This window comes from Oncorhynchus clarkii, chromosome 17 (assembly GCF_045791955.1).
Source record: "Oncorhynchus clarkii lewisi isolate Uvic-CL-2024 chromosome 17, UVic_Ocla_1.0, whole genome shotgun sequence".
In the NCBI taxonomy this organism is placed as follows: domain Eukaryota; kingdom Metazoa; phylum Chordata; class Actinopteri; order Salmoniformes; family Salmonidae; genus Oncorhynchus; species Oncorhynchus clarkii.
Window position 1 is genome coordinate 24,410,427 of NC_092163.1, and position 121,177 is coordinate 24,531,603.

The 121,177-nt window shown below is 42.4% G+C and overlaps 3 protein-coding genes and 2 non-coding genes across 10 annotated transcripts; 1 reads left to right on the plus strand and 4 right to left on the minus strand.

Annotated features, from left to right (window-relative positions):
* Positions 1-21,835: 21,835 nt before the first annotated feature.
* LOC139370579 (atlastin-2-like) lies at positions 21,836-47,625 on the plus strand. 4 transcript variants are annotated; one of them, XR_011627148.1, is made up of 14 exons: positions 21,862-21,939; positions 31,242-31,525; positions 35,267-35,401; positions 35,782-35,886; positions 36,288-36,338; positions 36,869-36,925; positions 37,140-37,232; positions 39,083-39,221; positions 39,631-39,758; positions 40,228-40,284; positions 40,829-40,900; positions 44,721-45,152; positions 45,408-45,836; positions 45,950-46,030. XR_011627148.1 is itself a non-coding variant. In XM_071110155.1 (14 exons), exons 1-14 carry the CDS (start codon positions 21,867-21,869, stop codon positions 46,058-46,060), a joined length of 1,752 nt encoding a protein of 583 aa, XP_070966256.1. In that variant the 5' UTR covers positions 21,862-21,866; the 3' UTR covers positions 46,061-46,063. The 4 variants fall into 4 exon arrangements, 3 of the variants coding, with proteins under 3 accessions (XP_070966257.1, XP_070966256.1, XP_070966258.1); XM_071110155.1 differs by having other exon boundaries at positions 45,822-45,836; positions 45,950-46,063; XM_071110156.1 differs by lacking the exon at positions 45,408-45,836 and having other exon boundaries at positions 21,836-21,939; positions 45,950-47,625.
* Positions 47,626-60,553: 12,928 nt separating this feature from the next.
* LOC139370581 (eukaryotic initiation factor 4A-III) lies at positions 60,554-68,770 on the minus strand. Its single transcript, XM_071110158.1, has 12 exons — positions 68,066-68,770; positions 67,449-67,521; positions 67,154-67,220; positions 66,775-66,837; positions 66,208-66,340; positions 65,277-65,357; positions 64,834-64,975; positions 63,745-63,883; positions 62,790-62,905; positions 61,860-61,967; positions 60,980-61,107; positions 60,554-60,762 (listed from the first exon to the last, which is right to left on the minus strand). Exons 1-12 carry the CDS (start codon positions 68,217-68,219, stop codon positions 60,746-60,748), a joined length of 1,221 nt encoding a protein of 406 aa, XP_070966259.1. The 5' UTR covers positions 68,220-68,770; the 3' UTR covers positions 60,554-60,745.
* LOC139371739 (small nucleolar RNA SNORA54) lies at positions 62,157-62,290 on the minus strand. The gene has a single exon (XR_011627417.1). It is a non-coding gene; the product is annotated as a small nucleolar RNA SNORA54 (small nucleolar RNA).
* LOC139371740 (small nucleolar RNA SNORA54) lies at positions 64,136-64,269 on the minus strand. Its single transcript, XR_011627418.1, has one exon. It is a non-coding gene; the product is annotated as a small nucleolar RNA SNORA54 (small nucleolar RNA).
* A 5,347-nt stretch (positions 68,771-74,117) lies between the features above and the next one.
* LOC139370583 (serum response factor-like) lies at positions 74,118-107,227 on the minus strand. 3 transcript variants are annotated; one of them, XM_071110163.1, is made up of 8 exons: positions 106,381-107,227; positions 92,074-92,343; positions 85,088-85,343; positions 84,357-84,518; positions 81,625-81,729; positions 78,255-78,431; positions 77,362-77,438; positions 74,118-77,265 (listed from the first exon to the last, which is right to left on the minus strand). In XM_071110163.1, exons 1-8 carry the CDS (start codon positions 106,828-106,830, stop codon positions 77,179-77,181), a joined length of 1,584 nt encoding a protein of 527 aa, XP_070966264.1. In that variant the 5' UTR covers positions 106,831-107,227; the 3' UTR covers positions 74,118-77,178. The 3 variants fall into 3 exon arrangements, with proteins under 3 accessions (XP_070966264.1, XP_070966266.1, XP_070966265.1); XM_071110165.1 differs by lacking the exon at positions 84,357-84,518; XM_071110164.1 differs by lacking the exon at positions 84,357-84,518 and having other exon boundaries at positions 81,625-81,750; positions 106,381-107,213.
* Between the last annotated feature and the right edge of the window lie 13,950 nt (positions 107,228-121,177).

Sequence of the window (121,177 nt, forward strand, 5' to 3'; positions counted from 1 at the left end):
GTATAAAATATAAAAAACTGAAAAATCACATTTGTGTAAGTATTCAGACCCTTTACTCAGTACTTTGTTGAAACACCTTTCGCAGCGATTATAGCCTCAAGTTTTCTTGGGTATGACGCTACAAGCTTTGCACACCTGTATTTGGGGAGTTTCTCCTTTTCTTCTCTTCAGATCTCTCAAGCTATGGCAGGTTGGATGGGGAGCATCACTGCACAGCTATTTTCTGGTCTCTCCAGAGATGTTCTATCAGGTTCAAGTCCGGGCTCTGGCTGGGCCACTCAAGTGTTGTTTTGGCTGTGTGCTTAGGGTTGTTGTTCTGTTGGAAGGTTAGCCTTTTCCCCAGTCTGAGGTACTGAGCACTCTGGATCAGGTTTTCATAAAGGATGACTCTATACTTTGCTCCATTCATATTTCCCTTGATCCTGGCTAGTCTCCCAGTCCCTGCCGCTGAAAAACATCCCCACTGCATGATGCTGCCACCACTATGCTTCACCGTAGGGACGGTGCCAGGTTTCCTCCAGACGTGACACTTGGCATTTAGAACAAAGAGTTCAATCTTGGTTTCATCAGACCAGAGAATCTTGTTTCTCATTGTCTGAGAGTCCTTTAGGTGCCTTTTGGAAAACTCCAAGCAGGCTGTCATGTGCCTTTTACTGAGGAGTGGCTTCTGTCTGGCCACTCTACCATGAAGGTCTGATTGTTAGAGTGCTGCAGAGATGGTTGTCCTTTTGGAAGGTCCTCCCATCTCCACAGAGGAACTCTGGAGTTTTGTCGGAGTGACCATCGGGTTCTTGGTCACCTCCCTGAACAAGGCAATTGCTCAGCTCTATGACAAGTCTTGGTGGTTCCAAACTTCTTCCATGTAAGAATAATGGAGGCCACTGTGTTCTTGGGGACCTTCAATGCTGCAGAGGTTTTTTGGTACCCTTCCCCAAATCCGTGCCTCGACACAATCCTTGTTGGAGCTCTACGGACAAATCCTTCGACCTCACATCTTGTCTTTTGCTCTGACATGCACTGTCAACTGTGGGACCTTATATAGACAGGTGTGTGCCTTTCCAAATCATGTCCAATCAATTGAATTTACCACAGGTGGACTTCGATCAAGTTGTTAATAAGGTGTTTCTGTTTTTTACAAAGATTTCTAAAAACCTGTTTTCACTTTGTCATTATGGGGTATTGTGTGTAGATTGATGGGGGGGAAATGTATTTAATCGATTTTAGAATAAGGCTGTAACGTAGCAAAATGTGGGAAAAGTCAAGGGGTCTGAATACTTCCCGAATGAACTGTAGCTCTGGGTTGCATTATGGAGAACAGTGTTTCCCAGACATTTCCTTGAGGACCTTCAGTTGTTCCATTTTATTTGATCTATTCCTGTACCAGCACACCTGATTCAACTGGTCAACTAATCGCGTTTTTAATTAGTTGAATCAGGAGTGCTAGTGCTGGACTAGACCCAATATGTGGAATAGCGGGGGGTCCTTGGGCAGAGGTTTGTTAAGCACTGATGCTGGTACTTTGGGAGAGGTTTGTGAAAAAATTATCTCCATCTGTATCTCTGCTCTGTATTCAACTATAACCACGGCAGCCCATGGTAGTGTCTCCTGCCCGGCTGCCCCTCTGGTCTTGGGGTCTTGAGAAGATGTGTGTGGGGTAAACACAGCTGTGTCCCAAAAAGACCAAACCCACTCAGCGTGTCTTTGTGCTTCAGTGAAGCGTGAAAAGCAACCTTCTGGCCTCCCTTAATTCCCACTTCTCTTTTTTCACACTTCCCTGGCTGTAGCGATCCATGTTTTTCTCACCAGGGTCATATTCACTTGGCACAAACGGAAGAAAACAGACTGAAATCCTTTCCAACACATTTAGCTATATTTTGCACTAATGTATACGACCCAGCTGTGGGAGCCTGAGATTGGATGATCTGGTTCTAAATTAACCTCAACCTGCTACCGTCGTCAACAGCAATAGGTCTTTGTAAATTTCTAAAATGACAAAGGCCTAGTGCCACAAATGTGTTTTTTTTTACACCTGCCCTGGCACTGGGAATCTTAAGTAAATCAGCAGCAGTCACGGGGAGCAGGTCGATTTACATATGGGACGAGTGTCAGACAATGTTTGTTTACAGTGCAGCGACATAGTTCAGCGACATGCCTCGTCATCGGTCAGTTTCCATTACTGCGCTGGCTTTTGAGTTATAACCTGGGTTCCCCCTGCGGCAGTGAGAGAGTAGCCTAGCTAGCCTATAGTGTGAGTAGCCAAAATGGGCTACTAATGTGGCGTGACTTTGTAGGCTATGCCTGACCCCTTTGAGATGTAAAAATGTACTCAATGTACCAATAGAGAGAAGATGAGAAGTGCGAAGAAGTCCTCTTGAGCCATCAGAGAGAGAGAGAGGGAGAGAGAGAGAAAGCGAAGGAGATTATGGCCTTCAGTCACCCATGTCATAGAAGCTCTCCGCTGTAGAACTATGTGGTCTAGTTTTGCCAGAGTTGATTTTCTCCCTCAAGACCACACTGGAGTATCAAAAGCTCACTACACACAAGCAGATGAAGAAAACCAAGAACTCTCTTTTTCTCTGTTACATGTGGCACCTTACACGTAATATACAATCACAATGAATTCCAGAAACCATCAGGTTATTATTTCAGAAAACATGTTTATTGGAAGCTTTTTGGTAATATGAATTGTTGATGGTGGGTGTGTAACCCTTAAAGGGGCACTTTACTCAAAATAAAAAATATATACAGTACCAGTCAAATGTTTGGATACATCTACTCATTCAAGGGTTTTTATTTATTTGTACTATTTTCTACATTATAACTATGAAATAACATATATGGAATCATGCAGTAACCAAGAAAGTGTTCTACAAATCAAAAGATATTTTATATTCTTCAAAGTAGTCACCCTTTGCATTGATGACAGCTTTGTACACTCTTGGCATTCTCTCAACCAGCTTCACCTGGAATGCTTTCCAACAGAGTTCCCACATATGCTGAGCACTTGTTGGCTGCTTTTCCTTTACTCTGCGGTCCAACTCATCCCAAACCATCTCAATTGGGTTGAGGTCGGGTGATTATGGAGGCCAGGTCATCTGATGCAGCACTCCATCACTCTCATTGGTCAAATAGCCCTTACACAGCCTGGAGGTGTGTTTTGGGTCCTTGTCCTGTTGAAAAACAAATTATCGTCCCACTAAGCGCAAACCAGATGGGATGGCGTATCGCTACAGAATTCTGTGGTAGCCATGCTGGTTAAGTGTACCTTGAATTCTAAATAAATCACTGACAGTGTCGCCAGCAAAGCACCCCCACACCATCACACCTCCTCCTCCATGCTTCACAGTTGGAACCACACATGCGGAGATCATCCGTTCACCTACTCCGCGTCTCACAAACACATTGTTGGAACCAAAAATCTCACATTTGGACTCATCAGACCAGATCTAATGTCCATTGATCGTGTTTCTTGGCCCAAGCACGTCTCTTCTTCTTATTGGTGTCCTTTTAGTAGCAGTTTCTTTGCAGCAATTCAACCACGAAGGCCTGATTCATGCAGTTTCCTCTGAACAGTTGATGCTGCAATTTCTGAAGCTGGTAACTCAAATGATCTTATCCTCTGCAGCAGAAGGTCTCTGGGTCTTCCTTTCCTGTGGCAGTCCTCATGAGAGCCAGTTTCGTCATAGTGCTTGATGGTTTTTGCGACTGCACTTGAAACTTTCAAAGTTCTTGAAATGTTCCAGATTGACTGACCTTCATGTCTTAAAATAATGATGGACTGTCGTTTCTCTTTGCTTATTTGAGCTGTTTTTTGCCATAGTATGGACTTGGTATTTTACCATATTCTGTATATCACCCCTACATTGTCTCAACACAACTGACAGGCTCAAACACATTGAGAAGGAAATACCACAAATGATCTTTTAACATGGCACATATGTTAATTGGCTAATTGAAATGCATTCCAACCTCATGAAGCTGGTTGAGAGAATGCCAAGAGTGTACAAAGCTGTCGTCGAGGCAAAGGGTGGCTACTTTGAAGAATCTCAAATATAAAATGTATTTTGATTTGTTTAACACATTGTTTGGGGCTACTACATGATTCCATATGTGTTATTTCATAGTTTCAATGTCTTCACTATTATTCTACAATGTGGGAAATAGTGAATAATAAAGAAAAACCCTTGAATGAGTAGGTGTGTCCAAACTTTTGACTGGTACTGTATATTTTTCATTAGTCCACTTTTGATACAGTTCAACATATCATTGTTATAGTTTTTAAGATATTACTTTCAGCCTACTGGGCCCAGTTTTCTAAAACATTTCATCCACATCAAAGTGATCCTGTGTTTTCTAAATCCTGATACCCCATTAAATTCTGTTCCCTGGACACAGAAATAAACTTGTCATGAGATTTTATAACATGATCTTTGTTGCAGAAGATGATGTAGTCTGTTAGAGTTGTGGTTAAATTATCGCTTAAAATTGCACCAAAAAAACAAGGAGCGACCAAATCTGAAGGGGGAGCAGAATATAACACCACACAGGATCCTTTTGATCTGGTTTAAATGGCTGTGTTTTTTAAAACTGGGCCCAAAAATCACGCAAGAGGAAAAAAGTCGTATGATGATTCCTTTTTCATCATCAAGAGACTTTTCCAGGAAGTAAACACAGGCCTGAGATTAATATAGCTATGAGGCTTGTATGTGCAAAATAATTGCATTTTGAGACCACACTGCTGGTGGACTGACAAGAAATATAGGGTGAAAAAATATTTGAATAAAATGTCAAATTAATCATCTCTTACTGTATATTGTAGCGAATTTGGAGGGTACCGCTGACCGGGACTCAAACACTGGTGCAGCGACTGCCAAGCCTACAACTTACGCCACGAGGTCAAAACCTGAAAGAGGTTGGTAGGTGTTGTGTTAAGGTCGCTACATTACCCCTGTTCTTTCAGGAGTGCATCTTCATACACTTTTCTATACCAAGTTCCTCACGTGTACACGCCTCTCCGATAGCCTCACGGGCAACAGTGCAGGGAAACTCAGGTCGATGGTGTGAAAGGCAAACACCCTGTGTATCGCACCGATTGGGTTAACCCACTTGGTGGGGATTGTAACGTGGCTCATATAGCGAGGATCGCTACGATATATAGAATATATAAAGACTTTCTCACCTTAGATATAGATTCTTCTTAGTTTACACCCTATTGGCTTCTGCTACAGTAGTTTATGTCAGCCCTTTGAACAGTCATCTTCATTTTCACTGGGAGGAGGTAAAAACTCACCTGGTTTGTATCTAGTCTACACTAGGCTTTCTTTAGATTATTCTACTCATGGTCTCCCGAGTGGCGGTCTAAGGCACTGCATCGCAATGCTTGAGGCGTCACTAGAGATCCGGGTTTGATCCTGGGCTGTGCTGCAGCCAGCTGCGACAAGGAGACCTATGAGGCGATGCACAATTGGCCCAGCGTAATCCGGGTTAGGGGAGGGGTTGGCCGGCCGGGATGTCCGTGTCCCATCGCGCTCTATCAACTCCTGTGGTGGGCCAGGCGCATGCACACAGTCACCAGTTGTTCGGGGTTTCCTCCGACACATTGGTGCGGCTGGTCCCCCCCCCCCCCCCCCCCCCCCACACACACACACACTTCTGGCAGTGGAACAAGGACAGTAATACTTGGGCTAAAACATACTCCTCTGACACACTTCCGCCCACCCCAGGATAACTCATACCTGTCTTGGGATCAGAGTGTAATCAGGCCATATCTCGGCCCTGCCAAAATGGTGGCATGCAGATTCGAAGCAGTTTTCTATGTCTTGCCAATGCCCCTGTAAATAAATAAACATGTGTCTTCACTGCAAGGGAGAACGACTGCCCCTTCTCATTGAAACCACGGTCGCTTCAGGCAGACCGCGGTACTGCAGGCATTGTTAGCAGAACACAAGATCCCCCGTTATAGTGAATATTCGTGGTCAATCAATCATCGTGTAAATAATATTTTTTTTAAGACAGTCATGGTACAATAGTTACCAATATTTGCTTCTAAGACACCATGTCCTTGAACCGATTATTTAAAAATTACACAGAATAAGTTTTATATAGTTGCTAATAGCAGCCTGCAGTACCCCGGTCAGCCTTCTACTTGAGTTATTCAATGACAGGGAGCAACACTGAGCTACCCTGCAATGTCACTTCCTGGAGTAGCTCAAACTACGCATGTTATGTCTCCATGAGACGCCATCTTAAGGCGTCATTTGGCTCAACTTCATTTGGCTTCAGTGCGCAATTGACTTTTCACATAGGAATGAATGTTGTCACGCGATCGATGTCTTTGTCCATTCATATATACAGTCATTGCTTCACTATGATGCTATTTGAATGTTTTAGGGCCGGTTTCCCAGACACAGATTAAGCCTAGTCCAAGACTAAAAAGCATTGTCAAATGAGAATCTCCATTGAAATAGCTATTTAGTCCAGGACTAAACTGAATCTGGGAAACCACCCCATAATGTATAAAATATGCCATATAGCAACACTTTACCCAATTCAATGTACAGTACAGTGAGTGCATACATTTTTTGTGTATGTGTCCCCAGTGGGAATCGAAACCACTAACCTGGCATTGATAGTGCCATGTGCCCACCAACTGAGCCACACAGGATCTGTCACGTTCTGACCATCGTTCGTGTGTGTTTTCCTTGTTTTAGTGTTGGTCAGGACGTGAACTGGGTGGGCATTCTATGTTGGATGTCTTGTTTGTCTATTTCTATGTCTGGCCTGATATGGTTCTCAATCAGAGGCAGGTGTTAGTCATTGTCTCTGATTGGGAACCATATTTAGGTAGCCTGGGTTTCACTGTGTGTTGGTGGGTGAGTGTTCCTGTCCTTAGTGTTAGTTTGCACCAGTTTAGGCTGTTTCGGTTTTCATTACGTTTATTATTTTGCACTGTTTGTATTTAGATTCGTGTTGCTATAGTCACAATAAACATGGATCGCAATCTACACGCCGCATTTTGGTCCGACTCTCCTTCTCATCAAGAAGACCGTTACAGGATCATGTTCCCATTGACCTTAATTTAAGTCCTTGGTCTTAGGACCAGTGTGGCCTTCTTCAAACCCCTGACCGACCCTATAAATAGCCCCTGATACAGGGCCGTAAAGACGTCCTCCAGCCATTTTTAAAAAACTTTTTCTGTTGAAAAGCGATATCCCAAGTATAAATAGAGTAAAGTACACATACTAAAGACAAAAAAAAAAGTTTTGAGCAAAATAGTGTTTTTTTTTATAGAAAACTGCAAACATCAAGGAAAAGGAGACTGGACTGTCACTTTAAGGAAGGGATACAGTGCCTTGCGAAAGTATTCGGCCCCCTTGAACTTTGCGACCTTTTGCCACATTTCAGGCTTCAAACATAAAGATATAAAACTGTATTTTTTTGTGAAGAATCAACAACAAGTGGGACACAATCATGAAGTGGAACGACATTTATTGGATATTTCAAACTTTTTTTAACAAATCAAAAACGGAAAAATTGGGCGTGCAAAATTATTCAGCCCCCTTAAGTTAATACTTTGTAGCGCCACCTTTTGCTGCGATTACAGCTGTAAGTCGCTTGGGGTATGTCTCTATCAGTTTTGCACATCGAGAGACTGACATTTTTTCCCATTCCTCCTTGCAAAACAGCTCGAGCTCAGTGAGGTTGGATGGAGAGCATTTGTGAACAGCAGTTTTCAGTTCTTTCCACAGATTCTCGATTGGATTCAGGTCTGGACTTTGACTTGGCCATTCTAACACCTGGATATGTTTATTTTTGAACCATTCCATTGTAGATTTTGCTTTATGTTTTGGATCATTGTCTTGTTGGAAGACAAATCTCCGTCCCAGTCTCAGGTCTTTTGCAGACTCCATCAGGTTTTCTTCCAGAATGGTCCTGTATTTGGCTCCATCCATCTTCCCATCAATTTTAACCATCTTCCCTGTCCCTGCTGAAGAAAAGCAGGCCCAAACCATGATGCTGCCACCACCATGTTTGACAGTGGGGATGGTGTGTTCAGCTGTGTTGCTTTTACGCCAAACATAATGTTTTGCATTGTTGCCAAAAAGTTCAATTTTGGTTTCATCTGACCAGAGCACCTTCTTCCACATGTTTGGTGTGTCTCCCAGGTGGCTTGTGGCAAACTTTAAACTTTTTATGGATATCTTTAAGAAATGGCTTTCTTCTTGCCACTCTTCCATAAAGGCCAGATTTGTGCAATATACGACTGATTGTTGTCCTATGGACAGAGTCTCCCACCTCAGCTGTAGATCTCTGCAGTTCATCCAGAGTGATCATGGGCCTCTTGGCTGCATCTCTGATCAGTCTTCTCCTTGTATGAGCTGAAAGTTTAGAGGGACGGCCAGGTCTTGGTAGATTTGCAGTGGTCTGATACTCCTTCCATTTCAATATTATCGCTTGCACAGTGCTCCTTGGGATGTTTAAAGCTTGGGAAATCTTTTTGTATCCAAATCCGGCTTTAAACTTCTTCACAACAGTATCTCGGACCTGCCTGGTGTGTTCCTTGTTCTTCATGATGCTCTCTGCGCTTTTGACGGACCTCTGAGACTATCACAGTGCAGGTGCATTTATACGGAGACTTGATTACACACAGGTGGATTGTATTTATCATCATTAGTCATTTAGGTCAACATTGGATCATTCAGAGATCCTCACTGAACTTCTTGAGAGAGTTTGCTGCACTGAAAGTAAAGGGGCTGAATAATTTTGCACGCCCAATTTTTCAGTTTTTGATTTGTTAAAAAAGTTTGAAATATCCAATAAATGTCGTTCCACTTCATGATTGTGTCCCACTTGTTGTTGATTCTTCACAAAAAAATACAGTTTTATATCTTTATGTTTGAAGCCTGAAATGTGGCAAAAGGTCGCAAAGTTCAAGGGGGCCGAATACTTTCGCAAGGCACTGTATTATTTTATTTTATCCATGATCGAATCCAGCCCTGAAGTTTTGACTGCTGCCTTTTTTAAAGGGATATTGGCGCACAGCATGATAATGACCACAGGAGTTTGCTCTACAGCACAAATAGATCTGGGACCAGGGGCCGTATGTACAGTATCAAGCAAATTGTGCTTATATAGGATCAGCTCTCCAAATCAAATAAACTCAAATGTTATTAGTCACATGCTCCAAATACAACAGGTGGAGGTAGACCTTACAGTGAAATGCTTACTTACGAGTCCCTAACCAACAATGCAGTTTAAAAAAAAATACGGATAACAATAAGAGATAGAAGTAACAAGTAATTAAAGAGCAGCAGTAAAATAACAATAGCGAGACTATATACAGGGGGGTACCGATACAGAGTCAATGTGCGGGGACACCTGTTAGTTGAAGTAATATGTACATGTAGTTCGAGTTATAAAAGTGACTACGCATAGATGACAACAGAGAGTTAAAGTGGTGTAAAGGGTGGGTGGGGGGAAAATGCAAATAGTCTGGGTAGCCATTTGACTAGATGTTCAGGAGTCTTATGACTTGGGGGTAGAAGCTGTTTAGAAGACTCTTGGACCTAGACTTGGCACTCAGTATCGCTTGCCGTGCGGTAGCAGAGAGAACAGTCTATGACCAGGGTGGCTGGAGTCTTTGGCGATTTTTAGGGCCTTCCTCTGACACAGCCTGGTATAGAGGTCCTGTATGGCAGGAAGCTTGGCCGCAGTGATGTACTGGGCTGTACACACTACCCTCTGTAGTGCCTTGCGGTTGAAGGCCGAGCAGTTGCCATACCAGGCAGTGATGCAACCAGGATGCTCTCGACGGTGCAGCTGTAGAACTTTTTGAGGATCTGAGGACCCATGCCAAATCTTTTCAGTCTCCTGGGGGGGGGGGAAATGTTTTGTCATACCCTCTTCACGGCTGTCTTGGTGTGCTTGGACCATGTTAGTTTGTTGGTGATGTGAACAGAAAGGAACTTGAAGCTCTAAACCTGCTCCACTACAGGCCCGTCGATGACAATGGGGCCGTGCTCGGTCCTCCTTTTCCTGTAGTCCACAATCATCTCCTTTGTCTTGATCCCGTTGACGGAGAGGTTGTTGTCCTGGTACCACACAGACAGGTCTCCGACTTCCTCCCTATAAGCTGTATCGTCGTTGTCGGTGATCAGGCCTACCACTGTTGTGTCATCGGCAAATTTAATGATGCTGTTGGAGTCGTGCCTGGCCTTTCAGTCAGGAGTGAACAGGGAGTAGAGAAGGGGAATGAGCACGCACCCCTGAGGGGCCCCAGTGTTGAGGATCAGCGTGGCGGATGTGTTGTTACCTACCCTTACCACCTGGGGGCGGCCCGTCAGGAAGTCCAGGATCCAGTTGCAGAGGGAGGTGTTTAGTCCCAGGGTCCTTAGCTTATTGATAAGCTTTGAGGGCACTATGGTGTTGAACGCTGTGCTGTAGTCAATTAATAGCATTCTCACATAGGTGTTCCTTTTGTCCAAGTTGGAAAAGGCAGTGTGGAGTGCAATAGAGATTGCATCATCTGTGGATCTGTTGAGGCGGTATGCAAATTGGAGTGGGTCTAGGGTTACTGGGATGATGGTGTTGATGTGAGCCATGACCAGCCTTTCAAAGCACTTCATGGCTACAGACGTGAGTGCTACGGGTCGGTAGTCATTTAGGCAGGTTACCTTAGTGTTCTTGGGCACAGGCACTATGGTGGTATTACATGTTGGTATTACGGACTCGGACAGGGAGAGGTTTAAAATGTCAGTGAAGACACTTGCCAGTTGGTCAGCGCATGCTCTGAGTACACATCCTGGTAATCCGTCTGGCCCTGCAGCCTTGTGAATGTTGACCTGTTTAACGGTCTTACTCACATCGGCTGTGGAGAGAGTGATCACAGTCTTCCGGAACAGCTGATGCTCTCATGCATGTTTCAGTGTTATTTGCCTCGAATCGAGCATAGAAGTAGTTTAGCTTGTCTGGTAGGCTTGTGCCATTGGGCAGCTCTCGGCTGTCCTTCGTAGTCTGTAATGGTTTGCAAGCCCTCCACCGTCCATTTAGTCTTATTGTTTATAATTGAAAGGCAAAACTAATCCTAAATCAACACTCCTACTCTGAGATGCTTATTTCATACCGCCCCAGGCTAGCAGGCTGAGCAAAGTGGCTTAGAAACTTGTACTAACAATTAAGGTTTGAAGGCTGTATATATACACTATGTCCCTGGAACCCTAACACCAGTTTTACACAGGCCCATGCAGAGTTCTGCAGTATTGCTTAACGAGCTAAGACCAGAGCCTTAGCCAACCCTGAGGTCATTAGCCAAACTAGATCAATAGGGAGCTACAGAAAACAACATATTACAGCAAGGAAAGTGTGCCACTCCATGTTGCCCTCACCACGTCAGCAGACCTGTGTGCATTCCAAATGTCACCCTGTTCCCTACATTGTGCACTATCTTTGACCAGAGCCCTATTGACCCTGGTCAGAAGTAGTGAAAAGGGTGCCATTTGGAACACAGTGTTGGTATTGATCTCTTACCGGTCCATTGTACATCACTATCCTAATGAACTCACCCATGCACCAAAGGTCACAGATAAATACTAGGCCGCGAGGACTCCATTTTTCATCCCCAGTCCATGTGACCAATCACCTCGGAGGAAGACGGAAGGTGTCTCTGTTATTGTTGTAAATGGGGTTGGACTGAAAAAGTATTTTTATGCTGGCTGTAGTGTTTTAAAGGGTGTTCTACTTGGCTGAAGTCTTATCCCTGACACAGATGTTGGATCTATATTTCACTTACTTAGGTATTTGATAATAATATTGTGTTTTGTCTGAAAATCCTGAAAATATGTCTGAACAAACACCCTAAACCAATTAATTTGACAACAATTATATTTATTATGCTATAACAACAAAATTAATCTGACCAAAATAAAGTCACTTTTCATAAATCTAATCCAATCTAATATACAGCGAATTACAGTAGTCACAGTCATGCTGTTGCAAATGATTGTCTAATAATGATGAGAATGGTTGCAAATATACAGCGACAGACGTATAGTGAATAATACTGCTATACATGCATGTTATCTACCAAGATTCATATCGACGGGCAGTTAAATTCCTCCAAATGTGAAAATCAACTGTAATTTCATTAGATTCGATTCTATTAGTCACAGGGTCACAGTTTTAGTTACAGGATACAGTGAAATTCTTAAGCTCAGAGCTCCATGTGAATGAAACAATAATAATAATAATAATAATGACACCAATTAAATAAGAAATTGTATTTTTAAATACATATTTACAACTGTAACAATGATAAAGTTCCATTGGGGTGGGGGAAGGGTAAATGTCCATCACTATTAGTAACAGCTGTAGCATGAAAGTGGTGGCCTTTAGAATGGTTCGCCCACGTCTAATCGAATCTCCCTGTCCAAACATTTTCTCTCAATGGAGTTTGAGGGCTCCGTGAGTAAGCCTTTGTGTAAATGTTGCTTTGGTAAATGTCTTTGTGTGTGTGCGTGTGTCTGTTAGTCATTGTGTGTGGATGTGCGTGTGTATCAGGACAGCTCCGGGCCTTGACATTTCTCAGTATATCGGTATGATTCAATCACCCTCACTTGCCCAGGTCGGGCCCCCATCACATGACATGGGCACAGGGCTTCCTAGTGCCCCAGGCCACTAAGAGAGAGGAAAACACAAAAAAACAAGTCAGCACTGTGTGAAATGACTGCCATTACGGCTCTATTCCTCTATTCTCCACCACAGAAAGACCTGTGAAAACACCCTGTTCCTCTGTATGTCCAAAGAGAACACTGACATGGGTGAAGGTCAACCAGAGGGCACTGATGCTAGTATTTACGATTTGGACACATGATGTGATGTTACTAACATGTTCCAAGGGTAGGATGATGGGGTTTATTGATTTTATTAATGATTTGTGTTTATTGACTGGTGTGTTGCCATGTGGTCGTTGGGTGCAGTGTTTAAATAGTTTATGACCATATATGGTCTTTACAGTGCATTCGGAAAATATTCAGACCCCTTCACTTTTTCCACATTTTGTTACGTTACAGACTTGTTCTAAAATTGATACAATAGTTTTTTTCCTCATCAATCTACACACAATAACCCATAATGACAAAGCAAAAACAGGTTTAGAAATGTATGCAAACGTATTAAAAATAAAACCTGAAATATCACATTTACAAAAACTACCGTTCAAAAGTTTGGGGTCACTTAGAAATGTCCTTGTTTTCCATGAAAACATACATGAAATGAGTTGCAAAATGAATAAGAAATATAGTCAAGATGTTGACAAGCTTATAAATAATGATTTTTAGTTGAAATAACAAATTGTGTCCTTCAAACTTTGCTTTCGTCAAAGAATCCTCCATTTGCAGCAATTACAGCCTTTGGCTTTCTAGTTGTCAATTTGTTGAGGATATCTGAAGAGATCACCCCATGCTTCCTGAAGCACCTCCCACAAGTTGGATTGGCTTGATGGGCACTTCTTACGTACCATATGGTCAAGCTGCTCTCACAACAGCTCAATAGGGAGATCCGGTGACTGTGCTGGCCACTCCATTATAGACAGAATACCAGCTGACTGCTTCTTCTATAAATAGTTATTGCATAGTTTGGAGCTGTGCTTTGGGTCATTGTCCTGTTGTAGGAGGAAATTGGCTCCAATTAAGCCGTGTCCACAGGGACAGCATGGTGTTTCAAAATAGAGTGACAGCCTTCCTTCTTCTAGATTCCTTTTACCCTGTACAAATCGGCCACTTTACCACCATCAAAGCACCCCCAGACCATCACATTGCCTCCACCAAGCTTGACAGATGGCGTCAAGCACTCTTCCAGAATATTTTCATTTTTTCTGCTTCTCACGAATGTTCTTCTTTGTGATCCGAACACCTCAAACTTAGATTTGTCTGTCCATAACACTTTTTTCCTATCTTCCTCTGTTTGTGTTATTTTGTCATCTTATTCTTTTATTTTTATTGGCCAGTCTGAGATATGGCTTTTTCTTTGCAACTCTGACTAGAAGGCCAGCATCCCGGAGTCGCCTCTTCACTGTTGACGTTGAGACTGGTGTTTTACGGGTACTATTTAATGAAGCTGCCAGTTGAGGACTTGTGAGGCGTCTGTTTCTCAAACTAGACAATATAATTGTCTTGTACTTGTCCTCTTGCTCAGTTGTGCACCAGGGTCTCCCATTCCTCTTTCTATTCTGGTTAGAGACCGTTTGCGCTGTTCTGTGAATGGAGTAGGACACAGCGTTGTACGAGATCTTCAGTTTCTTGACAATTTCTCGCATGGAATAATAGCCTTCATTTCTCAGAACAAGAATAGACTGATGAGTTTCAGAAGAAAGGTATTTGTTTCTGGCCATTTTGAGCCTGTAATCAAACTCACAAATGCTGAAGCTCCAAATACTCAACTAGTCTAACGTTTTATTGCTTCTTTTATCAGAACAACTGTTTTCAGCCATGCTAACATATTTTATTTATTTAACTAGGCAAGTCAGTTAAGAACAAATTCTTATTTTCAATGACAGCCCAGGAACAGTGGGTTTAACTGCCTGTTCAGGGGCAGAACGACAGATTTGTACCTTGTCAGCTAGGGGATTTGAACTTGCAACCTTCCGGTTACTAGTCCAATGCTCTAACCACTAGGCTACCCTGACTCCATAATTGCAAAAGGGTTTTCTAATGATCAATTAGCATTTTAAAATGATAAACTTGGAATAGCTAACACAACGTACCATTGGAACACAGGAGTGATGGTTGCTGATAATGGGCCTCTGCAAGCCTATGTAGATATTCCATTAAAAATCAGCCATTTCCAGCTACAATAGTCATCTACAACATTAACACTGTATTTCTGATCAATTTGATGTTATTTTAATAGCCAAAAAATTTGCTTTTCTTTGAAAAACAAGGACATTTCCAACGGTAAACTTTTTGAACGGTAGTGAATATATATATATATTTTACTGCAACCGCCAAGCACAGGAGGATTCAGGAGTCTGCTCCTGCCTGCTGCCGCTCTGCTGTTCGTCAGATGGGGGGAGTAGAGGAGGTAGGGGGCACACGATGGTAACTAGGGGGGCCGTGCCTTGATTGGGTAAATGATTCATAAAAAAAAGACAAATAAAAACTGCCTAATACATAAATTGTGTGAGTCAGGTGCTGGGCCCAATCCTAAAGGTGGCCCAACCATAGGAGCCCACTGTCATGTTCAAAATACAACAGAGAGCATAATTTTGCCACATAGGATCAATAGTTTCTAAAAACTTACTGTGGATACAATTTGATCACAAGTACATGTAGGCAACTGACAAAATTAAATAAACACCCACATAGTGTCTTAAAAAGGGTGTTTGGTCACCACAAGCTGCCAGAACAGCTTCAATGTGCCTTGGCATAGAGTCTACAAGTGGACCTAAACCATGCCAGGAAAATGCACCCCACACCATAACATATTATTTCTCTCCCTCACTTACTCAAGTGTTTCCTTTATTTTGGCAGTTACCGGTTGCCTACAGTCAGAAAGGCTGCAATTTGGCCAGCATGCTAACAAAATATACAATTTGTTTCATTGTGGCCATAGACATATAATCAATCCATAGACGGCTTCAGATCTTCTAACCCTGGCAATTGGACTATTGAACTCAAAGGTACACTCGCAATGGCTGCCAGTCAATACTTGAATGGGAACTGCCATCTATGTGTTACATTTCTATGGTTGTTTGCAGCTGTCTGTTTGCAATCGTGGGAAAAAACGTTCCATTTGGAAAGCAAATGCTTATGGCTGAAAAGAGAGGACTTATCTGTTTTAGGTAAAAATAGAAACAGCAGCACTGTTTTTCAAAGTAATTCATCTTGACATGGGCTATTTTCAAGATAAGCACAACATCCATCACCGTCAGAAATAGCCAAATAATTTTTTACTATCTTCTACATTGTAGAATAATAGTGAAGACATCAATACTATGAAATGACAGCTTTGCACATGCTTTTCTCTCAACCAGCTTCATGAGGTAGTCACCTGGAATGCATTTCAATTAACAGGTGTGCCTTGTTAATTTGTGGAAATTATTTCCTTCAGTTGTGTTGTGGCAAGGTAGGGGTGGTATACAGAAGATATCCCTATTTGGTAAAACACCAAGGCCATATTTTGGCAAGAACAGCTCAAATAAGCAAAGAGAAATGACAGTCCATCATTACTTTAAGACATGAAGGTCAGTCAGTCATGAAGGTCAGTTGATGGCAAAAACCATCAAGCGCTATGATTTAATGCAGGGAAACTTAAATCAGTTTTACCTAATTTCTATCAGCATGTTAAACGCTCAACCAGAGTAGAAAAACATCCAGACCAACTTTACTCCACACACAGAGATGCGCACAAAGCTCTCCCTCGCCCTCCATTTGGCAAATCTGACCATAATTATATCCTCCTGATTCCTGCTTACAAGCTAAAATTAAAGCAGGAAGCATCAGTGACTCTGTCAATAAAAAAGTGGTCAGATGAAGCAGATGCTAAACTACAGGACTGTTTTGCCTGCACAGACTGGAATATGTTCCGGGATTCTTCCGATGGCATTGAGGAGTACACCACATCAGTCACTGGCTTCATCAATAAGTGCATTGAGAACTGCGTCCCCACAGTGACTGTACGTACAATCCCCAACCAGAAGCCATGGATTACAGGCTAAATTCGCACTGAGCTAAAGGGTAGAGCTGCCGCTTTCAAGGAGCGGGACTCTAACCCGGAAGCTTCTAAGAAATATTGCTATGCCCTCCGATGAACCATCAAAGAGGCAAAGTGTTAATACAGAACTAAGATTGAATCGTACTACACCGGCTCTGACAGGGCCTGCAAACTATTACAGACTACAAAGGGAAGCACAGCCGAGAGCTGCCCAGTGACACGAGCCTACCAGACAAGCTAAATAAATTCTGTGCTTGCTTCGAGGCAAGTAACACTGAGACATGCATGAGAGCATCAGCTGTTCCCGGAAGACTGTGTGATCACGCTCTCTGCAGCCGGTGTGAGTAAGACCGTTAAACAGGTCAACATTCACAAGGCCGCAGGGCCAGACGGATTACCAGGACGTGTACTCCGAGCATACGCTGACCAACTGGCAAGTGTCTTCACTGACTTTTTCAACCTCTCCCTGTCTGAGGCTGAAATACAAACATGTTTCAAGCAGACCACCATAGTCCTTGTGCCCAAGGACACTAAGGTAAGCTGTCTAAATGACTACCGACCTGTAGCACTCACGTCTGTAGCCATGAAATGCTTTGAAAGGCTGTTCATGGCTCACATCAACACCATTATCCCAGAAACCCTAGACCCATTCCAATTGGCATACCGCATCAACAGATCCACAGATGATGCAATCTCTATTGCACTCCACACTGCCCTTTCACACCTGGACAAAATGAACACCTATGTGAGAATGCTATTCATTGACTACAGCTCAGCGTTCAACACCATAGTGCCCTCAATGCTCATCACTAAGCTAAGGTCCCTGGGACTAAACACCTCCCTCTGCAACTGGATCCTGGACTTCCTGAAGGGCCACCCCCAGGTGGTAAGGGTAAGTAACAACACATCCGTCACACTGATCCTCAACACAGGGGCCCATCAGGGGGTGAGTGCTCTGTCCCCTCCTGTACTCCCTGTTCATGACTGAATGGCCAGGCATGACTCCAACAGCATCATTAAGTTTGCCGATGACACAACAGTGGTAGGCCTGATCACCAACATCGATGAGACAGCCTATAGGGAGGAGGTCAGCGACCTGACCGTGTGGTGCAGGGACAACAACCTCTCCCTCAACGTGGTCAAGACAAAGGAGATGATTGTGGACTACAGAAAAAGGAGGACCGAGCACGCCCCCATTCTCATCGACAGGGCTGTAGTGGAGCAGGTTGAGAGCTTCAAGTTTCTTTGTTGTCCACATCACCAACAAACTAACATGGTCCAAGCACACCAAGACAGTTGTGAAGAGGGCACAACATAACCCATTCCCCCTCAGGAGAATGAAAAGATTTGGCATGGGTCCTCAGATCCTCAAAAAGGTGTTACAGCTGCACCATCGAGAGCATATTGTTGGGTTGCATCACTGCCTGGTACGGCACTACAGAGGGTAGTGGGAACGGCCCAATACTTCCCCAGGGCCAAGCTTCCTGCCGTCTAGGACCACTACACCAGGCAGTGTCAGAGGAAGGCCCTAAAAATTGTCAAAAACTCCAGCCACCCTAGTCATAGACTGTTCTCACTGTTACTGCACGGCAAGCGGTACCCTATGCGCCAAGTCTAGGTCCAAGAGGCTCCTAAATAGTGCTCTTTAATAATTTGTTATTCTTATCTCTTACTTTTTTGGGCGGGTATTTTCTTAACACGACATTGTTGGTTAAGGGCTTGTAAGCATTTCACTTTAATGTCTACGCCTGTTGTATTCGGCGCGTGTGACGAATACAATTTGATTCGATGAAACTGGAACTCATGAAGACTGCCACAGGAAAGGAAGACTCAGAGTTACCTCTGATGCAGAGGATAATTCATTAGAGTTAAATGCATCTCAGATTGCAGCCCAAATAAATGCTTCACAGAGTTCATGTAACGGACACATCACAACATAAACTGTTCAGAGGAGACCTTCATGTTCGAATTGCTGCAAAGAAAACACTACTAATGGACACCATTAAGAAGAAGGCACAGCTGTCAATTTTTTGGTCCTTAAATTAAACTGGAATACTTTTTTATTTATCACAATTTTCTTGAACTAGATTAATGCTTCTTACTTTAAAACAAGAAGTGATGCAGTCGGTCTCTCCTTTACTTTTAGTCAAGAGAGACTGGCATGCAAAGTACTGATATTAGCCCTCTGTTTACAGTGAAGAACAAGACAATAACCGCTCAAATGCCGTGTTTTAAATGTTTCATGCTGAAATAAGTGCATAAATTCGATTTCAGTGTTCCCAGTTGTTTTGAATGCAGCATTTCTGTTGCGAACTAGCCCCCTACATCATTACTACTAGCACTACTTTATTTGCCAGATACTCTACATGCCCATGTGCTGGATAGGCCAAGCACAAAGAGGGACTGATTGAACAGCCAATGGAAAGGTAAAAAGCAAGAGAACGAATGAGTGGGAGAGAGCAGCTCAGCTAGCACAGTGGATCTGGGCCGATTCCGACTGAGAGTCGAGGCACTCGGCTGAGAGTCAGACTCGGCCTACATCATGTGGGCCGCTTTAGGCAGTATTATTTATGGCTATGATGTGGGGATTGAGCTCAGGATTCGGTGTGAGTTATCTGGCACAAATGTATTACTTGGGTCTCGGGCCGATTGGGGGTCCTCTCTGGCAGATGATTACACGGGTTATTTATTTTTCCATATTTTCTCATTGCTTCTGTGATCAAAAAATACGATTAACATTTAAATTAAATTCTTTAAGAGTCCTGTTAAAGTTGTATTTTAGTATTTTGATACTTTGTGCAAGGCATTTGATAAGCATTAAAAACAAATGTTGACGAAGCCTCCTGAGTGGCGCTGCGGTCTAAGACACTGCATCGCAGTGCAAACTGCGTTGCCACAGATACTAGTTTGATACCAGTGCCGGCCGCAACTAGGAGACCCATGAGACGACGCACAGTTGACCCAGCGTCGTCCGATTTAGGGGAGGGTTTGGCCAGCCGGGATGTCCTCGTCCCATTGCTCTGTAGCAACGTCCCATTGCTCTGTAGCCTGCGGTCACAGTGTTTCCTCCGACATAACCTTTTTTTTGGTGGATGGGTATAATTTGTATGCATCAAAAGTATAATCGTAATATTTAAAATGACTAAATCGGTTAATTTTGTATAGATTTATTTAAATTTGCATCAGGCCGCTTCTGGGGGGGATTCTGGTAAGATTCCGGCAAAGTCGGCTGAATTACGGTAGACGGAAATGGTCAAGTGTACTTGGGCCAATTCTGGGCAGACTTTAATTTTGATTCCCGAGTCCGACACCCGATGCCGGGCCAATTCAATCAATTCCAGCCCCGTTTATGGGCCGATTCCTCATTGCTAGCAGGGAGGGTTGTACACCAAAGTTATACATAGTCAAATTCAATACTTAAATTCCAAAATGCTGACATTTAATGATAACAAATTACATTACCCTCCCATGGATGAAATACAAAAAAATACGAAACCCTTCCCCTGAGTGAAATTGAAGAAAAAAAAAACCCACGACACTCCACCATTTTCCTCTGGGTAATAATTGGGTAAATTTCGACCGATCCCTAAGAGGCAATCAGACTCATCGTGCACGGTTACATGTACACAATAGTGCGATTACTGTGATGGATAGTCAGGTTAATATAATAGCTCGTTTAAAACATGCTTTGCAAGAAGAATGACTTCCCTAATAATCCTGTTTACATGGACACATCTGAAATCACAGAGACCATATTAGTTATTACTTTGAATGTGAAAACTATTTATAAGATGCATACTTTCAGTTTTTCTGAACTAACTTCACTCGCGAGTACAGTGTTGTGCACATGCGCAGATCAGATACACAGCTGGAACGTCGATTAAACATGTCCTAATAATTCGAAATATTTCTCAGAAAACTAAGTTTTTTTAATCGGCGCATGCTTACTTCGATTATGACCTTACGCCGATTAAGATGAGCAGAGTGAGGTTTTTACATGACTAATGCCATACTTGGCTTTCTGCCATAATCAGTTTAGTATCGAATTATTAGTGTGCATGTAAATGTACACATTGGCTTCTATCTAAAAGGTCTGAGTGCTTTGATAGTGAAATGGCCAATGCATTTGCAAGGACTTTTCCTAACACCACTTATTTGCATCACATGGCATCCTCCATTTAGCTCGTCCCACAAACTAACAATGGTCCACGAAGATGCACGCTTGACTTTGTAGGTTTTAATCCTTTAATCAACCATTTAAATGTGACAAAAAAATGAACATTTTGGATCAATATGGGAAGACCACTGAGTCAATCTTTACATCATTGACTGTTTTAACGTGTCTAGTCAGTGAAGCGTGAAACATAACATTACAATCCCCTGCTTGCTTCGCTTTATGTACCACAGTTAAGGGGATGAAAATGAATGTAGCCTAGTTATATCAATATGATGCTTTAGGTTGTTATATTGGTTCACATGCGCTAAATTATTGATGGCTCGCTACCTTCACAATACCGGCCCATGTCTAATAATGGATTATAGTGAGCCTATTTCTCTTTCAGTTTTTGTACACCTGTGGAGTTGGTGATAAATGACATGGAGTTTAATTTATGTATATTTTTATTTTACGTTCTACAGTCTGTCTGTATATTCTGTGGGGGGAAAATTGTCATTACTTTGTTCTCCCATTTACAAAAAATATACAGTCTACATAGTTCAGTGATTGGGACAGCAACTGAAAAAGGCATGATCACATGGGCAACTCAATAATCACTCATTACCATCCTAGATCTCTAAACATCAAATAGAACATCAAAACATGATTTTCATTAAAGGTTATTTAATAAATTGAATATATTGAAATTTAGTTTTGGCATGTGTGTGTGTGTGTGTGTGTGTGTGTGTGTGTGTGTGTGTGTGTGTGTGTGTGTGTGTCTGTATGGCAAGAACAATGTCCATTATCAGACCATAATAAAAAAAATACTAAAGTCAATCAGAAGGTTGAGGCTTTCAATCAAAGAGCAAACAATGCTTCTACATAGTCCATTCATTCATTTAGGACCCCGCGGAAAACCTCATCGTTTGAACTTGATAAAGGCAAGTGGGGGCTTTGTTTTTTTTTGACGTCAACTGAATTTGATTATTTTCAACGGGTCAAGATGGCGGAGGAGAGCAGGTTGCAGCATCGGAATCACTCTCCGCAAAATTGCAAAAACAGCATTTTCGGCGAAGGTATTATTTGTCCTTAGGTAGTAAGTGATATGGAAACATGAATACAATTAGGTTGTTTTGTGGGATTGACGATAATAGCCCTGTTATTTTTATTCTGAGCTAACGTTGTCATGGACGAGGGAATGCTATCGAGTTCCAGTGTAGAGCATCCCATCCCATTATTCGTTTCCTATTCAACATCACCTTTACATTTTGCGAGAAAAAAAAATGAATTAACATTAACGTCTTGATTGTGTCAAACTAAATATGATATCCAAAATGTCTCGGTCAAACAAAGTCAAAGCTAGCTAGCAGTTAATAATAAGTTAGCGCTACACAATAAGCTGGGTGTTTCTTTTTGTAATGCTAGCTAGCTAATTGATGTTAGCTGGCTGACCATTTTTTTGGTCTTACTTGCTAGTTTTAGTAAATACAGCTAATCTAATTGTTTTGTTATCTAGCGATCTACCCATTAGCCAACATTGGTACTGTGCAGTATGTGAAGGCATGATCTACCTTATGTCAAAGCTAACGGTACTCTTCAGGTGTCAATGCCATTATTAGATAGACTGCTAGCTAGACTGCTAGATAGCTAGTATTATTGCCTAGTTTAAAATGAATGATCTGCCTAAGTACAGGATGACACGAGTTGCATAAGTGTTTTGTGTAGCTAGCTAGCTAATTTAGGTGGATAGCTTGCTAACCTGTTAAAGGTTTATTAGAAGGTAAAGAGGCCAAGGACCCTATGCTCTAACGTTAGTCTACTGCAGTTAGTCTACTGTCTTGCCTACTTGGAATTAATTTGGCCAGCTAGACGTTAGTTAGCTGCTATAGTTGCTGGTCTTCTCTCTTACGCAACCTCTCAAGAGGATTAGCTAGCTAATTTGCCTAGCCAGTTCACCATCGATGATGTTGGAATACTGTGCGTACTTGTGATACTTTAGCTTGCCAACTACTGTATCATTAACTGTTTCAATACTGACTGCATACAAACAAGCATTGAAGTAGGCCATTACACTTTCACTGCTTCCACTAAGCCCTCGAGAACAAGTGTGTTTACTTGCAGCAGCTGTTCCTGCTGCTTTGCTGCACAAGTCTAGGGTCTATTCTACATGGTGTGTTTTCGAACATTGACCTAGCCAGTCATACCATGGGATTGCATGGTTGAATGGAGGAGAGGGGGGGCTCGAGCTCATGTTTTAAACGGATACTTCCCCATAGTCCGATGAACTCGTGGATACCATTTTTATCTGTGTCCAGTATGAAGAAGTTAGAGGTAGTTTTGTGAGCCAATGTTAACTAGCTAGTTGGCTAGCACATACCCATAGACTTCCAGTCATTGTGATAATGTTAGCTAGTAATTGTAATAGCGACTTCCTTCAAACGAACATATATTTATATTTTAAAATATATATGGTATCCAAAAGTTCATCTGACTCTGGGGAAGTAGATTAAGGGCCTCATTGCCAAAATCCTGAAGTATCCCTTTAAATTGTTTCTGCTAATTTGGACTTCTTAATTTGGACTTCTTGAAATGAGCCAAGGTCAGAGGTGTAGGAATTAAAACTTCATGGAATTGTTAGGAATAGAAATGTTCCTTTACAAGGAGAGAACTGTCTGACCATCCATCCAAGCATGGGAGATTAAGAGGATGGCAATAGCAAAGCTATTATTGGGATCTTTTTCCTCTGTCTAAGAAGTAGGCTAAGCCTTGTCCGAGGCTTGCGCTAGGATGGACCATAGGGCAGGAGCCTGTTTCTATAGGCAACTTGAGGCTACAGTCTTCTGTCTGGCTGTCCAATAAAAAATGTCCTATCCAATTTTCTCCCCATTTCCACCTTTAAGACCTAGGCCAAGCTTTTGCACCTATTGGAAAACATTTTATGAGCTAGCTAGCTTAGTTGGCGTAGGCATTTAGCCTAGCTTACTCTCTCAACCAACATACCCCCCCTGCAGTAATGACAGAGTATGCTTTAATTTGTGTGCTTAGACTGTCTACTGACTAGCAATAAATTGTACTTGACTGAGGCGAGTTCCAGGTGTGTGAGTTGCATCACTGCAAGGCACAGCCTCTTAAAAAGGGAGTCCCGTCATCATCCTAACATGGCATGTATCTCTGACACTGCTGTCTCAGTGGACAACTGCTGACGGAAGAGATCTCTGGCTCTAGGATGGCTTGCTTTCTCTCTCTTTCTCTGAGGACCTGAGCCTTAGGACCATGCTTCAGGACTACCTGGCCTGATGACTCCTTACTGTCCCCAGTCCACCTGGTCATGCTACTGCTCCAGTTTCAACTGTTCTGCCTGCGGCTATGTAACCCTGACCTGTTGACTTGACGTGCTACCTTGTCCTGGACCTGCTGTTTTGGACTCTCTCTCTACCGCCCCAGCTGTCTCTAACTCTGAACGGCTATGAAAAGCCAACTGACATTTATTCCTAAGGTGCTGACCTGTTGCACAACCTGTGATTATTATCTGACCCTGCTGGTCATCTATGAACGTTTGAACATCTTGGCCATGTTCTGTTATAATCTCCACCCGGCACAGCCAGAAGAGGACTGGCCACTCCTCAGAGCTTGGTTCCTCTCTAGGTTTCTTCCTATGTAACGGCCTTTTTAGGGTGTTTTTCCTAGCCACCGTGCTTTTACATCTGCATTGCTTGCTGTTTGAGGTTTTAGGCTGGGTTTCTGTACAGTGCTTTGTGACATCGGCTGATGGAAAAAGGGCTCTATAAATGCATTTTATTGACTAGGATCAGCTTCCCCTCTCATAATCCTAACCTTAACTATTAGTAGGGAAAATAGAAAACTGAACGAGAGCAATGTCTGCAACTTTGGCCTACACTGGTATCTTCGCATGCATCTGAACAGAGTGCTTAAGTGAGCCAGAGAACATTGGCCTAAGTGAACAACATTTCAGGGCCTAGGTTAGCTCCATTTGACCTATGGTTTCGTTTGGATTAACAGATTAGCGTCCCTACCCCATTGACGTTTAACTTTTAAAGTGGGTAAGGTTAGTGTTTTAGGGTAGGGATGTCCCAATAATACGTCATAGCTAACATATTAAGAATGGTTGATTCCTCTAGACTGTTGGCAGGGAGTCATGCCAGCACATCTGAAGTGCCATTGAACTCTAGCCTAGATCGTTTTTTCTTTTTTCTCTCTGATGTTGAGATGTAATACGGGTTATAGGTCTCATCTTGCCCAATATCTTGCTTCATGTTTATGGTATTTGATTATGGATTTCTCAGATTTGTGGCGACGACTGCTGTTCAGTAGTTGCGCAGCACCCTAGAGTTTACTGCCACCACTGTATCCCTCCTGTACTTTTTCTCCCCACCTTGACAACTCTCTCTGGTGTTGATGCGTTTTGATTGATGCCCTTTGGATAAAGGGCTTGAGGCACGCTTCCAAAGCTCACAAAACCAGTCCCGCTCTACACTAGGTTTGTCACGATTCACTGATTCAAATGTTTACGCTAAGACATTTGGATCAGTCTCAAAACCGATCCAAATGTAGCATGCATTGGTCAGAAAATAGATTTTTGAATGTTATAATTAACCGATTCACTTTCTATTGCTCATTACTTTTCTACCTTCTGAAAAGTCCTCCTGTTTTGTGATAACTGATCGGTCCTCTCCTTCAGTATCGCACTAAGCATGTAACTGTGCTGACAGTCATTGATCTAAAAGTAATTTTGCATGCCAAACAACCCCAGGGATGATCAGTAGCCTAGTCAAACTGTGCCCAGTTTTGCACGCTGACCAACGTATAGTAGTTGGCCGGTTCCTGATCTTGCACATCTTCAGCATTTAATGCTAAATGGCTTGCGCAATATTTAGTGACAACCTATGTAAATGATCTATGCTCTGTTGAACATTGTGTAGTAAGCTACTGTAGACGCAGCCTATAGCTAGATGAGTTACCTGCTGAACAGGGCTTAATTTTATTTAGATTGTTCAGGTTCACCATCAGCAAAGTTTTGGTAGTTTTGCATTAAGCAATCTGTGTATATAGTCATTTTTAGATATACAGGGTAACGTTGACCTTTTTCATAACTTAGACAGCAATCACTTTGCGAGGCACTCTGCATAGCCAAAGCAGCAAGGCGAGAAAGTAAGCTCACTAAACTTCCAAACGGTCTAAACAATTTGATTTTGAGATGGGGTGAAATCCAAGTTGCGCTATATATTCATTGGCTATGTCATAGCTTTTTTTGTAAATGATAAATATTCATTCACTACTAGCTCAAACACTTAATCTGCAAAAATGAGAAGTTAATTAGTGGGTGATTTCAGAACCAAAATGGAGCAACAAAAAAAGACTAAATTGCTCCCCCTAATCTGACAGTGGTAGTGTGGTGGTAGATGCCTAATCTCCTTTTATGGCTCAGATCAGGTGCCTAGATGGTTCATACGCTATAATCATACATAATTCACGATGCACACTTACACCATAGACCTACATCATTTATACACACACGTCAGCTCACAGATTCAGCTCATGAGCTGCATCAGCAGCCAATTAAATAATAATAACAAAAATACATTTGAATGGAAAATGAATGTGTTAGTGCATCGACTAGGTTTTTCTCTAATCGCACCGAATCATTTCAAATTAAAACGTCTCGTTCCTGTATCAGAGCCCATGTATCTAGATGCATATCAAATCATCTTGAAGGGGAATGATGCACGTCCCTAATCTACACCGACCAATAGAACACCTGGACTTCTCCAAATCCCTCTTAACCCTTTACACTCGTACCCGCATAGGGGTTGAAAATTGCATATTTGGAGACTGATCTTTTTTTCATATTTTTTTTTCACCAAAAGCACTGTGTGTTTTGACTGACTGCCATTCTGAACTTGAGCACCGCACGAGAGAAGTTGTTCCCGTCCCTCCCACTATTTGGGCGACTTTTGCAAATGTTTTGTTGTCTGAGGGAAATTCTGTAAAAACTGTATTTTGAAAGATGCGATGTTGAAGATTAGGCTATAATACTACATGCCACTGATGTCATTTCGGCCAAACACCCGAGAATCCAAATGTGCACTTCACATTCCCGTATCATGAAACATGTCATATACAGTGTCAGTGTTTATGATCGCTATGTTTGATGTACAGTTACATGATGACATGGCGTCATACCCTGGGTGGTTCTGAACAGTGAGCTTGTTTTTCATCTGAATGCTAGGGCTGGGAATTGCCAGGGACCTCACGATATTATCGTGATACTTTTGTGCCGATATGATATGTATTGAGATTCTATACGGTGATTTTTATTGCGACTTACTAAACAGGCTATTGATCACCATATGTCTGCTGCAGAGGGACTAGGGAACCATGAGAAAATCAGTCATGGAAATAAGTGTTGGAAACCAATTGGTTCTCTATTTAAAAAGATGGCAATAAGCTATGAAGGAAGTATACTGGAGTTTTGGTGAAGATACAGCCAACTAGTGCAAAAAATAATACTGCAATATCAAAACGATATGATGTATGTTCAAATAATGTAACTCTATAGCTATTTATTTTCTTGCCCTTGTCACTACTGAATGCGCGCATGACTCCTTTCTATGTGCACTGAAATGACGATCGGTTTCTCTGAGCTGCCCTGTGAAAGCCTAAAACTAAGATTTTTATTTTAGAACTTGGCAATAGAACAAGCGTTCAAATTATGCCCACCTGACCCAAAATGCGATATTTATAATGAGACGTTTTTTGGGTTGCGTAAACGGTAATTGCGTGAGGGTGGGGCTGCAGGCGTTGTTCCACACAACCAGTGTGCTTGCTGTAGTTCCTCAACGGCACCGCTAGGAGAGCTCAAAAAAGCACCTTCTAGTTGACTCTTCTTTTGTCACCCATCTTGGCTGGTCCCCTGACGTTTGGCATGATGACACGTTGGTATATGACTAAAGCGCTCTAAATAATGCAGAAAGTCGTCCTCAGCCATGAGAACTCGCTCTGATCCTGTACTTAGTCAAATCGTTCATCACTCGCTCCTCCCAGCAGCGTTGACCTTCAGCTTCTAATTTGGCCAAGGGCACTTTTATCCTCATAGGTGGTTTGTTCTACTGTTAGAACCAATGGGTTCACCAGTTTTATGAAACTGTGTCGACTCCCATCTCAAATCTCCTTCCCTCTGCTAACCCTTTTCAGTCCATCTTCCAAATCCCTTTATAATCTGAAAGCCATATTGCCCAGCCAGCTATGGCATAGGCCTAAACCTATTCAGTCCTTTCAGATCTCTGAAGGTGGAGTAGACTGCGACAGAGGCTAGTGAAGTTTTCAAGTTTGGAATGCAGCCTAGCCAGATGGAGACATTGTGAATGGTCATCCTCTGGCCGTTACTCTAGATTAGGTTTCCGGGAGGGCTGCCGTGTGTTCGGGCTTCTGTTCATTCCAGTTGTAACAATGCGACTCCAGGTGCGTTTAGCTAGTGCTGGTCACGAACGAAGGCCTGTGCACACTTTGAACCTTCCACGGCTGTGGATGCCCATTCTGGTGCTGCGCTAGGAGTCGGCCTATGCCTCTACAGACATTTTCTGGCCACAGGATTCTCCATTGAATGTGGTTTTTAGTCCAAGTTTAGGTTTGTCGGAATTGTCCGGATGTTACCTGCTGTGCTCTGGGACTCTGAGACTTATGCGTTTTGATTGATTGACCTGGTCTAAGACTAGTATTTATTTTAAGCCTAATAGATGCCCATTGAGGTGCCCAGTCAAGCACCCTTATTGCCCATATTAAGTATATACAATGGGTCCGGTCATGGTGGTCAAATCCCCCCCCCCCCCCCCCCCATCAGTCATGGTCAGTCAAGGCCATGGATATGAACAGTTGCTTGTTGTGTAGATGTCTATCAAGTTGTTAAATTAGCATAGCAATTAGCACATGACTGGTTGCTTTGCCTTTAAACCCCCTTAAATGTCGCACTCGTTGTGCTGATCCTATTGAAACGACGGGGGCTTTATTTGTCTTGCATTCTCCCTGACTGGCTGGCGATTAACTGCAGTGTCATCTACTGTAATGTGATGAGGGTGGCTGCGTGTGCCCCTCATTATGCCCCCCCCCCAATGGGCTAACTGTCCTTGAAAGGACAGGGGGAACCGAACCAGAGCCCACAGACTTTATTAATGAAACAATTGGGCTGGGGAGGCCGAGTTGATGTCGCGCTGGCAGGGCTGCACAGTCTGCCTGCTAGGTGTGTGTGTCCTAACTGCTCTAACCAGTGTTTGTTTCTTACCCATTCGCAAACTTGTCAACCCAGTTCCGGCCACTTTGTTTTTTGTTTCCTGTTTCAGTGAGTGTGTGGTACAGACAGTATTCTTTCAGCTCTGTTTCACCCAAAGAGTAGCTCAACTCTTCAGAGAACATCAGCCTATATTGTAGTTCAACTTCATTGAATTGCATCCATCAAATGAATCATGAATAGATTGTCATTTAGGCCTACTCATGATTACTGCTCTTGTATCATTTGACTTGAATGTTGTTGCTTTGGCATGCTGACATGTCTGAATTCAAAAACTTTTGACATCAAAACTTGTGACTTATGACTGGGACCCATTATTGTTATGACTGCAGTCTGCTGTTTCTGCTGTTTTAAAGAGAAGGTTCCAACAAATTAAACTATTTTCATCTCTTTCAAGAACCTTACTGGTGTGATCGGAGTTGGCGTAGACTACCTCTCATACCATAGACTACCTGTCTAAACCACACCGTAGAGAAACAGGAAGCAGACAGACACCAACTCGCTGCTAGCTAACACTCCAAACATTTTGAGAACGAAACCCTTTGACATCCGGGCATCTTGATCGGGTTCACTGCAGAGTACAGGGGTTCCTTCTTTTAAAAGTTTCGAGCTCACACCACGGGACTTAGAGGTACCCAGCATCACTGCTTCATTGCTCCAGACCACCGCAAGGGGGAGTTGGAGCACTCGTTATGCTTTTGGGTCCCAAGGTTTTTATATATCCAATCATATCGAGTGGTTCCAATGACAAATTTGATGCGAGCCACCCTTCCATGGTGACTTTCTTCAGCAAAGATGGCTGACAAAACATTACGGAGGAAGCAAATGTAAGTAATTATAACGAGTCAAGCAAAAAATGTACAATTGAGAGGAATGTTAGTTAATGTAGAGACAAACGATTGTGCATATTGTTTTTGTCAAAGTTTGGCAAGTTTCAGCCATATCCAATACCGGGAGTATCAAACTCCATTCTTTGAATGATGCTGTGTCTGCATGTATCTATTACAATTATACACTTCAACAGTGTTTACTGCGCCTGGGACATCAATGATTACACATTGTAACTATGCAATAGACTAGAAACATGATTTAAGTAAAGGCTGATTTGTAATTCATATATACAGAATAAAAAAAAACAGTACATCCTGCCAGCACGCCCACAAACAAGCCACTCAGGCGAAGAATGACACATGGAAGAGGACGATGAATGAGATGGGAGTAACAATCCAGGATATTTACTCTAAGATGACATAATGTACTGAAATAGGCAGGGAGCGGGTTTCGAACCCTCAACATTCTAGTCCGAAGCCCAGTATGCTATCGACTGTGCCCAAATGTACTAATTGATGTTGGGGCCGATTGTTGCAAAAAAATACTATCAATTGGAATCTTTAACATGTGGAAAAGTATTAGTTTTTCACAAGCATAGCAGGATGGGCCATTAGCTGAACAGTATATTGCATAGTTACAATGTGTAATCATTGATGTCCCAGGCGCAGTAAACACTATTCAACCTTTACTTTAACCTTTAAAAATTGTCTAATAGCCAAGCCAGGTGTGAAACCCCCCCAACTTGCAACAAATCATTTGTATCAATCTTTCCACATCTACCTACACACAGTTAATGTTCTGGGGAAAAAAGTGTGTGTGTGTACACTCAGCAAAAACACAAACGTCCTCTCACTGTCAACTGCATTTATTTGCTGTGAGATGTTACCCCACTCTTCCACCAAGGCACCTGCAAGTTCCCGGACATTTCTGGGGGAAATGGCCCTAGCCCTCACCCTCCGACCCAACCGGTCCCAGACTTGCTGTCTTGCAGGAAATCACGCACAGAACGAGTGGAAAAAGATGGCGTAATGGATTAATATGCCCCGAAAATGAAGTTAAAGTAACACAGTTGAATTTATATTGTGGGTGAACTAGTAGGCACATGCAGGTATCTGTGCAATATACACTTTATCTAACCAGTAACCACTTTCAGGTTTGAAAATGTTTAACAAACTCTGATTTGAGGATGGACAATCTCTATGAATTGAGGATCTTCCCTTTAATGATTCTAAACATCTCTACCAGGTGAGCATGGGGTGGAGGGTGTGCCTCATAAGATGAGCCCTGAGGAAGAGGAGGTCCTGTTGTCGGAGGAAGATGAGGAAGAGGCCTTGTCGGCCAGGCCGGTCCAGATCGTTGTGGCTCACGAGGACGACCACGCCTTTGAGCTGGACGAGGCGGCGCTGGAGCGCATCCTGCTGCAGGAGCATGTGCGCGACCTCAACGTGGTGGTGGTGTCGGTGGCCGGTGCCTTCCGCAAGGGCAAGTCCTTCCTGCTGGACTTCATGCTGCGCTTCATGTACAACCAGGTGAGGTTATACACAGGCTTTCCTTGTACAGGCTACATGAGGGGCCTAAAATCAGGGCCTAAAATTCACTTCTTGGTCCACCAGTCACTGTGGCCAGATTTTGTTTGACCAGCCCAAAATATGTTTTCTCTGAAATGACACAACCCATTAAAATGGCTGCGCGTGCTTTGTAATGTTACTAAAACATATGTATTACTAGTAAGAAGTAATGTGGTATATTTCATATGTTTGTGACCCTGCGTTTTTTTTAAAACCAAAAATATCAGATGAGACAAATGTACACAGGTTACCTTGGTAATGTGACTTTCTGCCTGTGAGATTGAGTCTGACTAGTAGCTGTTGTCTTCTCTTCCCTAGCAGTTGAAATTCAAACATTTGAAAAACAACCTACCTAACAATGTAAATAGCCAAGAAACACAAGGACAAAGTCTCACTTCAGTAGACTTTCGTTTCAAGTAAATTAGACCTTTTATGCCTGTGCCAGCGCTCGCACTGGAGCCCTGACCACCCGCCAACGTGACTGGTGAAATTGACATCTTACTGTCAAAATCTAGATGCGGGTGTTTATTTTAGGCCCTGTGTACAACAAGGTGAGGCTAGATGAAAGCTTGTCATACTATACATGTAAAGCTACACTGTGGTGGAATATTCTAATCGAGTGTCATTTCTTCAAACAATCATCTATATTTAATGTTGATTAATTATTGCAAAAATAGCCGGCTGCGACCGGGGGGTCCGTGGGGCGACGCACAATTGGCCTAGCGTCGTCCGGGTTAGGGAGGGTTTGGCTGGTAGGGATATCCTTGTCTCATCGCGCACTAGCGACTCCTGTGGCGGGCCGGGCGCAGTGCACGCTAACCAGGTCGCCAGGTGCACGGTGTTTCCTCCGACACATTGGTGCGGCTGGCTTCCGGGTTGGATGCGCGCTGTGTTAAGAAGCAGTGCGGCTTGGTTGGGTTGTGTTTCGGAGGACGCAAGGCTTTCGACCTTCGTCTCTCCCATGCCCGTTCGGGAGTTGTAGCGACGAGATAAGACAGTAACTACTAACAATTGGATACCACGAAATTGGGGATAAAAGGGGGTAAAATAAAAATGTTTAAAAAACAGACACTAACAGGATAGAAATTATTTCTTATTTAAGTATTAATTGCTAACTATTTAATATCAAACAAATCAGGTAAATATGTAATTTCTCTCAACACACCGGCCTATATGTATAACCAGGACTGTTATACATGTGACCTAGAACCAGGAGAGGATATACACAGGCTTATGTAGTATATGTACATAGGCATACATCGTTACATGTAGAATAAGTTGTAGAATTAGTCCTTATTAAGGATTCCAGCTACTCTTCCTGGGGACCAGCAACATTAACATCTTAGTATGGAAATCCCGTTAACAGCCCTACTTCATTTCTCAAAGAGAAACACAGAACAATTTCTAGACTGACATCTAGTGGAAGCCATAGGAACTGCAGTCTGGGCCCCAATAAATCAGGTCTCCATTAGAAAACCATTGGAAAACAGTGACCTCAATTTTTTTTCCCTGGCTGGATTGTGCTCTACAACCAGTTCTGTTATACTCGCATACATTATTCTAACAGTTTTAGAAACTTCATAGTGTTTTATATCCAATACTACCAATTATATGCATATCCTAGCTTTTGGGCCTGAGTAGCAGGCAGTTTACCTTGTCCAGATGAAAAGCGTACCCGTGAAAATACTGCCCCCTATCCGGGATCAAATTCGACAACATCTGGTGAAAACGGAGTGCGCCAAATTCAAAATACAAAATCGTCAGAAATAGCGATAAAATAAATCACTTACCTTTGAAGATCTTCCTCTGTTTGCAATCCCACGGGTCCCAGCTACACATCAAATGGTCGTTTTGTTCGATAAAGTCCTTTTTAATATCCCAAAATAGTCGGTTTAGTTGGCGCACTTGATTCAGTACAATGGAATCCCAAAAGTTACCAATAAACTTTGTCCAAACAAGTCGAACAACGTTTCTGATCAATCCTCAGGTACCCTAATATGTAAATAAACAATCAAATTTAAGACGGAAAATAGTATGTTCATTACCGGAGATAAATAACGAAGTGCGCGCGCCCTCATCCACGCGCGACACAATACTACAGTCAAAATGGGAGCCACCTAGACTAACAACAAATTCTAGCTCATTTTTTTAAACCGCCTGAAAATCTTTCTAAAGACTGACATCTAGTGGTAGCCCTAGGAACTGCAATCTGACTATCCCAATAACAAGGATTTGAATGGGCAGACACCTAAAAAGAAAATAATAATAATAATTTCCGGATGGATTCTCCTTGGGTTTTCGCCTGCCATATCAGTTCTGTTATAATCACAGACCGCTTCTGGGCCTGAGTAACAGGCAGTTTACTTTGGGTATGTCAGTCACCCGAATTTCCGAATACTGCCCCCGGCCCTCAAGAAGTTAAGGCAAATACAATTTAAAACACTTTTCACAACACATTAAGTGGCCGCATGCGTGTTTGTGTGCAGCCTATACTGACCACACACCTGCTCTGACCCACCAGGTATGGAAATACACAGGTTAGAATGCAAACACAGTGGCCCTCAACCTGCCAGTCTGGAACATACTAGAATATGAGGCAAGGTTCAACATTAACTCTCGCCTGTTTTTTGTTGATAGTAAACTCATGCTTTTGTAGATAGACGCCAGTGGATTTCCAAGTAGAAATTCACTTGACCAGTAGACTTCTGGCCTACTTGCCCCGACCGGAGAAAACCCATTGTCAAACCCTTGTGAGAACTGGAGCACAGCTCATGTCACATGTCTGGTGAACTTTGTGTCTGAGTGCTTTATGACCTGTGGTGTTTCGCCGCATTGAAGAGCTATTTTCTGCAGATGCGCTGTGAAATGATCCAGTATCACTTATTGAAAATATTGCCTTTTGGGCTACCTGGCGGTGCTTTGGGCTACCTGGCGGTGCTTTGGGACATCTGCTAGAACATGTTTACATGGACTTCAAACAGCTCATTAGATGAAATCACACAACCAACCAGAGATACTTATCTTGAGTTGGAAAACATTGTCCTCATATTTTTCAGTCAGTGAAACTAAGAGCTGTGAGGAATTAATTCACTCCATTCATTGGATGCTTAGGGAGTAAACTTATCAGGATTTCTGCCACAACTTGCTAAACCTGTTTGCTGTTCATAACTTGTTTAGGGGGGGTGACCGTAATCCATTTGAGCTGTGCTTAAAGCTGATTTTTGGGCGCACAATGCTTGGGACTGTGGCCCGCTTTTGCAAGAACTTTATTCCAGGCATAAAGGCTGCTTTTGTGTGTGTGGCCCTCAAGGTTTGAGCGGGGATTGCCATCAATATGCCACTCGGGTATGCTAACAAACAGGAGGGCCTGGGTTAGGGTTGTTCAATATGAGAGTAGGGTCCAGAGAAAAAATATCTAGCTTCTAGACACTTCAAGGATATCTGGAATACATCTGATGGGTCTAAGCAGGTACTGTAGGAGATGGTAGTATTTCTTGCCCTCTAATAGGCTTGGTAGGGCCTTGACCATATTGTTCGCTTATACCGTTCAGGTTTACATTAATTGTCTAGGGAAAATGGCTAGAGGTTGTTTCTGGGCAGGGCCTGTGAGGACCGTTTCAGCCAACGAGAGTCGTGGTACTGTAGCTACATGGCTCATATGATTGCCAATCTCCTGCTTTGATGTGTCTTCTTCCTCTTCAGACATCTTGCTCCTGGCTGGGTGGGCACGAGGAGCCACTGACAGGCTTCACCTGGCGGGGTGGCTGCGAGAGGGAGACCACGGGCATCCTGGCCTGGAGCGAGGTGTTTGTGGTGGACAAGCCAGACGGGAGCAAGGTAAATACAAAGTCTCTTTTCCCTTGGATGGGCACACGTTTTCTACCAACTAAGGTTTGAATTGTTAAGACTTTGCACTCCAAAATCAAAGTTTGTTTGATATTTTCAGACCGCTAAAACAATCAAGATGAGTCCATATCAAACACCACGAGTAAAATGTGGAAATTATATGCCATTTGTTGTCTCGATTAATTTTGGATTGCGGCATATAGCTGGATTTCCAAAACAGATTTCCGAACTTTGATTTTTGGAGTGCAATGTCCCTTTAAAAGACACTGTTTAAGATTTCCAGTTGTCCATTGGTTAATTCAACTGATTTAATACCCCTTGATATTGGTAAAGAATGCGACTTATTCATTGATTTGATCCTTTCCCTGCAGGTTGCTGTTCTTCTAATCGACACACAGGGGGCTTTCGACAGCCAATCGACCATCAAAGATTGTGCGACGCTGTTTGCGTTGAGCACCATGACCAGCTCTGTACAGGTATGACGCTCCCCCTCACAGTATTGTGCACCCTTTATATGAAGGTGTTCACTGCTCAAAGAAGTAGGGGAGATCTACAATGTGTGTGTGTTACATTTGCCAGTATTGAACAAATAATAGTAGGGAACTGGGTGATTCTAGGCTGTTTGTATGAGGAATGCCACTCTACCTATCCCCCTTTTCGCCAGTAAGTATCTGGATTGAAAAATTGGCTTTTTTCCCCGAGACTTGGTGCATGTTATTGCATGCTAAATAAACAGTTGAAGTTATACTGTCATGTGCTAGTTCTAGACTGTAATTGAATACCAGACTTTCCCTGTACCAACTTTTCAATTCATGCAAAACAGTGATAGATCACATTTTCAATGCCGACATCAGGTTGATGTTTTGTCACCCGTTAGGTTTACAACTTGTCTCAGAATGTGCAGGAAGACGACCTTCAACATCTCCAGGTTTGTGTGTGTCCATGTTTGTTAAGTCCCCCTTCCAGAACAATCCAATCTTCAACACTGCCTTGGACGTCGAAGTCCACAAACAACTTGAAAAGGATCTTTACTTTGAGGTTATCACAGCCCTCCGGGGGGGGGAAATGTCTACATGATGTTCCTTTGATGATCAACCATGCAGTTGGAACTATTGTACTTAAGTGGGTCACAATTAGAGCGCTTGTATGGAAGTATATAGCTGCTTTCTCCCTTGTTAAAGATATGGACGTTTGAAATGCTAAGTGTACCCCTTTTGACTCTAGCACCCCTAGAAGCAAAAGTTATTTATATATGTATATGTAGCCTCTTTAAAACCTACTCAACAGACGACTCTGAAATTAAGCGTGTTATTAACGTTACTATCCTATTAGACGGCAACAGTCCACTGCAAGACGGCTCCTTGTTATTAATAGATCGACTGACTGTTGTCCTTTTTGACAAGAACGTGGAGTATTACTCTGCTTTATGCCTGACGTTTTGTTTCTCCCCCTACCTAGCTCTTTACTGAATATGGGAGGCTGGCCTTGGAGGAAATCTATGAGAAACCATTTCAGGTATAATCGCATTTCTCTGCTGCCTTTCCTGAATGAACGGCATGCAATGCCTTTCTTATTGGATAATAATGACGAGATTTTTAAGTAATTGAGATGGAGCTAATGGGCATCTCTAGAGTCTTATTCAATATGGCTGCCATTACTTGACATTTTGTGAAAAATCAATAGTCATGTAGTATCTTGTTTAATATTTATTCCTTGACTTCCACAACAGACTTTAATGTTTCTTATAAGAGACTGGAGCTACCCTTACGAGCATTCTTACGGCTTAGAGGGAGGGAAGAGTTTCCTGGAGAAGAGATTACAAGTACGTATTTTTTTCACTTGCTCCATTCTAAGAAAATAAGAGCTTTAACCTCTGACATTTCAGGAACTAAAGCACTTACACACGTTCTAATTTTTTTTAAATTTATTTTATTTCACCTTTATTTAACCAGGTAGGCTAGTTGAGAACAAGTTCTCATTTGCAACTGCGACCTGGCCAAGATAAGGCATAGCAGTGTGAACAGACAACACAGAGTTACACATGGAGTAAACAATTAACAAGTCAATAACACAGTAGAAAAAAGGGGAGTCTATATACATTGTGTGCAAAAGGCATGAGAAGGTAGGCGAATAATTACAATTATGCAGATTAACACTGGAGTGATAAATGATCAGATGGTTATGTACAGGTAGAGATATTGGTGTGCAAAAGAGCAGAAAAATAAATAAATAAAAACAGTATGGGGATGAGGTAGGTGAAAATGGGTGGGCTATTTACCAATAGACTATGTACAGCTGCAGCGATCGGTTAGCTGCTCAGATAGCAGATGTTTGAAGTTGGTGAGGGAGATAAGTCTCCAACTTCAGCGATTTTTGCAATTCGTTCCAGTCACAGGCAGCAGAGAACTGGAACGGAAGGCGGCCAAATGAGGTGTTGGCTTTAGGGATGATCAGTGAGATACACCTGCTGGAGCGCGTGCTACGGATGGGTGTTGCCATCGTAACCAGTGAACTGAGATAAGGCGGAGCTTTACCTAGCATGGACTTGTAGATGACCTGGAGCCAGTGGGTCTGGCGACGAATATGTAGCGAGGGCCAGCCGACTAGAGCAAACAAGTCGCAGTGGTGGGTGGTATAAGGTGCTTTAGTGACAAAACGGATGGCACTGTGATAAACTGCATCCAGTTTGCTGAGCAAACTTTTTGTAGATGGAAGCAATTTTGTAGATGACATCGCCGAAGTCGAGGATCGGTAGGATAGTCAGTTTTACTAGGGTAAGTTTGGCGGCGTGAGTGAAGGAGGCTTTGTTGCGGAATAGAAAGCCGACTCTTGATTTGATTTTCGATTGGAGATGTTTGATATGGGTCTGGAAGAAGAGTTTAGAGTCTAGCCAGACACCTAGGTACTTATAGATGTCCACATATTCAAGGTCGGAACCATCCAGGGTGGTGATGCTGGTCAGGCATGCGGGTGCAGGCAGCGAACGGTTGAAAAGCATGCATTTGGTTTTACTAGCGTTTAAGAGCAGTTGGAGGCCACGGAAGGAGTGCTGTATGGCATTGAAGCTCGTTTGGAGGTTAGATAGCACAGTGTCCAAGGACGGGCCGGAAGTATATAGAATGGTGTCGTCTGCGTAGAGGTGGATCAGGGAATCGCCCGCAGCATGAGAAACATCATTGATACATACAGAGAAAAGAGTCGGCCCGAGAATTGAACCCTGTGGCACCCCCATAGAGACTGCCAGAGGACCGGACAGCATGCCCTCCGATTTGACACACTGAACTCTGTCTGCAAAGTAATTGGTGAACCAGGACAGGCAGTCATCCGAAAAACCGTCATCCGCTGTTCAAACAGCCTGGTGTCCTATGTTTGTGCAGTCTTGCCAACTCCTATGGTCATTGGCACGACAACGACCAGTAGTAGGCTATACAGCACTTGACATTGGCATGACAACGACCAGTAGTAGGCTATACAGCGCATGGAGAGGTGATTCTAGCTACAAGGCTGCACACTTGGGTTCTGAAGGAATAGATGGAATAGATGCCAACACTCTGACAGCTATGCTGCCTTCGTCAGGGTTTTTAGCGCAGACAGATCTGAGACCAGGCCAATTCGAACTGTATTTGTCCAACCATTTACTTGAATAAGCAAGGGTCTCTCCACTGTATGCAGGTGAAACAGAACCAGCACGAGGAGCTGCAGAATGTCAGGAAGCACATCCATTCCTGCTTCTCGAACATTGGCTGCTTCCTCCTGCCCCACCCCGGCCTCAAGGTGGCCACCAACCCCAACTTTGATGGCAGACTCACAGGTACGCTGTCGGAAAAGGTTGCTCAATTACCCTTGTGGAAAGATTGCTACATAAATGCCATCTATTACAATACGAAGGTCACCTTTTCTAAGTTCTTAAACAACACATTTGCCTTTATATAGTTGCATTTAAGGTCTGGTGGTGTTTTTAAAAGGAAAATGTCCAGACCTTTAATAAGAAATTATACTAGATTACTTTAGAAAAAAAATTGGCGTTGACTGATCAGATCAGATCAAATGATGACATAAAGAACCGTTGTGTTGAAACGCCCGTGCGATGTTTATTAACAGTGAGAATCGCAGAATGGTTAACTAAACGACAGAGTTTGACTGTGTGATATTAGATTGCTTCTTGTGTAAATATTTTCTGTCTGGATTTGAATGATTTTCCCACTTGTCTCCCCCTCTAGATATTGATGACGATTTCAAGACTGAGCTAGTCAACCTAGTGCCAATCTTGTTGTCCCCGGAGAACTTGGTGGAGAAAGAAATCGGAGGATCCAAAGTGACGTGCCGAGACCTTGTACAGTATTTTAAAGTAAGTTGATTGTTTCAAGCATTCCTTCTGAGCTTATGCCTTGCCATCATTAGCCAGGCCAGTTACTCAACCCTGCACCTTAGAGGATGCTGCCCTATGGACATAGACGTGGAATCACTGGTCACTTTAATAATGCTTACAAAATGAGTAAAACAGTATGCATGTAGATACTGTATTCTAGTCGATTCCACTCCGACATTGCTCGTTCTAATAGTTATATATTTCTTAATTCCATTCTTTTACTTTGCGATTCGTGTGTATTGTTGGATACTACTGCACTGTTGGAGCTAGGAACTCAAGCATTTCACTACAACCTCAATAACATCTGCTAAATATGTGTATGTTACCAATAACATTTTATTTACTCTATACCTCAACTTTTATATACCCTTTTTTCCTCCTATACCTTTCCTCAATTAATTTTCTTCTTCTGAAACAAATGTTGCTTGTTTATTTTTTTTCGGCACAGGCATACATGAAAATATACCAAGGGGAGGAGCTGCCTCATCCCAAGTCAATGTTACAGGTAGTTCACTCTCCAGATAGTCAATGATAAATTCCCCTAACAAATAACTGGATTGTGTTCAGTAGGCACAAAATGGAATAGAATAGTTTGAGACGGGGGTAAAACGGGGAGGCACTACCTGAATTTAGAAAGCTTGTTTTCTGTTGCAAAATGTTCTTGTAAATACAGCCCTGAAACGTTCTCATGTTTTCACTTGTAGTTGACCAAATGTATTGTGCCATGAACATTCATTGCATCCCGATGCCTTTTTGAAACCTTTTTAAGTTACTTAGTCAATGAGAGATTAGCAAACTATATGCTTTTACTCATGAGTGTGGGGAGTTGTGCCCATTTCTGTCCTATGAAGTCATTCCTGACCAATATTTGTCTATTTAGAGGGCCCGTTTGGCTAAAGAATACCTCCAGAGGCAACACGTATTCCATATAGGCTCTTTAAAACTTTGAGTCGAATTTCATGTGAATGTAGGAGAACGTTGATGCACCAAAGGAACCTAATCTCAGGACGGCTGTGTTTTCCCCTCTGCTTTCTCCCGCTGTCACCTAGGCAACGGCTGAAGCCAACAACCTGGCAGCTGTTGCAGGAGCAAAAGACATTTACAACAAAGGCATGGAGCAGGTAATTGAACAATTACTTTCTGTTTTGAGCATCCAATTTAGCATATGACTGACTAATAAAAGCAGTCGAAGCGTTTTCATCTGTGCGGATGAGTTGTGGCGTGTGTTACTAGCTACATTTTACTCAAGATTGATTTAGTCGAAAAGCTTTTTTTAGTTTTTTTTGTTGTCCATTTAACCATCAATGTTCATTAGACGGCTCTAAATAAACTCGGAAACAGCTCTGTTTTTGCTCTCAGCAAAGTTGTGTCCTCCTAGCTCCTACATCTAGCTATGCGCTGGCTCCTTGTAGATCTGAAAGGATTTGGTTGATTTAGTCCCGTGTATACTCCTGTGTAGTCTAGTGTGCTGATGTTCACATTTACGTTGTTTCTTCTGTATTGATCTATACTGACCAAAAATAGAAATGCAACAATTTTTATGATTTTACTGAGTTACAGTTCATAAGGTAATCAGTCAAATGAAATAAACTCATTAGATCCTAATCTATAGATTTGACATGACTGGGCAGGGGCGCAGCCATGGGTGGAACTGCGAGGGCATAGGCCCACCCACTGGGGAGCTAGGCCCAGCCAATCAGAATGAGCTTTTCCCCATTAAAATACTTTATTACAGACAGAAATACTCCTCAGTTTCATCAGCTGTTCGGGTGGCTGGTCTGACTCTCCCACAGGTGAAGAAGCTGGATGTGGAAGTCCTGGGTTGGCGTGGTTACACGTGGTCTGCGGTTGTGAGGACGGTTGAACGTACTGCCAAATTCTCTAAAACAATGTTGGAGGCTGCTTATGGTAGAGAAATAACCATGAAATTCACTGGCAACAGCTCTGGTGGACATTCCTGCACTCAGCATGCCAAATGCATGCTCCCTCAACTTGAGATGTATGTGGTGCTGTTGTGACAAACTGCACATTTTAGTGGCCTTTTATTGTCCCCAGCTCAAGGTGCAACTGTGTAATGATTATTGCTGTTTAATCCTCTTTTTGATATGCCACGCCTGTCAGGTGGATGGATTATTTTGGCAAAGGAGAAATACTCACTAACAGGGATGTAAACTAATTTTTGCATGAAATTAAGCAAAATAAGCTTTGTATGGAACATTTCTGAGATCTTCTATTTCAGCTCCGTGAAACATGGGACCAACACATGTTGCTTTTTATATTTTAGTTCAGTGTACACTACCGGTCAAAGTTTTTAGAACACCTACTCATTCAAGCTTTAAAAAACAACGATTTTCTACATTGTAGAATAAGAGTGAAGACATCAAAACTATGAAATAACGTAGTAACCAAAGTGTTAAACAAATCCAAATATATTTGAGATTCTTCACATAGCCACCCTTTGCCTTGATGACAGCTTTGCACACTCTTGGCATTCTCTCAACCAGCTTCATGAGGTAGTCCCCTGGTATGCCTTTCAATTAACTTCTTGATGCACCCATCCCGTTACCGGGATCATTTTCGTGAACATCCGCTGAATTGCAGAGCGCCAAATTAAATTTTCATGAAATCACAAGTGCAATATAGCAAAACACAGCTTAGCTTGTTGTTAATCCATCCACTTGGCGTGTTAGATTTCAAAAAAGCTTTTCGGCGAAAGCATACCAACTGTTTATGTAAGGACATCTCTCTCAGCAGACAAAACATTAGAAACAGCTAGCAGCCAAGTAGATTGGTCACGGAAGTCAGAAAAGCAATAAAATGAATCGCTTACCTTTGATCTTCGGATGTTTGCACTCACGAGACTCCCAGTTACACAATAAATGTTCCTTTTGTTCCATAAAGATTATTTCTATATCCAAAATACCTCCATTTGGTTGGCGCGTTATGTTCAGAAATCCACAGGCTCGAGCGGTTACGACCGGGCAGATAAATTCCAAATAGTATCCGTAAAGTTCGTAGAAACATGTCAAACGTTTTTATAATCAATCCTCGGGTTATTTTTACAATATATAATCAATAATATTTCAAGCAGGACTGTAGCTTCTTCAATAGGAAAGAGAGAGAGAGAAAATGTCTGCTCCAAGCTGTTGCGCATGCAAAACGCTGCTGGCACCCAGCCATACAATGACGCGATGTGATCTTTCTCGCTCATTTTTCAAAATAAAAGCCTGAAACTGTCTAAAGACTGTTCACACCATGGGGAAGCCATGGGAAAAGGAATCTGGTTGATATCCCTTTAAATGGCGCGAAGGCAGGCAATGGAACAGAGCTTTTAGGAAAAACAGCGTGTTCGCCTGCAATATCAGTTCTGTTATACTCACAGACAATATTTTGACAGTTTTGGAAACTTTAGTGTTTTCTATCCTAATCTGACAATTATATGCATATTCTGGGCCTGAGAAATAGGCAGTTTCATTTGGGTATGTTTTTCATCAAAATACTGCCCCCCTACACTCAACAGGTTAATTAATTTGGAATTTCTTTCCTTAATGAGTTTGAGTCAGTCAGTTGTGATGTGACAAGGTAGGAGTGGTATACAGAAGATGGCCCCATTTGGTGAACAGCCAAAATAAGCAAAGATAAATGGCAGTCCATTACTTTAAGACATGAATGTCAATCAATACAGAAAATGTCAAGAACTTTTAAAGTTTCTTCAAGTGCAGTCGCAACAACCATCAAGCGCTATGATGAAACTGGATCTCATGAGGACCGCCATAGGAAAGGAAGACCCAGCGTTACCTCTGCTGCAGAGAATAAGTTCATTAGTTATTGCACCCCAAATAAATCCTTCAGAGTTCAATTAACAGACCAATCTTAGCATCAACTGTTCAGAGGAGACTGGGTGAATCAGGCCTTCATGGTCGAATTGCTGCATAGAAACCACTACTAAAGGACACCAATAAGAACTTGCTTGGGCCAAGAAACACGAGCAATGGATATTAGACTTGTGGAAATTTGTACTTTGGTCTGTCCAAAGTCCAAATTGGAGATTTTTGGTTCCATCCGCCGTGTCTTTGAGACGCGGTGTGGGTGAACGGATGATTTCTGCATAGGTTTTTCCCACTTTAAAGCATGGAGGTTGTGTGGGGTTGCTTTGCTGGTGACACTGTCTGATTTAATTTAGATTTCAAGGCACACCTAACCAGCATGGCTACTGCAGCGATACGCCATCCCATCTGGTTTGCGCTTCGTGGGGCTATCATTTGTTTTTCAACAGGACAATGACCCAACACATGTCCAGGCTGTGTAATGGCTATTTTACCAAGAAGGAGAGTGATGTAGTGCTGCATCACATGACCTGGCCTCCACAATCCTCAGACCTCAACCAAATTGAGATGGTTTGGGATGAGTCGGACCGCAGAGTAAAGGAAAAGCAGCCAACAAGTGCTCAGCACATGTGGGAACTCCTTCAAGACTGTTGGTAAAGTATTCCAGGTGAAGCTGTTTGAAAGAATGCCAAGAGTGTGCAAAGCTCTCACGGCAAAGTGTGGCTACTTTGAAGAATATAAAATATATTTTGATTTGTTTCTTTTTTGGTTACTACATGATGCCATGTGTTATTTCATAGTTTTGATATCTTCACTAGTATTCTACAATGTAGAAAATAATACAAAATAAACAAACCCTTGAATGAGTGCGTAGGTGTTCTAAAACTTTTGACCGGTATTGTATTCATCCCACATCTGAGTGGCAAAGAGACGTGTCTAGACTTAGAGGCTAGGGGTTGACTTGCGATTGGAATTGCGTGTGATTTAATTGCCATTAAATTGTCTTGCATCTGTCAGATGACCAGCCCATATGGGCTTATAAAACACTGAATATTCAATAAGTAAATGAGTTGCAGTATGTTTGTCCCTCATGGCGAACTCTCCTTTCTCCCAGGTGTGCGGAGGCGACAAGCCCTACATGGCCCCCGATCAACTGGAGCGCGGCCACGCGAACCTGCTGCAGGTGGCGGTCAAACACTTCCGCTCGGTCAAGAAAATGGGCGGCGAGGACTTCTGCCGGTGCTACCAGGAGCAGCTGGAAGCAGAGCTGGACGAGGCCTTCACGAACTTCATCAAGCACAACGATGGCAAGAACATCTTCTATGCTGCGCGCACGCCCGCCACGCTCTTCGCCGTCATGTTCGCCATGTACGTGGCGTCGCTGGTCACGGGCTTCCTGGGTATCAACACAGTGGCCACGGTGTGTAATCTCATTATGGGCGTGGCACTGGCTGCGCTCTGCCTTTGGGCCTATGTGAAGTATTCCGGCGAGTTCCGCGAGGTGGGCAGTGTCATCGACCAGGTGGCCGAGACCCTGTGGGAGCAGGTGGGTGACCCGGGAGTGGAGGGTGGGGGGGGAAGAAATGACTGCCGCACATCTCTTGATCAGTCAGAATATTATGCATGTTCTGTTTCTCTTGCTCGGGCTCTTTCACTCCTATTTGACCACCTCTTATCTCCCTTTTTAATGTATGCCTCTTTCTCTTTTCTGTTCCTCCCTTTCACTCTTTCTTTCTACCCCCTCACTCTCTTCCCTTTCCCTGTCTCACACCATGTCCCTCTCCTGCTTACTCTTTTACAGAGAGCGTTTGCTCCCAAGCTCTTTGTCCTGTTCTTTTCCTAACCTGTTTGGATGTGACCGAATGTGATTCTCTTTCCTCCCCCTCAAACCAGAATTTTCCCAAATCAAGTTTATTTTCCTCATCAGCCTATCTCTTCCCTTTCCTTGTTCCCTATCTGCCTTTGTCTCTCTGGTTGCACCCTGATTCTTTACCCTTTCTCCAGATGTGTGCGCCCGCCATGGATTTAAAATAAATGTATTGGTGTAAGAGTTAGCTTGAGGGAGTTTCAACCATTGTTAAATCCATGAGAGGGAGGGTGCAAGTGCACACTTTGGAAGGAGGGAAAGATAATTGGGACACCTCCCTCACTACTTTCCCCACTAATTAGTCTTCCCTCTTTTTATCTTTTTTTTAAAACTTTGTGCTTGCCACAGAGGACGCCACGAAAGGTAAGAGGTGGCCAGAGGGGAAAAGGGCTCCTTTTCTGAGGCAGAAATAACTTCAAACGTCACTACTAATGTCATTAACACGTTCCACAATACTTCCCTTGCCTTGTTTTCAGATCTTTTCCAAACTCTTTGAGGTGGCGAGGAGTCGAGTCTCGTTGGATTCCTTGATAACGGCCCAGAGAACGAGACTGGCCTCCAACAACAATGTCAAGAAGAAAAACTAGCACCTTCGCTTGGTTTCCAGTGTCCATTTTTAGGACCATATATAAATGTTTTCTTTTTTGATAGCTCATGGTCTCATGCCATGCTGGTTTAGTATTTAAAAACTGCATTTTATACCTGGTTTGCACCACAAATGTGGAATACAGGTTGGCACTTTCATGGTTGATTTCTCATATGTTGTGGGGTTTAGGGTGGGTAGGGTGACATCGGGGAGTGTGTGCGCTCTCATGATAAGCTGCCACCATTTCCATTTTTGGTATGGATGAATGTACGAACAAACAAATGAAGCTTGCTTTCCTTTCTTTGCTCCTTTCTCTCCACCTCCAGTTGTTGGTTTTATCCTCCTTTCCCCCTCCCTTTCATCTGACGTCTTCCCCTCCTTCTCATTTTCTTTCCCACCACTCTTGTCTCTCTCCCCAGGTGTTGAAGCCTCTGGGCGATAACTATATGGAGGATAAAATTAGGCTGAGTGTGGTCAAGTCTCTGCTTGTCTGAGCGAGCCGTTGTCACAGTACGGAAAGTTAGAGTAAATGGGAGACCCGCTGCCCACATTAAGTGTCAACTCGCCCGTAGAACCAACGTTTACAGCTTTACCCTCTGTAATTGGTCCTAGCCGCTCGTCACTTAACTTGGGCACCCAATGAGAAGGTGGCATTACGAGCGGTTGGCAGTGTGGAGAAGGATGAGCCCGCCTCCTTTTCTTTGATCAGACTGCTGATTGGATGTCTTGTGAGATGCATCTTCCCCCCCCTCCAGCCAATGGAAACTGATTTATTGTTATAGTGACAGGACATTTTGTGGTAGTTTTATTTAAGCGGGGCCAATTTACAGCTCAGTAGTTTTATTAGTGGTTGTCTGGGACATGCAGCGTTTAGAGGACTATTTAAGCTACAATGTACTCCTCGTCTTCTCTAAGATCTTTCTCGTTTTCCTTCCTACTTGTCTGAGTGAATGGATATTAATCAATGTAAGAACAACCACTGCTCTCTTTCACTAACACTTGTCATTGGTGTTTTGCGACTACACAGTTACACACCGATCGCGGTATAGCTAGTTGTAGCCTGCCTATTAGTTCAGCGTCACTCTCCCACCTCCCACCACATCTCTCAACCAGCTGCTCTTAAGGTGAATCATTTTGTATTTCTATTGAAGTATTAGAATTATTATTCTTATTCTGTTGCAATTATTCCATCCAGACCATTACCGCCAATGTGTGCTGTTTTGTACAGTTTTTTTTTATTTTATTATTTTTTTTACTCATCCCTAATGGGGCATGTGTACGAAATATACATATATAAATACATTTTCTATACCTTTTTTGTAGCTGGGAGAACAATGGTTTCGTGGTAGGCCACTGTGCAGTTTACTGTATTTAAATGAATGCTTTCGTGATTTGTGTATGTCCAATAAATTCTTTTTATATACATTTGTAAAGTAATCTACATTGAGCACTGCAATTCCACCCCTGCTGGCAAAGAATGTTTGTAAACTTAATTTTCTTCTGTTGCAGTTTAAAGTTATTATCGTTAATTTATTTTTCAAGACGAGATTAAAACAATACAGTATATGAAGTAATGCTTGATTGGTTTGTTTGTACAAACGGTGGCCCTTTCTTTGCTAAAGGAAATAAAATATAGGTGAAGTAGGCAATTTCCTTTTTTGGCGTCAGACCTGCCTAATTATCATTTGGAACCGTTTTTGTTTTAATAGGCAAAATTACACTTAACATCTGACTCCAGCATGATCTGTTCTTGCAATTGGTAGACATTTTAGATTTAGATATAATTTATCAAGCAGTAGTTTGGGATGTAGTGAACTACTTCTTCAAATTAACTTTAGAAAGTTTTTTTTATGCAATGTTTACCCAGCCATTTGTCTTCACAACACTTGTAATTTTTGTGCTGAAAAACGCCATTGTATCACAACCGTTGTACGCACAGGAGGCTGGTGGGCTATACTATAGAAGGATGGGCTCATTGTAAGGGCTGGCATGCCATTAATGGAACTGCGTCAAATGTGGTTTCATACTATTCCAGCCACTACAATGTGCCCATCCACCTATAGCTCCTCCCACCAGCCTCCACTGGTTGTATGTCATTTGTACAACTTGGCTATACCGGGGCAAGAATATTGGGGAAATTAAATTGTCTTGAATTGTGGCTTCATTGTGTAACGTATAGTGAGGAAATTGATAATCGTCTCTAACTCCTCTAGTTCCACAATGAGACAGGGTGCAGGACAGGCAGCAGACTGTTAGCCACTCTGCCATGTTAGTGGAGTCTGCCACTAGCACAGTCTGTGTAGTCAGCTCAGCTATCCCTATTGAGACTGTCTGTGCCTCAATCTAGGTTGGGCAAAACTAAACATGGCGGTGTTCGCCTTAGCAATCTCACTAGAATAAAGACCTAATCCATTCCTGTCATTATTGAAAGAGATTGTGATATCTCGCATCTCAAAATAGGGCTACTTAATGTTAGATGCCTCACTTCCAAGGCAGTCATAGCCACTGAACTAATCACTGATCATAACCTTGATGTGATTGGCCTGACTGAAACATGGCTCAAGCCTGATGAATTGATTGTGTTAAATGAGGTCTCTCCTGGTTACACGAGTGACCATATCTTGCAAAAGCAGAGGTGTTGCTAACATTTTATAACAAATTATAGCTACTGTTTATGGGCCTCCTGGGCCGTATACAGCGTTCCTGACTGAGTTGTTTGAATTCCTATCGGGATTTGTAGTCATGGCAGATAATCCCATTTTTGGTGACTTCTATATTCCGATGGGGAAGTCCACAGACTTACTCCAAAAGGCTTTCAGAGCCGTCATCGCCTCTGGGTTTGTCCAACATGTCTCCGGACCTACACATTGCCACAGTGATTCCCTGGATTTAGTTGTGTCCTGTGGATCTAAATGTTTTTTCCTAATAATCCTGGACTATCGGACCACCATTTTAATACGTATGCAATCGCAAACAAATCATCTGCTCAGACCCCAACCAAGGATTTATCCAAAGCAGCGCTATAAATTCTCAGACAACCAAAGATTCCTAGATATCCTTCCAGACTCCATCTACCCAAGGATGTCAGATTACAAAAATCGGTTAACCACCTGAGGATCTAAATTGAACCTTGTGTAATACCCTAGATGCAGTCGCACCCCTAAAAACCAACATTTGTCACAAGACATGAGCTCCCTGGTATACAGAAAATACTCGAGCCCGGAATCAAGCTTCCAGAAAATTGGAACGGAAATGATGCCAAACCAAACTGGAAGTCTTCCGACTAGCTTGGAAAGACGGTACCGTGCAATATCGAAGAACCCTCACTGCTGCTCGATCAACCTATTTTTCTAACCTAATTGACAATAAGAACAATCCAAAATGTATTTTTGATACTGTCGCAAAGCTAACAAAAAAGTAGCATAAGTCTGCACAGAACTGCCAGGACCTCTAATTCTCCCTCTCCTCCTAGAGGACCTGAGCCCTAGGACCATGCCTCAGGACTAATTGGCCTGATGACTCCTGGCTGCCCACAGTCCACCTGTTTGTGCTGCAGCTCCAGTTTCAACTGTTCTGCCTGCGGCTATGAAACCCTGGCCTGTTCACAGGGCGTGCTACCTTGTCCTAGACCTGGTGTTTTTGAGTCTCTCTCTCCCGCACTTGCTGTCTTGACCTCTGAATGATCAGCTATGAAAAGCCAACAGAAATGTACGTCTGGCACCCTCTACAACCTCTGTGATTTTTACTTGACCCTGCTGGTCATCTATGAATGTTTGAACATCTTGAAGAACAGTCTGGCCTTAATGGCCATGTACTCTTAATTGCTGTTTGGGGTTTTAGGCTGGGTTTCTGTATAAGCACTTTGTGACATCTGCTGATGTAAAAAGGCCTTTATAAATAAATATATTTGAATTGATTTGTCCAAAAATTCATGCATCATAGTCATTTGGAGAATGTTTGTGTAATCTCAGCTGACACTTCAGTCTTGGATACACAGTTGCTTCCAGATATATTGGCACCCCTTTCTATTTCCCTAAAAAATAAGTTGAAGAAAAAAAAAACTTTTCTCCACACCTTGTTATTGAACTTTCAATAACAAGGTGTTATTAAACTTAAGTTTAGAGTTTTGATTGAGAAAATAAAGACAAATTATTGTCCCTCTGGCACTCATACTTGGTTGCACAGCCTTTGGCCAAGATAACTGTCAACAAATGTTTCTTGGAACCATCAATGAACTTGCTGCAAATTGTACTGGCAATTTTGCCCACTCTTCAGGAGAAAACTGCTCTAATTCTTCAATGTTTGAGGGGTGCTCCACCAACTGCTATTTTCAGCTTTCACCACAGATAATGGATGTGATTTAGGCCTGAACTCTTCACTGGTCCCTCTAGAGCAGTCCAGTGTTTTTTCAACCATTCCAGGTTGCTTTTGATGCTTGTTTGGGATTGTTATCCTTCTGGACAATCCACAACCTTCAAACAGAGTCCGTTTCGGTTTTTTTTTAGCCCAACTCGCTTAACAGCTAGGCTACCTGCTACCTCTAACGTCAATGGTGAATGTTTAATCCAACTCTGCTCACCTTAAACGTATCACTTCAATAGCTACCTTCAGGACTGTCTGGAACCTGAATGATTCCACAACCCTCCTTGGCCTTGGTCAAGTACCTTTTTATCCCACGAGGGGAGTACCCCCTCTCCTGGTGAGGAATAATAAGCCATTTCTATCACCTACCTAGGAAAGTATTCAGATCCCTTCCCATTTCCCACATTTTGTTACCTTACAGCCTTACTCTAAAATTGACTAAACATGTTTCCCCTCATCAATCTATATACAATACCCTATAATGACAAAGCGAAAACAGTTTCTTAGCAAATGTAGCTCATTTATTTACATAAGTATTCAGACCCTTTGCTATGAGACTCAAAATTGACCTCAGGTGCATCATGTTTCCATTGATTATCCTTGGGATGTTTCTAGAACTTGATTGGAGTACACCTCTGGTAAATTGGACATGATTTGGAAAGGCACACCTGTTTATATAAGGTCCCACAGTTGATTGTGCATGTCAGATCAAAGACCAAGCCATGAGGTCGAAGGAATTGTCTGTACAGCTCCGAGACAGGATTGTGTCGAGGCACAGATCTGGGGAAGTGTACCAAAAAATATCTGCAGCATTGAAGGTCACCAAGAACGGAGTGGCCTCCATCATTCTTAAATGGAAGAAGTTTCTTCAAGACTCTTTCTAAAGCTGGCCGCCCAGCCAAACTGGGTAATCGTGGGAGAAGAGCCTTGGTCGAGGTGAATAAGAACCCAATGGTCATTCTAACGATGCTCCAGAGTTCCTTTGTGGAGCTGGTAGGACCTTCCAGAAGGACAACCATTTCTGCAGCACTCCACCAATCAGGCTTTTATGGTAGTGGCCAGACGGAAGCCACTCCTCAGTAAAAGGTACATGACAGCCCGATTGGTGTTTGCCAAAAGGCACCTAAAGGACAGACCATGAGAAAAGCTACCAAAGGTGTTTGTAGGGGAAGCGTCCCAAAGACCCTCCCCATTTATTGATTAAGGGGACCTTAAGACTCATATGCTTGGTACAGGCCTTAATAGCAGGTCTCACTATTATACTGTTGCGATGTGTCTGAACTCTGCCACTATACTTTGCACAATATTAGTCATTGCAGTTACTCTTCTACTTGGCTGGTTACTGTTTGTAATGATTTGTCTGCTGGGCGATGTTCTCAAATAATCGTGAGGTATGCTTTCGCCGTAAAGCATTTTTGAAATCTGACACCGTGGTTGGATTCACAAGAAGTTCATCTTTAAACCTATGTAAAATAGTTGTATCTTTACTGAATTTTTATAATGAGTATTTCTGTATTTGAATTTGGCGCTCTGCAATCTCACTGGATGTTGGCTAGGTGGGACGCTAGCTTCCCACATACCCTAGAGAGGTTATAACAGAACATGGCCAAGATGTTCATATGTTCAAAGATGACCTGCAGGGTCAGACAATAATAATCACAGTGGTTGTAGAGGGTGCAACAGGTCAGCACCTCAGGAGTAAATGTCAGTTGGCTTTTCATTGACAATCATTCAGAGTTAGACAGCAACTACGGTAGAGAGTCAAAACAGCAGGTCCGGGACAAGGTAGCACATCCAGTGAACAGGTCAGGGTTCAATAGCCGCAGACAGAACAGTTGAAACTGGAGCAGCAGCACGGCCAGGTGGACTGGGGACAGCAGGAGTCATCAGGCCAGATAGTCCTGAGGCATGGTCCTAGGGCTCAGGTCCTCTGAGAGAAGAGAGAGAATTAGAGGGAGCATACTTAAATTCACACAGGACACTGGATAAGACAGGATAAATATTACAGATATAACAGACTGACCAAATCCCCCCGACACAAACTATTGCAGGATAAATACTGGAGGCTGAGACAGGAGGTGTCGGGAGACACTGTGGCCCTGTCCGATGATACCACCAGACAGGGCCAAACAGGCAGGATATAACCCCACCTACTTTGCCAAAGCACAGCCCTCTCACCACTAGAGGGATATCTTCAACCATCAACCTACTACTCTGAGACGAGGCCGAGTATAGCCCACGAAGATCTCCCCCACGGCACGAACCCGAGGGGGGCCATTTACCTTGTGACCAACGGATACATATCTGTATTCCCAGTCATATTAAATCCATAGATTAGGGCCTAATCTGTTTATTTCAATTGACTGATTTCCTTATATGAACTGTAGCTCAGTAAAATCTTTGAAATTGTATGTTGCATTTATATTTTTGAAAAAAATCTAGACCAACTCCATAGCAATACATATTTTTATTTAGACTATTGTCAATATGCTAAGGAATGACATTATAGAATTTTGAGGATATTATTTGATTTGTAGAAATTTGTCACAACCCAAATATTAGCCACCTCAAGTAAGCCAAAGGTGTGCAACATCCTAAATTGTCAGAAAACCTGAAAACGTTGGTGGAAAATGTTGTTTTATTAAGACAGTACAAATTTAGTTAAGGAGGGAAATGATGCCTTTGCAGACTGAAAGTGATGATGCTTTATGTACGAGCTGGTCCATGGGGGACACGAGTGTATTACCGGCTGGACACATCAAACCTAGATGATAATGCAGATCTAGCGCCCACTATCGGCTGCCTAGGCTATCACGTAAGATTGAGGACTTTGTCAAAATGTAGACGTCATTTCCATATCCCTCAAATTGCTCATAATATAAATTGATGTAGGGAATGTGGCACTCAAATTATTCACCCCACCAAAATTGTTCTCCAAATGAAACTCATCAATCCTACCCAAAAGGTCAAATTCATATAGGCTACTTTACTCGCATAAAAAGGTTGAATGGAAACCTGGTTAACATCAAGCCATTTTGAGGATGCTAAAATTATATTTTGGATGAACATATGCACCTGCCTACAGGAGACTTTTGAAGTAGCCTAATCAGATAAAAAAAAATGTGACTGGTTGTGTTTATGCCACATATAAAAGGTAATAAATACATTGTACTTTTTCAATCCTAAATATTTTGGCTATATTGAAGGTTTTCGGTGCGCGAGGAATAGCCGCTAGGATTGGAGAGGAGGCAGACCTGTGTTAAGCTTTTCTTGAATAACTGGGCCTGCCGGGAGCACAACTCAGCATTCTTTGTCCTCCAAACACGACGAGTTGAGTTTTTACCAAAAAGTTCAATTTTGGTTTCATCTGACCATATGACATTCTCCCAATCTTCTTCAGGATCATCCAAATGCTCTCTAGCAAACTTCAAGACGGGCCTGGACACTGGCTTAAGCAGGGGGACACGTCTGGCACTGCAGGATTTGAGTCCCTGGCGGCGTAGTGTGTTACTGATGGTAGGCTTTGTTACTTTGGTCCCAGCTCTCTGCAGGTCATTCACTAGGTCCCCCCGTGTGGTTCTGGGATTTTTGCTCACCGTTCTTGTGATCATTTTGACCTCACGGGGTGAGATCTTGCGTGGAGCCCCAGATCGAGAGAGATTATCAGTGGTCTTGTATGTCTTCCATTTCCTCATAATTGCTCCCACAGTTGATTTCATCAAACCAAGCTGCTTACCTATTGCAGATTCAGTCTTCCCAGCCTGGTGCAGGTCTACAATTTTGTTTCTGGTGTCCTTTGACAGCTCTTTGGTCTTGGCCATAGTGGAGTTTGGAGTGTGACTGTTTGAGGTTGTGGACAGGTGTCTTTTATACTGATAACAAGTTCAAACAGGTGCCATTAATACAGGTAACGAGTGGAGGACAGAGGAGCCTCTTAAAGAAGTTACAGGTCTGTGAGAGCCAGAAATCTTGCTTGTTTGTAGGTGACCAAATACTTATTTTCCACCATAATTTGCAAATAAATTCATTAAAAATCCTACAATGTGATTTTCTGGATTTTTTTTTCACATTTTGTCTGTCATAGTTGAAGTGTACCTATGATGAAAATTACAGGCTTCTCATCTTTTTAAGTGGGAGAACTTGCACAATTGGTGACTGACTAAATACTTTTTTGCCCCACTGTATCTCCCTCACTAACTTTAAGCATCAGCTATCTGAGCAGCTTACCGATCACTGTTCCTGTTCCCAAGAAAGCTAAGGTAACTGAGCTAAACGACTACTGCCCCGTAGCACTCACTTCCGTCATCATGAAGTGCTTTGAGAGACTAGTCAAGGACCATATCACCTCCACCCTACCTGACACCCTAGACCCATTCCAATTTGCTTACCGCCCAAATAGGTCCACAGACGATGCAATCTCAACCACACTGCACACTGCCCTAACCCATCTGGACAAGAGGAATACCTATGTGAGAATGCTGTTCATTGACTACAGCTCGGCATTTAACACCATAGTGCCCTCCAAGCTCGTCATCAAGCTCGAGACCCTGGGTCTCGACCCCGCCCTGTGCAACTGGGTACTAGACTTCCTGACGGGCCACCCCCAGGTTGTGAGGGTAGGCAACAACATCTCCACCCCGCTGATCCTCAACACTGGGCCCCCACAAGGGTACGTTCTGAGCCCTCTCCTGTACTCCCTGTTCACCCACGACTGCGTGGCCACGCACGCCTCCAACTCAATCATCAAGTTTGCGGACGACACAACAGTGGTAGGCTTGATTACCAACAACGACAAGACGGCCTACAGGGAGGAGGTGAGGGCCCTCGGAGTGTGGTGTCAGGAAAATAACCTCACACTCAACGTCAACAAAACTAAGGAGATGATTGTGGACTTCAGGAAACAGCAGATGGAACACCCCCCTATCCACATCGATGGAACAGTAGTGTAGAGGGTAGTAAGTTTTAAGTTCCTCAGCGTACACATCACAGACAAACTGAATTGGTCCACCCACACAGACAGCATCGTGAAGAAAGCGCAGCAGCGCCTCTTCAACCTCAGGAGGCTGAAGAAATTCGTCTTGTCACCAAAAGCACTCACAAACTTCTACAGATGCACAATCGAGAGCATCCTGTCGGGCTGTATCACCGCCTGGTACGGCAACTGCTCCGCCCTCAACCGTAAGGCTCTCCAGAGGGTAGTGAGGTCTGCACAACGCATCACCGGGGGCAAACTACCTGCCCTCCAGGACACCTACACCACCCAATGTCACAGGAAGGCCATAAAGATCATCAAGGACATCAACCACCCAAGCCACTGCCTGTTCACCCCGCTATCATCCAGAAGGCGAGGTCAGTACAGGTGCATCAAAGCTGGGACCGAGAGACTGAAAAACAGCTTCTATCTCAAGGCCATCAGACTGTTAAACATCCACCACTAACATTGAGTGGCTGCTGCCAACACACTGACTCAACTCCAGCCACTTTAATAATGGGAATTGATGGGAAATGATGTAAAATATATCACTAGCCACTTTAAACAATGCTACCTAATATAATGTTTACATACCCTACATTGTTCATCTCATATGCATACGTATATACTGTACTCTATATCATCTACTGCATCTTTATGTAATACATGTATCACTAGCCACTTTAAACTATGCTACCTAATATAATGTTCCCTACATTACTCATCTCATATGTATGTGTATATACTGTACTCTATATCATCGACTGTATCCTTATGTAATACATGTATCACTAGCCACTTAAACTATGCCACTTTGTTTACATACTCATCTCATATGTATATACTGTACTCAATACCATCTACTGTATCTTGCCTATGCCGCTCTGTACCATCACTCATTCATATATCTTTATGTACATATTCTTTATCCCCTTACACTTGTAGTAGTTTTGGAATTGTTAGCTAGATTACTTGTTGGTTATTACTGCATTGTCGGAACTAGAAGCACAAGCATTTCGCTACACTCACATTAACATCTGCTAACCATGTGTATGTGACAAATAAAATGTGATTTGATTTGATTTGCAGCTGTACAAGGAAATTAAGTTCACCAAAGTAGTCAAACCTGGCTATCATCTGAACATTGATATTGTCCAGTATGTTATAGTAAATTCGCACCCTCTCTACTCTGACTGTTTACATTTCTGCTCAAATCGCTCATATAAACAATTAAAGCTTTCATCGTGTCGCTGATACAGGTACGGCAGAAATCCTTATCCATCACTTTGTTCTGCAAAAGACGGAAGAGCGCACCAGTTTCATTGAAAATTCCATCATAGGCCATGAGCAAAAAGCAAACATGGTGGCGGCCTCTAAATGGGTTGCTAACTTAATTTTTTCAGCAAAGGCATGTAATAGTTCAACATAGTTGTCCCTGGGCCTGTTTGGTGAGCTGGCACTCATCGCTGCCACGAAATGCCAACTCCCGTTTACCTAGGGAGGCTACCCAAGGTATCATGTAGCCTTAATTACCTAGATTTCTCAAAATCGCATGGTTCTCTTTTACCAGGGCAGGCTCCAGGGATATGCAATCGCTTAGGGTCCCCGGCCACTAAGATCTATCCGTGAGCTGCCAAATGTCTTAAAAGCCATCTGTCTTTGGATGTGAGACACAGATTTCTCATGCTTGTTGAGTACTATAGGCAAGATGTTCAAGTCAAGATGTTCAAGATGTTCAAGCAGTAACCGACTCTTGTTCACACGCTGTCACTTGTGGAGAATAGCAGGCAGGGGAAGCAGTAGTCTACTGCTAGCAGTGCAGCCTCAGAGACGGTCTTTCCGTTGAAATTGAAATGATCATGTTTTCTGTCCCTTCCTTTGATGTAGGTCCGTCCCTAATCTAAATAACTACTTAAGTCGTTTTTGGGGTGTCTGTACTTTACTATTTATATTTCTTACAACGTTTACTTAACTACATTCCTAAAGTAAATCATGTATTTTTTCATAGATTTTCCCTGACACCCACAAGTACTCGTTACTTTTTGATTGCTTAGCAGGACAGGAAAATGGTCCAATTCACACACTTAGAGAACATCCCTGCCTACTGCCTCTGATCTGGCTGACTCACTAAACACAAATGCTTAGTTTGTAAATGATGTCTGCATGTTGTAATGTGCCCCTGGCTTAATATAAGCAATTTGAAATGATTTATACTTTTGATACTTGAGTATATTTAAAACTAAATACTTAGGCTTTTACTCAAGTAGTATTTCCTGGGTGACTTTTACTTGAGTCATTTTCTATTAAGGTACCAAGCATGAAAATGTGATGCTTTTCCCACCACTGCCTCAACTAAGGTGTTGGTTTTCCATCCCTTACACTAGAAAATCCAACTTTGAAAATGGTTTCAGATACAATATCTTACCCATCTTTATCAGCTTATCAGTAAGCAGTAAAACGAACGTGACATCCATAGGCAGGAGTGAGCCACATAACTAAAAAAAAAATGAAGACAGTTGAAGCTCATTTACATCATTTTTATACAATTTAAAATCTCAAATGCTATTTGGAGAACAGAATTTAAAATAATATGTACCCAGCCATTATCATATTGACTGCTGTAGCTTCATTCACCTCAGTCGATCTACAAACAGCCTATTAGCAATACAATTAGCCGCTACACAAGGGATCTGTAAGCAGAAAATGTTTTGCAGTTTAAAAAGCTAATTTCCTGCAATTCTACATATTTTGCCTTGACTAATATATCTGAGGTAGAGTGATTAACAGAATCAGTGGGGGCCCCCGGAGGTCAGGGGCCCTGGACATGAGCATAGACGCGGAAAATAAGGGATATCCTTGTCTCATGGCGCACTAGCGACTCCTGTGGCGGGCCGGGCGTAGTGCACGCTGACCAGGTCGCTAGGTGTACGGTGTTTCCTCCGACACATTGGTGCGGCTGGCTTCTGGGTTGGATGAGAGCTGTGTTAAGAAGCAGTGCGTCTTGGTTGGGTTGTGTTTCGGAGGCTCTCGAACTTCGCCTCTCCCGAGTCTGTACGGGAGTTGCAGCAATGAGACTAACAATTGGATACCACTAAATTGGGGAGAAAAAGGAGGTAAAAGTATAAATAAAAATCCAAATAACTTCACAGATCTTCATTGTAAAGGTTTTAAACACAGTTTCCCATGCTTGTTCAATGAACAATTGGAACGGTCGTTAAGACACTAACAGCTTACAGACGGTAGGCAATTAAGGTCACGGTTATGAAAACTTAAGACACTAAAAAGGCTACTGACTCTGAAAAACACCAAGGGTCCCTGCTTATCTGCGTGAATGTGGCTTAAGCATGCTGCAAGGAGGCATGAGGAAATAAATTGCAATGTCCATACTGTGAGACGCCTAAGACAGCGCTACAGGACGGACAGCCGATCGTCCTCGCAGTGGCAGGCCACGTGTGACAACACCTGCACAGGATCAGTACATCCGAACATCACACCTGCGGGACAGGTACAGGATGGAAACAACTGCCCGAGTTACACCAAGAACGCACAATCCCTCAATCAGTGCTCAGACTGTCCGCAATAGGCTGGACAAGGCTTGTAGGCCTGTTGTAAGGCAGGTCCTCACCAGACATCACCGGCAACAACGTCGCCTTTGGGCACAAACCCACCGTCGCTGGACCAGACAGGACTGGCAAAAAGTGCTCTTCACTGACGGACGAGTCACGGTTTTGTCTCACCAGGGGTGATGGTCGGATTTGCGTTTATCGTCGAAGGAATGAGCGTTACACCGAGGCCTGTACTCTGGAGCGGGATCAATTTGGAGGTGAAGGGTCCGTCATGGTCTGGGGCGGTATGTCACAGCATCATCGGACTGAGCTTGTTGCCATTGCAGGCAATCTCAAACTGTGCGTTACAGGGAAGACATCCTTCTTCCTGCAGGCTCATCCTGACGTGACCCTCCAGCATGACAATGCCACCAGCCAAACTGCTCGTTTTGTGCATGATTTCCTGCAAGACAGGTATGTCAGTGTTCTGCCATGGCCAGCGAAGAGCCCGGATCTTAAACCAATTGAGCACATCTGGGACATTCCCCCCAGAAATGTCTGGGAACTTGCAGGTGCCTTGGTGGAAGAGTGGGGTAACATCTCACAGCAAGAACTGTCAAATTTGGTGCAGTCCATGAGGAGATGCACTGCAGTACTTAATGCAGCTGCTGGCCAAAGGCCAGGGACACATTATTCCATTTGTTAGTCACATGTGTGTGGAACTTGTTCAGTTTGTCTCTCAATTGTTGAATCTTATGTTCATACAAATATTTACACGTTAAGTTTGCTGAAAATTAACGCAGTTGACAGTGAGGACGTTTCTTTTTTTTAATGAGTTTAGTTTCCTACATTGCATTTTGGCCCAAAACCTAACTTTTGGTGAATTTTCCTGTTCCGCAAGTATTTGGTCACTACTGAGGTGACACACTGAAATGAGAGTCCAGAGACAAAATCTGTTAAGAACCACTGCCCTATACATTCTTCAACTTTTCATGCATATTTTCCAGTATCTACTACAACAGTACTAGACTCAGCTTTACCAACTCCCATCACCCCAGTCACAGCCACCTCCACATCACATGCACCCCCATTAATCATCATCAATGACATTATCAAACAACGGATCTGGTAAATAAACTCAAAAATATGAAACCATGGCCATATTTCAATCCAAGAGGCACTTTAGAGCAGCGCATTGGACAGTCAATTAAGCATTAACAGGTAATCAACGCTTGATCTGACATTCGCAGGGATCCGAATCACTGCAAACGCCTGGGAAATTGCATTTAAATTACACCTTTGTCAGCTGTCCAACGCACTGCTCTATAACGCATATTGGATTGAATCCTGGCATGACTGACAGTTGCAGCTGGAGGCCTATGGAAGTCTAAAAGAAGGTGTGATTGTAAAGTAATTTAACTTATAAATATATCTCATGGTCTTAGTTCATCCATCATACCCCAGACAATGGAATTGAAAAATTTGCTTACATTTCTCCAGCCCAATCCCTCAACTGTTTATCAAAACAAAATGGTTGGGTTGCCCATTTTGTTAGTTTCAAATCCCAGATTGCCCCTTTAAAAAAACAGGGAAAAGAAATCAACTGGCATTCAAATGGGAAACAAAATGTTCTTTATTTACAAAACAACTGGAAGGTTGCAGTAGGCATTTCCCTAAGAATACAATAGTAAAGGTTGTTCCAAAACTACTATTAAAAACAAAACAAATGAGACAAGAATTCCAACAGTAAATAAAAAGGGGTCCAAAGTGTAATCAAAGCGGTCTCTCCACTTCCGTCACCACCGCCTTAGATCAGGTCAGCCACTGAGGAGAAAATATTTTATGTTAATGACAGCCATCTAATGTCAATGCCCATTTTGTAAAAGAACCCCAGGTCTTTATGGCCCTAAATCTGTAAACCCAGTATATGGTTGAAACAAAAATGCACATTTAGTTCCTTGAACAACCAAAACATCAATACTAAACATATCAACATTGTCAATTAAATATTCAGGCAGAAGATTAACAAATGCTAATTTACCATTCATTGGCATTTCATCGATCTGGGTGGAATAGTACTGCTCAATGTCACGGAGAATACGGATGTCGTCGTTCTTCACAAAGTTGATGGCCACACCCTTGCGGCCATAACGACCCGATCGGCCAATCCTATGAAGAGAGGAGAGGTTGAAGGACAAAAACGGCAGTAAATGTTTGCCCTGACAAGCCGATTTTTGCTTGATCCGGCTATGCGGGCCAGAAGCTTCTGGAAAGAGATTGGGGAGGTAGAGGATAGATGCGGTAAAGAGGTCAATGGAATGCAGACCATGGTGGAGAGAAGGACGCTGGATTGGCCTATATTCAACAAATCTGATCTAAGTGGATGTGTCAAATCTGATGTATTTTAACAGGATCACAGCGTGGTTATTAAAATCCAATTTGGATATATTTGGCTGTTTTCGCACGGACTCCAAACATCTGAAGAGGTAAGGTTAGCTGGAAAGCCGCAATTAGCTGGATGGCTTTGAATCACTACAAGTGGTGCCCTGGAGACCAATTTATTGCATGAGTATGACAGCTCGCCGAAGCGCAAGAAGTATGAATGCTCTGACTTCTGCAGAATCTGCTTCGCTGTAACCACCGCAGATGTCGGATTGACCCCAATTAAAAAATAAATACAAAAATTGGCTTTTAGTGTCCTGAGAGAGTGAACAGAGAAACAGCACAAAACGTACTGGAACTCTGCTACTCTCTGGGCTTTACTGTGGCACTGGAATGGAACCCACAGCTCACCGAGGACTGAGCCAGGTTACGAACAGTGCAAAAGGATGATTTCCCCCGACTTCACGGTTGTCCGAATAGCCACATTGCATACTTAATATCGCTTAGTTTCTATAGTTGTTCTGGGCAGCCAGACGTACCTGTGGATGTACAGCTCTCTGTTGTTGGGCAGGTCGTAGTTGATGATGAGGGACACCTGGGGCACATCCAGACCTCGGGCCCACACATCAGTTGAGATAAGCACTCGGCTATTGGGGATGGGGGGGGGGGGGGGGGGGAGAAGAGGAGAGATCCATGTTAGGACAAACCAAGGTCGTATTCACTTGGAACCGAACGGGCTCAAACAAGGAAAGACTATCTGAACTTTGCAAAACGTTTTACACCAATTAAAAAAGACCCAAGTCAACCCCTGGGAGATTTAAAAGAACAATGCGTAGACTTGTTCCCAGAGAGTGAACAGAGAAACGGCACAAGACGTACCGGACCCCTGCCACCCTCTGGGCTTTACTGTGGCACTGGAATGGAACCCACAGCTCACACTGAGGACTGAGCCAGGTTACGAACAGTGCAATGAAGAACGTCCGTTTAAGTGTTTAGTCCACTAGTACGCTTTATCTAGTGTGGGAAACTGTCCAGTATTGTATAGGAAAGACCACATTCTATATCGGGTGGACCAGAAAGAATCCACACGATACAGTACATTGTCATGTAATAGGATCTAGGATCTTTCTCCCACTAAGAGACTCAACCAACTGTCCAAACAACTAAGCTAAACTAAGCTGTCTCTGGCATCATAAGATGGACACGACTCTAGATTACACAGCTACATGTGCAAATTGTTGGTGATTGCACCTTTTATAAACAGTTTTTAAAAATGAGTATAAGACCAGCTTCTACTTTATCATAGAAGTATGACACAGTAACTACTGACACGGGAGCACATTCACTATTGATCAATATGGACCCAGTGGTCATACACACAAAATCGAAAAAACAGAAACACTCAAATCTTATTGAATAGCCTTCAAAGATTCATTGGGCTGCTAAAAACACACTTTCATCATTATTACCTGGCACCGGACCGGAACTCTTTCATGATGGACTCCCTCTCCTTCTGGGGCATGTCTCCATGCATGGAGGAAACGGTGAAGTTGGCCTCCCTCATCTTCTCAGTCAGCCAGTCAACCTATCGCACGCAGAGCGAGGACAGATAAGAGGCTCAGGCCAAACTCATGACAATGCATTTTATGGATCATGCTAAAAAATTATCCCTGAAATGTACAATGTAGGGAATCGGGTGCCGTTTAGGACTTGTCTTGTTCCAAGAGAGTGAACAGAGAAACGGCACAAGACATACCGGACCCCTGCCACCCCCTGGGCTTTACTGTGGCACTGGAATGGAACCCAGAGCTCACACTGAGGACTGAGGCAGGTTACGAACAGTGCAAAGGAAGATTTTCTTGACATTCATCGGTGTGATCAACGAGAGGTTGTCAAACTAACAATGTCAAAGCATGTTGGCCCCCGGGGAGACGGAAGCGCTGAGACCTCTTCTTTCAGTTTAATTTCATAAAAATCGATTTTTAAAAATCATAATTACAATGGTGGGCATTTGAAAGAATGTATTTTGTTATGAAACAACTGAAAAACTAAACGTAACATATCTTCACTGCGCTTGACATATTCCACAAACAAACATCTTCGTGTTGGGACATTGACAGTGCTTACAAATGACCTGCTAAATAGTTGCATAACAAAAAACGTCAAGTACACATTACTGATCGAATACAAACCTTCAATGGCGTACTCCTGACCACCCATATTTCTTACCATTACATATAGGCAAAGGGAGAAAAACATACAATAACTATCAACAGCTGCCAACAACCCAAGTAGTTTTTCCTGGGCACAGATCTAGGGTCAGCTTCCCCTCCCCTAATCCTAACCTCAACTATTATTGGGGGAAATGCAAAACTAACCGAAAATCAGCGTTTAGGGGCAACTAGGTTTAAGTTGTGTACAGACCTTCCGCTTGGTGTTGCAGAAGATGACAGCCTGCGTGATGGTGAGGGTGTCATACAGGTCACACAGGGTGTCAAACTTCCACTCCTCCCTCTCTACTGCCACGAAGAACTGCTTGATGCCCTCCAGAGTCAACTCATCACTGGGAGAGGGAAAGGGAAGAGGGGTTAACTAGGTATTGGACTTCTTCTGCTGCTAGAGGAACACATATAAAAAGGCTTTTTCCAGTGAGTGCAGGTCTTCCTATTCCAGTTAACTCTGTTCTTCCCATAGAAATATTTTCTAGGCAGGGTGTAAAGGCCCCAAAAAGAACATACCTTTATTAAAAAAATATAAATTTAAAAAAATTAAAAAGGAGAGCAGCATGTAGTTTGCCATGACAGGGGGTTTTGGTTCATGTTCCCAGAGCGTGAACAGAGAAACGGTACAAGACGTACTGGACCCCTGCCACCCTCTGGGCTTTACTGTGGCACTGGAATGGAACCCACAGCTCACACCGAGGACTGAGCCAGGTTACGAACAGTGCCAAAAAGAAAGATTTCCTTGACTCACCTATATAATAGCCAGAAATACTTATATATAAAATAGAATATTTCGTCCTTCTCTTCTGAAAGGTCCCACAGGAAAGGTGGAGGGCCTTTATCGATTTAAGCATGGTTGATTCTCTGATGACTATATGAGGGTTTGTATTCAGACTAAGTATATGTATTCAGACTAAGTATATGTATTCAGACTAAGCTGGTCCCAAATCCCTCCCTCGCCCCTAATCCCTGGATGATTGCAGATGTGTAGGGTCTGGATTACATATAAGCAGTTCAGTGGTGGAGCATCCACTATATTGCTTCCACCTTACAGACCTGCAGAAGGGTTAGGGCTAGGGGGTAGAGAGCAATTTAGGACCGGCTGATTTACCCCCCCCGCCGTATACATTACACAATGCTGCCCTCTAGAATACACAACTTGAACAAGTCTAACTCCAGGAACAAGGTAGCATGGTCATCATTCTCAAAACAGCGATCAGGCTGGTTCCACTAGGCTAGAAACCCGGGGTGGTACTTCCTAATATATACAGCAGAGTAACACTTGACTCACCGTTTGACCAGGATGCGGATGGGGTCGGTCATGAACTTGTTGGTCATCTCCAGGATCTCGTGGGGCAGGGTGGCGCTGATCAGACACACCTGGGTGGCGGGGGGCAGGTACCGGTACACGTCGTAGATCTGCTCTTTGAAACCTGACGGGCGGTTAAGGGAAAGCTATTCAGTACCCCCTTCATATTACACTAGACTTCCAGGGAAAAGTCACGCAGACCGTCAAAACGACTTTCCTGCGCAAAAGTGTCTGAGCCCAAGTGTCCCTGCCTGCCGTGGAATGCAGACAGGTAGGGATAGTAGAAACTGAACAGGCTGCACTGTAACTTACCCTGCTTTACCATGAGACCGCGTTGTTGTTGTTTAGGAGAGAGCAGAAACACAAACAACTGGCAGACGTCTTTTGCGTCGTCTCAGTAATGCACAATAGCGTGCCTGGCTTACCCTTGTTGAGCATTTCGTCTGCTTCGTCCAGCACCAGCATCTTGATGGCACGCGTCCTCAAACTCCTCCTGCGGATCATATCTAAAGAACAGAGGGAGAGCAGTGCCTGCATTAGTAAGCCCGCTGTGGGAAAATGGAGGCTACTCAACTCATACACGACCCTTGCGGTGTGTCTACAGTGAGCCTAATTCATGATTGTCTACTCATGCATATTTTCTAGTTACCTTCCTTTGAAATTAAATGTTTTGGTATCAGGTAAATCGTGAAAAATGTGAGATTGGGAGACTGTAGTGGGACTTTAAGTCATTGATTTACCATCCTTCTTTCCCCTGTGTGTTACGGGGGGGGTTCATGTTCCCAGAGCGTGAACAGAGAAACGGTACAAGACGTACTGGACCCCTGCCACTCTCTGGGCTTTACTGTGGCACTGGAATGGAACCCACAGCTCACACTGAGGACTGAGCCCGGTTACGAACAGGGCAAAAATGATTATTTTCTTTACTTTTGGGGCGGCAGTGGTTAGAGCTTTAGGCCAGTAACCCGAAAGGTTGCGGGATCAAATTCTCGAGCTGACAAGGTAAAAATATGTCGTTCCATCTCTGAACAAGGCAGTTAACCCACTGGTCCCCGGTATGGCGTCATTGTAAATAAGAATTTGTTCTTAACTGACTTGCCCTGTTAAATAAAAATATATACTGTTGTCCTGAGTATGCAGAGTAGCCTCATTACATAAGGTACAAACAGTTTCAAGGAAGGCAGATCCAGACTGAACCCACGAAGTGAAACAATGTTGAAACAGCGAAATTCAGTTTTGATCCTGTGACAGAATTCTGAGATATTAAATGTCTAGTCTGCTTAGCTGGGCAGACACAGACGTTCATACCTGTGGATAAGAGATAGATACTAGAAGGTTAGGGTCCAGGGAACTCACCAAACACTCTCCCAGGGGTCCCTGCTACTACGTGCTGGCCATAGTCCAGTTTGCGGATGTCCTCACCCACGTTTGTCCCGCCGATGCAGGAATGACACTGGACGTTCATGTAGTCACCGAGGGCCAGGAGCACCTGGGGGGGGGGGGGGTTAACATCTGAATATTAGGAGATAATGGCTGTGTCCCAATTTTCTACCAGTGTTGCACATTCCCAGTCATGGATTTAACAATGGTGGAAACTCCCTCCAGCCAAGGCTTTCACCAATCCAATCCTTTGCCAGTGTTCTGATCTGGGCAGCATTCAGTCGGCATAGAACAGGAAAAAACGTTTTGAAACTGAGGAAAACCGGGAGGTACTATCTGAACATATCAAATAAACACTTGTTCCCATTGCACAGCGTTTAAGTATTTGCTACAGTGTTACCAAATGAACAGGACCCGAACCTGCCCAATAGAAACACTGTTTTCATACATTTTGCTACTGTGTGCCCTACTGAACACAACCCTCATCTTCCAAAGCAGTTTTTCCCCAGTACATCAGAAGATACTTGATATTCAGTCACATACCTTCTGTATCTGTCCAGCCAACTCTCTGGTGGGAGCCAGGATCAGTGCTTGGGTTTCACGCACCTGTTACAAAAACAAAAAAGAATCACATTTTGTTCACGCTGTCCAAACTCCACATATTCAGAGTGCGAGAAAATTTCACAACACAAATTGTTGTTGGATGATCCAAAACTGCTATGTGATGGTAACGGCACATCAGTACCTACAACAGGGCTTGTGTTCGTGTAGCCTCTCAGAGTAAGAGTTCTGATCTAGGAGCTCATCCTACATGTTCATATAAAATGATTCATTATCATCTAAAAGGAAAACCGGATACTAGATCAGCACTCCTACTCTGAGACTCCCTAGTGTGCACATACCAACAACCTTACTCAAATACCTGAATGTCAAGACACTGCAGCACTGATACGCAAAACGTGGCAGTCTTTCCTGTTCCTGACTGAGACCTAAAAGAAAGAAAGAAGGAAGGAAGAGTGTTGCAGAACAGAGAAAGATGGTATTCAACAGCCACTATAAAACATTTGAACAAGGGCCCAAAAGACAAAATGTTTCGCAACAGAATCCGACTAATGAATACACCCCTGGTGAATAGCCAAAGTTCCAAACATTTAACTATATCTTTAGTCTGTAGCTCTGGAGGTAATGGTTCTCTAGCATAAACAGTCACGACTTACTGTGCAATGACATCTCTACCCTTGATGATCTGTTTAATTGCTCTTTGTTGGATTGCGGAAGGCTTCTCGAAACCTAAGAATAAGAAATAAAAGGTGGTTAATTATGTCGGCCCATGACACTTTAGTGAAATATTTCAATAAACATTGCATACTATTCATGTTATCATTTGAGCAACTGGAAAATATAGCTGGTAGTACTGAATATTTTTCCTGTTGCGCAGACAGTGTCAAAGTGTTTTAGCACTGGCTAGATCAGATGGCGCTACAAGAAATGCTCACACACAAAAATATTAAATCAACAAGTGAGGAAAATGCAACATGTACTAAATCTTAAATGGGGTGGAGTATTCCAGTTAGCTAATATCAGCTAACGTTAGCGAGTTAGCTCGGTTTAACGAAGCTAATTAACTAGCTAACGTTGGCAGGGTAGTTGGCTAACTAAAGAAAGACAAATACAACATTCTGGCTTTTTTTTTCTTTTTCTCATTACAATACTCGCAGTATGTGTTTGTTCTGGGTGTGCAACTGAGTCATGAAGCACAGAAAATGTGTCCAAATAACTTACTTAGGTAGTTGCCTACATGGGCCCACTGTACCAAACAAAACCCCGGACCTACCGTATGCGTAGATCCCACGGAGGAGATCCTCTCGTAGGCCCATTGTGTCGAAGGTAGGCGTAACATCGACCTCCTCGCTGGTCTCAAACTCGATCTTGGTCATGTCTTCCTCCTTCAATAGACGCCTCGTGCGTGGTACGGTGGCTACTTCCATGGCTTTTGTGAGCGTTTTCACAAAATAAGAAGGAAATCGACAACTTCACCAACTCGAGTTCTGCTGCGGGAAGTAGAAAAAAGACCGCCGCATGCGTCGCTTTAGTGACGCCGAAAGCAAGAGACAATAATTTGCATGACGAGAAAAGGTGTACCAAAGATTTTTTTAGAAATAAATCAAGATAGACCACAACGTGTCGTTTCCAATGGAAACAAATGAGTCAGAGTGAGCAGAACAAACAAGGAGGTGGGCAGAGCCAAGCTCCCGCTAGCGATATCCTATAGGCGTTCTAGTATGTATCTGCATATTTCCGTTACGGAAGGCCTACTCTGTGAATTGCCCGTGTGCAATAACTCAATTCTACTCTGTGCTCCTTCTAAACAGCGCGATTTTTAAAAACGTTTTGAAAAGGGTACAGTCTACAAAACTTAGTCCATCCTGTTCATAACATATTCTAGTTTGCGAACAGAAAACTATATTGAGATCGAATGTTTTATCGATGAGAAAATGTGCAGAATTTCAGACAAACTATAGCCCCTCCCATATTGAGTGGAGATGCCAACCGGATGCTTCACATTTATACATCCAGTGAAATATCTGTCTCATTGTTCTATGCAGAAATCGCTCCGCCATTTCCTGGTTGCTAACTATGAATATATGCCGCGTTCACGTACTAGTCGAGACAAGAAAACTTGAAACATTTTTGAGCTGGTTGAGCACAGCAAGTGTATAGTTACACCCAGTTAGCAAATCAGAAAAGTCAGAGTTTCCTAGTTCTGACTAGCACAGGAACGTGGCAATACAGAGAAGGAACGGTCAGATGCTTCATAATAGCTCGGAAGTGAAGCCGCACTAGGAGCCAAATTTGAAATGGAATAAATTGAATACATGGAGCAGGTTGGAAAAAAAATGCATTATAACACGGTTAAAAATTTCGGAAGGTCTGTCATCACCATTCATGTAATACATTAAATATATACATCAGACGGTATTGGGGAGCAATTTCATAGTTTTTTTCACGGTTACATTTCCAATTTCAATCTTATAGCAACCAACCCTATGCTTGGTATGACTGTTATGGGTAGAGCAGACCATTCGATATGCGCTTAATTTACATATTTATACACCCAAAATTCTAATTTCATCCCTTCCATGTATGTTTATTGGAGTTCCAATCCAAACACCCTCCATTTTATCTTGGTTCAATTTAGCTCCAGCGACTTCTTTGTATAAATTTAAATGATTGTTTCATCTATTCAACTCATCTTGATTTCTGATTATGACAGACACATCATCGGCATAAGCAAGTGAAGTGCGACAATGGGCTGTCTAGAGCTGGTGATAGTACCTTGAATACTTAGATCTTCTTTAATTCGCTTTAGAAGAGGGCTAGTAGCTATTACATGGAAGGCTGTGCTAAGTGGGCAACCCTGCTTTACCCCCCCCCCCCCCCCCCCCCCCCCCCTTTCAATTTCAAAATGTTCGGTCAGGAAACCATTTACATTAACTTGGACAATAGATCGGCTTACAGTAATTTAATCACATCAATTAATGGACTTGGGAACCCATAACATTTCATTACAAACCGTCAATATTCACATGAAACATCATTAAAAGCATTTTTCTCAATAAGACACAAAATGTAGAAATCACATTCAGATGTGGATGTAGTAATATCTTTCAAATCAAATGTATTTATATAGCCCTTCTTAAATCAGCTGATATCTCAAAGTGCTGTACAGAAACCCAGCCTAAAACCCCAAACAGCAAGCAATGCAGTTGTAGAAGCACGGTGGCTAGGAAAAACTTCCTAGAAAGGCCAAAACCTAGGAAGAAACCTAGAGAGGAACCAGGCTTTGAGGGGTGGCCAGTCCTCTTCTGGCTGTGCAGGGTGGAGATTATAACAGAACATGGCCACGATGCTCAAATGTTCATAAATGACCAGCATGGTCAAATAATAAGAATCACAGTAGTTGTCGAGGGTGCAGCAAGTCAGCACCTCAGGAGTAAATGTCAGTTGGCTTTTCATAGCCGTTCATTAAGAGTATCTCTACCACTTCTGCTGTCTCTAGAAAGTTGAAAACAGCAGGTCTGGGACAGGTCGAACAGGTCAGGGTTCCATAGCCACAGGCAGAGCAGTTGAAACTGGAGCAGCAGCACGGCCAGGTGGACTGGGGACAGCAAGGAGTCATCATGCCAGGTAGTCCTGAGGCATGGTCCTAGGGCTCAGGTCCTCCGAGCCATACAGATGTTGTCCCACATGAAACGCCCTTTGCTCTTTTTCTATTATGGTATCAAGAACCCCATTTATTCTGTTCATTATTATTTTCGCTAAGATCTTAATAGTCTAAATGTATTAATGACAGTCAGTGGCATGTATTCATGGATGCCAAGGGAAACCAGGCTTCCACAAAAAAAATGTGCCCCCAAAAAATGAATGTATCCTTCGTCTCTCGGTGTTTCATAATTTTCCTTCAGCGCCCTTCTGTCTCTGAATGTGTAGCCCATCTATCTGATGCTATCTGGTCAAAAAGAGTATGACGTTGTTGCCGCCCATAGCATTGAATGCAAGTGAAGCCAGCGAGCATCATTGAGCAAAACAGTGAGCTCAACTGGGAATGGTCCTGGCTCACCAAAAAAACAAAAGGTGGAAGCCAGTTTCGATTTAGCTTCACAAAAGCCAAACATCATAAACAAAAACATTTTGAATTGTTGCATCTTGTTCTGTTGTTGTCCTCCGGTGGCTAGATGGCTAGCAATCTTCTTTTTTTTTATTCCATTCTTTTACTTTTAGATGTGTGTATTGTTGTGTATTGTTAGATATTACTGCAGTGTTGGAGCTAGGAACACAAGCATTTCGTTACACCTGCAATAACATCCGCTAAACATGTGTATACGACCAATAACATTTGATTTGATGTGATTCTCTATACTGGCCAATGATTATAATTGTGATTCTGATACAACCATATATTCATACATTGTTCCACTGGCCTGAGAGGATGGAAATTCAATTTGTACAGTACCAGTCAAAAAAGTTGACACACCTACTGATTCAATTTTTTTATTTTTACTATTTTCTACATTATTATTGTACAGTGAAGATATCAAAACTATGAAATAACACATATGGAATCATGTAGTAACCAAAAAAAAAAGTGTTAAACAAATCAAAATATATTTCATATTTGAGATTCTTCAAAGTAGCCACCCTTTGCCTTGATGACAGCGTTGCACACGCTTGGCATTCTCTCAACCAGCTTCATAAGGTTGTCACTTGGAATACATTTCAATTAACAGGTATGCTTTATTTAAAGTTAATTTGTGGAATTTCTTTCCTTCTTAATGCGTTTAAGCCAATCAGTTGTGTTGTGAAAAGGTAGGGGTGGTATACAGAAGATAGCCCTATATGGTAAAATACCAAGTCCATATTATGGCAAGAACAGCTCAAATAAGCAAAGAGAAACGACAGTCCATTTTAGACAATACAGAAAATGTCAATTACTTTGGAAGTGGAGTCGCAAAAACCATCAAGCGCTATGATGAAACTAGCTCTCATGAGGACCGCCACAGGAAAGGAAGACCCAGAGTTACCTCTGCTGCAGAGGATAAGTTCACTAGAGTTAACTGCACCTCAGATTGCAGCCCAAATAAATGCTTCACAGAGTTTAAGTAACAGACACATCTCAACATCAACTGTTCAGAGGAGACTGCGTGAATCAGACCTTCATGGTCGAACTGCTGCAAAGTAACCACTACTAGGTAGCCTGGTGGGCAGGAGTGTTGAGCCAGTAACTGAAAGGTTGCTGGATCGAATCCCCAAGCTGACAAGGTAAAAATCTGTCGTTCTGCCCCTGAGCAAGGCAATTACCCACTGTTCCCCAGGCGCCGATGACGTGGATGTCGATTAAGGCAGTCCTCGCACATCTCTGATTCAGAGGGGTTGAGTTAAATGCATAAGACACATTTCAGTTGAATGCATTCAGTTGACTAGGTATCCCTCTTTCCCCTAAAGGACACAAATAATAAGAGACTTGCTTGGGCCAAAAAACACGAGCAATGAACATTAGACCAGTGGAAATCTGTGCTTTGGTCTGATGAGTCCAAATTTGATATTTTTGATTCCAACCGCCATGTCTTTCTGATGCGCAGAGTAGGTGAACGGATGATCTCCGCATGTGTGGTTCCCACCGTGAAGCATGGAAGAGGTGTGGGTGTGCTTTCCTGGTGACACTGTGATTTATCTAGAATTCAAGGCACACTTAACCAGCATGGCTACCACAGCATTCTGCAGCAATACGCCATCCCATCTGGTTTGAGCTTATTGGGACGATCAATTATTTTTCAACAGGACAAGTACCCAAAACACACCTACAGGCTGTGTAAGGGCTATTTGACCAATGAGAGTGATAGAATGCTGCATCAGATGACCTGGCCTCAACAATCACCCAACCTCAACCCAATTGAGATGGTTTGGGATGAGTTGGACCGCAGAGTGAAGGAAAAGCAGCCAACAAGTGCTCAGGATATGTGGTAACTCCTTCAAGACTGTTGGAAAAGCATTCCTCATGAAGCTGGTTGAGAGAATGCCAAGAGTGTGCAAAGCTGTCATCAAGGCAAAGTGTGTCTACTTTGAAGAATATAACATATATTTTGATTTGTTTAACACTTTTTTTGGTGACTACATGATTCCATGTGTGTTATTTCATAGTTTATCTTCACTATTAGTCTACAATGTAGTAATTAGTAAAAAATAAAAAATAAACACTTGAGTAGGTGTGTCCAAACTTTTGACTGGTACTGTAGCTAGATGTTAACTAGCTTGCTCTTTATTGTACATTAAATAAAATTTGACGAGCGAGCAAGCATTTTAGCCAGGTAGCTTAGGACAAGGAGGATGGTATTGGCGTTTCTCTATAAGTAGGGTGAGTCAACATGTTTTTCTACTTAGGCACACACACACACACACACACACACACACACACACAGAACATGGACAGCCACATGATATTTAGCTTACGATGATTGGACTAAATTGTTTTTGGTATATTTTAGTTGTCACTGTATTAGACTAAGCATAAGCGATTTGATAATGTTGAAATGGTACTGGATTAGTGGAGGCAGCTCCTGTTTTCTTTGAAACTAGTGATCTAAATCAATAGTTGTTTAGTAGTCCGAACATGTGGGAAACATTAACTTGATTGACCATGCTGTCGGTCATATTCCTGTGTTACATGCAATATGCTTTGTGGACTCCTCCAAATAGATATTTCTCTCCGGTTTTATGATGAAACTAAGGCGTTCAATTTATTTTGCCACTGTCTTATTGTTTCTGGTTTATGCCTTGATCACACCTACAGTATTTTTGCGTTTTGGTACACCAGAAGTACCATAACGCTTTGATCCCACCAACAGCATTATTGAGCAAAATGATAAGCAGCATCATCTGGATGTGTGTGCAACAAAAGTTCAACATTCACCTTCTGCTACCATTTCTGTCAAGCTGAATAAATCCAACCTATGCACCACACAGAAAGCACTGAAACTGCCTCTGCAAGGCAATGCTGCAAGGCAAATTCAGTGTTGCATTGGTATTGAATGTACTTAAAGTGTACAAATTATTTAACTAGGCAAGTACGCTAAGAACAAATTCTTAATTATTGGCCTACACCGGCCAAAGCATAACCAGGACGCTGGGCCAAAGCCTAACCAGGACGACGCTGGGCCAATTGTGCGCTGCCCTATGGGATTCCAGATCACAGCCGGTTGTGATACAGCATGGAATCGAACCGGGGTCTGTAGTGCCACCTCTAGATACAGTGCCCTAGACCGCTGCGCCACTCGGGAGCCCATATTATGGTGTGTTTTCCAGTTAGTTTCATACAGGAAGCGGGGAAATATTGGTGTCCAACTACAAACATTTTTTTATTCATACATTTCAATTGAAGAATATATATTTGACATAGGTGACAATGGTTAACAGTCAAAAATCATCTCAGAAGATGTTCAAGTGGTAGAGAATGTGGGCATAAAGCTGTGTGTCTTTGTTCAGGCAAGCCAAGTGATAGACAGTGGTGCTTGCCCTTCAAGGATTCGCACAAAAGTAAAATTAACATTATTACCTATTAAACAGTTTGATGTTGTTGCTTTCCCTCATGAAGGCAATGGTTGAGCCCAAGAGAACCACACTGATAAATACTGACTTGATGATTTCCTCTTTAAAAACCACACTTGTGCAGTTCTACTAACACCCAACATGCAGAGCAGATTTCTAAAATATGGGCTAAACAGGTTTTGATATGATAGTTTTTCTTCCATTTCGTGCCTAAGGAACAACACAGATAGTTAGATCTTCAAAATCCTGGAATATGTCTACGACAATCTAGACTGGCATAGGGTATGATACTGTAAGGTACTAAGACAATGTCCTTCAATATTGAAATCGTAACCAGCATCCTGTAATAGTTCAGTAGTTGATGGGAAATACAGTACTATCTACGCAGCAACACAGCAAGTGCTGTACATTTACACAGAGAAGAGAAAAAGTGCCTGCGTCAGTCTTCCAGATGAACTCTGTGATGTTCTAAAGTAATTCCTTAACCTACAGCATGATAGGGCATTACCTAAACCAGTGGTGGTACCCTGCCAGTGTACAAGGGCAAGTCAGTGTATCGGCCCACTCTAGCACAGCATAGAAGTGTAGCACAGTCAAGCTACATGGCAGAGTCAGTGCAGAGTCATAGATGTACAAATATGTGAATCTGACATAAGCTTGATTTTGAAAGGTAATGCTTTGTTTCTGTGTACATACACAGTTGAAGTCAGAAGTTTACATACAAGTTTTAATGACTCCAATCTAAGTGTTTTTCAACCACTCCATACATTTCTTGTTTACAAACTATAGTTTTGGCAAGTCAGTTAGGACATTACTTTGTGTATGACAAGTAATTTTTCCAACAATTGCTTACAGACAGATTATTTCACTTACAATTCACTGTATCACAACTCCAGTGGGTCAGAAGTTTACATACAATAAGTTGACTGTGCATTTAAACAGCTTGGAAAATTCCAGAAAATGATGTCATGGCTTTAGAAGCTTCTGATAAATGATGTCAATTAGCCTAAGTCAATTGGAGGTGTACCTGTGGATGTATTTCAAGGCCTACCTTCAAACTCAGTGCCTCTTCGCTTGACATCATGGGAAAAAGCAAAGAAATCAGCCAAGACCTCAGAAAACAATTGTAGACCTCCACAAGTCTGGTTCATCCTTGGGAGCAATTTCCAAACGCCTGAAGGTAGCACGTTCATCTGTACAAACAATAGTACGCAAGTATAAACACCATGGGACCACGTAGCCGTCATACCGCTCAGGAAGGAGACAATCTCTAGGAGACCGAGCACAACGCACGGTGGTGCAAAAAGTGCCAATCAATCCCAGAACAGCAGCAAAAGGAACTTGTGAAGATGCTGGAGGAAACAGGTACAACAGTATCTATATCCACAGTAAAATGAGTCCTATATCAACATAACCTGAAAGGACACTCAGCAAGGAAGAAGCCACTGCTCCAAAACTGCCATAAAAAAGCCAGACTACGGTTTTCAACTGCACATGGGGACAAATATTGTAATTTTAGGAGAAATGTCCTCTGGTCTGATGAAACAAAAATAGAACTGTTGAGCCATAATGACCATTGTTATGTTTGTAGGGAAAAGGGGGAGACTTGCAAGCCCGAAGAACACCATCCCAACCACGGGGGTGGCAACATTGCTGCAGGAGGGACTGGTCCACTTCACAAAATAGATGGCATCATGAGGAAAGAAAATTATGTGGATATATTGAAGCTACATCTCAAGAAATCAGTCAGGAAGTTAAAGCTTGGTCACAAATGGGTCTTCCAAATGGACAATGACCCCAAGCATAGTGGCAAAACGGCTCAAGGACAACAACGTCAAGGTATTGGAGTGACCATAACAAAGCCCTGACCTCAATCCTATAGAAATTGTGGGCAGAACTGAAAAACCTTGTGCGAGCAAGGAGGCTTACAAACCTGACTCAGTTACACCAGCTCTGTCAGGAGGAATGGTCCAACATTCACCCAACTTATTGTGGGAAGCTTGTGGAAGGCTACTTAAAACATTTGACCCAAGTAGAACAATTTAAAAGGCAATGCTACCAAATACTAATTTAGTGTATGTAAACTTCTGACCCACTGGAATTGTGATGAAATAAAAAGATTCTTATTCTGATATTTCACATTCTTAAAATAAAGTGGTGATCCTAACCGACCTAAAATAGGGCATTTTTACTAGGATTAAATGTCAGGGATTGTGAAAAACTGAGTTTACAATGTATTTGGCTAAGGTGTACGTAAACTTCCGACTTCAACTATATATATTTATTTAACTGTATTATCAGCGAGTTGATACTGGCATCAATTGCACATTTCCCCCCAGAAATTAAATAAAAATGATATGATTACCCTAATGACAGCAACTGGTATTGTAAAGTTATCATTCATATGCCAACATAAGAAAAAATTTAAGTAATCAACATTAAGATGCACAGGGGGCTTAAAAGAGAATACACTCGTAAGAAGAACAATATCAAAACCTCTTCAGTTCAAATACATACAACCGGTATGTGCACACCCTACACGTCTCCGATTGAAATGTGAAGCTGTAGCCTCAGCAATATGTGGATATGTCAAGCCAAGAAACTCTCGCAGAGAAAGAAAATAAAAGACAAATATACAAAGTAAAATGGCAGCACCACACCTCAATTCTCTGTAAAACCAGTGTGTGCATGTTCTTACAAGGTTTATTTAAAAAAAACTAAATGATTGCGGTGAAAAGGCAGTAATAAATAGGGGGTGGCAGTCTGTTGGCAAGGCGTCAGTGATCCCCTGGCGTGTGTGCATTCAAATGTGTGTCTTGGTAAAGCAGTCTATATGTGGGCGGGTCAATCGTCCTTTGAGTGATGGGCGTCCAGGTTGACCACTTGAAGCTCTGTGAGGTTGCTGCTGCTTGACTGCTGACCAATCACCATCTACAGGTCAAAAGGAGAGGGATTAGGTGACATTAATGTTGAAGTGACAATAATGACAGTAGCGTTGTGGTGACAGAGGGACATGGGTGTCATTACCGGGTGGAGCTGCACTGCCGACACAGGGATCTGAACAGTTCCAGGATGTCCTGTGAGGAACACCTGCGATACAGCACCTGGGGGGGGGGGGGGGGGGGAAGAGTCCAATAAATGAATAGCGCATATACGATCCAGTAGGGTTGGCCGAGATTACGATGCCACCATGCAGTAAAGAGCAGAGTCAGGCAGCACACAGCAGGGGTAGTGCATGGGTGACATTCTGAGAAAATTGCCTATATTCCTATTTGTTATAGCCCATTTCAATAAATGTTATATTTACAGAATGCAAGAGCACAATGTAGACAGAGCTAAGAGTTTCACCGAAGCAGCACATCGGCCACGCTAAAAACTAATGGGGAGAAAAAAAATGGTTACATAATATTGCAATATTTTTTGGACGACAGTATAGATATTTGACTCCAACTAGCTAGCGCTAACCGGCTCTACCTGCACGTAAACTCCGGTATTTGTTATCCTATAGCTGACTGATCAAAACTTGTTGTTTTCTCGTGTGCTCAAGTCTCTCTACAGCTGACATAGATAGACTATACCAAACATTAGGAACACCTTCCTACTTACATTTGTACTACTTTAATACACATAAGGGAAATTGTCCCAATACTTTTGGTGCCCCAAAATGGAGGGGGTCTATGTACAAAAAGTGCTATAATTTCTAAACGGTTCACCCAGCATGGATGAAAATACCTGCAAATTATTATTGGCAATCTGCATTTTAACCTCAGTCATTGTGTCATTTCAAATCCAAATTCTGGAGTACAGAGCCAAAAACAACAAAAAAAAAGTTGTTAAAAGTTGTGAACCAATACTTTTGGAGCTCACTGTATATCAGTGCCCTGTTAGGCCAGCTGTGGTGTCTGGACTGATTGGCTCACCGGGGTCATGGGACTGCGTATGGGCTGTCTGTGGGAAGGTGTTGAGCACGGTCAGACTGCCGTCGCCCAACGAGGTCGTAGGTGTGGCGTACATGACAGTGTGGGCGCCGGGGTACATCATGTGACCACCCATCGATGAGGGCACCGAGGACGTGACGATGGTGGTGGGGAGGCTCACTGGAGCAGGGAGACAGGACAACACGGGCAATGAGGTGTGCATATCAATATTCTGTAAGGTTCATTTATAATGAATAATAACCTATAATTATGAATGGTGACTTCAACATGTAGAATAGGTCATAGTGAAATGAAAACTGTTAATAAAAAGGCAACTAAGGCCAAAAATAGAGCCTGCATATCACTTGTACTGCAAGTACATGACATTTCTTTGACACTTATCAATGTAACAAATGACCACATACATACCACAATCAAGCATTTAATACAATTAGTTACCTTTGGTTTTCAGATGGAATACTGCTGTTTGATCTCCCCACCTTCGTGCCTTTCACATTTCTATATCCACCCTTCCAGTGGGATCAACATTATCCACATTTATGGTATCAAAACTATCCTAATCAGTACCTTTGAGTTTGGAAAAACTGTTTCACAACCAAATCTCTATTATAGAAGGTGGTCCAGACACCTTTGTGATTTCACGTTTTTGAGAAACACAAAAAGGGAATATAACATTGCGGATAAAGTTAGGAATGAGAATTTCATTTGTACAACCTCTAAAGCTGCCGCGGTCATCTCCCTCTTCAAAAGGGGGAGACACTCTAGACAAAAACTGTTACAGTCCTATATCCATCCTACCCTGCCTTTCTAAGGTCGTCGAAAGGCAAGTTAAACAGATCACCGACCATTTCAAATCCCACTGTACCTTCTCCGCTATGCAATCTGGTTTCCGAGCTGGTCATGGGTGCACCTCAGCCACGCTCAAGGTCCTAAACGATATCATAATCTCCATCGACAAAAAGACAATACTGTGCAGTCGTATTCATCAACCTGGCTAAGGCTTTCAACTCTGTCAATCACCACATTCTTATAGGCAGACTCAACAGCCTTGGTTTCTCAAATGACTGCCTCGCCTGGTTCACCAACTACTTCTCAGATAGAGTTCAGTGTGTCAAATCGGAGGGCCTGTTGTCCAGACCTCAGGCAGTCTTCTATGGTGTTGCCACAGGGTTCAATTCTCTGGCTGACTCTTTTCTCTGTATACATCAATGATGTCGCTCTTGCGGCTGGTGATGCTCTGATCCACCTCTACACAGACGACACCATTCTGTATACTTCTGGCCCATTTTTGGACACTGTGTTAACTAGCCTCCAGACGAGCTTCAATGCCATTACAACACTCCTTCCGTTGCCTCCAACTGATCTTAAATGCAAGTAAAACTAAGTGGATGCTCTTCAGAAATTGTTTGCCCGCACCCACCTGCCCGACTAGCATCACTACTCTGGACGCTTCTGACATAGAATATATGTGGACAACTACAAATACTAGGTGTCTGGTTAGACTATAAACTCTCCTTCCAGACTCATATTAAGCATCTCCAATCCAAAATAAAATCATCTTCCTATTTCGCAACAAAGCATCCTTCACTCATGTTGCCAAACACACTCTCGTAAAACTGACTATCCTACCGATCCTTGACTTTGGCGATGTCATTTACAAAATAGCCTCCAACACTCTACTCAGTAAATTGGATGCAGTCTATCACAGTGCCATCTGTTTTGTCACCAAAGCCCCATATATTACCCACCACTGCGACCTGTATGCTCTCGTTGGCTGGCCCTCGCTTTATATTCGTTGCCAAACCCACTGGCTCCAGGTCATCTATAAGTCCTTATTGGGTAAAGCCCTGCATTATCTCAGCTCACTGGTCACCATAGCAGCACCCACCCATAGCACACGCTCCAGAAGGTATATTTCGCTGGTCACCCCCAAAGCCAATTCCTCCTTTGGCCGCCTTTCCTTTCAGTTCTCTGCTGCCAATGACTGGAACAAATTGCAAAAGAAAATCACTGAAGCTGGAGACATATCTCCCTCACTAACTTAAGCAACAGCTATCAGAGCAGCTTACAGATCATTGCACCTGTACATAGCCCATCTGTAAATAGCCCATCCAACTACCTCATCCCCATATTGTTACTTATTTTATTTAAATAAAACAAATCTCTACTTGCACATTCATCTTCTGCACATCTATCACTCCAGTGTTAATTTGCAAAATAATTACTTCGCCACTACGGCCTATTTATTGCCTTACCTCCCTAATCTTTCTCAAAAACATGTGAAATCACAACAAGGTGTCTGGACCCTTCTATAACATGCCATTGACATCAAAATAGGGATTTGGTTGTAAAAAAAAGAGAGGAAACTTCTCCTTTAAATAATTTTAACGATGTGTATGAACCCTGGATGACTGACAGGGAGAGCTGTATTGAAGCCACAACGCAGCCATTTTGGTTCCTTTAGAAATGCATTAATTAAATGTCGACATTCATTTGACAAGTATATTCTATTACAGACACCTTAATGCATACTTTTAAAATTATATTATGTGAACTGAACATTTTAAAACCTTCCGTTGGTCAATACATAGCATCAGCAATCCAGTGTTTATATATACACACACATCATTGGTTAATCTTGATTAAAAAAGGTCAGATTGGATTACCAAATCCCAATGATCAGAATCATTTTAGTTTTTCTGTTTTGAAATACCAAAATCAAACATTTAATCCAATCCGATTGCCGAAATCAGAAAAGTTTTGAAAAATTGGGTTTACTCCATCAAAATCTGTCAACGATAAGCAGACCACCTGCCTTCCCGCCATTGGGACGACTCCCATTGTTAGGGCGGAGACAAGACCATCTCATCATTATATACAGTATTTCTGCCTATGTGAACAAGCAATTACCATAATGTTCATACCTGTCCAGTCCTTTCAAAACTACAGGAATGCCTAGTGAGGAAGAGCTAGAGCCTAGAGGTCGATTTCAGATTAAATTGCCACTGAGAAGTAGCACTCATGTCAGTCTCTCTATTGTCCCCTCTAGATTGGGCTACTGCTCTGCTGCACCCGTCATTCCAGACCCTCCTCCTTGGGATTGGATCCATCAATTTCATTATTACATCTACTTGTAAACAGACCGCTGCTTGTCGCATTTGAAAGTGGGGTAAATAGCCTACTAGTCATCATATAGCAATTTAACATGAAACTTTTCCCCCCTCTCCTCATAATACTAATAATATTATCGCAGTGCTGTTCCCCCCCTAACTCAAATCACATTGGCATAACAGTAAAATGGCTCATAAGCACAGACAGGCTGCTGTGATAGTGTATAGTTGTTGTTGTTTACCTGTGGAGCTGCTTGTGATGTGGGAGAGGTCACTGTGGCTCACAGAGCTCTGCTGACTGCTGGGGTGAACCTGAATGGCCTGCAGCTGCTGGCCCATCCCTCCACCTGAGAAAGACGCACACATACCTAGAGTGAGAATATTAATTTTCCATTCAACCATTCTGCTATTTTTGCACACTCATTATAGAGGTCAAGTTTGCATGTTACCTCTGCTAGGTACATCACTACAGTTGGGTGGTAAATATGAACGGGTTAGTTATGAGTGTGTACCAGTGAAGTGGACCACTTAAGTGGCTGAGCAAGGGTTAACTGACCTACCGAAAAGTAACACAGAATCCCCGTCTATACAGCTGTCATATTTGCTATTTAACACAAAAAATGTGTTCCATTTTCAACCGTTGTGATTTTACAAATTAAGTACTTGTGATATTCCTACTGACAATTTTAAAGAATGTGCACAGCTGTTAGCCTACTTTCACTACAGTTCATGAAGATGAACACCAAGTGAGATATAAAACTGACACAAGCAATGTTCCATCTAAGCTGCATGCGTCCGCTGACAGAAGCACGAGACTCAACTTTCTAGAGTTTTCCCTGTTCGTTAACACTATCAATGTTTCCCTTTACTGTGGCAATTGTGATCGAATCAACGCAATATTACTCACTTTTAATGCAACATACCGAAACAAAAACTATGCATGACTTTGAATGCAAAACTAACTACGTAAGAGATTCTGTTGTAGGCAGAACGCATCAGAGTAGGAATCTATCGCATTGACACACGACTCAGCCCATACTCTACACAGACCGGTGCAGATATCCAATCAGAGTTGCAGTAGGCCTGAATGCAAATATACCATTGCCATACAGTAGATGGATCTGGGAAATTTACTTTGAACTGGACTGTGTTAAAAGCATGAGCGATTGTGAGTAGATGTGCTTGTTTTGAGATCGAAGTAAGAGCTGCATGTAGCCACATGTGCACATTTTGTTCATATCCTTTGCTAGTTAGTGAGTTATTAGCCCAGTTATAGATCATTTAAAGTCAGCAATGGGGGTGTGATTGCTTCCTACAAGAGTACAAAAAAAGTGTACCTTTCTAAACAAAGGGGTAGAGTTATATTGTGAGACAGGCTTGAATAAGTTTAGTAGCCAATAGGCAGAGGGGAGCATAATTTGTCTGATTCTCTGTAATAATGGAATGGGAATAATAATGTATTTTATTTTGTAAAGTGCATTATTGCATTAAACACCACAAGATTTTCAGTCACCTCCTCGTCTGAAGGACAAGTGGATAAACAGGTTAATGTCAAGCCCTGCAGCGTCTCATGGAATGTAGACCTACATTGAACACCACCCATTGGCTGCTACTGAAGGCTGAATGATAGCTGTTCTATCACTGTGCTAGAAGTTTATGGGATGCATTTTCTCCATTGTTTTTGATGGTAGGCCACTCTGGTAGGCCTACTTTATGCTCAAATAGCCACAGTAGCCTACTTGGCCACTTAAAACTAACTTAAAGTAGCTATAGCCTCAGTGTTCACAGTAACCGCACGCTGGATGTTTTCACAACGTTCAAGTGCAGAAAAAAAACAAAACATTGGACACAAGTGTGGAACTTTTTCAACTCCCGCTTCTCCCCCATTCGCTAAGACAACTGATAAAACCCTGGAGGGGGTTATTTTTAACCCTGCTCAAAAAATAACGTGGCTTTGTCCACATATGCAAGCCGACGCCCCATCTTTTCTATTTCTTGTGATAACAGTAGTGCTACTACACACAATCAGTAACAGCCTTAATGCGCGCGCGTCCCCCCCCCCACACACAACCTCATTCAGTAACAAACACTGACCAGTGAACAGACTAAAATATCCTCTCTCCCATATTCCTGTCCCCATCTACACACTGACTGCTACTCCTCCCGCTCCTCGTCCCTAAAATATAGCTACTGTTTACCCTTCCATGAGTCTTTATTATCCATCCTTATTGCCTCCCTTTGTCCCGTCAACAAATGAGGCCTCTCCTGTGACTGTTTGCAAGCAGAGCACCATATTTAAACCTCATAAGAGTTCATTCAAACCTGCTATCTCACAGCATTGTAAATGTTAGTTTTTTTGTGCCTTTATCGATATGTAAAGAGATAGACTAAAGCCCAGGAAGAGACACTGATGCAAGCTCAAACAAACATACAGAGAGAGACAGAGATGCATAGAGGGACAGTGAGGCAAAGGCAAACCTAGAAAAGGACGCTAACAGACAGGCATGGAGATACAGTTCTGAACAGCGACAAGAGATAGCTACAGAGAAATTACTGGGATCCTAGATGCAAACAAACCGGGCTCAATTTGAAGACACTCGACACAATCTTAGAGTGAGAGATGCATGCAGACAGAGAGCGATAAACCCTAAATCCCAAGTCAACCCCTGGGTGTAGATCGGAGAAGATCGGATGTGTGTAGCAATAGTGGTAGCTCCATCATGTCCTCTGATAGGTAAGGCAAAATAACAAAATTGGTTAAGCTGTACACTTAAGGTGGCTGCGGTCGCACAGAGAATAAATGAATCATTGAAGATTATTTATGTTGTGCAGACCATTTCATTAAAAGGCAGAATTGTTGCCATATTGCTTGCCAAAAGTGTAGATAGGGGTTGATTTGCAATTCAAGGAGAGTTGATGCTTGGAAGTGTCGTGGCATGGAAACAAAACGCGGCGGGGTGAAGAAGCCCCTGACCTGTGAGCGAGACAGTTGCAGGTAGGCGGAGCAGGGTGGTCTGCTGGCCCTGCTGTGTGTGCCCTGCGGTAGCGGTGGTGATGCTGGTCTGGGCCAAGGGGCCCTGGAGGGCCTGCAGGTGACTGAGAGGAATGGTGTGCGTGCCAGGGGGAAGCGTTGCGCCTAGAGGACGCGCAGAGAAAATTAGCGGTGCACAGGTCTCTCGCAGTGGAACCGGCACATAGACCAAGAAAACTCAAAACACATAACACAGTGAGAAAGACCAAGAAAGAGGGAAAACGGACACAACCACACAAACAAAAACAGCCACATAACACAGCATGACTGACAAAACATACTCAAACACAGTCAGACATAACACAGCCTCACAGACAGAACAAAGCCTCAGACAAAATACAGACAGCTTAACAGAAAAATACAGTTACAGAAAAAAACACAGCCAGACAAAGTCACAGACAACAAAACACTGTCAAAACACAGCCATGCACACAAAACAGACAAACCACATGCACAAACACACACAGCCAAAAAGCCCCAGAGGAAAACATTTTTTATTGGGGTGCAATATTCTCAAAAACTATTTAAAAAAAAAATACAATTCTGAAGCAAGGGAACAATTCAGGGGGGTGAACAGAAGTAAACAAAGTTGGGTGCAACATGGAGGGGGTAAATGATAAGGCAAAGAAAGTGGGATTAAAAAAAACAAAAACAGGATACCCCCCTTCACTCACCGGACATGAGGGTGAACCCTCCGGGTAGCATGACGCTCGTTGACGTGGCCGAGGTCTTCAGCACCGTGCCGTTGGCACTGCTGGTGGCACTGTGAGTATTGATGCCCGCTGAGACCTGCCAGCAGGTGGCAGGGATGCTGTTCTGCAAGTGCATGGCCACAGAGGAGGAGGAAGTGGAGGATGAGGAGGTCGACGTGGGTTGGGTGTTGACACCGGCAGGCAGATTGGCCATGGTGAACGTCGGCTTCATCATGTCCTGAGAAATGGAGAAAGCAGGAGAGATATTTACGATATTGATGCATTTGAAGAGAGTCTACTTACATAGCTTATGATATGTAGATAATTTGATAGCCAAATTTATACAGATAAGGGGATGTACCAACCAAATGTATTTTCTTTTTCTCATGCCAAAAAACAATGCAGATAAATTATGCGCTCTGTCCATCTCAGTCAGCACAGTTGGAGTGTTTTTAGATTTGACAAGTTGCTGATACACGTCAAGGATTCCATTGAAGGGCTAAGCTTCAACTCCTGGACACAAGTAGTTTGTGAGCAAGCTGGCATGCTAACTATCTTTATGAAAATCAAGCAAAGCAAATTTGAGTCTGGGGATGGGAGGGGAGAGACAGGGATGAGGTGAGATTCAATTTCGAACAAACAATGCTGGGAAATAATTATTGAGGCGTAAGACTCCTCGCTTGAATTGGCAAACTATCAAAGAAATAGTTGAATATGCTCATGTAGCTCTCCAAGATCAAAGTCAAATTAGCTCGCTTGCTTTGGTAGCAATTGTCAAGTAAAAAATATATACTGTCCGTAAAATGTATATAGTATGTATAAACTGAAATTAGAAGCCTAAATAGTGTTGTCCATTAGTTTACTCCAATTAGGGGAGGGAGGGTAGAGTTAGTAAATAATCTAATGAAAATATATTTAAGATAATATACCGTGCATTCGAAAGGTATTCAGACCCCTTCCTTTTTCCACATTGTTTCGTTACAGCCTTATTTTAACATGGATTAAATTAAAAGTTTCCCACATCAATCTACACACAATACACCATAACGACAAATCAGAAACTAAGAGCAAACCAGATGGGATGGCGTATCGCTGCAGAATGCGGTGGTAGCCATACTGGTTAAGTGTGCCTACAATTCTAAATAAATCACAGACAGTGTCACCAGCAAAGCACCTCCACACCTCCTCCTCCATGTTTCACGGTGTGAACCCCACATGCGGAGATCATCCGTTGACCTACACTGCATCTCACAATGACAAATCTAAAATTTGAACTCAGACCAAAAGGACAGATTTCTTGGCACAAGAAAGTCTCTTCTTATTTGTGCCCTTTAGAAGTGATTTCTCCACCGCAATTTGACCACGAAGGCCTGATTCACACAGTCTGCTCTGAACAGTTGATGTTGAAATGTTTCTTACTTGAACTCTGTGAAACATTTATTTGGGCTGCAAGTTCTGAGGCTGGTAACTCTAATGAACTTATCCTCTGCAGCAGACGTAACTCTGGGTCTTCCTTTCCTGTGGCGGTCCTCATGAGAACCAGTTTCATCATAGCTCTTGGATGGGTTTTTGCGACTCCACTTAAAGAAACATTCGAAGTTCTTGAAATGTCAAGATTTACTTTAAGACATGGTCAGTCATGAAGGACTGTCATTTCTCTTTGTTTATTTGAGCCGTTGTTGCCATAATATGGACTTGGTCTTTTACCAAATAAAGCTATATTCTGTATGCAACCTCCATCTTGTCACAACACAGCTGATACATTCATTTGTGGAATTTATTTTCTTCTTAACTTTTAACAAGGCACACCTGTTAATTGAAATGCATTCCAGGTGACTATCTCGTGAAGCTGGTTGAGAGAATGCCAAGAGTGTGCAAAGCTGTCAAGGCAAAGGGTGGCTACTTTGAAGAATCTCAAATATATTTTGATTTGTTTAACACTTTATTTTTGGTTACATATGATTCCATGTGTGTTATTTCAAAGTTTTGATGTCTTCACTATTATTCTACAATGTAAAAAATAATACAAATAAAGAAAAACCCTGGAATGAGTAGGTGTGTTCAAACGTTTGACTGGTACGCACACACATTTTTAAATATATGGGGGATTGGAAATGATGCAGACAATTACATTGTGGCTTCTATCAATCTATCTGCAATATTAAAGCCGATTTACCCCTAAAAAAATATATATAAAATGCAACGTGGAGTGTTGGTCCCATGTTTCATGAGCTGAAATACAAGATAAACATTTTTCCAAACGCACAAAAAGCTTATCTCAAATGTTGGGCACAAGTTTGTTTTCGTACATGTTGGTGAGCATTTCTATACGTATTTCTGAGTAATAAAACTATTTTATGGGGGAAAACTTTGATTGCAGTGGCACCGCCATGGGAGCCAGTCATATAAAATCTATAGATTAGGGCTTAATGAATTTATTTAAATTTACTGACTTCTTATGAACAGTAACTCAGTAAAATCTTTGAAACTGTTGCATGTTACATTATATTTTGGTTCAGTATAGTGTAGATCAGGGGTGTCAAACTCATTCCATGGAGACCCAAGTGTCTGCAGGTTTTTTTCTCTTTTTGAATTTCAATTAAGCCCTAGACAACCAGGTGGGGAGTTCCTTACTAATTAGTGACCTTAATTCTTCAATCAAGTTCAAGGGAGGAGAAAAAACCCAAAGACACACGGCCGTCTGTGGTGTAGAGAATCATTGTACCATCTGAACCGATGCGAATGATATTTTCCATAACCAAAAATATTGTATTTTAAGCTGCTGTACAAAACTTTTAACCGCTACGGGATGGGCATCTCTAAACCGGGACGGTTGTTGCTAACGTGCGCGAATGTGACTAGAATGACGTTGTATACAACAACCAACTTTCCGGGACATAGACATATGGGCAGAAAGCTTAAATTACTGTTAATCTAAATGCAGTGTCCAATTAACAGTAGCTATTACAGTGAAAAAAAGACCATGCTATTGTTTGAGGAGTGCACAACAACAAAACATTTATCACGGCAACAGGTTTGATACATTCCCCTCTGAAGGTAAATAATGTACTTCCATTCAGTAATCTTGCTCTGATTTGTCATCCTGAGGGTCCCAGACATAAACTGTAGCATAGTTTTGTTTGATAAAATACATTTTTATGTTCAAATGTAGGACCTGGTATCTACAGTTTGACCCCACAGCTGTCTCTGGCTCCACACCAACCCTGCTCAGACATCTAGATGTGTGAAAGTGTATAAGCTAATTATCCATTATGTATGACATTCCTGGGAGTGTGTCAACTTAAAGTTTTTATGACCATTGCATTTTTGTATGTTCTCTATAGTTATGTACTTAAATGTATACATTTATCAATTCGACACATTTGGGCAAACTCCTGGCAGACTTGATACATAATAGTGCACAGTAATGTAATTCTTCAGTCTGAAACTTTGCACACATCTAAATTACAGCTAGACTCCCACCTTAAAGTATGGCCTTCCTCTTGCATCTCAAAGATGATGGGGGGGGGGGGGAGATTCATGTTTTTTTGTTTGTATTATCTTCTACAAGAGCTAAGGCGTTAAATTCTCCTACATTAACTTCACATTTCCACACACTTCAAAGTGTTTCCTTTCTAATGGTATCAGGAATATGCATATCCTTGCTTCAGGTCTTGAGCTACAGGCACTTAGATGTGGGTGTGTCATTTTAGGCGAAAATGGTAAAAAATCAAAATAAAAGGGTACAATCCTTATGCAGGTTTTTAACTTAAGTAAAAAAGACCCCCCCCAAAAAAACTTAAGTACAGCAAGCATAGAAATAGCGCATATAAAAACAGATATACTGCTTCATAGACTTGCCTTCAATGAGAATGACAGATTTATAACACACATTTATATGTGAATTTGGCCAGGTCACCCAAACGTGACATATTGCAGCTTTAAGTGAATCAGGTGTTAAATGAGACGAAAAGGAGACTGGAGTGCCACTTTAATAGTTGCCATGTACTTTCTGAGCTTGCATTGGGTGTATTCACGGTCAACTGCACTGTTAACGTGTGTCCAGTTTGTAGCGCATCGGAGAGCAAAATGCAGATGTGTGCCGCAGTCCTACTCAGATGTGACTGTTGGGCTTAGTAATAAACAAAAGATCATGCAAAGGGGAAACCTGTACAGCAATACTTGGGCAGTAGGCTGGCTGGCTTCTAGTCAACTGCAGGACATGTCAAGTGTGCCGACAGCAATGCTGCATTCAGCCGCACCTTTGTTCCAGCAGCGCTAAAAATTAACGTTTGAAGCGCTTATGTTAATGTCAAAATAACATTCGTTAGTGGTGAAACTTATTTCTATTGAATATACAGTCAGAAACCTAATTAAATGATCAATGATTCACATACACACAAAAAAAAAACATACAAAAGGAAAAAAATATATATTTAAGAAAACAGTATTGAATTGAAGGTACAGCATGTAAAATGAACCTGTATCAAACTCAACGATGGGACATTTTAACCATGGCCGTTTTTGGGGGCCCACAGGGAGGTACTACTTCAGGGGTGCAAACTCATTCCACGGAGGGCCGAGTGTCTTAAGTTTTGTTTTTCCCCTTTCAATTAAAACCTAGACAACCAGGTGAGGGGAGTTCCTTACTAATTACAAGGTAGGAGCGAAAACCCGCAGACACTCGGGCCTCCGTGGAATGAGTTTGACACATGTACTACCTGAATGTGTCCAATTAGAACAAAAATTGTTGCTTCCTGGTTTGCAAAACGTTTTGCTACGGTGTGCCCTACTGAACACAATCCTGTTGGGGAATGGAGTGTTTGAGTTAGTACGTACTAACATATTGAACAGACGCAACTGACCGCATGAATTGTCTTGCATTCATTATCGTGCATTCTAGTCTAGGGCACTTGGTTTCCTTTTCTTTCTAGAGGACATCTACAGCCTGGATTTATTTTTAATTTTTAATCCCAGGCCCCCGTCCCCTCAGGAGGCCTTTTGGTAGGCTGTCATTGTAAATAAGAATGTGTTCTTAACTGACTTGCCTAGTTAAATAAAGTTTTTTCTTTTTTTAAAGCCTATTTGAACAAGTTATCCCTCTGAGCATAAGTCCATTTCCTCCTCCAAAAACAGTTGCTGAACGAGTCTCTTCCAAAAGAGAGGGGACAAAACTAGTAAACAAACAACCCGGGGTCTCGCGGCTCACCTCCTGTCAGGGAATACCACCACCTCACGAGCTCATAGCCGGTCTCTTTACTGAGAGTAAAGCAAACAATGAAAACCTAGGTTACAAGTGTTATGCCCTACTAAGTTTGCGTTGGATGGCCTGTTTCTTGTTATGACACCGACTGTGGGCGTCTGTCTGGCTGTGGTCTGATTGATTGAGTCCAGAACCCCAGCCAAGCCCACTTTTGCTCCTGAATAGCGTCCCTGTCCATCTGTATTTCAGTGTTCCTGTGACAACAGCTTCCTTGCACCTCCGTGCGGCTCTACCTCGTCGTCTGTACTGTCTTTCTATCAGTGCTTTGCACAACACCACGACAGAGGTGACTAGTCAGACAACCCTTTCACCTCATTTAAAAAGCAATTTCCTCTCCAGAGTGAAAAGTGAGGATTCCTCCCACCACATCAGCTGTGAGCCGAAGTAGTACCGTGGTTCATCAACAACCAATTATATTTCAAAGCAAGTCTGGCTCTTGGTTGAGTAAAGAAGCTTTAATGAGCTGAAAAATCCCCCGAATCCTAGCCAAACACTGATAATCTAACACAGAATTAGTTTCCATTTAATCAAACTGCGCATCATGATGACATGATTTGTTGTCACTGGTCATAAGCTTCACTGCTCTAAAATGGGGGTCAATGGGCCAGTCATTAATACAAAAATATTGATGTGAACTTGTGTAGCTCACGCTATAATTCCAAAGTGAAAGTGTAGGCCTGTGCCTGGTAAATGAAGCCAACTACATGACCATCCGAGGAAGCTACCATTTCTTCCCCTCTGCATTAAACCAGGTGAGAGATGAAACTTTGACCTCAAGTGGACAATAAGGCTCAAGACTAGCCCGACGAAGGCCCTTTTTATTTACTCAAGCAAAAGATTTCGCTTCGTGTAGGTGTACGTCGCTGAACCGCCTCACATAGAGCTCACCATGTTTCCTTGAAAATCACGGTCTCCAACCAACTCTGAAAACAGCTGCAGCTTATATGGAATGCAAGCAGCCATCTGCCAAGAGAGGAACTAGAGGAAACCATCCCATATATGGACAAAGAGGCCAAATCTTATTTTTATCAATCTGCTGTGAAGCATTTCAGATGTGTTTATTTTTCATATGCTCATGAATAACAGTGAAGTCTAAGGAGACTTAACAGTTAACCCATCGGTCAGCTTTGGTTAAAGGACCCTGTAGTGATGTCAACCGTTTAAGCAATATTATATCCTGTGAGGTTGAACTATGACTTTGATCCAACGATTTGTTGTTGTTGCGTAAATAAAAAAAAGTTCTGGCTTAAAGTTTGTTCTCCCACACATTTAACCAGAATAAGACGGTGAAGCTACCACTGGCGAGTGCCTTTAATTCTAACACAGTCTGAGATTAAGACAGCCAACACCCTTTTAAAGGGATGCTGAATGCAACTACAAGTTAAGACATTCTACACTGGTTCTCTTTCCGGCACTGCATAGTAACCTAGCAAACCTCTTCGGTTCTGAAGCCTGTGCCCATTTCCCAACAGGAGAAAGAATGAACAGAGCAACAATACACCTCTTCCACATTATTATTATTATGCACAGTAGGCCAAAGAGTGACATGTTTGTTAATCTATTACTTTGAAAATCACCTCCATGCAACTGCTATGCTAAAATCACCATATAAAGACAGCATTCGGCAACTCGATGCGTGGTAACCCAGGTGCTCTGAAGCAGCTATCCATTGCGTTAATCCCAGGAGACTGTCTAACCACCTCACCTTGGTGGGCTCCGCGCAGCCGTCACCCTCCGACACCTGGTAGGTGAGGTCCGTCTCCTCGAAGCCTGTGGCGCTCATGCGCTGGTCGGTGGATGGGTCGTTGCGGGGCGGCGAATCGGGCGAGTTGAGGCACGTCTGGATGAGCGCCTTGCCCGTCTCACTGGTAATCATGGGCTGGAGCTTGCGCGTGGCAAACGTGTAGACGTGGCCCGTCTCGCTGGCCACCAGGAGGAGGACCTGGGTGCCTGTTAGAGTGGAGAGCTCGTAGGCCTGGGGGAGTGGGAAGAGGGATGAGAGAGAGCCAGGCATTAAATCAAACTTAATGTTGCCCTTTCCACCCACTGTCCCTGTCATCCCATATACGGGTTGAAAAATGTTCGTCATTGATAAGTGCCTACATTGGAACGCAGTGCCTGTAGAGTAACATGCTATACATGGTACAGAGCTCAGGTTCACCACTTCCCAGCGCTATATGGGTTGACTGACAGCTGTTCTAAACTTGACCATGTGTGCAACAACAAGATGCCCCCCATCCTTCCGGCTAAACTGGGCTACTTTTGCACATTTGTTGTTGTCTGAGTGAGGGAAATGCTGTAAATCGAGTCGATGTGTTCTGAAAGATGAGACATTGAGGGTTATAATAAATAATTGCTTTGATGTGTGCTTCACATTTCCATATTTGAAGACATACATTTACAGTATCAAGCTTTACGAGCGCTGTTTGATCCACAGTTACAAGGACGATATGTGTTATACCCTGGGTTGTCCTGAACACAATGAGCTTATGTTTGTCGTATTGTGAAGAAAATTAGACGCGAACACGTACTTAAATGCACTAATTCTATATGCACCAAAATTACAATCTGTTTCTCTGAAGTGCCTTTTGAAAGCCTACGACTGAGATCGTATTTTATAACGTGGCTAGCCATGTTGGCAATAGAATAAGCTTTCAAATTATGCCCACCTGACCCAGATTGCGATATATAAATGTAAACAGCAATGGTATGACGGTGGGGACACAGAGCTGTGTTCAAAAATTTTAAAAACTACAAGTGTGCTTGCCTCAGTTCCTCAAATGGCAAAGTTAGGAGAGCTCAAAAAAAGCACCTTATAGTTGAAAGTTCTTTCCTTGAGTCAAACGTGCATTGAAATGACTTAGGAACTGTACACAGTTTGGAGAGGTGTGTGACCTCTTGGAGACACCAGTTCGACCTCTCACTCAAAACGATTGTAATCGTTTTCTTAGCTTGCACCTACTCCAAAATATAAATTCATATTCTTATTATGTTACTGAATGTGCAGTATCCAAGTATTTTTTATATGTCACTGACAAATGCTGTGAAAAGTACAATAAATAAAAAATGCACAAAATCAAGAGTGTGAGGTTTGGATTCAGTGTAGTGTCCTCACCTTTGATCTGACGTAAGCAAAATGTAATAATTTCCCCATAATCTCGTGTTCTGGTTATGCATTTGCTTTTTATAGTTCTTCTGTTAGAAACATTTCAATTGGGCCCTATCCACATAGGCCAATTTCCGGGAGTGTAAGGGGCTAAAATGCCTTTGAAAGCGCAACACACTTTACAGTAACACAATAAAAGAGAGAATGTGATTGTCAGTGTACAAATTAATCACCCATTTATCAATTTTAATTGCAAAACACATGTTAAAAATAGTCCAATTCTAATAAATAAATAAATGAACTGCTTCATCAAGAAAAAATCCCATCGGACAGACGCTTAACGGCGAACAGCACTTGGAAACTGACGTTTCTATGGATATACAGAGGTCATCAGTTGGGCGTCAATAGATATTAACAGGCCCTTGCATGCATATTTATCAATATATTGTAACATTTATGATAGGCTATACTGCACCTATTGCATTACCCTACAGTTGCAATGAATAGTCGTGTAAGACAAAATGGATGAATTACTAAATTGATTTGCATTTAGGATATAGGCCTAGAGTTTTTGTTCACAGGGTCTCAATGCAAAGTCATTTGAGACCTCATGAAAAGCTGTATACAGAGAGTTCTCATCTATACTATTCGTAGCTGTCTATTTACCACCACAGAACGAAGCTGGCAATAAGACCGCTCTCAACCAACTCTATAAGGCTATAAGCAAAGAGGAAAATGCTCACCCAGAAGCGGCGCTCCTAGTGGCCGGGGACTTTAATGCAGGCAAACTTAAATCAGTTTTAACACATTTTTACCAGCATGTCACATGTGCAAAAAAATCCTGGACCACCTTTACTCCACTCACAGAGATGCATACAAAGCTCTCCCCTGCCCTCCATTTGGCAAATCTGACCATAATTCTATCCTCCTGATTCCTGCTTACAAACTAAAGCAGGAAGTGCCAGTGACTCGCTCAATATGGAAGTGGTCAGATGATGTCGATGCTACAGGACTGTTTTGCAAGCACAGACTGGAATATGTTCCGGGATTCATCCAATAGCATTGAGGAGTATACCAGCTCAGTCATCGGCTTCATCAATGAGTGCATCGACGACGTCGTCCCCACAGTGACCGTACGTACACATCCCAACCAGAAGCCATGGATTACAGGCAACATTAGCATTGAGCTAAAGGATAGAGCTGCCACTTTCAAAGAGCCGGACTTATAAATCCCGCTATGGCCTTAGACGAACCAACAAACAAGCAAAAAGTCAATACAGGATTAAGATTGAATCCTACTACACAGGCTCTGACGCTCGTTGGATGTGGCAGGGCTTGAAAACAATTACGGACTACAAAGGGAAACCCAGACGCGAGCTGCTCAGTGATGTGAGCCTACCAGACGAGCTAAATGCCTTTTATGCTCACTTCGAGGCAAGCAACACTGAAGCATGCACGAGAGCACCAGCTGTTCTGGATGACTGTGTGATAACGTGCACGGTAGCCGATGTGAACAAAACCTTTAAAAACAGGTCAACATTCACAAAGCCGCTGGGCCAGTCAGATTACCAGGACATGTACTCAAAGCATGCACGGACCAACTGGCAAGTGTCTTCATTGAAATTTTCAACCTCTCCCTGACCGAATCTGTAATACCTATATGTTTCAAGCAGACCACCATAGTCCCTGTGCCCTAGGAATAGAAGGTAGCCTCCCTAAATGATTACCACCCAGTGGTCCTCACGTCAGTAGCCATGAAGTGCTTTGAAAGGCTGGTCATGGCTCACATCAACAGTATCCTCCAGGATACCCTAGACCCACTCCAATTCCCATACCGCCCAAACAGATGACACAATCTTAAATCACACTCCACACTGCCCTTTCCCACCTGGACAAAAGGAACACCTATGTGAGAATGCTGTTCATTGACTACAGCTCAGTGTTCAACACCATAGTGCACACAAAGCTCATCACTAAGCTAAGGACCATGGGACTAAACACCTCCCTCTGCAACTGGATCCTGGACTTCCTGGCGGGCGGCCCCCAGGTGGTAAGAGTAGGCAACAACACGTCTGCCACGCTAATTCTTAACACTGGGGCCCCTCAGGGGTGTGTACTTAGTCCCCTCCTGTATCCCTGTTCACCCACAACTGCATGGCCAAACACGACAGTGGTAGGTAGGCCTGATCACCGACAACAATGAAACCGCCTATAAGATGGAAGTCAGAGAACTGGCAGGACAACAACCTGTCCCTCAATGTGAGCAACACAAAGGAGCTGATCGTGGACTACAGGAAAAGGCGGGCCGAACAGGTCCCCGTTAACAACGACGGGCTGTAGTGGAGCGGGTCGAGAGTTTCAAGTACCTTTTTGTCCACATCACCAATGAACTATCATGGTCCAAACTAGAGGTCGACCGATTATGATTTTTCAACGCCGATACCGATTATTGGAGGACCAAAAAAGCAGACACCGATTCAATCGGCCGATTTAAACATTTGTATTTATATATTTGTAATAATGACAATTACAACAATACTGAATTAACACTTATTTTAACTTAATATAAAATCAATAAAATCAATTTAGCCTCAAATAAATAATGAAACATGTTCAATTTGGTTTAAATAATGCAAAAACAAAGTGTTGGAGAAGAAAGTAATATGTGCCATGTAAAAATGTGTGCCATGTCAAATATATGCCATGTAAAAAAACTAACGTTTAAGTTCCTTGGTCAGAACATGAGAACATATGAAAGTTGGTGGTTCCTTTTTTACATGAGACTTCAATATTCCAATGTAAGAGGTTTTAGGTTGTAGTTAATATAGTATTTATAGGACTATTTCTCTCTATACCATTTGTATTTCATATACCTTTAACTATTGGATGTTCTTATAGGCACTATAGTATTGCCGGTGTAACAGTATAGCTTCCGCCCCCCTCCTCGCCCCTACCTGGGCTCGAACCAGGAACACATCGACAACAGCCACACTCGAAGCATCGTTACCCATCGCTCCACAAATGCCGCGGCCCTTGCAGCGCAAGGGGAATAACTACTCCAAATCTAAAAGCGAGTGACGTTTGAAACAGTATTAGCGCACACCCAGCTAGCCATTACACATTGGTTACACCAGCCATTAGGCTGATGATAGGCTTGAAGTCATAAACAGCGCTGTGCTTGCGAAGAGCTGCTGGCAAAATTGAATGAATGATTACGGGCCTGCTGCTGCTCAGTCAGACTGCTCTATCGAATCAGACTTAATTATAACATAGTAACACACAGAAATACGAGCCTTTGGTCATTAATATGATTGAATCCGGAAACTATCATTTCGGAAAAAAAAACTTTATTATTTCAGTGAAATACGGAACCGTTCGGTATTTTATCTAACGGGTGGGATCCCTAAGTCTAAATATTCTTGTTACATCGCACAACCTTCAATGTATGTCATACTTACGTAAAATTGTGGCAAATTAGTTCACAATGAGCCAGGCAGCCCAAACTGTTGCATATACCCTGACTCTGCGTGCAATGAACGCAAGAGAAATGACACAATTTCACCTGGTTAATATTGCCTACAAAACTGGATTAGTAGTTACAACTAGTGATTATGATTGATTGTTTATTATACGATAAGTGTAATGCTAGCTAGCAATTTACCTTGGCTTCTACTGCATTCGCGTAACAGGCAGGCTACTCGTGGAGTGCAATGGTTAGAGCGTTGGACTAGTTAACTGTGCGGTTGCAAGATTGGAACTCCCGAGCTGACAAGGTAATATAATATAATATATATAATAATAATCTGTCGTTCTGCCCCTGAACAAGGCAGTTAACCCACAGTTCCTAGGCAGTCATTGAAAATAAGAATGTGTTCTTAACTGACTTGCCTAGTTACATAAAAGGTATAAAAATAAATAATCGGATATCGGCGCCCAAAAATACAGATTTCCGATTGTTATGAAAACTTGAAATCTGCCCTAATTAGGCGGTGTCAGTGGAAAGCCCATAAAATTGTCAGAGACTCCAGTCACCCAAGTTATAGACCGTTTTCCCTGCTACCGCACGGCAAGCGGTAGCAGAGCGCCAAGTCTGGGACCCAAAAGGCTCCTTAACAGCTTCTACCCCCAAGCCATAAGACTGCTGAACAATTAATAAAATCGCCACCAGACAATTTACATTGACACCCCCCTTCCCTTTTGTACACTGCTGCTACTCGCTGTCTATTATCTATGCATAGTCACTTCACCCCCACCTACACATGTACAAATTACCTCAACTAATCTGTATCCCCGCACTGACTCGGCACCGGTGGCCCCTGTATATGGCCTCGTTATTGTGCTACTTTTTTATTTTAGTCCACGTGGTAAAAAATGTCTAGCTCTTCTTGAACTGCACTGTTGGTTAAGGGCTTATAAGTAAGTATTTCACAGTGAAGTCTACATTTGTTGTATTTGGGCATGTGACAAATAAAGTTTGATTTGATATAAATGCAAAACCATTCATACAAACTCCTGAGCAACACTAACTGTTCCCTTTACCTGTAGACAATCACTCATAACTGGCTTCATTGAGCTCTATACAGCCCAAATCATTTCCCTAATTTATGACAAGTTATTCCTTTTTCTAACCAGCTTAATCCCGAAATCAAAATGACAGTACATTGATATTCAATGCAAACATTCTACAAATGTGCTCTGACAACACTTTTGGCGCAAACACACAGAATTCCTTAGCACTGATGCAATGTGGTGAGGCAGCAAGCAAATCTTCTAACTAACAAGTATTTATTGATATTGGAGAGAACAATGAACGTGGTCTCTGGGCTGTGGTCCTACAAAGGCCACGAGTGGAGAGAGTCAGGCTAGTGATTATTGGGAGAGTAAGAGGTAAATTTTTCTGAACAAGCATTAGTTGCTTAGAGCAGTGCAAGGCCACGTTCAGATGACAAACGTTGTGGATAATTGCAAATAGAAATGTCATGAATAGAACTAACGGGATTCCTTACTTAGAATGTCAGAAGGTCATGTTTGTTCCACACAGGCTATTAGTACCACAACCCAGTGCCCTACTTAATGCAGCCTAGACCAAGCTTCCTTCCAACATGCATAGCTATTTCTTAAAAGCTTTTAACAGGATCTTGTTGAGCACAAGCTGTTGTTTCTAAGGGGAACCCCACAGCCATGCATAACATTGTGCCTGTGTACACAGCAGGAAGCATGGCTCTAACAAGCTCAGAGCTCCCAGGCACTATTGTAGTAGGAGGGGAGGGGATCTTTTTTGGCAGCAGCCATTGGCCAGTTGGCCAATTCAAGCACTTTATGGTGTTCATAAAACTGGAACGACATCAGAAAGCAACCAGTGTTAGTTAGAAAACAAGGCTACAAAGACAGGAAGTGGCAAACGATAGGAAGGAGAATATAGAGTTGAAGAGATTGAGCGAGTTAGGCCTAGCTCTCCTGTATCCTCCACTTTGCAGCAACACTTTCTGTAGGTTGTCATTTGTGCGGACACCCACCCACACACCAACCCTTGGCTGGCAGGCAACGCTCTTAACCTAGTGGTTAAGAGCATTGGGCCAGTAACAAATATCGCTGGTTCGAATCCCCAAACCAGTTTGGTGGAAAGATCTGCCGTTCACCCTTGAGCAACACAACTTCTCTCTGGGCCCTGATGATGTGAATTACGGCAGCTGCCTGCACCCCTCTGATTCAGAGGGGTTGGGATAAATGTGGAAGACACATTTTGGTTGAATGCATTCAGTTGTCCAACTGACTAGGTATCCCCTTTCCCACACAGTATATGCACAAGTGGCATTGCATCATTGCAGAGGGGAAGGAACCTTGTGGTTGCCTAGGCACCTACACAGTATCGCTCTGTAAGGGGGGGTGGCGTTGGCAGTGCACCATGGAAGAGCAGTGATGGCTCAAAGATGTGGCACATCAAAGTAGCGCCTTACTCCATCTTCCACATTGCAGTCTGATTTTCCAAGCGATCCAAAGCCTCCTGGGGTAGCAGGTAGCCTGTTGCGTACACAGGCACACCCCCAAAGACAACTGCTCCCCGGGCGCCGTGGATGTAGATTTAGGCAGATTTAGGCAGCCTCCTACAACTCTCTGAATCAGAGGAGATGGGTTAAAAGTGGAAGACACATTTCAGTTGAAAGCATTCAGTTGTGCAACTGACTGACTTAGGTAGCCCCTTTCATTGCCTGTTTTGTAACAGAGGTTATTAAACTTTTTTTTCCCCTCCCTGCTGCATACAGCATACCTGGATACGAAAATCTGTGAAGTACCCCTGCCCTGAGCGGGATTGTTTAACTCCTGAAGGCCTTTGCAGACTGTACGTCAGAATCGGTCTTAAGAGTATCGCGTTACACTGTGCAATATTAGCAAATTAAAATATTGATATCAACCTGGCCAGATTGTATGATTTGCTTCGGTTCTGTCGTCACATTCGGCGGTTAGCTTGCGAGGCTACGTCAACTGCAGCGGTGTATTTGATCTGCACATGTGCCGGCAGCACCAGTCTCACTCAATGCTCAGGCACGAGTGAATGGAGTTCAGAAAATACCTGAAAGTATGCATCTTACAAATAGTTCAAACTTTATATGTCGGAACTCAGAATCAAAAACAGGCTTCCTCAAAATAACATGGTTGCTATGGTAGAATGTTGTGCATTTACAGTGGGGTAAAAAAGTATTTAGTCAGCCACCAATTGTGCAAGTTATCCCACTTAAAAAGATGAGAGGCCTGTAATTTTCATCATAGGTACACTTCAACTATGACAGACAAAATGAGGGGAAAAAATCCAGAAAATCACATTGTAGGATTTTTTATGGATTTATTTGCAAATTATGGTGGAACATACGTATTTGGTCAATAACAAAAGTTTCTCAATACTTTTATACAATACCCTTTGTTGGCAATGACAGAGGTCAAACGTTTTCTGTAAGTCTTCACAAGGTTCACACACTGTTGCTGGTATTTTGGCCCATTACTCCATGCAGATCTCCTCTAGAGCAGTGATGTTTTGGGGCTGTTGCTGGGCAACACAGACTTTCAACTCCTTCCAAAGATTTTCTATGGGGTTGAGATCTGGAGACTGGCTAGGCTACTCCAGGACCTTGAAATGCTTCTTACGAAGCCACTCCTTCGTTGCCCGGGCGGTGTGTTTGGGATCATTGTCATGCTGAAAGACCCCGCCACGCTTTCATCTTCAATGCCCTTGCTGATAGGAGGGTTTCACTCAAAATCTCACGATACATGGCCCCATTCATTATTTTCTTTACACGGATCAGTCGTCCTGGTCCCTTTGCAGAAACACAGCCCCAAAGCATGACATTTCCACCCCCATGCTTCACAGTAGGTATTGTGTTCTTTGGATACAACTCAGCATTCTTTGTCCTCCAAACAGGACGAGTTGAGTTTTTACCAAAAAGTTATATTTTGGTTTCATCTGACCATATGACATTCTCCCAATCTTCTCCTGGATCATGCAAATGCTCTCTAGCCAACTTCAGACGGGCCTGGACATGTACTGGCTTAAGCAGGGGGACACGTCTGGCACTGCAGGATTTGAGTCCCTGGCGGCGTAGTGTGTTACTGATGGTAGGCTTTGTTACTTTGGTCCCAGCTCTCTGCAGGTCATTCATTAGGTCCCCCCGTGTGGTTCTGGGATTTTTGCTCACCGTTCTCGTGATCATTTTTGACCCCACGGGGTGAGATCTTGCGTGGAGCCCCAGATCGAGGGAGATTATCAGTGGTCTTGTATGTCTTCCATTTCCTAATAATTGCTCCTACAGTTGATTTCTTCAAACCAAGCTGCTTACCTATTGCAGATTCAGTCTTCCCAGCCTGGTGCAGGTCTACAATTTTGTTTCTGGTGTCCTTTGACAGCTCTTTGGTCTTGGCCATAGTGGAGTTTGGAGTGTGACTGAGGTTGTGGACAGGTGTCTTTTATACTGATAACAAGTTCAAACAGGTGCCATTAATACAGGTAACGAGTGGAGGACAGAGGAGCCTCTTAAAGAAGTTACAGGTCTGTGAGAGCCAGAAATCTTGCTTGTTTGTAGGTGACCAAATACTTATTTTCCACCATAATTTGCAAATAAATTCATTAAAAATCCTACAATGTGATTGTCGGGATTTGTTTTCTCTCATTTTGTCTGTCATAGTTGAAGTGTACCTATGATGAAAATTACAGGCCTCTCTAATCTTTTTAAGTGGGAGAACTTGCACAATTGGTGGCTGACTAAATATTTTTTTGCCCCACTGTATCAAAATCCCATCAGGTGGCCTGATTTCATGCAGATGTGTCATGCAAACAAGATTAGGGCAATGTGTATTTTTGCACAGCATGTAGGCTAAACGTTTAAAATCAAACTTTTATATTAAATCTGAATATTCACAATAATCGTATTATTGTGTGCATACTCAGTGCTGGTTCTGTGTTCCTATTGGGTCAGTTACCGAGATCAGCTCGCAACACCAGCCACACTTCAGGATAAAAATGCTAAACAAATCTGACACTGCTAGAACTTTGTCGGAGCAGACCTAGACCTGGACACACTGAACGAGCCAAGACATCCGACAATCGTTTACGACCTAAGAACATGCCCACGACATGGACATTTTGTCTTTGCAAAGGCCTTAATGTAATCTACTCATAGTACAGTTTAGGTAGCCTAACAGATAACTGGCCAAGTTCCCTGAGCTTAAAGCCCCTTTGAGTAGGAAACATTAATTCCCAACCTAAATACCTCCCTGCTTCTCAAACCAAATGATCTCCTTCACCACACACTTACTAGCCTGTGAACAAGGGTTGAGAGCTTCAAGTTCCTTGTGTTCAAATCACTAAAGGACTTAAAATTGTCCAAATGGCGACAGCGCCTCTTCCCCCTCAGGAAGTTGAAAAGGTTTGGCATGGGCCCTCAAATTCTCAAAAAGTTACACATTGAGAGCAGCTTGACTGGGTGCATAATAACTGACTGGCTGCATAAGGTTTCTGGATCGAAGCCCCGAGATGACAAGGTAAAAATCTGTCGTTCTGCCCGTGAACAAGACAGTTAACCCACTGTTCCCTGGTAGGCCGTCATTGTAAATAAGAATTTGTTCTTAATTGACTTGCCTAGTTAAATAAAGATTTAAAAAATAATCATTGCTTTTGTATGGCAACAGCACCGCCCTCAATCGCATGGCACTACATAGGGTAGTGCAGAAAGCCCAGCACATCACTGGGACAGAGGACCCTGCCATCCAGGACCTCTTATCAGGTGGTTTGAAAGGAAGACCCAGGGAAATCATTAAAGACTCCAGCCACCAAAGCCAAAGACTTGTCTCCGCATCAAGTCTGACACCAACAGACTCCTGAACAGCTTCTATCCCCATGGCATAAGACTGCTAAATAGCACTGACACTCCAGCACACACATTTATACTGACTCTACACTAGAGGTCGACCGACTGATTTTTCAACGCCGATACCGATTATTGGAGGACCAAAAAAAAGCCAATACCGATTAATCGGCCGATATTTATATATACACATTTGTAATAATGACAATTACAACAATACTGAATGAACACCTATTTTAACTTAATATAATACATAAATAAAATCAATTTAGCCTCAAATAAATAATGAAACGTGTTCAATTTGGTTTAAATAATGCAAAAACAAAGTGTTGGAGAAGAAAGTAAAAGTGCAATATGTAGCATGTAAGAAAGCTAACGTTTAAGTTCCTTGCTCAAAACATGAGAACATATGAAAGCTGGTGGTTCCTTTTAACATGAGTCTTCAATATTCCCAGGTAAGAAGCTTTAGGTTGTAGTTATTATAGGAATATTTATCTCTATACCATTTGTATTTCATATACCTTTGAATATTGGATGTTCTTATAGTCACTATAGTATTGCCAGCCTAATCTTGGGAGTTGATAGGCTTGAAGTCAAAAACAGCACAATGCTTGAAGCACAGCAAAGAGCTGCTGGCAAACGCAGGAAAGTGCTGTTTGAATGAATGCATACGAGCCTGCTGCTGCCTACCACTGCTCAGTCAGACTGCTCTATCAAATATAAAATCATAGACTTAATTATAATAAACACAGAAATATGAGCCTTAGGTCATTAATATGGTTAAATCCATAAACTATAATTTCGAAAACAAAACGTTTTTTCTTTCAGTAAAATACAGAACCGTTCCGTATTTTATCTAACGGGTGGCATCCTTAAGTCTAAATATTGCTGTTATATTGCACAACCTTCAATGTAATGTCATAATTATGTACAATTCTGGCAAATTAATTACGGTCTTTCTTAGAAAGTAAGGGTTTTCACACAGTTCGCAATGAGCCAGGTGGCCCAAACTGCTGCATATACCCTGACTCTGCTTGCACTGAACGCAAGAGAAGTGACACAATTTCCCTAGTTAAAATAAATTAATGTTAGCAGGCAATATTAACTAAATATGCAGGTTTAAAAATATATACTTGTGTATTGATTTTAAGAAAGGCATTGATGTTTAGGTACACATTGGTGCAACGACAGTGCTTTTTTCACGAATGCGCTTGTTAAATCATCACCCGTTTGGCAAAGTAGACTATGATTCGATGATAAATTAACAGGCACCATATTGATTATATGCAACGCAGGATAAGCTAGATAAACTAGTAATATCAACCACGTGTAGTTAACTAGTGATTATGTTAAGATTGATTTTTTTTTTATAAGATAAGTTTAATGCTAGCTAGCAACTTACTTTGCCTCCTTGCTGCACTCACGTAACAGGTGGTCAGCCTGCCACGCAGTCTCCTCGTGGAGTGCAATGTAATCCGCGTCCAAAAATGCAGATTACCGATTGTTATGAAAACTTGAAACCGGCCCTGCCGATTAATTGATCGACCTTACACTACACACACAATCATTTACACTGCTGCTACTCTGTTCATCATATATCCTGATGCCTAGTCACCTTACCCTTATACATACCTACCTCTGTCACTCCAGTATCCCTGCATATTGTAAATATGTTATTGGAACTGACCCTGTATACAGCTTCTTACTTTTGCATGTTTTTGTTCTACCTTGTTATTTTGTAGAGCTTGCAAGAAAGGCATTTCAGTGTACTTGTGACATTAAAACTTGACCACAGGCCTGAGGAACACATGCATGCTGCTGCTGTAGTCCCATTTGACAGACTTATCTAGGAGGAGGTTATCGGCCTACACATGATGACCCAACCTAAACGCAAATAGTGTCATACCTAACCAAACAGGGCAGATCAAACAATATTGAGCTGCCTTGAAAAGAAAGTGGCTTTGGCAGCAAGTATTTGCATGCTCAGGTTTTAACTGGGCTATAACTTGGGGAGGTGATTGCTGGAATGCATTAAAATGTTCTTCTCACCAGTCTTTATTGATCCTCTGTAGAAGCTGAATTGTTCTACAAAGCTAATCAAGTCCTGGAACTATATAGCAGCTCATGAAAAGTAGCTACTCTGGACAGCCTAATCAAGAACCCTTCATGAAAACATTGTTTTATCAATAACATCTATAATAGGGCCATTGAACTCAAATGAGTTCGCTGTAAATTACCACATAAAATAATTATACTTGCCAGATAGAACTCAATCTCTATTGATGGTGTTAAAATCAGGTTTCCTGGAAATGAGAAAAGGTGTCCCGCAGGGGGTCAATTCTGGGCCCTGTACTTTAATGTTTACATTAACAATAGACTTGTCTGTAAAAAGAATTACCTGTACTTGTATGCCGATGATACTGTTGCTTATGCTATTGGCCCCTTGGTTGACCAGGCTCTATCTGAACCACAGTCTGCCTTTATTGTATTACAGAAAAACTTTGTCAAATTAGTAGTGAATGCATCTATAAGTAAGTATATGTGGTTTTCTAGAGCGCATAAAAATGTCTGATTTAAGCATATGTACTTTGGATGGTGTCCGTATAGATCGTGTCCGTGCTTAAAAATATATTAGCATATGGATAGAGGAAAAGCTGTCTTTTAAAAAGCATATTGATGAGTTAGTTAAGAAGCTGAGAATTGAGTTTCTATAGAAATAGGTCCTGCCTCTCGCTAAATAGTAGAAGGCAGATTAGGACCGACGACGTAGACTGAACAGACTATGGCGACATCACATAAATGAATGCAGCTACCACTTCATTAAAGCAGTTAGATGCAGTTTATCATAGTGCTTTATTACGGGCGACAATTTTAGTACTCATCACTGCATTCTCTACCAGAAAGTTGGTTGGCCCTCTGATGTCATGTAGGTTGATACATTGCTATGTTCTCATTTATAAAGTCCCACTGTACCTAACATCATTACTAAACTTGAGAGATACAAATTACCACACCCAGTCTCGGGGATGGCCGTCTCTACTGAGTTAACTAAAAGCTGATTTTCCTTTCTTATACAATCTTCAAAATGTGATGTTCTGGTGCTTCTAGCGCAATTCAGAAAGCTGATTGAGGATCTTATTACTGATTAATGCGTTTCTTTTTTATGACCGTGTTTTTCTTTCTGTTTGCATTTTGATGTGCATTTTCCTGTAATGTATGCAATTCAGAGACCTTGGTCTCATTATGACTCAGTGATAAAAAATAATAAAATACAGGTTAAATCAATTAGTTAGCTGTCAGGTCATCACTAGTTACCATAGCCCCCGTCTATTTTTACAATTTCTCTTAAAATTGATTTTAAACCCAAGCACACTGCTAACCTCATGCCTAACCTTAAATTAAGACCAATAAGCACATTTTTGTTTTTATGAATGTTTACCATAGCGTCAACACTTGTGGCTGTGAAATGGAACGTCTGCGCAGGTGTGGGAGCATGAGCACAGGTTGGCAGCATGTACGCAATGAAAGCAGAGATAGATGACTGACAACTAACCTTCTTCATAATGCCAGTCTTCCTCTTGCTAAAAGTTGTGTACCGCCGAAGTTTGTTGTCTATAAATTCCATTTTGATCTTGACTCGTCCGCGGGTTTTCTTGCCTGGCTTTGCCCCTGTTGCACCTCCCGTGACACCACCATAACCTCCCGGGGGTTGCCCCATAGACGTCGTCGATGCAGCGACTTCCATCTCAGCTCTCTCTCGTTTCACCCCTCTTCGGTCCCCGGCTGAACCCATGGTATCATCATCATCCCCGGAGTCGGACTCTGGTTCAGAGCCGCTGTACACCACCTCGGCTGAGTATTCTCTGATTCGGTCGTCAAACCTTCCACCTTCGGCACCACTCATGTTCGTTCCTGGGTTATTAACTTGCAGAGCGGTCAACCCAGTCCCAGGTCGTGCGCCCCCTGCTCTTGTACCTAATCCTGCCCCGTTTCCCCCCAACATTCCGAACCTGTCCCCCAGGCCTTCAAACCTCTCGCGCCGCCGCGGTCGATGGACCCAATACTTTATGCGTAAATGAGCGATGTTGTGATCGAACAGAAATTATTCAAAAACTGTCCATTCCTCAATTTGTTGGTGCAAATTGCCGTGAAATCCAACTAACCGAGAGATAGCTAGCTAGTTAAATGGCATTTAGCTAGCGACTTTATCAACAAGTAAAGCCTAGCTAGCTAGCTATATAGTGCTGTTGCGTGTTCTCTGTGAGCTTTAGGAAACACGGTCAAATGAATTAGCACAGATTAGTGTAAACGAAAGAAATTGTCCATGGCATATAATTTACCATAACTGTGCAAAGTTGTAGTTAGAAGTTGTTTCCGCCTACAACTAATCAATCAAACCCAACCCCCTACTCTTCTCCACATAAGGACATTTCGATTTACACCCATTGGTATTACTCCGCGATCCCATATAGTTCACAACGAAAACGCTTGACCATTCCCAGTCTCTCTTCCAAAATAGATCATTTATGCTATTATCCTCTGCAAATAGTCTCCCTTTGAAAATACATTTTAGATGTACAAGAGCAACACATTTAGCGCGCATGAATTATATCTTGGGAAACGTTCTTTCGAGATCTACTTTCCGCCATATACAGCCATACATTTCCTTTTATGGTGTTGTCGCTCCTTATTTGGTGAGTCATAGCTCCGAACAGAGAGGAAGAGAAGAAGCGAGAGCATTTACTCCGCTCAAAATCTGTCTGCGTGAGATCAGCCCTTTTTGTATAAAGGTCCATGACAGTGTCGAATTGCGTGAGGCTTATTTGAGCGAATAGAAGTCTCGTCATGGTTAGGCCGTTACAAATGTACCAATATAAGTGGATGCACATGGCATTCCGGCAACTTTGAGAAAAACTACGTGGTTGTACATGTTATTATCACGCGTATATGCCCTCTCATTTGCTAGAATGGTCCCACCTGATCTCGCCTGCCTTCAATCATGGACGAAAATGCATCCACATAGTTTCGTCATTGAAAAGAGACAAAATGAGTGTTTTAATTGGATAAAAGTTATTTTAATTTTTTTACCCCAGTGACATTTGAATAGTGTTGCCCGTAAACTACCAACTTTTCCTTTGTTCTGAAAATAGGACGTCAAGTCAAATACACCCCAGTGTAAATGTGATGATAAATTCTCTAGCATTTTTAATCACAGCAATACTTTTTTATTTACTCATATTGGAACAGTAAATAAAACGACATACAGCATTTGTCAACAGTATTGGACCCATATCGATTCTTATTCCATATTTGGGACACCATGTGAATTCAAAGGAAAACAACCATGCAACATGAAGTATTCCAAATGTATCTTTTTACCAGTTGTCTTGAAGAGATTCATCAAACAAATTCAGTTTTACTAAAGACTGTAGACTTTGCTGTAGCCACAAGGTGGCGGTATAAGTATGATTTCCACAGTCAGGGAGGTTGTAAGGCAAGCCACGTTTATTTTTTGTTCAGGCTTATGCAAGGCAAACTTTGCATGTAACCATACATACAACAAAACAACTGTGTTCTAGCACTCATGCTGCATTTTGATGCAACATGCAAACACTTTCTCCAGCACTGGTTCCAAACGAGATGTGCATTCCAAGGGGGTTGGTTGCACCTTAATTGGGAGGACAGGCTCATGGTAGTGGATGAACCGGAATGAGTGGAATGGTATTAAATACATCAAACAATTGGTTTCATGTGTTTAATGACATTCCATTTGCTCGGTTCTAGCCATTATTATGAACTGCCCTCCTATCAGCAGCCTCCACTTGTGCATTGTCATTCTACCACAAGACATGCTGCCTTAATGCCTTAAGAACATGGTGTGACCTACAACCTCATGCACCAAGTTCATAAAAACACGTTGTCTCGTATTCAATTCTAACCTACTCTACCTGACAGACAATCATACAGCACATGACCAAAAGTATGTGGACACCTGCTTGTCGAACATCTCATTCCAAAATCATTCCCATTAATATGGAGTTGGTCCCCCCTTTGCTGCTATAATAGCCCCTACTCTTCTGGGATGGCTTTCCACTAGATGTTGGAACATTGCTGCGGGGACTTGCTTGCATTTAGCCACAAGAGTATTAGTGAGGTCGGAAACGAATGTTAGGCGATTAGGCCTGGCTTGCAGTTGGTGTTTCAATTCATACCAAAAGGTGTTTGATGGGGTTGATGTCAGGGCTCTGTGCAGGCCAGTCAAGTTCTTCCAACACCAATCTCGACAAAGCACCACCCTTTGTGAACGGGGGAATTGTCATGCTGAAACAGGAAAGGGCCTTCCCCCAAACTGTTGCCACAAAGTTGGAAGCACAGAATCGTCTAGAATGTCATTGTATGCTGTAGTGTTAAGATTTCCCTTCACTGGAACTAAGGGGTCTAGCCCGAACCATGAAAAACATCCCCAGACCACTGTTCCTCCTCCACCAAATGTTACTGATGGCACTATGCAACGGGGTAGGTAGCGTTCTCCTGGAATTCGCCGAACCCAGATTTATCCATCGGACTACCAGATGGTGAAGTGTGATTCATCACTCCAGAGTAAGTGTTTCCACTGCTCCAGAGTCCACTCCAGACAACGCTTGGCATTGTGCATGATGAAGCTTGTGTGCGGTTGCTCGGCCATGAAAACCCATTTCATGAAATTCCTGACAAAGTTCTTGTGCTGACGTTGCTTCCAGAGGCAGTTTGGAACCACTTCGGGACTGAGCCGTTGTTGCTCCTAGACGTTTCCACTTCACAATAACAGCACTTACAGCTGACCGGATCAGCTCTAGTGGGGAAGAAATGTTATGAACTTACTTGTTTGAAAGGTGGCATCCTATGATGGGGCCATGTTGAAAATCACTGAGCTCTTCAGTATGGGCCATTCTGATGCCAGTGTTTGTCTATGGAGATTGAATGGCTGTGTGCTCTATTTTTTTACACCTGTCAGCAACGGGTGTGGCTGAAATTGCAGAATCCACTAATTTGAAGGGGTGTCCACATACTTTTGAATATATAACGTACCTGTTTACGCAATACGTTTCTATCTCAACTGCTGACGTTCTGTAACAATGCACCCTACTGAACAGATTCCAGGTTTGACAGGTTGCAGTAGGGTCTGTAACACTGAGCTGGATACTGGATGCTGGATGTTGCATCCAGTATAGCATTCAGCTCATAGTTATATCCAGCATCAGACTCAGTTACATCCAGTTTCTATCTTAGAGTTACATCCAGCATCCAGCAAAGAGTTATATCCAGCATCCAGCTGAGAGTTATATCCAGCATCCAGCATCTGTCTTGAAATTGTACAAACACACAGTACCAGTCAAAAGTTTGGACATACCTACTCATTCCAGGGTTTTTCTTTGTTTTTACTATTTTCTACATTGTAGAATAATCAAAACTATGAAATTACACATATGGAATCATGTAGTAACCAAAAAAGGATGTTAAACAAATATATTTGAGATTTGAGATTCTTCAAAGTAGCCACCCTTTGCCTTGATGACAGCTTTGCACACTCTTGATGAAAACCTACTCCAGAGTGCTCAGGACCTCTGACTGGAGCGAAGGTTCACCTTCCAACAGGACAAAGACCCTAAGCACACTACCAAGACAACGCAGGTGTGGTTTCGGGACAAGTCTCTGAATGTCCTTGAGTGGCCCAGCCAGAACCCGGACTTGAACCCGATCGAACATCTTTAGAGAGACCTGAAAATAGCTGCGCAGAAACGCTCCCCATTCAACCTGACAGAGTTTGAGAGGATCTGCAGAGAAGAATGGGAGAAACTCCACAAATACAGGCGTGCCAAGCTTGTATCGTCATAACAAGTAGACTCAATGCTGTAATCGCTGCCAAAGGTGCTTCAACAAAGTACTGAGTAAAGGGTCTGAATACTTGTAATGTGATATTTCCGTTTTTTATTTTTAATACATTTGCAAACATTTCTAAAAACCTGTTTTTGCTTTGTCATTATGGGATATTGTGTGTAGATTGATAAGGGGAAAAACGATTTAATCCTTTTTAGAATAAAGCCGTAAGGTAACAAAATGTGGAAAAAGTCAAGGGGTCTGAATACTTTCCGAATCCACTGTATCTGTAAAGTCCCTCAGTCGAGCAGTGAATTTTGAGCACAGATTCAACCAGAAAGACCATGGAAGTTTTCCAACGGTTTGCAAAGAGGGGCACCTATTTGCAGATGTGTAAAAAAAAAAAAATCAGACATTGAATATCCCTTTGAGCATGGTGCAGTTATTAATTACACTTTGGATGGTTTGTCAATACACAGAGTTACTACAAAGATACAGGCGTCCTTCAGTAACTCTATTGACAGAGAGGAAGGACACCGCTCAGGGATTTAACCATGAGGCCAATGGTGATTATAAAACAGTTGCAAAGTTTAATGGCTGTGTGATAGGAGAAAACTGAGGATGGATCAACAACATTGTAGTTACTCCACAATACTAACCTAAATGACAGAGTGAAAAGAAGGAAGCCTGTACATAATACAAATATTCCCAAACATGCATCCTGTTTGCAACAAGGCACTAAAGTAATACTGCAAAAAATGTGGCAAAGAAATGAACTTTTTGTCCTGAATACAAAGCGTTATAATTGGGGAAAATCCAACACAACACATCACTTAGTACCATTCTTCATATTTTCAAGCATGGTGGTGGCTGTATCATTTTTTGGGTATTGTCATCGGATAAGAATAAACAGAATAGAGCTAAGCATAGGCAAAATCTTAGTGGAAAACTTGGTTCAGTTTGCTTTCCAACAGACACATTTCAGCAGGACAAAATCCTAAAAAACAAGGCCAAATATACACTGGAGTTGCTTACCAAAACGACATTGAATGTTCCTGAGTGGTTTTGACTAGAAATCGTCTTGAAAATCTATGGAAAGACTTGAAAATGGCTATCTAGCAATGATCAACAACCAACTTGAAGAATTTAAAAAGCTTGAATAATTTAAAAAAGAATAATGGGCAAATATTGTAAAATTCAGGTACGGAAAGCTCTTAGAGACTTACCCAGAAAGACTCACTGCTGTAAACGCTGCAAAAGGTGTATTAACTCAGGGGGTTGAATACTTATCTAATCAAGTGTTTTATTTTCCTTTTAAAAAGTGTTAGAGTCGTTGACAAAAAATGACAATTAAATCAATTTGTATCCCACTTTGTAACACAACAAAATGTGCTGAAAAGGGTGTGAATACTTTTGGAAGGCACTGTATCTGCTATGATGTCAACCGGCGTGTCTGTGATGATCTGTAGGGGGAAGGCCACTAGTAGTCCGTCGGGGGCCTGGGTGAGAAGGCCGGTCCCAGGCCTGTCAACTGCTGCCCCAACATCTACTGCTGACTCACCATCAGCATCAGCAGGTCAGGGCTGGAGCTGTCGGGGTAGTCTGCTGTACTAAAGTCTGGACTGCTGGGAGGCCAAAGTGCGAAGGGGCTGCCCGGTTCATCGTTCAGGCCTTCGGCCTTCATTTACTCTTTAGTTTACTGCTCCTTGAGGATCATCTTATTCTGCAGCTGGGTCTTCTCTATGGCTGGAGATCAGCTTGCACTCTGTCTCTTTCACAATGGACTCCAAGGGCTGGTACGGGTGGAAGGGGGGCAGCGTGTCTGTCTGGACTGTCTGCAATGACAGGGTTATCCTGTAGGGGGCACTGCCTCTGCTTGGAGCCACCTGACAGCCACACAGGACAACACAACTAGTTAGTTACAAGGTTGTACCATCTAATATTACAGTAATCATTATAACGCTTTGATGCCTTGTGTAGTCAACTGGTGTTAGGTTGTCTTCTTGGTCAGGGAATTAACAAAGTTAGACCTATATTTACTTTTGGGCTGACCTTTTGTGATGACGGGTGCAGGTGTTGTAATGTTAGAAGATACTCTGTCTGGCTCCACAATGGCCAGAGCTTGTGACTCATAAGATGTAAGGAGATATTACAAAAGTATAGTTGGTATCAATATTTGGTATCAACTTGGTGTCAATACATCTCCATCCAGACAAATAAACAAACATGTTTGTAGAAGACAGTAGTTATTTGTCTGTTAGTAACTAGAAGTCCCTACCTGAGAGGTGTCAGGGACCGGCAGGATGTTGTTGGGTTAGTTGAGGAGGTAGGACACCACAATGGTGTGACCACCCTTAGCACCTCCTTCTCCTCTTAACTCTCCTTTCCTTCCGTGTCCTCCTCGTCACTGCTGGACGATTCTAATATCTCGTTCATGTCCGTCTTCCAACTGTCAGGGACCACCTTGATTTTGAGGAAATGCACTGCCCCATTCAATACTGGGAGTAGCCAGAGCAAGTCAAGAGTTACAGATCAATTTAATCTCAATTCAGTTGAATGAGACATTTGATTTCCCCATAAGAATGGCCATTCAGTTCCTGAACTAAATGGAATTGTGAGTTCAGAGTTCCCTAGGTGAGCCCTCCTTAGGTTTACTCGACAGGGACTCAGGCTTAGAGATGCTGTCGATGTTAACTTCATGGATCTCCTTTCATGCAACAGTGTGACTGAAAATATACAACACGCAATAACATCTAAATGCATGCGCATTCAGCTAAAAATGTTACCAATTGTAAGACTTTATTAGCAAAAAATACATGCATATTTACATTGGCCTTGGCTAGCACCGGGCCCAAAAAATCAAACAAGACATAGTATTTGTTAACTGACCACAATTTCTTCATAACTATTTGACACAAAAGTAGGATACACAATGCTGACAATTTGGATTCTGCAAATGACCCCGCCAAACATAGGTCCTTCTTGACTTTCGTTAGAGGGGTTCTGTCTCCCTCCCATTCATGTCTCTGCAAGACAAACAGGAGCGAGTAAAACAGACACATGGAAACATATGAGCGTATTCAAGCAGTCATGCATCTAAACAACACCCAGTCTACGCCCTAAATGGCACCCTATTCCCTATAACAAGGGTGTCAAACTGAATCAGCACACAGGCCATATTGAAAAAACACAAAACATTTGCAGACCAGACATAGCCTATTAGGTCTGTTTTTACAAAACAACATGCATACAACTGCCACCCAAACTGGCCATTGTTTAGTTAGAAAAAAAGATAGACCTTTATGTCTACTTATGTACATACTGTAGGATACTGTATATAGCAATTTAGCATATTAAAACAAAAGAAGAGATAAATAACGTGTCCAGCCTTTGCTGCTAGATGTGCATAATATGCTGTGACTCTAATCAAAACTCAAAATAACCTAAATGTAGCTAGGTTGTTGAAACATTTAAACATAAAACATATTTATTGTTTTTATGGATTGCATATGGATGGATCACCAACCTGGTCTCAGAGCATTTCGTATTATTCTGTATGTAAATCCGGAATACTTAATTTAGTATGATATTTTATTACAGTTTGGTACTGTATGGTTACATAAGACAGATGGTTACCGTGCTTCTACACCTGCATTGCTTGCTGTTTGGGGTTTTAGGCTGGGTTTCTGTACAGCACTTCGATATATCAGCCTATGTAAAGAAGGGCTATATAAATACATTTGATTTGATTTACTTAAGGCAAAAACAAAGTACGGTGGTTTGTAGGGGTGGATGTGTGGAGGTACAATGCTAACGTCTAGCAACCCAAAGGTTGCGAGTTCAAATCTCATCATGGACATCTATAGTGATTTAGCTAATTAGCAACTTTTCAACTACTTACTACTTTTTAGCTACTTTGCAACTACTTAGCATGTTAGCTAACACTTCCCCTAGCCCTAACCTTAACCCTTTTAGCTAACCCCTCACCTAACCCTAACCTTAACCCATTTAGCTAACCCTTTCCCTAATGTGCTAGCAAACGTAAGCCACTTAGCTACAATTCGTAACATATCATACGTTTTGCAAATTCGTAATATATTGTATGTTTTTTCAAATTTGTAACATATAATCCAAATTTTGAATTTGTAACATATCATACGAAATGGGTGATGAACATTCACAAATGAATACATACCGTTTTTTCTGTTTTGATTCATTGTCAAGTTTAAAAACCGAAGCCAGACTGCAACATTTTAGTAGCCTAGCTAGGACTGTGGCATGTATCTATGTACACTTTCCCTCCGCTGCGTGCTGTTAACAGGACCTACAAAAGCGGCGTAATTGACGTTGAATTCAAAGATGCAAGCGCATCAGGCTGTAATTTTATTAAGTAGATGGCTCAACTGTTGACTCATTTATACTCGCTTGTGTGTCCTATTGTCATTAAGTAGTAATTTATACCCATGTGTGAATCCTTTATTTTACAATTTGTTGACAAGCAAGATTACATTTTCTGTAGGCTACAGCAATGAATCTTCAGAAGCTTAACTTGGCATGGACGTTAAGCCTATAACCCTTTAAACGTTTGGCCCGTTAGGAGATTTGGTCAGTGCCATTAGTAATGATATGATATATCGCACTGGCTGGCTCTAGTGTGGGTGTGTGTCTGGGAGGTGTGTGGCAATGCACTACTGTTTGGCGTGCATCACGTTGGCAGTGCTTGCTGTGGCTTGTAGTGCAGCGCATCGCGGGGCAGTATGGAAGCAGGCCAAAATGAATTGACAACCCTAATCATTCCGCGGGCAGGATAGAATTGTTTCACAGGCAGTTTCAGCCCGCAGGCCTTGTGTTTGACACATGCCCTATAAAGTGCACTACTTGAGCCCTGAGTGCCCTGAGTGCCCTGGTAAAAAGTAGTGCACTATGAAGGGAATATGGTGAGATTTGGGAGGCACACCCACACTTCTGCAAACGTGTGAACAACTCATGCAAAAAGGATGTGTATTGACATGAACTGTGCTTCATAGAGATGAGGCCAGAGGGTGAGGTCTCACCAGGTCAGCCCCCATCTGCAGCAGCACCTCAGCCACATCCGTTCTCACAGGCGTACGTCAGCGCCGTATATCCTGTCGCCGTTGTGGCATGGACATTGGCTCCTGAGGACAAATTACACACAGAGGGTTGTGTGTGTGATCAGGTTAACAAAGCAAAACTTTGGAGGTTTCGGTGATAGCCAAGTGAATTTGGAGGTTTCAGTGATAGCCAAGTGAATTTCGATAATGGATGAATTGAGGATGAGCTAATCTCAAATAGAGATTAGTAGTTTGGTTTGAGAGAGCCGAACAGAGAGGCAGTCCAGTTAGGAGAGGTTCTGCTCACCTACATCCAGCAGGTATTCAGCTCAAGACGTTGAGCAGCCCAGCTTGATGTCGGCCCCAGCAGTTGATGTTGGCAGTTGCAGAAAACAGAGACAATAGAGGGAGGATTCAAGATTGTTTTGCAGGGAACACACTTTTAAAGGAGCACTAATCTATTCCCACTGTTGGCTATTGACCCCAGAAAAATTATTTCAAATTGATTTGGAAAAGCTAGCTTGTCAACTCAATAAGATCAGGAGCTTAAAACTGTATCTGAATATAATCAATTTTGTTTTCCGAATGAGGGGTTTTGTATTTTGCCTTGACACTGAGCTTGGACATGGAAGGTCAAATCTCAAAAACAGAAGTACTGGCTTAATTCCCAGAGAGAAAGAGAGGGAGGGAGAGAGAGAAGGCCATACCTTGTGCCAAAAGCAGCGCCACCATCTCCTCGTGCAGCCTCTATGAGTGGAATGTATCCCTCATCGTTGACCTCCTCCCTCTGCATCAGCAGGGCAGTCAGCTCGTCAGGGGTCACCATCACAGCCATACTGTGGCTTGTTCAATTTAAAGGGATACTTTGGGATTTTGGCAATGCCCAATCCGTTCAGATCTGATTACACTTCCACATCCCTTCTAGCCATGACCCTGCAAGATGGACTGTATAGCTCACCAGGACAGCCCCACCAGGGGGAGCCCTCGAGTGTATGTTGAACTGGACAGTTATGTCCCAGGGCTCCAAGACAGACTGTATAGGTCACCTGGATGTCGAACGAGTGAGACGTCCGCATCTACCTCAGAGTTATAGCCTGCCTCTCACAGGTTGCTGACAATGCCTAAATTATGATTTGGTTAAATAGAAAACCTGTTTTTTGTGTTATAGCAATTGGATTTGTGTTATTGCAATGTGCATAAGGAAGTTTAGGCCTCCTTTCAAGTGAACAAACTTCTCACACTGACAAATTTCTCACACTGATGAGACATGCATTAATTGTCTACATTCGTTTTTGACAAATATATTCTATTACAGATTCCTTGACGCATAATTTTAAAATTATATTGAACTGAACATTACATTTTTTTATAAACATATTCACTCAACAAACATATTCCTTGAAATATATTTTTAGGAGAGTACTAATATTACTGTCCCAACTACAACAAATAAATACTTAAATACATGTAATTTTGTCCTTGAAACATTTGATTGAAATACTGTAGAATTCCATTCATTCCTATGGAGGACTGCACATTCTAGGGAGTGCCAATATGGCGGCCGGTGGTTTCAAAGCCTCTTATTGGTCATTACATAGCATGGGAAAAATCAAGGGTTGAAACACATCATTGGACGGACAGTGCCTACAGAAAGTCTGCACCGTCTTGAACTTCTTTTAAAATGTTGTTGCGTTACAAAGTGGGATTAAAACTGATTCAATTGTCATTTTCTTGTCAACAATCTACACAAAATTCTCTGTAATGTCAAAGTGGAAGAATTATATATATATTTTTAAAGATGAATGAAACACAAAACACTAATATACCTTGATTAGATAAGTATTCACTCCCTTCAGTCAATACATGTTAGAAACACCTTTGGCAATATTTGCCCACTCTTCTTTTCAAAATTCTTCACACTCTGTCAAGGTGTTGGGGATCATGACTATACAGCAATTGTCAAGTCTTGCCATAGATTTACAAGCAGATTTAAGTCCAAACTGTAACTTGGCCACTCGGGAACATTCACTGTCCTCTTGGTAAGCAACTCGAGTATAGATCTGGCTATGTGTTGTAGGTTATTGTCCTGCTGAAAGGTGAATTCCTCTCCCAACCAAGGCATCAGCTACTCTTCCTGAGGTCCAGCAAAATTAAGGCAGTTATACAATTTTAAAAACATTACAATAAATTCACAGATTTCACAACACTGCTCTTAGCTCCATCCCGTTTCTTTTCATCCTGAAAAACTCCCCAGTCTTTGCCGATGTCAAGCATACCCATACCATTATGCAGCCACCTGTAAGCGATTGGGTGCAGAGTTATAGCGGAGTCAGGCGCAGGACACAGGTATTGAGTAACATAACTGAGTTTACTCAAAATATCAAGCAAAATTCTAAATAGGAACATACAAAAAACACTAGCACAAAACACAACCACTAACGACATAAACAATCACGGACAGAACAGGAATGTATGCCAGAGGGTTAAATAAGGAACGTGATATGTAATAGAAAACAGGTGTGTGTGTAATACAGACAAAACAAAATGAAACTGAAACATGGATCGATGGTGACTAGAAAGCCGGTGACGTTGACCGCCGAACACCACCCGAACAAGGAGAAGGGCCGACTTCGGGGGAAGTCGTGACACCACCACCATGCTTGAAAATGAGGAGACAGTTACTCAGTGACATGTTGTGTTGTACTTTCCCCAAACATAAGGCTTTGCATTTAGGCCAAAAAGTGTATTACTTTGACGTGTTTTTTTTGTTGTTGCAGTATTACTTGAGAGCCTTGTTGCATACAAGATGCATGTTTTGGAATATATTTATTCTTCTTTTGACTCTGTCATTTAGGTCATTATTTTAAAGTCACTACAATGTTGATGAACCATCCTCAGTTTTCTCTCATCACAGGCATTGAACTCTGTAGCTGTTTTAAAATCATCAATGGCATCATGGTGACATCCTTAATTAAGCAGTTTCCTTCCTTTCCTGCAGCTTAGTTCAGAAGGACAACTGCATCGGAATAATTATTAACAGAATAATTATTCACTTGACCATGCTTTAAAGATATATTCAATGTCTGATTTGTTATTGTTACCCATCTACCAATCACTGCCCTTCTTTATGAGATTTTAGAAAAGTCCATAGTCTTTGTAGTTGAATCTGTGCTTTAAATTCAATACTTGACTGAGGGAACGTACAGATGTTGTATGTATGCGGGACTAAGGAAGGGGGAGTCATTCAAAAATAATGTCAATCCCTATTATTTCACACAGAGTGAGTCCATGTAACTTATGTGATTTGTTAAGCCAAACTTTACTTCTGAACTAATTTAGGCTTGCCTTAACAAGGGTGTGAATACTTATGCAACAACTAGATTATAGTTATATATTTTTTTATACATTTTGGGTAGATCTATGACAAAAAAAATACAATTTAATCTATTTCAATCCAACTTTGTAACTACAAAAAATGATAAAAAATGTCAAGTGGGTGTAGACTTTCCATAGGTATTGTAACTATCTAACCACACACACTAAAGTGCAGTACTACATTTTAGATTTTTTTTTAAAGCATTGGGGTTTCTTTGAACTACGTATATCCATTAGTTGGTTGGAAATGACCCTTGATTTACTACAAAACTATAAAAAGATAGAATGCACACATACTGTGTGTGTCACGCCCTGACCGTAGAGAGCGTTATATGTCTCTATTTTGGTTTGGTCAGGGTGTGATTTGGGTGGGCAGTCTATGTTCTATGATTTTCTATTTCTATCTGTTTGGCCAGGTGTGGGATTCTGTCACGCGGGACTAGGTGTGTGAGGAAGGAATCAGGCGCAGAGAGTTCCACAAGGAAAAAGTGCACTTTAATCTGGCACAAACAAACAAGCCTACAACACAGGGCGTGGAAATATATGGACCACCCAAAACACAGGGTGCCAGGTCCAGAACACGAACACATCTAACTAACGCACACACGTAACACAAAATTATTTAGGTGTGTTCTGGACCTGGCACCCTGTGTTTTGGGTGGTCCATATATTTGAAGATCTGTGTCACGCCCTGACCTTAGAGAGCTTTTCATGTCTCTATTTTGGTTTGGTCAGGGTGTGATTTGGGTGGGCATTCTATGTTCCTTTTTCTATGTTTTGTATTTCTTTGTTTTGGCTGGGTATGGTTCTCAATCAGGGACAGCTGACTATTGTTGTCTCTGATTGGGAACCATACTTAGGTAGCTTTTTCCCACCTATGTTTTGTGGGTAGTTGTTTTCTGTTTAGTGTTCTTCACCTGACAGGACTGTTTCGGTTTTGTTTATTCACTTTGTTATTTTTGTTTCAGTGCTCAGTTCAATAAAAGTCATGAACACTTACCACGCTGCGTTTTGGTCCGATTCCTCCTCATCCGACGACGACACCCGTTACAATCTGGTACAATGCTGTGTATTACTCCCATCACAGAACAGTGCAAACTGGCTCTAACCAGAATAGAAAGAGGAGTGGGAGGCCCCGGTGCACAACAGAGCAAGAGGACAAGTACATTAGAGTGTCTAGTTTGAGAAACAGACGCCTCACAAGTCCTCAACTGGCAGCTTCATTAAATAGTACCCGCAAAACACCTATCTCAATGTCAACAGCAAAGAGGCGACTCCGGGATGCTGGCCTTCTAGGCAGAGTTCCTCTGTCCAGTGTCTGTGTTCTTTTGCCCATCTTAATCTTTTATTTTTATTGGCCAGTCTGAGATATTACTTTTTCTTTGCAACTCTGCCTAGAAGGCCAGCATCCCGGAGTCGCCTCTTCACTGTTGACATTGAGACTGGTGTTTTGCGGGTACTATTTAATGAAGCTGCCAGTTGAGGTTTTGTGAGGCGTCTGTTTCTGGCCATTTTGAGCCACAAATGCTGATGCTCCAGATACTCAACTAGTCTAAAGACGGACAGTTTTATTTCTTCTTTAATCAGGACAAGTTTTCAGCTGTGCTAACATAATTGCACATTTTCTAATGATCAATTAGCCTTTTAAAATGATAAACTTGGATTAGCTAACACAATGTGCCATTGGAACACAGGAGTGATGATTGCTGATAATGGGCCTCTGTACCTATGTAGATATTCCTTTAAAAAATCTGTAATTTCCAGCTACAATAGTCATTTACAACATTAACAATGTCTACACTGTATTTCTGATCAATTTGATGTTATTTTAATGGATAAAAAAGTGCTTTTCTTTCAAAAACAAGGACATTTCTAAGTGACCCCAAATTTTTGAACGGTAGTGTATATATATTTTTTTTTATCCCAAAATGCCATGCCCTAATACCACCGTAATTGAAGAACCATCCTGCCCACACACTTAATAATTGATTCTGCTTAATGTAAAGTGTCTAGTTAGTATGTCATGTCTAAAATGTGGCATGGGGA

What these genes read in the sequence shown, in the direction of transcription:
- LOC139370579 (XM_071110155.1), top strand. Translation starts at nt 21,867, where the DNA reads ATGGCGGAGGAGAGCAGGTTGCAGCATCGGAATCACTCTCCGCAAAAT. An exon ending in AAACAGCATTTTCGGCGAAG is followed by an intron (nt 21,940 to 31,241) that starts GTATTATTTGTC and finishes CATCTCTACCAG; the next exon opens with GTGAGCATGGGGTGGAGGGT. An exon ending in TGCGCTTCATGTACAACCAG is followed by an intron (nt 31,526 to 35,266) that starts GTGAGGTTATAC and finishes CTTCCTCTTCAG; the next exon opens with ACATCTTGCTCCTGGCTGGG.
- LOC139370581 (XM_071110158.1), bottom strand. Translation starts at nt 68,219, where the DNA reads ATGGAAGTAGCCACCGTACCACGCACGAGGCGTCTATTGAAGGAGGAA. An exon ending in ATCCGCATCCTGGTCAAACG is followed by an intron (nt 63,884 to 64,833) that starts GTGAGTCAAGTG and finishes TCCCTCTCCCAG; the next exon opens with TGATGAGTTGACTCTGGAGG. An exon ending in TCTGCAACACCAAGCGGAAG is followed by an intron (nt 62,906 to 63,744) that starts GTCTGTACACAA and finishes TGCGTGCGATAG; the next exon opens with GTTGACTGGCTGACTGAGAA.
- LOC139370583 (XM_071110163.1), bottom strand. Translation starts at nt 106,830, where the DNA reads ATGTTGGGGGGAAACGGGGCAGGATTAGGTACAAGAGCAGGGGGCGCA. An exon ending in AGACTGGCATTATGAAGAAG is followed by an intron (nt 92,344 to 106,380) that starts GTTAGTTGTCAG and finishes CCACTCCCCCAG; the next exon opens with GCCTACGAGCTCTCCACTCT. An exon ending in CATCACAAGCAGCTCCACAG is followed by an intron (nt 78,432 to 81,624) that starts GTAAACAACAAC and finishes TCCCTGCTCCAG; the next exon opens with TGAGCCTCCCCACCACCATC.